The sequence below is a fragment of the Leuresthes tenuis genome, unplaced genomic scaffold (assembly GCF_036924035.1).
Source record: "Leuresthes tenuis unplaced genomic scaffold, fLeuTen1.0.hap1 SCAF_21, whole genome shotgun sequence".
Taxonomy (NCBI): Eukaryota; Metazoa; Chordata; class Actinopteri; order Atheriniformes; family Atherinopsidae; genus Leuresthes; species Leuresthes tenuis.
The window spans coordinates 29,584,164-29,686,158 of record NW_027325375.1 but is presented as its reverse complement, the minus strand read 5'-3'; the positions used below and the strand labels follow the sequence as shown (position 1 = coordinate 29,686,158).

At 41.5% G+C, this 101,995-nt stretch overlaps 11 protein-coding genes across 16 annotated transcripts; 5 read left to right on the top strand and 6 right to left on the bottom strand.

Annotated features, from left to right (window-relative positions):
• The first annotated feature begins 5,149 nt into the window (after nt 1–5,149).
• lipia (lipase, member Ia) lies at nt 5,150–9,759 on the top strand. Its single transcript, XM_072375177.1, has 11 exons — nt 5,150–5,266; nt 5,770–5,854; nt 6,493–6,863; nt 6,945–7,053; nt 7,459–7,560; nt 7,660–7,749; nt 7,829–7,996; nt 8,146–8,229; nt 8,755–8,863; nt 8,965–9,138; nt 9,248–9,759. The coding sequence occupies exons 2-11, from the start codon at nt 5,797–5,799 to the stop codon at nt 9,330–9,332; spliced, it is 1,350 nt and encodes a 449-aa protein (XP_072231278.1). The 5' UTR covers nt 5,150–5,266; nt 5,770–5,796; the 3' UTR covers nt 9,333–9,759.
• Nucleotides 9,760–13,592: 3,833 nt separating this feature from the next.
• Nucleotides 13,593–22,464, bottom strand: LOC140279196 (uncharacterized). The gene is made up of 9 exons (XM_072374277.1): nt 22,380–22,464; nt 20,060–20,121; nt 19,210–19,887; nt 18,233–18,868; nt 15,789–15,904; nt 15,603–15,711; nt 15,426–15,501; nt 14,232–14,303; nt 13,593–14,137 (listed from the first exon to the last, which is right to left on the bottom strand). The coding sequence occupies exons 2-9, from the start codon at nt 20,098–20,100 to the stop codon at nt 13,997–13,999; spliced, it is 1,869 nt and encodes a 622-aa protein (XP_072230378.1). The 5' UTR covers nt 20,101–20,121; nt 22,380–22,464; the 3' UTR covers nt 13,593–13,996.
• A 2,085-nt stretch (nt 22,465–24,549) lies between these two features.
• map7d2a (MAP7 domain containing 2a) lies at nt 24,550–37,906 on the bottom strand. 5 transcript variants are annotated; one of them, XM_072375248.1, is made up of 17 exons: nt 37,530–37,906; nt 35,812–35,904; nt 35,268–35,363; nt 35,105–35,182; nt 34,407–34,570; nt 34,075–34,171; nt 33,365–33,454; nt 30,807–30,913; nt 30,589–30,704; nt 30,115–30,506; nt 29,886–30,036; nt 29,613–29,793; nt 29,390–29,494; nt 29,219–29,269; nt 28,985–29,021; nt 26,861–27,521; nt 24,550–26,697 (listed from the first exon to the last, which is right to left on the bottom strand). In XM_072375248.1, the coding sequence occupies exons 1-17, from the start codon at nt 37,573–37,575 to the stop codon at nt 26,439–26,441; spliced, it is 2,724 nt and encodes a 907-aa protein (XP_072231349.1). In that variant the 5' UTR covers nt 37,576–37,906; the 3' UTR covers nt 24,550–26,438. The 5 variants fall into 5 exon arrangements, with proteins under 5 accessions (XP_072231349.1, XP_072231350.1, XP_072231348.1 ...); XM_072375249.1 differs by having other exon boundaries at nt 28,985–29,024; nt 35,277–35,363; XM_072375247.1 differs by having other exon boundaries at nt 28,985–29,024; nt 37,530–37,905.
• A 1,292-nt stretch (nt 37,907–39,198) lies between these two features.
• On the top strand, nt 39,199–47,274 carry pdha1a (pyruvate dehydrogenase E1 subunit alpha 1a). Its single transcript, XM_072374323.1, has 11 exons — nt 39,199–39,324; nt 40,118–40,186; nt 40,279–40,452; nt 40,669–40,795; nt 42,151–42,242; nt 43,288–43,380; nt 44,294–44,449; nt 45,513–45,584; nt 45,678–45,745; nt 46,199–46,307; nt 47,031–47,274. Exons 1-11 carry the CDS (start codon nt 39,277–39,279, stop codon nt 47,193–47,195), a joined length of 1,173 nt encoding a protein of 390 aa, XP_072230424.1. The 5' UTR covers nt 39,199–39,276; the 3' UTR covers nt 47,196–47,274.
• Nucleotides 47,275–49,375: 2,101 nt separating this feature from the next.
• Nucleotides 49,376–52,597, top strand: prdx4 (peroxiredoxin 4). Its single transcript, XM_072374322.1, has 7 exons — nt 49,376–49,679; nt 51,035–51,152; nt 51,255–51,371; nt 51,513–51,635; nt 51,953–52,083; nt 52,227–52,261; nt 52,503–52,597. The coding sequence occupies exons 1-7, from the start codon at nt 49,475–49,477 to the stop codon at nt 52,551–52,553; spliced, it is 780 nt and encodes a 259-aa protein (XP_072230423.1). The 5' UTR covers nt 49,376–49,474; the 3' UTR covers nt 52,554–52,597.
• Nucleotides 52,598–53,780: 1,183 nt separating this feature from the next.
• On the top strand, nt 53,781–55,316 carry LOC140279495 (diamine acetyltransferase 1-like). The gene is made up of 6 exons (XM_072374639.1): nt 53,781–54,028; nt 54,146–54,197; nt 54,288–54,368; nt 54,443–54,544; nt 54,658–54,698; nt 54,806–55,316. The coding sequence occupies exons 1-6, from the start codon at nt 53,963–53,965 to the stop codon at nt 54,971–54,973; spliced, it is 510 nt and encodes a 169-aa protein (XP_072230740.1). The 5' UTR covers nt 53,781–53,962; the 3' UTR covers nt 54,974–55,316.
• Nucleotides 55,317–55,841: 525 nt separating this feature from the next.
• LOC140279223 (zinc finger Y-chromosomal protein 1) lies at nt 55,842–67,966 on the top strand. Of its 2 annotated transcripts, XM_072374320.1 has the most exons (8): nt 55,842–56,355; nt 60,382–60,478; nt 60,710–61,024; nt 63,494–63,643; nt 63,744–63,872; nt 63,961–64,095; nt 64,240–64,383; nt 65,326–67,966. In XM_072374320.1, exons 2-8 carry the CDS (start codon nt 60,412–60,414, stop codon nt 66,621–66,623), a joined length of 2,238 nt encoding a protein of 745 aa, XP_072230421.1. In that variant the 5' UTR covers nt 55,842–56,355; nt 60,382–60,411; the 3' UTR covers nt 66,624–67,966. The 2 variants fall into 2 exon arrangements, with proteins under 2 accessions (XP_072230421.1, XP_072230422.1); XM_072374321.1 differs by lacking the exon at nt 63,961–64,095 and having other exon boundaries at nt 55,848–56,355.
• LOC140279226 (lipocalin) lies at nt 67,631–69,377 on the bottom strand. The gene is made up of 6 exons (XM_072374324.1): nt 69,246–69,377; nt 68,798–68,937; nt 68,636–68,715; nt 68,447–68,560; nt 68,261–68,362; nt 67,631–68,172 (listed from the first exon to the last, which is right to left on the bottom strand). The coding sequence occupies exons 1-6, from the start codon at nt 69,336–69,338 to the stop codon at nt 68,153–68,155; spliced, it is 549 nt and encodes a 182-aa protein (XP_072230425.1). The 5' UTR covers nt 69,339–69,377; the 3' UTR covers nt 67,631–68,152.
• Nucleotides 69,378–73,463: 4,086 nt separating this feature from the next.
• LOC140279687 (palmitoyltransferase ZDHHC23-A-like) lies at nt 73,464–78,370 on the bottom strand. Its single transcript, XM_072374847.1, has 4 exons — nt 78,187–78,370; nt 76,409–77,044; nt 74,563–74,730; nt 73,464–74,172 (listed from the first exon to the last, which is right to left on the bottom strand). The coding sequence occupies exons 1-4, from the start codon at nt 78,303–78,305 to the stop codon at nt 73,899–73,901; spliced, it is 1,197 nt and encodes a 398-aa protein (XP_072230948.1). The 5' UTR covers nt 78,306–78,370; the 3' UTR covers nt 73,464–73,898.
• A 3,815-nt stretch (nt 78,371–82,185) lies between these two features.
• Nucleotides 82,186–87,770, bottom strand: LOC140279640 (V-type proton ATPase catalytic subunit A-like). The gene is made up of 15 exons (XM_072374794.1): nt 87,651–87,770; nt 86,953–87,050; nt 86,498–86,626; nt 86,180–86,394; nt 85,973–86,110; nt 85,745–85,896; nt 85,434–85,596; nt 84,711–84,819; nt 84,455–84,577; nt 84,232–84,346; nt 83,950–84,013; nt 83,663–83,866; nt 83,382–83,476; nt 82,980–83,151; nt 82,186–82,874 (listed from the first exon to the last, which is right to left on the bottom strand). Exons 2-15 carry the CDS (start codon nt 87,032–87,034, stop codon nt 82,782–82,784), a joined length of 1,854 nt encoding a protein of 617 aa, XP_072230895.1. The 5' UTR covers nt 87,035–87,050; nt 87,651–87,770; the 3' UTR covers nt 82,186–82,781.
• A 2,472-nt stretch (nt 87,771–90,242) lies between these two features.
• wasf3a (WASP family member 3a) lies at nt 90,243–93,931 on the bottom strand. Its single transcript, XM_072375017.1, has 8 exons — nt 93,799–93,931; nt 92,344–92,478; nt 92,090–92,243; nt 91,888–92,005; nt 91,612–91,796; nt 90,944–91,162; nt 90,541–90,845; nt 90,243–90,400 (listed from the first exon to the last, which is right to left on the bottom strand). The coding sequence occupies exons 1-8, from the start codon at nt 93,929–93,931 to the stop codon at nt 90,243–90,245; spliced, it is 1,407 nt and encodes a 468-aa protein (XP_072231118.1).
• Nucleotides 93,932–101,995: the final 8,064 nt, after the last annotated feature.

The window sequence follows — 101,995 nt, the reverse complement described above, 5'->3', positions numbered from 1 at the left end:
ATTACTGTAACTTTGTAAGCTGAGATAAGCTTCGTAAGAAAAATGACAAAGATATGTGGAGCTGTTACACTGGCAGCCAAACAGTCACAATTTTACAAATCTTTTTTTATTTCTCACTGCAAGAAGAAGCAAGGAAAATCATCTGGGTAGGCATGATTTCAGTTGAGTATATTCAGCCTACAACTGTTGACTGGTGTCATAATATTCAGTAGATAAGACACTGCATGGGCTGAAAATGGTCTAAATTTAAACAGATATATTCATAGATAAATGAGGATATTATGAGCGGAAGCAACGTTGAAATCACGACGAATGTTCACTAGGTAAAAAAGGCTTAATTTAATGCACTAATACTCACTCACAGCGCTGCAAGAAAATACAAGAGAGTTCCTGAATTTAGTAACTAGAAGAGCCTCATCTGGCAGCTACAGCTCAGCTTCCATCAGATCCTTCCCTGTATCAGTTTAGAGGACTTCACCACACATAAAGAAGTACTTTTTTTCAACAAATAAATAAATAGATAGATGTTGAAATGAAAATAAAAAGGAGAAACTTCCAGTTAAATCCAGTTAAAGCATTGATTAAGCAGAGTCTTTAATAGGCACAATGTTTTATCTTGGTTTACATATATTCTTCCCTTTAAACTCACAATGAAATATCCCCCCAACAGGCTACAAAACAGGCTACATTTAGTTGTTTCTCTGGCTTTAAAGAGGCATTACATAACAAAAATGATTGGAACCAACTATCAGCCAAATAATTATCTTGAATATCAGTACTGGTCCAGAAAAAGATGATTTTCACTTTAAGAAAAGCTGCCTGTGCCTCCTCAACACATGTCACCCCACTGTGCAGCACAGCTGTATGACTGAACAGCTCATGCTAATGACTGAATAGCACAGCTGTATGACTGAACAGCTCATGCTACTGACTGAATAGTTCATGCTAATGACTGAACAGCTCATGCTACTGACTGAACAGCTCATGCTACTGACTGAACAGCTCATGCTAATGACTGAACAGCTCATGCTACTGACTGAATAGTTCATGCTAATGACTGAACAGCTCATGCTACTGACTGAACAGCTCATGCTACTGACTGAATAGTTCATGCTAATGACTGAACAGCTCATGCTACTGACTGAACAGCTCATGCTACTGACTGAACAGCTCATGCTACTGACTGAATAGTTCATGCTACTGACTGAACAGCTCATGCTGCTGACACAACAGCTCATGCTACTGACTGGACAGCACAGCTGTATGACTGAACAGCTCATGCTACTAACTGAATAGTTCATGCTACTGACTGAACAGCTCATGCTACTGACTGAACAGCTCATGCTACTGACTGAACAGTTCATGCTACTGACTGAACAGCTCATGCTACTGACTGAACAGCTCATGCTACTGACTGAATAGCTCATGCTAATGACTGGACGGTGCATGGTGTCCATTTGGCTGTGATTGCTTGACTGCATATGGAAAGGCTTACTGAACAAGTGGTGCGTTCCAGACTCTTGGGTGCGTAACCCAAGAATCCAGACTTGCTGGATTCTTGGGTTAATTATATCCAGCGACTCTGCGCCTAATTTTGAGAGAATTTTTCAGACAGGTGGCATCCATCCCTGTGTTTTTCATATCATGGATACTTAAAGCTGTACATATTTCTGCAGGTTTGCCATTACCTTTAGGGTCTGAAAGGACAGTTTTTTCTTCACAGGATACAATGAGACACATTGAAAGCTTTTAATGGAGCTTTATTCAAGAACTGAGGTTGAATATACATCACATAGAACATTAAAAAAAAAATTTCCACTCGTTCTGGCAACTTGTTGAGGTCCTGCTCAAAATAAGGTCTGTTCTGGTTACTACATATTGACCCAGTGCCTGTCATACATGTTCACAGGATGACACAGACTCTGTGTGGAGAGGCACTCATATGCACATACACAAAAGAATTGATATAATCTAATGATAACAAGATCCTTTTTCAACTCTTTCTGTGTGGCAGATACCCTTGGTGTGATCTTTGTTGGACAGTCAGTCCTGATGAGTGTGAAAACAGTCTTGAATTTCTTCTCTTAATGTTTTTGGAGCCTCTCCCAGCAGTGTACAAATTTCATCAAAGGTCCTACAAACGTCATTGTGGTCGAGGCATGTTTTTTTCAGACGTGTATCACAAGTGTAGTCTTGGTACAGTTCAACCACAGCTACAGAACTGACATTTCTTAAGAAAATTGAGTCATTTGAGCAAATGACCATCATTGTGGTTCCAACAGCTGATATAATGCACAGTAGATGCATCGGTGGGGAAATTCATAACTGGAGTATCACTGCTATTGTGCAAGGGCAAAAGACAGCATTTCTAAAGCTACAACTGTCCTGTCTCAGTAAATAATCACAGACATGTTGCTCTGTGAGCTGTAATTAGAAAATACTTTGTCAGCCTTTGAATACTTACTCCAGCGATAAACTATAAGGCTGATCATGGCTACAGATTAAAGCAGTACATGCCACAGTATGTATTGTATTGTATCTGCACCGAGGCCCAACGGTTGCACTTTTCAGAGATCTGCTTGTTGTGAACAGTCAACATATTGTCAACAAGGTCCTTTTTCAACTCTTTCTGCATATCACATCAGTGTGTTTGTGCTCTTTGTGGTCCAGTCAGTCCTGGGGAGTGTAAGAATAGTCTTGAATTTCCTTATTCACACTTTGAATGTTTCTGGAGCCTCTCCCAGCAGTTTACAAGTTTCGTCAGAGGTCCTACAAAAGTCATTGTGGTTGTGGCTGTTTTTTCCCGAAGTGCAGTTACACAGTTTAGACTCTGTGGCCAAACTTTGTGTGCCTTTAACTGTGGGGGCCGGCGTCTTTACAGCACACACAAATCCCCCAGCTGGTACAGCTGACTGCAAGTAGCTTTTGGAGAATGTGTTGCACAGGGGCTTAAACAGGTTACATTTCCACATTGTTTTCAGTAAAGACAATGAAAGTAATACTGTTTGTGGATTATGAGTTTAGTCAGATTGTGTTTCGTGACTAATCAATGCAGAAATCCCAGAATCCACATATTTTCTTCTTCCAACTATACAATCTATGATTTAGGCGTCATGGTCTGGGGATGTGTCTGTGTGAGTCTTAGTTCTGATTTACTCTGTTTAGTTTTTAAGTAATTGGATTTAGTCTGTTTCAGGGTTTGGTTTGGTCATTTTCCATGGATGTCTTCAGTTTCCTTCGCCTTGTTAATGGATCACCACGTTACCATCTGTACTCGTTACTCACCTGCATCTACTTTGCTAATCTCCCCCACTAGTATGCTCCTTGATTATCGCTCTTTGCCAGATCCTAATCATAAAGCCTCATGTAAGTTGGTCAGGTGTTGTTTTGACTTAAGTTCCTTGGATGTCTTGCCGTAGCAGCATTTTAGTTTATAATGAAGGTTTTTACTTCCAACATATGCCTGCCACCTGCTATTTATCCCTGTGTTTGGGCACTCCTTTTCACATCATGGACTATGGCAACTTGCTACTAGATGCTACATAAAAGGTGTTTCAGCAGCTTTCTGCTGCTATTGTTTTGGTTTGTGTTCAATCGATCAATCAAGATCATTTATGATGAACAAACAAAAGATGACAAAAACTTAACCTATCTCTTAACTGTGATTATTTCAGCTGCTCCTATAATTTCTGTGAGCATGCTCACATTCTGAGCAAACACCAGACCTGCTCCTTATCCACGTATTGGAAATGTTTGGTGAAACAACTGAAGAACAAGCTATTTTTAATGTAACTTGAGATTTGTCAAGTTAAACAAATCTGACATATGAGGACTGAATTGATATAAAGATTTAGTAAAGTCAAGTTAAACCGCTTAGCTTTAAGCATGACCAGGTCTGAGCATAGTTAGACCAATCTGGTCATCATTCTGAGTGAATTTCCTTTTTTACACAATATCTTACAGATGCTTTGCTTTAAAATCTTAACGTGACTTTAAGGTCAATCTTTTGGAAAATCAAAGGAACATTTATTTTGAACTGTAGGCCTCCCAGTGAGCACTCGGCATGTTTTTCAAGCCTCTAGTGGTAGCCCGTTAACTTTTAGCTCAAAAACTTTTGTCATTTATACTAAACTGATATAAAACCCAAACATTTGTAAAAATGTTAGATGTGCAACTAAGTCTGTAAATCATGTTAAAATACCAGAAATCACCAAAATTCCACCAGTGGATTAAAAGTGGTCTTCACAAAGATGAAATTTGAATGCATTTAAAGTTTAATACAGCCTGCTATGATTAAGGAACAATAAAGGCTGTTAGCGGTGCTCCCAGGATATCATTAAATTATCTTAACCTTTGCTCAGTGAATTCTGATAAGTGCCAATCTGTAAAGATAGCAGGTATAACTCCTAAAATACAACTAACTAATAGAAAAAAAATCAACCTAGATGTCAATGATCCATTTAAGATGTCTTTTAGAAGTCTTTCCAATCAAAATATAGTCTGTGGGCTACTTATTATTTAACAGAGACAGTGTGATCCATGACTGGGACATTTAGGGGAATTACAAAAAGGATTCATGAAAGAGAACAAGAGGAACTGATTATTTAGGTTGATTAATGCTCCTCTTTCAGATGAAAATAAAGCTGTTGTACGAATGATTCACCCTGAAACATTCACAACAACTGAAATTACGCAGAAGTTTCCAGAACCACAGGTTTGACTGTAAACTCCCACTCAAGTCCTCTTCCGAAGCTCTGGCATAGCTTACATTTCCCTTACAGGATGCATTCAAAATCAGAACAGCCCAGTACAATGTGGGAAGATGATAAGATCTAATTCTTTCAAACAGTAGTTGGTTAAGGGGCTCTGGCAAACCTTTTCTTTCTGCAGAAGTGACAGATTTATGAGAAAAGCCTTTTACTTCTATTCTTTTTCAACTTCACAACTATCAAATTCACTTTCATTATTAACTGAATGACAATGAGGTTGTTTTTTAGACATTACAATCACATTAAAAACAAGAAACTGTCACATAACCGGTTTGAGAAGCCGACAGCCGAGACTGACTTATAGGAATGTATCACCTGTGAACGCAGTGACCTGGGATAAGGGGTGTGGTTATCCATGTCAGAGCATGCTGGGCGGGTGTACTGCTCTACCGTTCCTCCTCTCACTTCCTGAACTGAAGGCTCCCCAAATATGTGAAACAGAGTAACTTTCTGGACCTTTGACACACCAGTCCAGGGAATATTATTCTACATCAAAGGTAAGACTGATAATAATCATATCCAGTTACTCCTCAGGAATTATTCTCAAAAAAGACATTGAACACTCTGCAACCATAAGACGTCTTATGGTTGTAGTAGAGGAAAACAATCTTTGACAGACCACGAAGTTCAAATTCCAAGGACTACAGTGTTCGGTTTCGCTTATGATCAGTGCCACTTATTGATATTGATTAAAGTGGGTGGAGACAGTAAATAGTAATGCCATTCAGATTGTAAATGATTTAATCTGCAGTGTAAAAGGGAACGAGTATTTCTACTTATGCGTAAACATGGTTTCATTACATCAGAAGGTAAGTAGATAAGTAACTTTTCTGGTCTTTACTTTGACCATTTGAAGTCTGCACCCTTCTAAGACAACAAAACTAAGACATGGAATATCTATTATGATTGTATGACATGCTGTTTAGTTTTTAATCTTTATTTTATAAACCAACTTGTATTTAACTAAATTATTTACATTGTCTGATAACTCTGTTCACAGCTGCCTGGCACGTTGCTGGTATAAAGTATGTTCCTGTGGCAATATCTGACAGCCGTACTACTGATAATAGCTCAGATATGCAAAGGTAGGTCACAGAAAACGATACTGTTAAACGTATCGCTTTACATCATATCTTTGTGCATGTTTGGTATTTACACACAAACACGGTGATGAGAGACAGTACGTGTATCCCAAGTGTAGTCTTAGTATGGTTCAACCACAATTATGGAACTGAAATTTCTTAAGAATAAACACTGTGGTTCTACAAAACTCTAACAGATACGCATCTGTGGGGAACTACAAAACTGGAGTATCACTGCGATTGTGCAAGGGAAGCAGCAGCTGATGGCGTTACAACTGTTTCAGTGAACAATGAGCTGTTATAGGAAAATACTTGGTCCATGTTCAGCGGTAAATCATTAGACTGTTCAAGGCTACAGATTAAAGCAATGCATGGCCTGGTTTTAGATGAAAACCAACCACAAATGCGTCCTTGTGGCATAGGTGCATTTCTGGTTTGTTGTAGCTGTTTTTGTCCTATGATTGCACATTTAATTGTCAACGTCTTAACATTTAACTTAACCCACTAAATCCACCCATCCTGAGTCATATACTGATGCAACTTTTCATTAATAGTGTTTGTTAACCTTAACAGGATACCGTTACAACGTCTAATCTAACCCAATAAAACTTTAAAAGTTGTTTTTTCTTTTTCTTACGCAGCTCAGGGATGTGATGAGTTTACAGATCTAGAGCTTGGTCACGCAATCATTGGCACCGCCCTCAAAGTTAGGCTGTTACTGTACACCAGAATTAATGCAACCTGTGGGGCTCTCTTATCTCATAACAACCTGACGGACCATCCCCAGTTTAACTCATCCCGACCTACGACGTTCATCATTCACGGGTATCGGCCCACCGGTTCTCCTCCTGTGTGGATTCACAAGTTCACAGAGCTGCTGCTGGCCAGAGTGGACATCAATGTCGTAGTAGTTGACTGGAACCACGGCGCTGCCAATGTGAATTATTTAAAGGCAGTGGAGAACACTCACAAAGCAGCTGACAACCTCACAGCTTTCATTAAAATGATGCAGGTAAGAGCTGCTTCTGGCACCGTGACAACCTCTGCTGTGCCAAGATGTCATCCACACATCCCTAACACCTGATCTTTTCAGGATCATGGCGTCTCTCTGGACTCCATCCATTTGATCGGGGTCAGTCTTGGAGCTCATATATCAGGCTTTGTGGGTGCTAACTTGAATGGGACAATAGGGAGAATTACAGGTAAGTCACGCAAGTTGGGACACAATCTCACATCACATGCAAAAACATGCCAACATCTCAATCTCCTGAAGTCAGAGACGGCCAAAACTTCAAACTACATGATCTCTGAGCACCTCTTAAATGTTTCCCGCAGGCCATTATTTAACACACCTGAGTGAGCTTTATATTCTTGATGGTTAACATGAACAAGAACATAGTTTAAAGTTCGTAAAACCAGCTGATTTGTGCCAGAGTCCCCATGAAAAAAGCAGAACATGTACATAGTCTGTATTATATTGCTGCTGTACAAACATGCTCTTGTACAGTATAAATGTAGTGTCAGTGCTTTCAGGTTGGCTGCTATCTCCATCAGCTAATGCTCTTATAAACCAGTCCTGCTGATATTAACTGCTGTGATGTTTGCAGCTCTGGATCCTGCAGGGCCTCTATTCACCGATCAGCCTCCAGAGAAGCGACTGGACCCCACAGATGCCCAGTTTGTCGACGCGCTACACACCGACATCGATTGTCAGTTAATTTATGATTTTATGATCTTTGATTAAGCTCGATATATAAAGGTGTACACAGTTTGTGTGTGCATAGTTACGTGTGTGTGTGTGTTTTCAGGGCTGGGCTTCAGGAAACCTCTGGGTCACATAGATTTCTATGCTAATGGAGGAACAGATCAGCCCGGCTGCCCAAGGACTATCCTTTCTGGTAAGGTCAATAAGATGTGGACAGGTGAAGAATTTAAATCTTTTTCACATTTACGACCCTCTTTTTCACCTCGGAACAGGAGGATCTTACTTTAAATGTGACCACCAGAGATCAGTGATGCTTTTTCTTGACACTGTGGCGGGAACATGTACCAGCATGACCTTCCCCTGCTCATCCTATGAACACTTTCTGGATGGCAGTTGCTTAAACTGTGAACGATTTGGTGATGCTGGATGTCCTCACTTCGGTTGGTGATGAAGAACACTACATGCTGTTTCTTTTATCTTATTTTTAGTTACTATATTATCTTACGAACAGGGAAAAGAGTCACATACAGTGCTGTTAGGTTGAATGATTTCAAATGAAATGTTCTGCAGCTGTTTCACTTAAATCTAGGTTATGATGCAATACGGTGGAAAGATGTCCTGCAGGGGCAAACAAAAGCTTACTTCACAACAAATGCACAGTCTCCATTCTGCAGTAAGTACAAACACAACAGAGAAAAGTTCAGCATCTTAAAGTTATCCATTTGTGCCAGATTCAGTAATTGAACAATCTAATCTAATGATTCTGGCTCCATCTACTGGTGCCTTTATACTTGTTTTCACACAGTTGTGTTGTTCCACACACTCACAAACACACGGTGATGAATGCAAACTGACTTCTATGAATATATTTCTGCATCCTCTGTGTGAAGAATTCATTCTGTGATAGAAGAGCTCATGGAATTATTGCAATTATTTTCCTTAGTCCCAGAGGTGCATCTCAGCAGCAACATAACAATAATCACAATAATAAAACACACATAATAAGACACATTTTCACTGTACCACCTGGTGCATAATGCACTTAAAAAGCTAATAAAATAAGGTCACCTGACTGATGCATTCTTCGTTTTCACTCATCAGAGAATTAATATCACATCAGTGAAAACTCTCACAACAAAAGATTAACGTGACAGCAAACATGTTTTTTTAATAAAGAATGTTTTGACCTCTCATTCAGAGACAAACTACAAAATAGAAGTGATGATCTGGAACAAGGAGTCACGGTGGGGATACATGACCGTTAAACTCTATGACGACAATAAAGAAGCGGTGGCAACCATTGACCAGTAAGTCCCCCGTTCATTCATCAAGAGCTCAAAGTTTCAGTATTCCACAGTGACTTATTCTCCCCCCTCTTATATTTACAATGTGCTGTTTTTCATCCCAGCCGAGCAATACAGTTCAAGAAGTACACAAAGACCAATCTGTTTGCTCAGTTTGATAAAGATATTCAGTCAGTGAAAAAGATTTCTCTTACATTCTCCACTGGGAATGTGTTCAAGCCCAAACGTAAGCTCAGAATACTCCGAGTCCGTCTCACACATCTGGAAAGGCAACAGAGGTAAACACCTTACTGATTTATTTTGATAGCCTTCCTTTGAGAAATCCCACTTTGATACCTAATGTTGAGGCTCAATCTCAAGCTCTAAAGCAGCGCTTGTCTCCTGCAGCCCTCTGTGTCGATATGATGTTCTTCTTGAGGAGAACAAAGAGGTCACCTTCAGGCCCATACCGTGTGAAGACTCCAACTTCTGAGACTGAATGGAGCCCCATATTATAAACTTCACCAGGATCGATTCAGCTGATTCAACAGTTCCTCTGGGATTGCACAGCATGGACTACAAAACTGCAAATCAAACAGCAGCACCCTGTTGGCTGCATGTTAACTGCTTTATTATCTGATTTTTACAAATGTTACAAGCTATATGAGTGAGTTTATTGATGTAAATATGCTGTGTACATATATATATAGATGTTATATAAATATGTATATATGTTTTAAAATAGACCCCCAGCAGGGCTTTATCTGACTTTTACATGTAAAGGACTTTAGACTTTCAGGATCAATTTTAGTTTGTGCATTAAAAAAACTTTTCTTCTTGATTTTCTTGAGATCAGACAAACATGTTCCAGACAAAAGTTTTAAATTCCTGCCTCCTTTGAGCCAGCCTTTGTTTTCATTTGTTGTCATACTTTTTTTAACAATTGTTGCCACCAGTAACTTTATATTCATTCATATGTATGGATTCATCCTTAATTGTTAATAAAAGCTTGAGGAAACAACATCTTTGTCACACGATGCTCATTCACATAAGCCACCAATAAATGGACTTATTTCAAGGAAGAAAAGTCTCTAACTAAAAGAAGGAAAAGAAAAATATCAGGTTACATGTATTACAGAGGCAATCGCTGCTCATATCCAGAGAGAAAAGAAGGCGTTGCAGCCTCTCTCTGTGAGTCTGCTCCCACTAAGCCTCATCTTTACACTTTCAGCAACGTCTCGGTAAAAACAGAGAGCGTCTGGTTAGCTCACTCAGCAGTCCAACAAAGTCCAGAAGTTTATCACTCCACAGTTTCTTTAATAATCTGAACATTTTCCATCAGGAAGGAGCGAGAATATGTTCTTTAACTTACACAAGAACATTCATCTGGTGAGTTTATAAAGTGGCCTTCATAGCTTCAATCTCTCGCCTTTTATATCATCCAGTCTGCTCATTTTGACATGTGCTTCTTCATCCGTTGGATTTCCATCTAAGACAAAACAGAACAGCAGATCTTACTTTATCACTTTAAAGATATGCCTTCCTGTTTATTAAAAAAATAAGTAAATACTCCGACTATCCTTTGTTTCTTTACCTGTAAAGTTAAGCGAATTCTTTTCTCTTCATCAAGTTCATTCATCAGCAGTTTAATTTCTTTGCTGGAACACAAAATGTTGAATTAGAACAGGGAAAAAAGTGGTTTCCATTCAAAGGCTGAGCAATTAAAAGTAATGAATCCAACCAGCTGTTGGGGAAAAGAACTGAGATGAGTGTTGTGTTAATAATGATGAGCTAATAATCCTCTGAAGTGTGATTACAGACGGAAAGCCATACTTGTGCTGACTCTTCATCTGTTCTAGCTGGTCCCTCAGGTCTCTCAGGTCCGTCTGAAGTTGTTCCAGGTTTGGTTTGGTGGTTTTCTCTCGGGTTCTGCAGGGACGGGGGTCCGAGTTGAGGCCTGGGGGCACCACCGGATGTAATGCAGCAGAGAGAGCCTTGGGCAGCAGAGAGGAAAACGACTGCACAGGTACGTTCTGAGGAAAAATAATGATAAAAACATGATGTAAAAATGTACTTATGGTGATAAAATAGTCTTTCAGTACAACATTCAGTTCATCTTTACGACTCACTTGCAGGGCGGAACTATTCTGACTCGTTCCTGGAGAATTTTCTTGGTGTGATGAAGAATTGATGGCTTCACTCTGGTTTTCGGTCCTTTCCTCTTCCATCATTATTGTTACCTGTAAGTCAAGTCTAGTTTGAGATGTCTGACAGGGAAAAAGTCTGAAACCTTGTTCAGGTTTTTAGCTCCCGAGTCCCTGAAGGTTTTCAACACGGTCAGTAACAAATCATCAATGGTGGACCTCTCTGTAAAATTTCAGAAAATAAAGCTGATATCTGTTTACAGGACAAGTACCTTTTAAACTTGTCTCAAGTAAGAAGCCAAAGAAGGTATCTTCTGCTGCAGTACGTGTCTGCGTTTGCATGAGGCTCAGAAAAGTTAAATTTATCCCAAGGACAGAGGGGGCACTGACAGACTGCACTCTTTTAAAAGACGGTGCCAAGTTATGACAGTGGTACTTCAATGCAACGCAATGTAATGGCTTAATTTCATACTTCCCAGAGTCTGAAGCTCTGACCGTAACCTCTCATCTGCAGCTTGAGCCACCCGCTCACCCAGGTTCTCCACCACAGACACAATTGAATCAAACTCTTCTGTGTCTTTGAGAGAAAAGAAGAACTGATGTTAAAAACACACCTTGTAGAGCCCCGAATTAATTCCCAAGCCCAAGATCACATGTCAATGTGTCATTTTCACACTCATAAATACACTTGTGATTCCAAAGCCTGGATTAACATTCAGCCTTGAACAAGCAACATTCAAGCATGGTAGTATATCAAAAACTGTACAAACAATAGCTGCAAGGCTTACCAGGACTGAGGGTTGAGCTATAGTTGCCCATCGTGACAGAGATGAATACAAGACAGACAAACCTGCAGAACCTTAAAATCTACATCTACAAATGACAGACGGGAGCAAGTCAGCAGAGCAGAAAACAACAGAAACTTGACAGGCTCAGAGCAGTCTCTCAACATGCTTTTTCTTTCAGAGAAACAGAAACTCTTACCCCTGCCCTACATAGTGAAATGACTCAAGTTTACACAAAACAGTTCTTCATCATAGGAGGAGAAACTAGACGTCACCGTTACAGCAGAAGCAGCTCATGCCACAGCAGTGAACAAATGTGCCTCACACCCTGATCCCACCGCAGAAAGGACCACAGCAGCGGATTACACAGCCATTAGTAAACATACTGAACCAATTACAAGACTACTGTCCGTGAAAGAATCCGGTGCCTACGCTCACCTTGTTTTTCTAGAGTCACCCATGAAATACAGCAACATCTGTGGTAACTCGACACCATCTTTTGTAATCTACCAGCATGTTGTGATGAGGAATGGTACTGTCAGGGCTAAGTTTAGAGCTGGACAGAGACGAGTGCTGCTCTGCTTGCAAATAACACTGAGGCATAGCGAAAGGCGTCACAGATAAAGAAAGCGTTTATTGTAAGGTTTGGGAAGCCCAGATTTAATATCCGCCAAAGCTGAACTGAGAGGGAAACATCTCTAAACTCATACCTTAAGAAATGGGGAGAGCACAGACTCAAATCTAATGTCTGTCCTTTTATCCCTCATATACCGTAGAGGTCCCTGGAGGTGGTTGGCTGAATCCACCCTGCTTCACACTTCAGATTGTGCTTCATTGCTTTCATAGAAGCAAAGTTAAGCCTGTCAGAAAGAGGCGAATGTTAGCAACCTTGAAAGAGGGAGATTAACACAGCTGTTCTTCTCCAGCCAATCAAAAACCAGTTTAAAGACATTTTAATGTTATACATCATGGTTTTTTTTATGCTTCATACATGATAGTCCTTTGATTTTAAAGTCTATTAACATATAGAAAGGACTCACTAATAGATAGTTAAACCATAACTAGGAATGTATATTTTACCACTGAAAGGAAAGAAACACAAACTTAAAGAAAAAATAGATGAAACATTTTAACATGTATTTCTGAAATATTTATATTATAAATGAATAATTATACTTTTTCCACCATTTATATTTATATTCATAATAGGACACCAAAGGCAAACACTATTAATACACACACACACATACATATATATATATATATATACTGTACATCCTAAAAAAGAATAAAGAAATTATTGCTAAAAATAATTCCCTATAATATATAGAGCAGCCGTGGATCAGTGGGTCGTCCTATAATCTGAGGGTTGGCGGTTCGATTCCCACTCTCACTGCTCAAAGATTGGTGAACTGACAGCTGGAGGGGCGGCAGTCTGCCTCCCTGCCACGGCCAAGGTGCCCTTGAGCAAGGCATCGTACCCCCATACTCCCAGGGTGCTGTGATTGGCTGCCCACTGCTCCAGTGTACGGCATCTGTCTCCATGAGTGTGTGTTCATCGGGTGCCAACCTGGACGGGTTAAATGCGGTATTTTCATGCATCTACATGACAATAAAGTCTCAATATTAACTAGTTTAACATAAAAACTGTCACTCAGGCAAAGACAAGGTGCTGAAACCATAAATTGTGGCCTAATTATTGCCGGATCAGATGTTCTAAACTAGTCAAAACCAAATTGTACATGTATGAAAAACAGCATCCAGGTGTACATCCACATGTATGATAATAATGATGTCATAAGAAATATACAAAATCTCACTGCAGTGTGTTAAATCTGAATTTATTCAAAGTGTCAAACTCAACAGGTGATTACAAGTTTTAAAGGTTACAAGTAAACGCTCGAGTCTTCTTTGTAAACAAAATATGCTAGTGTTATTCGATAAGATCTTTTCAAGAAGCAACTCCCAAATCATAAAAAGGGCCAAAACAAAAACGCTATGATACAAATATTCTAAAACAAAGTACAGCAGAGTACCAAAGACCAAATGTAAGCGACAACACTTCCACGATACACAAGCAGTTTGGGACTGCAGCCAGACTCTGGACCGTCAGTCCATCCAACGGAGAACATCTGGATGATAATGTTCAGCATCTTCCAGAGACACGTTCTCAGGACCTCTGCAGACATCACAAGAAAACCCATCTGAGCACACCATTTGTGAGGTTTTCACCAGCGCTGCTGGTTGGGCCCTCGGCTGTACGGCACGCGCTGACGCATCACTCTCATGTTGCGGTATTTGGACATGATACTGTAGCTTTTTCTGAACACTGGCTTCTGATGCGGAAAAGGACGTGGAACTAAAGTCTCCTTAGAAACACAAAGGATTCGAGTGTTAGTTACTTAGAGACCAGAATTAACGTTCTTACCAACAAGCAAGCGATCTCTAAAGACTAACGCATACCATGAGTGGCCTTCGAACGTTTCCGGAGAGTTCCGGTCCCATCCGCCTCGGACCACCAGGAAACTTCGGCCTCTGTGAAACAAAATGGTGAAAGCTGAGTAGATACTTAAATTAACACGACACTGCAGATTTACATATATCGAAGTGTAAAATCCAAAGATTCGTCAATCGTTAAAGGGGAACTCAGGTATTTTTAAACTTAGACCTTATTTCTGGCATGAAATACGTTCATCTACTCACAGAGAACAGTTTGGTGAAAGTCGGCGTCCTTCTGAAGATATTTAGATAACTGGAGATCCATATAACGGAGTGAACGGGGCTTAGAGGATGCAGCCTCTAAATAAGGCATCATCTGTCTTTATTTCACCAATACTTTAAGAAGAATGAATGAATGAACGTGTGCTATAGCTCTGTTAGCTCATAGCTGCTGTGTTGTTGTTATTGGCTATCGGGGGGGCTTATAGAGGGCTTTCTACACACTCGTCTACTGGGATGACGTCATCGACGCCCGCCCCTGCAGCACAGCTCATTCACTCCGGTAAGAACGTCCATCTTACTCAAAGTTGTCGTCCACGTCGTCAAAATCTGATAAATATCCTGCCATGTTGCACAAAACTATCAGCAGCAAACTCTGTGTGAAGTTAGCCGACTGTCACAGAGCACGGAGTGAATAAACTGTGCTGCAGGGAGGCGTGTGGATGACGTCATCCCAGTAGAGTGCCTGTGTAGAAATCCCTCCGTTAGCTCTCCTATAGCTGCAAGTAGCCACATAACAGCAGCTATGAGCTAACAGAGCTATAGCACACGTTCATTCATTCATTCTTCTTAAAGTATTGGTGAAATAAAGACAGATAATGCCTTATTTAGAGGCTGCATCGTCTAAGCCCCGTTCACTCCGTTATATGGATCTCCAGTTATCTAAATATCTTCCGAAGGACGCCGACTTTCACCAAACTGTTCTCGGTGAGTAGATGAACGTATTTCATGCCAGAAATAAGGTCGAGGTTTAAAAATACCGGAGTTCCCCTTTAAGTAGATTTCTCACTAACACACATTTTGTATTGCAGTTCATTCCATAAATAAGGAGGCAGAAATGACTTCACATCATCAGTTATGCAATTAAAATGTTAAAGTATGCAGTTTTCTGCTGTCCTTGTCCATAGATGATCGTAATGAAAGGAATGATTAACGTACATGCATGGGTCCGGGCCCTGGACCCGGTCTCCTGAAGGGCTTTTCTGGTCTGCTGTCCTGCATCATATTAGACGTTCTGCAGATTCAACAAAGATCACAAACTGGATTAAGTTTAAAGTCTTTAAATCTGAACCCTCAAAAGGGACAAGAACGAGTTGTTTTTAACATCTAAAGTACCTGAACACCCTGCTGTCCAAATATCCTGCTTTTCTGCCTTCAGGTGATCTGGAATCACTGCTTTTTGACTGGCGCCGGTGAGGTGAGGAGTCTTCATCTGAACTGTGGTCTAAAGAAGAAAAAAAGAACATGTTTAGGCTTCATGTTAAATAAATCTTTACCCCTCAACAGGAGAGGCAGACTTACCGCTCTTTGACTTTGGGCTCGGACCCTTTGGAGGCGACGAGTCTTTGGAGGAGGAGCTTGGTCCGGGTGGCCAGTGTGACAAAACAACAAGGTCACGTTTCTCTATGGGAGAAGATCTGTGGAGAGCGTCAAAGTCCGTGTTCAGGTCATTGCTCCATCGATCCAAGCAACAACACAGCGTTTGCATTATTGGTATTTAAAGAAATACACTTAAATAACCTTAACCTGTCAGCTCTTAAAGGTACTGCAATGTAAACCAGTAATGACTAGCACCAGTAATCAATAGTTTTACAGGCAAACAAGCTATAAAGCCACGCATCACTTGGGTACTTACAAAAACCATGGAATCTCCATGCTTCTTTACTCCTATTTTGTACCCTGAATCAATGTGAGCTCTCTCCATTTACTGAGCGACTGTTAGTGGCCAAATCTTGGGAGGACTTTAAGACACTGGCCTAGATCACAGCAAGTCTTCCGTCTTCCCTCTGAGAAGCACAGGAGGGTTGCAGCTTGTGTTCAGCTGACTTAACTTCAGTTGGTTTAAGCCATTCCTCGTTTCTCTCAAGTAATCGTTTCAGGGCTTTCGCACAAGACTTTGACTCTTAAGATTCAAGTGGGGCAGATTTCTGTAGTTCTGGAGGAAACGTTAGAACACATCCAAACCAGTGATTGGTCACCTCAGCAGCCTCTCCTAAACAGCTGGTTTTCACACGTGCTTCCAGTCCAGTTTTCTAGCAAACTTAGCAAAGGCTTTGCAGCGTCTCCAAAGGACACATCCATCCCATTTGATATCGTACTCTTCTTTAAATTTAGGGCACTGGGGAGGATTTAAAGAAAGAGCAGGACCAGCGGGCTTGCTGTGCGGTCACATTAGCAGGGTGCTCCATTTTCCTCTTTGGCAGCAACTTTAAACTAGAGGAGGATGAGGAGACAATTACCGGTCGACATCCTCTCTGCTTCACCCCCACGAGGCAGTAACTGTGCAGGTTAGGCTTTGAGACTTAGTGCCATAGAGTTTGGTTTGAAAGGGTTCGTTAATGGCTCAATGTGGCTCACTTCTGAATAGATTTGGGTCGCATCGGATAGGGAACAGGAAGTTAGGAGGACGCACTGACTCTCACAGTTAAAACTATAACATTGTGTTGTGGTAAAACTGTCCCCGTGCAGAACATACGTTGTAATATGTGTTTTTGTTTCGTTCATATTCATCTGGAGTCCATGTTCACGGGTCCATCTTTTCTCACCATTTGGGAATAATCCTTCAGAGAATTTGAGGGGGTTTCTGTGGTCTCACCCAGTAGATCCTTTTCCAGCTATTTAAAGCATTTCACAGCAGTAAGTGCTGTTGTGATTAGAACAGATCCAGAGTTGCAGGTGTGACTTCGGTAAAACATTTCCCATAGAGTCTACCAGCTCTGACGTGGAAAACATCTGGTGCACGTCTGAAAGCACGGGAGCAATGGCAGATCTTCCTGAAGTTCTTCACACTGCAGAGGGAGAAGTCGACGCTGTGCGTTTGTTCCTCTTCAGTGACTCTGAATTAGGATTCAGTCTCTTTTCACATATTTATATGTATGAAAACTGCATGTAGATAATTCCTGACTGTGGTTAATTCATTTATCTAAATCAAGCCAAATATTTAAAAACACATGCTGGTTTTTTTTTGTCTTCAGTTCCAAGTAAAATGACCAATTATTTCATTTCATACCTCCAAGAGTACAAACTGGATTCACTTGGTTTATCTGAATGCATGCATCTGTACTCTGTCCACCGAGTCTTCAAGAGGAAAACTTTGTCCAATTCATGGCTTTTGTTATCTTTTTGTTATCACCGTCATCCTTCACTTTGACTTTAAGATAATTGCAGATCTGCTCGTGTTCTTGGGAATTCTTTGCCTCATCGTGCCGCCTGTTGGTTTGATTCGTGTCCTTTTACGTGGTCACCGGTGACAACGGACATGCAGGGTCGATGCATTTCTCTTCCAAAGGCTCAAGTACAGCTGACCTGTTTTCAGTAATTTAAAAGCTGCAGCGCGGTCCTCTTCATGTCCTCCATGGTCTTCTTCTCAAACGGATGCATTTTTCACTGCAGATGTTGTACCTTTGTGTGTTTTTTTTATTGCGTCTGAACACAGGAATCCTTCAAAGTACAGCTCATCAGGGTTATTCAACATTTACAACAGGCCGGCTTTAACACTGCGTTTTGTAACTGGAGTATAAACTTTCTCTTCTTTCCACTGGTCGGTATTTTGACAAATATGTAGCACGCAGACAGGGAGGGATCTGACAACGTTTGCGGCTTTGCATCAACTGAATCACTGTTGCACATTTAGCTCATCATGACATCTCCATTTTCCACAGCTGGCACCACTTTCACACATTCTTTCTTGACCTCCTAATCACCATCAAGCCCCTGCGAACAGTGCTACAAGGATAATACCATACCTGTGTGTGTTCAAGGACCGACGAGACTCCACCTGTTCTTTTCCAGAGTCTCTTGAAGAGCTGCTGGCATTGCCTTCATCTGATGGTGGGGACTGTTGTGGTTTTGGTCTTCTTGGTTCCATCTTGTTCAGAGGAAGTGCATTTTGCTGGAAACGTTTCTTCCTGAGGGCAAGAATGGAGCTGGTGCTTAGCCGTGTGGGTTGGTCGCCCAGATGAGGCCTGGGTTTCATAATTGGAGGTATTCTGAGCCGCATGAGAGACTGCGCTCTGATTTGTTGGCTCTTAACTAGGTAACTCTTATCCCTAAGAGACAAAGGTTTACCACCAAACGGCCTGGGAATACTTAGTAGCTGAGGTCTCTCCCTCCTGGGGTACTTTGCACTGCTATGCTCAGGTGGAGGGTCTGAAGGGTGCATGCTGATGTTTGATATCCTCCTCTTGCGGGGTCCTGCCACTTGTCTCTCCTCGGGGCTCCTGTGGTAGGAGGATGACTCCGATGGAGGACCTCCTTTCCATGAAGGGGATCTGTAAGGGGGCATGTGAGGCACATCTTGTGCCCGCTCTCTACTGTGGGATCTGCTGCCCTGCCTCTCTGCAGGACCACGCTGCCTCCTGGAGTCTTGTTGAGATGACCACCTGCATATCCATCAAACAATAGAAAAATCATTACAATGACAGATCCATTGCCATTTCAAGGGGGAGGCGGAACTTTTAACTTTTATCTTAAATGCAGCCCCTTCACAAGCCATGACAGAATCAAACAGGTACGAGGGGTAAACTTTCAAAGAGCAATTACAGATGTAACACTCCTCTTAATGGCACATTTACATCAGACCCACTTTAATCCCCTTTAACACATATGAGCTGGGGCAGAGTAGAGGTGATCATTACAACCTCTGTGACTGGGAGGACTGGCCAGCTTCTGGCCTCCTCTGTAATAATTTTACCCAGCTGGGATCATTGCTTCACTCCTGTACCTCTCTGTACACGAGCCACTCCCATGCATCTCTCTGGGGCTTCTCTGTGACCCAGAGGACCGGTGCTCTCCATTGTGTGGGTGAAAGAACGATCCAGGCTCATTCCAGCGCTTCATGCCATGACCTGAGTGTTCAAAGGGCCTTTCCCTTGGACGGGGGTCTCGATTTCGCTGCTCCTGATGAGAAAAACCTGGCTGCCTTTTGTGGCCCCTGAAAGATCCCCGGAAGGCTGGTGCAGAGCCCGGCCTCCTGTCAGCTGGGTGGTTACGAAACTGTCTTGGGGAAGGTGACCTATAACCTGAGGGATTGCCATGGAAAGGTGGGCCCCTTTGACTCGGGTGTCCTTGTGGGGGACCGTTGGAGGACGAACGATGATGAACATGAGGGGGGCGGTGGGGCCTAGATGGAGACTGCCGCCGCTGGCTGTGGTGTGGTTCCATTTTGGGAGGGTATGCTTGGAAGGAATCCTGACTCTGAGACCTCCAGTGATTGAAACGTGGCTCCCTTTGCTCTCCCATTTGAGAAACTCTTCTGCCAACTGGTGGCCGATCTCTCCCTCTACCTCTGGATTCTCTCCAGTGAAAAGGAGGCCTAACTGGGAAGCCCTGGACATCTCTTCGACTTTTGGAGCTAGGGTTGTAGTTCCCTTCACTGGGTCCACGACCATCTCCGTACGGTCTAACAGGAGACAGGAAAAACAGCAGATGGTGGATTACAAGACGTACTGCGAGGTAAAATTATTAAGTCAAATCAGCAGTCAATATTCAGTTTCAATCACTCACATTTTAGAACTCAAAACTAAATATTCAACAATCAAATATAATCAAAAAGAGCACAGCTGAAAGATTACCTGGGCTTTAAACGTGGTGGTCCAAAATGTGTCCGAACCATCTTTGGAAGTGAGCCAATGACCTATGGGGAGAGAAATAAAATATTCATTATAATGCTAGATTTTTTCTGCACTAACCTCATGTCACAGTCGATTCATCTCACTGTTACGGCCCTTTCAGACATACAATACTTTCCATTTAACTGGAGGTGACTGGACATGTTTATATCGCGTTTGAATGAACATCTCGATGCTTTTTTGGGAAGACGACGTCAGACCATGTCTGAACTGCTGTAGTCACATTAAAGGATAAGTATGCACTGCAGTGGGTAAAGCTGGCTTCAATCAGCTGCTCAGAGAACCCTGACATAGCACATCATTAAATAATCAGCACTGTTCAAACTTTCATCTGTCATGGTTTTACCTTTGTAGTTTAAATATAGCACAGAGTCATTTTTTCCCTGCAGCATCTGACCAAATAAGCAGGAAATAACCATTTAAAAGCATTTCTAATTCAGCCGAAGCTGATCAAGTATCTGCACTGGACACACCAACTAAATGATATCAGAAAAGCAAGACTCTGAGAACCGATTTATAACATTTCATTTGATTCAAGTCTTGCACAACTGGCAAATATCGTGCACTCAATGTAACTCTTTCCATTACCAACAGGCATTTCTGAATGAACAACGACAGAAAAGTGAGTACTGTGTGACAGACTGAATGCCATCACGATGGTACTTTGGAGTGTGTGGGAAAAAGCAGCGTTAGATCAAATGGAGACACCTTTTCAATGCAAGGTGCAGATAAAAGTATCAGTGAACTCTGTGATGCTGTGTAGGAATAAGTTCTGAGCCCTTTCAGGGATCTAAGAACCGAAATCTGGATGACGGCATAAAATATGGAAAGTCTCAGGTGGTCAAAGTGTGGATACACTCTTTACAATCAGCACACAGACAAAGCTCAAAGGCAAAAGTTGTGATGCAAATTCCAGGCTGGCCTGAGACACTTATCTAACCAAAGGTAACTGCATTTCCACACCTTGCCCAGGTGGCAAGATGCAACATGTCAGAGGATGCAGGAGCAGTGGACAAAATGAAACGGGTTTTGTTTTCTGAGGTACGTAAAATGTTCAAACCTACCCTCAAATTGTTCAATTTGACCAGGATTTACGACTGTCATTCTGTAAAAAGGGTAGTATCTGCAAAGAGGTGCTCATACTAAAGTCTCATGTTACTGTGATATGTAAACCACGCAAGGTCAAAGTTCACTCAGTCCCGCTAAAAGTATTAGTAATCAGCATTATCAGGAAATTACACTGTACTCCAAGAGGCTTATCTTTAATATTTGAATGAAACTTGCATTGGTAACAACTTCATAATGGCGGCATCTTATCAGGGTCTTAAATTTCATTGACTTTAAACTTAAAGATTATTGTTGAGGCAAAGAGTTCACAAACTTGAAGCAAAGTCACATTCACTATTGCACAATTCTTCTTTTTAAAAGTAATTTACGAAACGCAAAAACAGAGCATTTACTTAATTAATAGCAGTTCTCAGTTACAATCTTGCATTTAAAAAATAATAGAATAATAGGTGTCCAAAGTAACATATTCATCGTTGTAAATATACTTAATACACTGTAGTCTAATATAGTCCCTAATTCCGTACAATTCGTAAGCCGCATGATATTTACTTATGAACAGGCTCAAAACAAATTATAACGATTGGCTATTAAGAGTGCACATCTCTAAATAAAACTTGAAAATTTGGCTTTATTTGTAAAATCAAGAATTCTTGGAAACGGGATTAACGTCCCAGTAAGTTCAGGGACCCTATGTAAGTTTAAGAGGTAGCTCATTTAATTTATTCCACTGATGTTTGCGTGTCATGCGTGTGCACGTTGGACGTGTTTACTATGGTGGTCACCGCTTCGGTTTCAGTCCTGCTCTCTGTAGGCTAGAAAAGGAGCACATCGCCCTTCCATTTTTAGCTTTACCTCCAGTCAGCGGTTGCTGGATATAACACTGAGTTATCATTTCTTTAAAAAAGGGGCAATCCTAACACTTTAGTGGCGAGTGAATCGCCTTGATCTTTCGATTTGACCTGTAATTTGTCGACATAAACACGGTAACGCAGGCCAAACTAACGTAATACTAGTAACCTTATCTTGTTGCTAGTTTAGCTAAGTGGAGCTAGCTAACTCGACGCAGCGCTTACAAAATGGCACACTAACGTAAATCATCTGAACAGTTATGCAACACCTTAGACGAAATAAACTACAAAAGCTTGATTTAGCTTTCTAAATATCAGTGAGGTCGATTACACGACAATCTACTTACCAAAGACCAAGCTTCTATTAAGGTTAAAGCTATGTGCGACACACACAGGCTTAAGACACAACTCTTGCACTCCTTCCTCCGAACACCGCCCCCTCACCCTTGAGAAGTAAGCGGAAGCGCCCCCTACCTCCTGGGAGGGTAAACTACAACTACACGGGGACGTTTAGGTGGTCAAATAATCTTGATTCTTCGTTAAATTGTCGCCTGGCTCCAGTGCAGCAGTCAAAAGCATAACTAAAAAAAAAAAACATTCAAAAGAAAAGAAAAGTAAGGACAAAAAAACACAACAATGCGATGGAAAACACAGCATCAACTGGGAAGTTAATAACAAAACAACGTTGCAGTTTCCAGAAAAAAATACTTACCATCATTCTGTTCATTTTTTGCTTCTTGAGATGCTCCAATGAGCTTTTTTCTGTGAAAACAGTGACAATTTTTTAAAAACATTCAGTCTACACTGTTATGGATGTTGTGCTGTCGGAATGATTTCTGTGGTAATTCAGACTTTTATAAAAGTTTGTTATGATGCGTAACTATGCCAACAGGGCAGTTGTTTACATACTAGAGGCACTGATTGAGCTTTCCGGTGCCAAAAAAATGCTTTAAAAATGCTTGAAATAGGACCCCAAATCTTGGCATGTTGCAGTAGAAACACCCCCGATGTTTGGTCGGGACAAATGGAGAACAAGGAAGAGAAAGTTCAAACCACTTCATCCCCTCATCATCACTGGTGAAGTGGGATTACTGCCAGATAAAATGAACAGTCGAGGACACAACAAGACTAATGGAAATACAATATAATGTGTTTCACGATGGCATGGTTGCATATTTCGGACTCAAATGCCTCTCTTGTTAGCTGTCAGACTATATGGGCAGACAGAGACTGCAGACAGGGAGGTAACAGTAATGGAGCTGGTAGCTCAATAACTCATGGGGTAATCTTGAATATGTTATCGTAAATGAGCATCTCTGCACCCTGGATGTTGAAATGCTGGCTGTGAGTTTCTGTCCTTGTTGTCTACAACATCCTGGCAGGTCAGAGGAGCAGCTGCAGGACTGAGAGGTTCAGGAGGTCCTTTGTCCCCACAACCATAAGGCTTTTTAATAGTGACTGCTGACATGTTCTTCTCAAATGTATTTATTTCATCACTGATTATTATTATTAGTACTATTATTATTGTTGTTGTTGTCAAGTATGCAATCATTGTAAATGTTTATAATTTTTTGAGCTACTCGACTAATTTTTTAAATATTTAATATTTTTCTATTTCTACTGGGAAAGCTCACCTGTGTTACCTGCTGATACTGCTTGTGATGTCATCTGCTCAGTTGTTGCTAAGCTACAAAAACACCTACTTGTTTTTTTTAATTAGTTATGTTTCCTCAATAATTTGATGGATAATACATTCTCCTTCTGGGGATGAATAGAGTTAAACAGTTCAGTTAAAGTTTTCTGTTTAGGGGAAATAACCTCTTTAAGGGTTATTAAAATATTTCTGATTTAAATGTTCACATATTTTCACAGATTATGCTCCACATAACACATACCAACCTTAACCTTAATAGTTACCAAATTTACCAAAATTGAAGAAAAACAGACTTCCCCCTATGAGTACACTTAACAATTATTCATATTAGAGGTCCTCTATGACATGTTTTAGATGCTGAGGAGGACATATTTGTTTACTTACACAGATGGATTTATCCAATCCATTCATGGCGCTCTCTGAAGATTTCCATCACTGTTAAAATTCAGCTTTCTAAATGTTTGTCAACTGATTTTTATTTCAATTTATTTTGTTATCTATCACCAACAATATGATCTCTTCAACAATAAATTATACTGCAGCAACATATTTCCTCTCAGGGATTAATAAAGTATAATTGAGTTGAACTTAATTACATGTTACATGTGGTTCTCTGTCATTTTATTACTGAGTATACTTTATATAGTTCATCATGATACAGCACTACTCAGAAATAGGACTAATCAGTTACCACATCAGACATTTCAGGGCTTACAGAGCTGACCTATAGTATGTCATCAGTTTTACTGGCAAACAACAGATCAAATGTGATTTTATTCCATCGTGTATTATAGTTTGTTAATCAGTTTTCCAGGTTAAAAAAAAACACACACATATATTGACACACTAACAAAACCCCAAAGTTCACAGTTTAATTCTTTATTGTTTAAGATAACATTGTTATGATCATGCTAACCATGCACTAAGTCTACAGTATTTGCATAACCGAAAGAGTTAAGCTGGCTGATTGTGATAGTGTTTTTCTGTATGGAAGGAGCTGACCACCATACGTTTAGAAGTGGTTGTATATATCATTTCTTTTCATTCTTTTTTTATATATATACCTAAAATCACTTCTCCTTCCAAAGAAAAAGAGAAAAACACATTAAATAAACGCAGAACTGCTGTTTGAAGTGCAAAATAAAATGTAAATCCTAACTTACAAATACTTGTTATGTTTCTATTCTGCTACTTTGCTCAATACCACTAAAAAGTCAGACTTGTTAGCTCATGTGCTGTCTAAGGAACACGTCTAAATGTCACTTTAATAGTTGCAGCATGTTGTGTACAAGCTGTTGGAATAACTGTCTGCATTATGGTGGAGAGAGACAACAAAGCATTTCAAACCAAAAATTCAAGTATCATAGGTCACAAGCACAACTATCCTAAAGGCTAAATAAAGAAGAAAAACTGGGATAAGCTTAGAAATGAAGGTGACTGAAAACTCCCTCACAAAGCATGTCATAATAGCATTTTGACAAATACAGAAAATCGATAATTGCTGTCGTTTGTCAGTTTGTGACTTGCTGACAGAGCTCTTTGTTGAAGAAGACCACATGAGAACAGAGTGATGAGAGAACTGCAAACATCGTTATCGCTACAGAGCACATTTACATGGTGATTGTTAGGCAAACATTCCTGCTGCAGTGGACTACATTCTTATACAACAGATACTTACTATGTCTACCAGATCTACTGAAACTGTGTCTGAAAGCAAGGCACTACTACAGAAAACTTTTAAACTGAAATGAAGTTGCTCAGAAACCCATTTTTTTCCTCTGTGGGCTCTTCAAGAAAGGGTGCGTAGCTCAGTTATTTCAGCAGAATTCAAAACAGAGATTCACTCTGGTCCTCAACAAACATCAGTTAATGCACCGTATCATTCTTTGATTGTTTTTAAAGTGCGATAAGATTTAAGTCGACAGCTGTGGGCGGATTTTTCACACTCGCATGCACTCAGGAAGTCCCATCGAAATAGAATGCAGGGAATCATTTTAAAATGTGAGCAATGCTCCATGATCAGACTAGACTGGGTTAGAAAGAGTAAAGCATTGGAGTGGTTCTGATACTCTGACCTGATGAATTCATCACCGTCCTTCTAACTCGATAACTCACACATGCATGAATAACATTACCCGGCTAGAAATATACAGTAGGAGTATCACAAATTAGGCCATAATTTAGACGAAAGCACCTTTCCTTTCATAGTTACACACTGAACTAACACACTCAAACTTGACTTTAGGATTTTAGAGGGAATATAGAAAGGCAGGGGTGCAAATATGGTCACTGATGCTCAGAGCAGGCTTTAACATTCCTATAATGGAGCTGACCCAGAGAGGAATCTGTGACGTTCCTAACAAGCTGATACAAGTTAGTAGAAGTGTTTTCTAATTTTCTATGAAGCTCAAATCCCTGATATTTGTCTCTTTTTTTGTGTGTAATTTTTTTCATATTCTTAATCTACCCACACCCACTTTTCATGGCTGTTTTTCACACATGTGCTCCTGAAAACAACAATAAACTCTTTCACACATAATTTTACTTGCTATGTCATTAGAATCTAAGATATGTTTTGTTCATATTGTAAGACACAGTTTGCATTTTTAGGAAAAACTCTATGGCTCTATTCCCATAACTGTAATGACACAAGAGCACATACTCAGAATAAGATATCCCGTGCGTCTCTGTGTGTGACAGAAAGATCGAAGAGATAGAGCAAGCAGAGCAAGGAGGGAAAGAAACTAATGGACTACTGGATGCTAAGTTTATTTGAGGATGGAGCTGACATCCCAATGAGCTTTGAGTCTGACATGGGACTAACAACTCCCTCAATCATGTTCTTGTTACAGTCGGCCATGCTGTTTTCAGAGGACAGTTTGGGATACGTGACACTTCCTGTCAGGTCCATCAGATCCTCCAGAGCTTGGTTGTTGCTCATGCTGCCTTGTTGGATTTCAGTGATGGGCGAGAACTCTGGGATGGAGATTAGTTCTTCCTTTGAAGCCGGACTGAAATATAGTTATCAAAATAGAAATTACACTCACACTTAAATGCTTTTTACTCAGTGACCCAGAGTCCTCTGTGGTGAAATCACATGCTACAAATACTTTTTTTGCTAAATAAGATCACTCAGACAGCACTTTGATAATGATATCTTATCTGATGACTCACCTGACCTCCATTGACTGCACCTCATCACATGACCCCGTACGCTTCACATCTAGTGGTTCCAGCTTGATGACAGGGGGTGACAGGTGTCCCACTGGCAGCGGTGTCACAGCAGGTCTAATAACCTGCTTCTGGGGCCCCCCTTCAGCTCTTCCCTCAGCTGAAGTTGACATATTTGGATTTTGCTGTTTGCTTCCTTCAGTAGTTTGATGGCTGCTCATCAAGGCACTTCCTTCACCCTTCACTGCTCCGTTCATCATACCACCACCTCTTTGGTTTGGTACGTTATCCGCTGTCGACTTTGTGCATTCTTTATTGATTTGAGCTGTGTCTTTCACATTTGCTCTTTGCTGCTTGGTTACGTTCAGTTCCACCTCTTTCCCCTGTTGCTTAAAAGCACAGGCCTTTGCTTCTTTGCTAAACTGGCTGCCATGTTCTTGCTCACTGGTTTGATGTTTGTCGAGGACACTCTGCCTTTGTTTCACAGGCTGCATGTTGTTTTGAGAGTGCTTACTCCTCTGACTGTTCATTTGTGTTGCTGCTTCTTCTTTCTTCGAGATGAAACATTCCTTTGTTTCAACCTGTATTGTGACCTGCTTTTTAACCTGAGACTCAACCTTCTGACTTGCCTGTTCGATCACCTCAATATTAGTCTTTACATCTCCTGTGGAGAACAGAAAACATCACAGGAGGCTTCACTTTATTTGGACTGTCCAGTTACCATCAGATATACTTTATTTCACTTTAGGAGGAGGACTCTCTACAATAAACTTGTCTAAAGTTTTGACCTTAAGGCAGTAGTGATTGCAGATGTTAAATATTGTAAAACTCAAAACTAGACAGCTCATATACAGAGTTGGCTCCCACCGTGCAGAGCAGAGAGAGCTGAATGAATGCTTCAAGGGCATTTTCAAGAGCAGCCTAATTTTACAGTCTGCTCCCATGGTAATGCTCTGCAGTATAAAATGTCCCATCAGCATCAAGAGGAGAATCATTTACTGCTGCTTCTACTTATTTCACAATGTGATGTACACAGTAAAATTAATTCTTTAATAAGGTAGGGTGTGGCCTTTAATATCTTTTATCATATCAAGGTAAATATATTTATCAAGCAGCATGATTACTGCAGATAAAATTGTAAAATGCCTTTCAGATGGTTTAAAATCCTGCAGTTTTAGGATGAAAGCGGCACACAAATTATTCTAACCACATATCCTCAAAAGCCAGCATATTCCAGAACTGCAGCTACCTGCAGACTCCAAAAGTACAAGCTGTTAATTGTACAGAGGCATGGACAGAGATTTTTTAAAGGTTTTATGAGTGGATAAAGCTTGAGTGATCTTTGATCAAGCCGCTGGATAAATCTGCCTCAGGATTGCTAATGGACTCAGGAAGGTGGAGCAGGGGTAGTCAGGGGTAATCAACTCCCAAATCTGCTGCCTTCTATAAGCTGCTAAAGCTTCAGAGGTGCACAGTATGAGCCAGAAAAGGCCTCACAGTTGACTAAAAGAGTAATGACCTGGCACCTTTCCTCACTGGAATTAATCCTTATTTCAATCAAGAGACTTAGAACGAGGGAAGGGAAAATACTTCTTTAAGCAGCATTTGGGAGGTACTGTTTGAAGAAAAAGTTGATCACAAACAGATCAACTCCATGAATGGAAAGATAATGGTAGTTAATAAGAATGAAGGTATTCTTATCTGTTCTGTTTACTCTAAAATTAGAAAATAATGTTTCTACTCACCAATAGTTGCCCAGCAACTATGCACAATAAAAATAAATCCAGCTAAATGCATTTAGCTTAGTGTGCATGCAGAGTATAAACTGCATCAAAATATTCAATGCATGGCCCAAAGCACAAATAATACAACAATGTCATTTTTGGCTTGATTGTAGGGTTCTTGTTGCACATTCTTCTGAATATTTGAGACAAGCCAACTCTAGAAATCTAGATTACTGTTGCACATGCTCATAATTTACATAATTTAGGGATGAATAAATGAAATAATAAACCACACATGCCCCGTTTGCATTTTTACAGCAGCAAGGCATACAGCAAGAAGCAAAATAAGCATGGACAGCAGGCAAACTCAAAGTGTCTGCAGGGTGACAGAACACACACTAACCTGGTGGTGAGACAGACTTCGTCTCCACCTGTTCGTCCTTCTGATTTAACGCAGAACAGAAACAATCAGGACACATAACCAAAGTATCACCAATGCTAGAATTTAATAAGTTAACAACATAAAGTCAAGGTTTTTATAAATGAAATATGAAAAAAGAAATCTCGATCACGTAATCAGCAGGTGTTAAAGGCAGCAGGTCTACTGTATGAGAACAGAAGGTGTCTCCTACAGTACCTTCATGTCAGCTTCACCCTTCCTTGTTCTCTTCATGATCTCCTCGATTCTCTGCAAGAGTAAAGCAACATATATTCACTTTATGAGCTGTCTGAATTTACAATTTTGGTACTCTAACCAGGACACAGAAGTTCACTGGTGTCCTTTCTGGGTAAATGTGTGGAAGTGAACCTTTTTTCTGAGCAGCCTCTCTTCCTCTTCTTGTTGTTTCTGCAGTTCTCTGTCTTGCCGCTGACGCTCTGCATCTTCTTGAGCCTGGACTCTGGTTTTTTCTTTCTGTTCAAAACAAGTGAGATCGCACTTGTATGCAGGTAATATAACAGTTTATTTGTATTCCAAAAGGTTAAAATCATATCAGCAAGACAAGAAGTCTCACACAATCTAAATCCATTACCTCAGTTTCCATCTGGACCTGCATCTCTCTCTCCTGCTGTTCTCTCTTTCTTTTGTCTTCCTCTTGTTTCAGCCTGTGAACATCCTGCACATTGTTTCCTTTATCCTCCTCTTGCTGAGCCTTGGCCTGCTGCTGTTGCTGCTCCTCAGCGAGCTGCTTACTTTGCTTCTCTTCCCTCAGTCTGATCAGAATTCAACAATATTACACACATTATTTTTTAAACCCATTTGCATTTAAACCTGGCTGTAAGCTTGATGTATCCATCGACCTCACCTTTCTTCTTCTTCCTCTTTTTCCCGTTTTTTCTCCTCCAGTTCTTTCTGGGCTCGAGCCTGACGCCTGCGCTCTGCCATTAGCCTGGAAGCCTCCTCTGCATCTGTTGTGCCAGCAGCCGCCTTCCCCGCCGACATGATCGGTGCTGATTCTGGCACACACAGAAAGACGTGAGAATCATCTAAATGCACCAAAACAGAATGTAGAGTAAGATAAAAAAAAGCCAAACCTTTACTCTTGTCTCCACCCTGTGTGTTGCTCTGCGTCTTCCTCTCTGAAGCATCCACTTTGGGGGAACCTTTGCTCCTTCTGTCAGGGGACTGACCTTTTCCAGACGTGTCTCTGCTGAGGCTCTTGTCAAATTGATCCGCTTTACAGGACCTGGACTTTGTGATTTCAACATTGAGCATGTTCTTTTCAGCTTGTGAAGATGGATTTGAGCTGTTGATGTCAGGATTGTTTTTCACAGCGGGCTCAGTTTTGGATTGTCCACACTTTTTCTCCATCTTCTTGTCTTCTGCTTTCCTGTCATCACTTGACAGGCTTGGACGGTGTCTTGTTGGAGACTGATGATACTGGAGGGAGTTGCTGGGAGACTGGGCACGCATCTTAGACACCAGCCTGCACACAGATGGGGAATGTCTGGCCTAGGAACTGAAAGACTGACTTGCCCACTTTTCATTTTAACAACAAATATTCTTACTTGGAGGTTGTAGGGGAAGCCAAGTGCTTAGTGGAGCTTGCAGGGGATTCAGATCTTCTCACAGGGGATCCACAGCCAGGGGATGCAGTTCTTCTGTGTCTGCGCAGCCTCTCTTTCTGTAGTCAGTGTTAGAAACTTTGAAGAGATGGCTTGTGACCAATACTGTTTAATTCAACAGATGTTTTGAACATTTATCAAAGCATAGAACAAGGTCTGACCTTAGGAGTATTGGGAGTGGACTGAGAGCCTCCCTGAAGTCCAGCTCTGCTGTGATCTGCAGGGCTGAGTGAGCTGCAGAAAGGTGACCTGTGAGGGCTGCAGGGTGCTGCACAATGGCAAACATGCTCAAATCAAATAATGGCAAATTAAAACTGACAGAGGAATCGAAATACAGTTTCATAGGGAGGGTTGGAGTTTGCTTGGACGTGTGTGCTGCACTCAGCTGAAGCTTACAGACAGAGCATACATAAAAGAATGCGAGGCTCCGCATTCAAAACAATGTTAAACTTTAGGTGTAAATACATTCAGGATATACCCAGCAAGCACAAAACTTTAAGCATTACACATGGTCCTCCAAAGGTGAGACTGACAAGAACCATGAACACAAGAACAGAGCATTTGGGAAACTATAAACTTTAACATCCACTTAGAGTTGAATTGCTCTCTTTGTTCCCAATTGTTTGTATTTAGCTTTTTCTGAATACATCAATGAGAAAATGTTCCTAGAATGTATGCAGGTTGAAGGTTTCAAGTGTTGGACCAGTCCAATTAAAATATAAAACAGCTACATTATTTAGAGCTAAAGGCATTTCTTCATCCTTTCTTAAGACTTTTTTACAAAATTGACACAATATTTTGTGAAAATACAGGTTTCCTGCCGCATGTGAGTCCAAAGATAACAGGTCAAAATGCTCCAGGAATGTTGTTTTTTTTCTTCATTTGGACCGCTGTATGGTTCACGAGGACATATTTCTGACTGCGTGTTATGGTCCCGCTGACATTAATGTCCTCTGCCAAAATAAACAGCATTAGAAAACACTTCCAGCCTTTGTCTCCATAATATCGGGCAGGCAGTTGTCATGTGTCTTTGACTTGCCTTTAAAGTCTAATATATTTAATGAATAATGAATACTATTATTGGATATTTGGGTTAATTTATAAGATTATATACAGAGACTTAATTTGTTTCTGTGAGATTTTTGATTTTGTAAACAAACTTTCTTAACCTTTTTATTTTTATACCTATATAGTTTTCCTTTTTATTCTTCAGTGACAATAAAATTATATGAAAAATCCTCATGTTTAGTAAAACTAACTGTAATGTTGTCATGTGGTTTTAAAAGATTAATTATGGTGTAAAGGTTAAGGGAACCTTAATACAAACCAAAACAACGTGCCTTTAATATCCTGAGAACCGAATATGTCCCTGGTTAAGGGTGTAAAGAATAAGCTTCTGGTTTGAATTTAAACCTGTAAACTTACAACTCAAATGCAAAAAATGTTCATCTAACAGATCCACAGAATGTGTTAATTGTTCTGTTCAGTCAGAAAATAATAATGATAAATGAGTGTGTTTACAATTCCTTACAAAATGATAAAAGCAGACACATGCCAGCATGATGTCAATAAGCTCCAGTTCAGAACTTTACCCCCAGAATTTTCCTCCCTACCACATCTAACACAACGACAGCAAAGGCAAACACATACAGACCTTAAGCGAACTCACTTTGCACTGAACAACACTAGAAATAGCCTTTCTGATGTCCGTTTGAACTCCTCATACATCTATCACTCATCATTAAAGCAGCCTCTGAGGAATGCGGTTATATCAGGAAGCTAACTGTATTAGTGGCTATTTTAGTGCACACATTTCTATTCTAGGTCATGTGCAATTTATTTCCAACCCTGTCTGCTGAAGGGAGCCGGAGTCAGCACCACTTAGCTGCTGTCATGTTGAAGCCTAAATCCCAAGCTTTTATAACTAACAAAAAAAACCAAACGCTCATAACTCCTCTACAGACTGTGAAAATAATACCTTGAGTGTATCTGATCAATGAGATTTCCAAGTCATCATGATCCAGTGCTCTTTGGCCTGTTTGTAATTACTGAGAGGTTACTAAGCTAGGGATTCTAATCCAGAGGTTGACCTCTGAGGAAAGAGAGCTTCTGTCATTGAGAGCATATGTTCACGAAAGCAAAGACCAGAGATGTAAGAGACGGATTAATGCAGGGAAACCTGTTTCTTCCAGCAATATTAAACTAGCTGATGTATTTTCTTATTGAGCTATTTTTTCCTGTAAGATGGTGCACTTGTTTGTTACCTCTACAACAGAGAAGCAAATTGAATTTTTGTCTGGTTTGCATATATATATACAAGGTTAGCTTACATTAAAACTGGTATTTTGCAGTAAATTTTTCTATATATGTCAGTATAGGATCCTGTTGTAACACCCGCCCATTCATTTGAATCCCTAGGGCTTTTTTCACAGTATTATGCGTTCAAATTGTCCTAACTAAATGATAAAAGCCTTTGCAGAAACAGAGCAAAACATAATGAAGCCTGTCATACATGCAGTTTACTTTGCACAGATATATGCATGAAGAGAAAACAAATAAAAGCTTGTATAAAAGAGCGAAAAACAGGCGCACATCACAAGAAGAACACATCTTGTTTTCTAGTCGGTGTTTCAGCCCAAACACAGACATGGTAACACAGACATGGTAACTGTTGGATGAATGGGAAGGCATTTGGGAGGGCAAGGGGGCTTAACTTTACCAGATTCGCTGACAGCAGGAAGGGGGGAGGCAATGCCATGGGAAAAGGCGGAGGCAGCAGAGAAAGGGAGTGGGGCATTCTCACAGTCACCTATAGGCAGCGGGCGGAGCAGAGCAGAGCAGAGCAGAGCATTATGAACAGTTTCTCTGAGCAATTTCTCATCCAGCTGTGGAGACTGGGTGGGACTTAGCATACCAGCAGGGATGTTGTGATGTAAAGTAATTAACAGCCTTTTTTTATTTGTCTGATTTAAGGCAAATACGTGTAGTTTTTCTTTTTTTATCCTTTCTCAAACTGTGGTGACAGGGGAAAGGTGGAAAATACCCAGGTTATTCTGATATGGACATTATTTGAATCGTCCACAGATCTTAGCTCTTTATACAGTAAACACCCGAGCAGACATGTAATTCCATCCAGTCTTTCTAGGAAAATAGGGAAAGGCATAAATTTCTGCTCATGCACAGTTCAGCAGCCAGGCCGCCAGCAATGGTCCGGCCAAGAGAGAGAGAGCTCTTCTTAACGCAGACACACACGCTTTCTTTGTATAATGTTATCTCAAAGAAATGCAGCTAAATGTAATGCCTGCGAAGAAAATTGCAATTTCTCTTCAGTATTCTGCTATTTCAAACCAGTCGACTGCATCTTCTGTGCCTTCCATGCTTCTTTTTTCCCCGGTAATCTGTATCGACATTAACAAGCTCTGTCCTTACCTGCTCCTGGCAGGCAGCCCCTGCCCCAGCGTTTTGCTCTCTGCTCCAGCTGAAGGCTTCGCTCCAGAGAACGTTTCATCAGGGCCTCAAGCCGCTCCTGAATGCGACACAGAAGAGGTGCCTTTAATTCGAAGGCAGCCACTTCCAATCTGACTGTGTTGCTCTGATAGAGCAGTGGGCTGTGGGGGTTATGAGGACTAAGAAATCTAATATTAAGAATTAGAAAGTCAAAACAGTAGGTTTTCAAAGGTTTATAGAACACAAAGCGTGACACGATCGCTGATCCCTGCAATGTTCAACACAGAAGAGCAGAAACATTTTAATGAGCTGACCCTCTCCTCCTCGAGCTGCTGCCTCCTCTTCTCCTCCACTGCGGCTCTACGGAGCTCTTCTTTCTGCCTGTGCTCCTCCAGCCGCTTCCAGCGCTCCTCCACCGTTCGTTCATACTGTAGCTGAGCCCTGCGCTCCTTCTCCCTGATCAGCTGCTCCCTGGCAGCTGGAAGAAACAGAGGTTCCACGCAAAAATAAAACTGCTGGAGACAGTTTCATTGCCTGTGGTCAATCAGAACTCCACAAGGTAGTTAAAATGATCAGAAATTTAAACATTCAAGTTGGGCAAATTGTTATCTTTACTTGTAATTACACATTAGAAATTCTGCCATTGCTTGAACTTGTTTGTTACAGTGACTTTGATTTCCTCTGTCAACACACACTCAATACTAAGTCATGAAGATAGAAATCCTTGTCATCATGGGGCAACTGCTGGAGCTGCAGGATTATCTCTAAGGATGAGACCTACTTTTGTGGACTATTCTATGTTACAGTCACTGCCCCCGCAGTGGCACAGCCCATCATATCAAAAGCCCAGTGAACTCAAATCTTCTACAGGCAAGCAAAGCCCTTCCACAGCCAATTAAGCTGCAGATAGAAACAGTTCATATCAAAAGAAAGAAAACTTTTCAGGAAAACTTCAGAGAAGAAGGAACCTGAAGGCTTTACATTTGTCAAACAAAACCAGTACATTGCCTACCCAGGCTTCTCTCCCTCTCCTCACGCCTTTCTTTGGCTAAACGCATCCTGTCATCTGTCTTCATGTAACCCTCCAGAACTGAAAGATAAGTGAAGATGCCAGAGAGTGAAAAAAGGCAGTGCAGCTGTAGCCAAACTCGAGAAGAAAAGGGAGAAGCACTCACTTTGTTTACCTCCATGGCTGTTACTGGCGTTAGCTGCTAGGTGTGAAGGGGACGGATGTCCGTTCATGTGTGGCTTTTTCTCTACGCTAGACGGAGCTGAAATCACAACAATAAAGGGGCAAAGAAAGCACACTCAGCTTTGTCCGAGGAGGTATGACATCAGTGCCCAGAGCTGAGCTGCAGTGGTGCTTTCTTACCAGCAGAGGGTAACATATACCCAGCTTTGTGTAAAATGCATTGTGTTGCAAAATGTCCCAAGCCAAGGGTAAACTGCAACAGCATGCGGTAGAGGGGAGGAAACTGTCCTTGATATGTCTTTTCACACATGCCGACTGTCACTTTTGGTTACTGTTGCTGAGTTGTAACCAGCTCAGCTGTACACTGATAACAGTGAAACCATCAGCTTGTATGAGTAGACCCTCACATGCAAACTGGACTTTCTAGAAACTAACCAGTAATCAAGTCATATGCAGCAAGTGACTTTCATCCAGATGAAACCACACGGAAGTAGGATTTATATAAGAGAAGCCAGAGGATTACTCACTAGTTTTTCCTGTCCGAGAGGGAGAGCTGTGACCATTTGTCGGAGATTTCTTGTCAGGAAGTAGAGTGATGGATGGTGGTGCCATCTTTTCACCTAATGCACAAAACCAGAAGAGCGTGCTGATCCAAATGAAGAGCCTGTTATTCTCACATCAATACTCCAAATCAGTTTAAATTGCTGGTATACAGCAGAAGACCTAAAGTCTCAAGCTGTATGTGTGGAAGATGAGTGCTAGAAAACATTCACAGCTAACAGATGAGAGAAACTCGGTTGGCTGTATTGTAACAAGGCTGTGAAACTCAGACAAACAGACAGAATATAGAGTAATTATTAAAAATGACAAACCTTTTGCAGACATCGTTAAATGAATGTCTTTTTGAAGTGTTACAGCAGAAATAAATCATATGAATAAACAAAAACATATAAATATAACATAAAACAAGTCTAGACACAGAGATATAAATCTTGTCTTTGACCATCCATCTCAAAAGCAGAGTAGGCTACAATTTAATTCCACAAATTCACTGAATCGATATGTGCATCGCAGGCTAAACTGTCAGCACACAGTCAGACGCTTCACTCGATCCAGTGAATTATTCTGTTTTCAGTTGGAGGTTTTATTGTGCACTGAAACCTGGCAGACAGCTGACCTACTCTTTTAGTAGTTTGGCTCCAAACAGGAGACCGAAACTTTAATGCTTAACAGACTAGATTAAACATATCCATTATGCCTAATTGTCACATTCATCCCATTCCATGAAATCCCACTTTTTTAGTTGTTTTTTTTCAGTTGACACAATGTTGGTCTTCCTCTTATTAGTTTAGTGTTTTTAAAGTAGCTTTTAAGGCTTTGAGGCTCTTAAACATGGTTTGAATGTACAGAATTAACCAAACATTCATTCTTTATATAAAACCAAACGCAAAGCTGAGGACACTAAATTATGTGTAGAGATTGCAGGCACAGCACAGCCATAAAAGCAACAAATATTCAGATTTTATCTTGTTGACATTTACAGATTAATAGAATAATGTCCAACATGGCTGTATCAAGGCTGACTGCATCTTTTCTTTACATTCTCAGCGAAGCAGTGACAGAATCCAGTTGATCGTCTAATTATATAAAACTTGATTATGAGCCCGCAGAGATTTCCCCTTTTACAGGGCGTGGAGGGTGAAAACTAACTAACAAAGTTAAAGCTTATTCTTCATCCTGCTTGACAGAGACCCAATCTTCAACCCACCAAGTCATCACACAACAGTTTGACGCTTATAAAATGTAGAATAATAAACCGCGGGGATGCCCTGCGTTACAGGCATATGTTTTCTCTTCTTTTCTTCGTCCTTTTGAGCCGTTTCAACGGACTGAATCAAGTCATCGTCAACATAACCTGAGTAAGTCCTCTTAAAGAGTATGAAAGCTGAAATGATGATAACCTCCTCACGAGAGACACAATGAAAAGGCAGACAGAAACAAACAAAGAGATGCCACTTTTTTTCCTTTTGCCCACTTTCACTCGTGATGTTAAAAACACAAGGCCTAGTTAATGTCATTTAAACGATAAAGGGCCCGTTTTCATCTGTGTGGATAAACAAAACGGTGAAGCAGCCAGCAGCGTGCACATAAAGCGGTGAAATCAGTTGCGTCATCATGAGTCTGCTTAAATCCCGACTACAAACGCTGGTTTTAACCAGCCCAACAAACGTTACACCAAGCTTACCTGCAACTGCGCTGGATGATGTGATTGTTTTCGCCATCGTGGCCATCCTGTATCACAATCAGTGTGCAAACACACGGATGACCGCTCGGTCACCCAGATCGGTCCGCAGTGATGCCAATGCAGCACAGGTATCCGTTTTCCTCCTCAGCAGAGCAGCGGCAGCCACGGCGGACAAAACAACCGGATATCATTCAGCTACAGAGTCTGGGGGTCATGATAATGGCTGTGCTGACGATGTGGATGGAGGAGATCGATGTTGCTACGACTGATGCACAGATGACGGAGCGCGAGTTAACATCCGACAACCGAACCGTGCGTCGCAGCGTGAGCGCGCCTCGGTAACGGGCTTTTCACACACAGATGGAGATTTCCTCACAGCACGCGGATCAAAAAAGGTCCAAACCAAAATGTGGCTGTTTTCAGTGTTTGGGTGAATACAGTGACACAGTGTGATGCGCCGAATCATCACATGGCATAAGTTATCCAAAAATATCCCCTTCAAAGATCAACATTTACAACCACAATTCCAAAAATGTTGGGACGTGGTGTAAAAGGTAAATAGAGACGGAATGCATTGATTTACACGTCTCACAATAGAAAATATATAAAATGTTGAAAGTGAGACGTTTTCATATTTGACGAAAAATGTTGTGACAGCAAACAAAGTTCGACCGGGGCAACAAAAAGCTGGAAAGTACTAGATGACCAGCAGGAGGGAACATGCTGCAACTAATGCGGTTAATTTACAACAGTTCAGTAACATGATTAAGAATAGAAAGAACACCTTAGAGAGGTAGAGTCTCTCAGAGGTAAAGATGGGTGGATGGTTCAAACGTTTGCTACTGAGTATTCCATCATAGGTACATAATGTAGTCAAAAATATTCTGAAGATCTGGAGACAGGCACACAGGTCAAAAATCAATATTATATCCCGAGATTTTTGGACTGCCAGATGACCTAGCCACATCTTTGCCACCATTAAACACATACACATGCATTTGTTTTCATATTCAAGTGGGGATTCTGCATTGACTAATTCCCTTGCCCTTTCACCTAACACTATCCATCACAGCTAAATGCCAAAGCTTCTCCTTTGCCCTAAACATAACCATTAACCTTATTGTAATCCAGACCCTAAAATCAATTCTCAAACCTCTAAAATCACTTAATACTGCAATTATATGTGGGGACTGACATGGTACCCATGCGTACAAAAAACCCTCCTAAGTTGGCGTAGTATCAGGTTGTGTGACAGATGCTCACAAGGTGAGAACAAAAACAGCTTTGTTATTGCAGCTGGGAGGAAGGTAACCAACATAGAGACAAAAAAACATTAATATAATCATATGGTTTATTGTAGCCTAATTCATAGTCATAAAGTGCAGTACTTTATTAGCCGACTGTGTTTATATTATATTATATTATATTATATTATATTATATTATATTATATTATATTATATTATATTATATTATATTATATTATATTATATTATATTATATTATATTATATTATATTATATTATTGTTGTTGTATGACAGTATTTAATTGAAAAAAGTTATTATTGTTGTGATTATTATTGTAAAGGGGCCTACTTACACAAATACCGTAGAAGAAGGGGTGGGAGCAGCGCATTTGCTGCCGTTATTGAATACAGAGAAGAAGAAGGGGAGGAGCAAGCGGAGCCGGAAGGACAGAGCTTTGCAGAAGGACGCATCTGTGCCGTGTAGGAACTGCGGTGGGAAACATGTTGACCAATATCTCCAATGTGCTGAGAGCTTGCGCTCAGAGAAATGTAAGTACATATACATTTTACACCATATACTTCCTTAGCTACGTACCGTATTACAGGCCGTCTAAAAACATCCCGGTTTTACTCCAAACAAGACTGTCATCGCTATTCTGACCTTGTAAGGCCGGATGATAGCAAGTTTGGCTAACTGAGCTAATGTTTCCACATAAAACAATTTTTTTTCAGTTTGAGTCAGTGTTTTAGGTAAATAAAGACTAATTTGTTTAAGTTTCCGTAGTTTAAAACTCGTTAGAGGCTGTTTAACTGTGGCTGAGGTGTTATAAAAACTGACAGCTCACCTGACTTGTTTCAAAACAGTGTTCGTCCATCCTGTCAAGGAGTGAAAAAAAAAAGAAAAGAACACGGCAGAGTCGTATAACAGAAAAAAACATTTATACCACAGAAGATGGTTATGCTCAGTTAATATGTTAAATAGACTGAGAATGTGTCCATAAACTTCTGAAACTCGATAAGTCTTCCATAAAACAGCGATTGGACTGAAAACTGTCATCAGGTTTGGGGTCCGTCACTCTGAATTATTTATTGTATTAATTTTAAGAGGATTCCCGGTTTTATTCAGCCACATTTTATAGTACAATATAGCTTGTGTTGTCATATATGTTTCATTTCTTAATTTGAATACATACAATGTTGTAGTAAAACAAAGTAACTTCTTGGTATTGAGGCTAAAGACAGAAACATGTATTTTGAGTGTTAATAAAATCAGTAATGTTTACATTTTTCAAATCTTTTCCCCTTCATTAAAGCTTTTATTTAATTGTCTCCTTCTCTCCAGGGACAGGCTGCCATTGTGTCGGCTCGCACTTACGCTGACTTCACAACCAGTGCCACCTTTGAGATAAAGGTGAAATTCAAACATTTACCTGTGTTACGTATAGATCTGTTGAGTATATGTTTGGGAGTTACTGAGGGTGCTTTTTTTTTTTTCCCCTCAAGAAATGCGATGTCCACAGGCTGGATGAGAGCCCTGCCACTCAGGTGGTTATGACTCGTGACGAAGGTCTGCAGTACTACCTCACCATGCAGACCATGAGGCGTATGGAGCTGAAGGCAGATCAGCTGTATAAGCAGAAGATCATCAGAGGGTTCTGCCACTTATATGATGGCCAGGTTGACTTAACTCATTCTAATTGTCTCTAATCTACATAATGTAAACCTATGGAGAGTTTTATTCTTGTGTTAGACTACTTGTTTATTATTTGATCTGTTTGCTACGGTAAAATGTTGACATTCCAAGAAGAAAATAAATATTTATAGCCAAGTGTCTGAAACCTGTATTATTTAATGCTATTTATTTAAAGTATATATCTTTTTTCCTTCTCATAGGAAGCTTGTGCTGTTGGTATCGAAGCATCCATAAATCAGAGTGACCACCTGATCACTGCCTACCGTGCCCATGGCTACACTCTGACCAGGGGAGGGACTGTGAAGGAGATCATGGCTGAGCTCACTGGTGAGTCTGCTGTTTGTGCAAATAGACGTGCTTTCTGCAAGTGTTTCTCTACTGCACCACATTGAAGGTAAAGTAGCTTATCTGAGCCTCTGGTGTACCTCTGTTTACTTTTAAAAATGCACGATAGTTTGAAAATAGGAGCTTTGATTACAAAGCAGCTTATAGCGGTAACTTAACACATATCTGGCACAACAGAAAACATTAAAATAAGGGTGATGTCTGACAGAGCAAACTGGAACCGAGGCGCAGCATTAATCCCCAAAGACAGACATGCAGGTTGAGTCTAGAAAACTAGTCAGAGCTGAAAGAAGACATTTGATGCTCTTTTTTTTTAAAGTCAAAATGAAAAGTTTGTGACAAGCTTTGGTCAAAGTAACACAGAGACACTACATCAGCTCCTTTTTCCTTTTACAGTTTTATTTTAGGGTTTACAGCGACTCACTTAACACCAGTTCGTCTCGCTCTTCCTCGTCTTCTTTTTCTAAGATCTGTCGCACTCAATAATCTTTAGAGCTTGTTATCATGGTATGAAAGTATAAACTTCACTTGCAAGTTTATTCTAAATGTTTCCATTTACCCTGTCTGTAGGTGAACCACGGACATCTGTTAGGAACTGAGTATTTTTTAGTTTTTTTCCTGATATTTCACTGATGAAAAGGCCATTACTGGTGCTGGGATTTAACCTCTGACTGGTTAAATAAAACAGTACGAAATCAGACTTCCTTGTCAACATAACCTGACATAAACTTCCTTTATTTATATATATATATATATATATATATATAAAGAAACATTAAAGAACTGGTAGAACATTATTAGCTCATTTATTTCTTATGGTAAGGGAACTGTTTAACTAATGATGAGATTTGATGTAAATAGCAAAGCAGAAAGCAAGAACAAATGGGTTTAAGCTGCCAGGGTGCAGCTAATGAAGCAATGGCTGTCTTTTACCCACAAGGTCCGATCCCCGGTGTGTCCACAGTTAGTTCATCAGTGATTGTTGAGGTTAATGTTCATACATACATATACATTAAAGGGTTTGTAGAGGGTTAAAAAGCCAAATTATCTAAGTGTGGAACATTCAAAATGACACAAGCCTCCACTTCCATTGTCTCACTGAATGACACATTTTCACACGTGTTTTTTAGTTGTGACTGAGTTCAGATAAGGAAAAACGCAGACTGTGTCACACGTTGTCCTGGTTTGACATGATGCAGCCAACGCAGAGGAAGAACCTTCCATTTTTATTTAAAAGAGATTCCTGTGATTGAATGTGCTTGATTTTGAGATGCCTGCAGTTCCTTGTTTATCTTTCATATCAGTTTCTTACCACATGTTTTATTTGTGTTGTGCAGGCAGAAGAGGAGGCATTGCAAAGGGCAAAGGAGGCTCCATGCACATGTACTGTAAAAACTTCTATGGAGGAAATGGAATTGTTGGAGCTCAGGTACGTCACAAAGTGTGCTAACGAGGTGTTTGGAGCCTAATTGGGAACTGTTCTGAATGCTTTTTCTTGCTCCCTGTAATCTCTGAATTTATGATTATTTTATCTTACTGTTAAGCCATTTCAGAGCGCAGTAATTGGCATGAAAATATCAGATTTACAAAGTATTAATGATTAATCAGTTGGTGTACCCTAAATTCACCAACGGGTTATACTGACAGCATGTTGCCAGGTTGGTGTTATTCTAAGTTTTACAAGCACTGCATGCAGCTACTCGTGAGGCAAGTCTTAAATCGACTCCTTGGCACCAGAAATAATAGATAAATTGGCATGCTCCAGTGTATTTGGCCTCAGATGAGCTAGCTGTGCATACGACTGTCTCGCTAACTGCTCTGCCTTCATCAGAGAAGTGCATCTGAACTGATGTGTGTACTTAGATTCCAGCGGAATGATGCAAAGAAGCAGAGTTGGATTAATTTTGTGAAGAATTAAGTTCAGGCACCTCAGATGTTGGCGGGGCTACAACCAGCTCAATAATTCTTATCTAATGTTGGTGCAGTGAAGGGATTTATCTTTGCACTGCGGGGTTTGCCGGGCTGTATGTGCACGTGGAGGTTTGTGGACGCTCGGGGTGTTAATTTCATGGAAATTAACAGGGTTGGAGGATAACTGACCTGCCTTGTTTGTCTCCTGATAGTTTTATAAATTCTCACTGGAAACATCTGGAATTAACAGATGATCATAGTGCGACTGATTCACTCAAACTCCTTCCAGCTTGTTCTCTTACTGACATCTCAGCCGAGCTGTTTATAACAAGCCATTCGCTCGGTTTATTTGAGCTGATGTGAGATCTGGGAGAACTGCTCATTATCTAATGCTTTTTAAACTTAATTGTCTTCCATATTTGTTGGAGTAGCTAATTAAACATTTTTCTGTGATGTGACACACTTCACATCAGACTCTCTCGGACTTTAAGGAATGTTTGCATCCTCTGGGCTAATGAACCTGCCGAAAAGGTTTGATGTGGTGATTGTGTTATTGTCCACAGGTTCCACTGGGTGCTGGAGTGGCACTGGCCTGCAAATATCAGGGCAACAACCAGCTGTGCGTCTGTCTTTATGGAGACGGCGCTGCTAACCAGGTAAGAGAAGCACAAGACAGAGAAATCACTGCAGAATGTGCTCAAGAGCAGCTTCTTTTTCTTTAAGAGTCTTTCTGAAATGCTGAGTGCATTAAACCTTAAACATGTTTTAAGCTTTTATGATCTTTTATGAACATTAAAAACAATGCAAAATGCATCTTGTTGATTTGTGGTGTGCTGCCAGGGTTATATCCTTGGCTTAGCAGCTTTATTAGTACATGTTCTTCAGTGAATATTAGTCAAACCAGCCAAATTTAGCCATATTCTTGTATCCAAGCTTCCATTGAGCACATTCAAAGTTGATACAGCTACATGAGGTTTGTTGTAAAGAAAAAAAGTGATGAAAGATGCTTTCTGTGTCCTTCTGTACTTTTATAGTCATCTTTTGTCCCATTAACGGCACCCTTTGTTTATTTTACTCATCTTTTGCCCCATTAATGGCACCCTTTGTTTATTTTACTCATCTTTTGCCCCGTTAACGGCACCCTTTGTGTATTTTACTCATCTTTTGCCCCATTAACGGCACCTTTTGTGTATTTTACTCATCTTTTGCCCCATTAACGGCACCCTTTGTGTATTTTACTCATCTTTTGCCCCATTAATGGCATCTTTTGTGTATTTTACTCATCTTTTGCCCCATTAACGGCACCCTTTGTGTATGTTACTCATCTTTTGCCCCATTAATGGCACCCTTTGTGTATTTTACTCATCTTTTGCCCCATTAATGGCACCCTTTGTGTATTTTACTCATCTTTTGCCCCATTAATGGCACCCTTTGTGTATTTTACTCATCTTTTGCCCCATTAATGGCACCCTTTGTGTATTTTACTCATCTTTTGCTCCATTAATGGCATCTTTTGTGTATTTTACTCATCTTTTGCCCCATTAACGGCACCCTTTGTGTATGTTACAGGGTCAGATTTTTGAAACCTACAACATGGCAGCTCTTTGGAAGTTGCCCGTCATCTTCATCTGTGAGAACAACAGATACGGTATGGGAACGTCAGTGGAGAGAGCTGCAGCCAGCACAGACTACTTCAAGAGGGGAGAGTTTATTCCTGGTCTCAGGGTACAGTTCGGACTTCTGTCTTTTTCACCTTTTTCCCTTCGATAAAACCCACTGTAGGCAGGAGTCATAGGGATTAACTAAATAAGATATTTGTGATTATCATCACACTTAAAGTGAAATGTTTATAGGAACTCTGGCTACAGACATCAAAGGTTCAGTTAGTTTCTTACAATTCTAAATATTTTATTTCTATGATTTGTTATTCTGTAAAATGTCAGAACAATAGTAGCTTTTTTTCTGCATCACAGCTTTAATCATTTGATCAAATTACCACTGTTTAAAGTTAAATACTTCTCTCTTTAAAAGGCTTAGAGGCCTCTTGAACTTGATGTGAACACTTAAGATAGATAAACAGATTAGTTACTGCGGGGAGTCAGCTGTAAAAGATCAGACTTCCACAACTTCAGTTTGTTTTTAGGAGAAATTTCCAAAAGGTGGAAGATCCACATCCATCTGTAAGAGAAGGGAGGTGTGCTGACTCCCAGAAAAGATCATATTTTAGGTAGAAAGTCATTAAACTGGTAAAGATTTCAGAGTTAGCCAGTTTAAAAAGATTGTTCCCTAAACAGAAATCCACTGGTTCACAACCAGAACCCAATAAAAAGGTCTTTTCATCATGATTAGTGTTATGGGGGCTTATAATTCATAACAACATCCCACTTAGTCAGTGCAGGGGTGGCAGTGTCCTGTTTTAGGGTTCAGCTTGGACACAAATGAGTCTTTGACCAGGAGAATGATCCTAAACGCACACCAAAATGCACCGAAACCAAAAAATGGGCTAAGTTGAGTTACTGGAAAGAATGAAATGTTATGAAATGTGAGAAATTAAGTCTGAACACATTTAATCAAAGTGTACTTAAACGTCTGTATACAGCTGGAGAGGAGTTGATGGATTACATAATATGCACCTCATACCATCCAAAGCTCTGTAGAAAGTCCAGTTATCTTTATGTTCTTCAGCTTTAAACTCATGAGTGAGTCATTCCTTCACTTCGCGCAGCACTGGCTGCTCGCTGCCTGTCACAAAGTGCTGCTGTCCATATGAATCTTTGTGTTTTCCCAGGTGGATGGCATGGATATTCTGTGTGTTCGGGAAGCAACCAGATTTGCAGCTGATCACTGCCGCTCTGGGAAGGTGAGTTCAAACACAGAATCATACAAAGCAGGAACCACGGTTATCGTTTCTTTCCTCTAAACTGTTTTTTTTTTTCCTCCAACTGTCCGTCAGGGTCCTATTCTCATGGAGCTCCAGACCTACCGCTATCACGGACACAGTATGAGCGATCCTGGTGTCAGGTAAACGATTACAGTTCCTGTTCAGTCAGATTGTTGTCACAGAAGTGTTAATAAAACATAACATATGAATGTCATCCTCTCTGTGCTGCTGCCCCCTGCTTCTGCCACTGTTCCGCTGTAGTCTTTAGGTCCTTTCCTTCCCTCCCTGACCTCAGCCTCTGGATGAACTGAGCACACCATTAATATTGGTATTGGCTGTCGTAGATTAACACTTGTTTAATGATGGAAGAAATGTGGACGCAAAGCAGATTCAATCTAATTATTTCAGATCACGCTAACAGCACTGTGATTATTGCACAATAAGCCCAAATCATTTTATTAATGTCTCAAAGCTAAAAGGGACACAGAGCGAGTAATCATGATTTACAGAGGCTTACAAATGGAAACAGAGCAAAAACATGATTATTTTAGTGCATCCCTACAACATTCCTGCACCAATCTCTGCCCTTCCAGCTACCGCACACGTGAGGAGATCCAGGAGGTCCGCAGTAAGAGTGACCCCATCTCCTTGCTGAAGGACCGCCTTCTCAGCAACAACATGGCCAGCGTGGAGGAGCTTAAGGTAGCAAATACTTCCAGCCTGTACAGCCCACTTAAAACAATGATTTTAGTGTACTTTACTGAGCCATTTGAACTCTGCAGGATCAGATGGATCTTTGATTTGAATAATTAAAGAAAAACATGTTACAGAAAGGTGGCTGCAACATCTAGAATAATGCATCTAGAATAATGCATTATTCTAGATGCATTATTCTAGATGCATTATTGTAGAAAATAAAAACAAGCAAGTGAACTGCATCCTTTGGGTAAGAGGAAAGTGATGCAAACGCATGTGTGAAAGATGGCTGTTTACAGCTGGTGCGCCTCCTGGAAATACATTTGTTTTATATGTTCAGTGAAATAGGGACTGGATAGTGTAGTGGTATGATTGCCACCTTCCATGTGGGAGACCTGAGTTCAAATCCCTTGCATGAAAGGTATTACCTCCAGCAGGGGTCCTTAGGCAAGGCCCCTCACCCTATCTGCCTATCTGTAAGTCGCTTTGGATAAAAGCATCTGCTAAATACATAAACAGAAACATAAATGCCAGCTGTTGTCTTTCCCTTTTTAGATAGTGAAGCCTGTATTGTATTTAATTTCTATTGTAGGTCCTCTTTAACGTCAGAAATATAGTTTTATTGAGGCACGGTAGGACGTTCCCCTGTTTTCTGGGTTCTCTGGGTTCTCTGTTCATGCTGGACATGAGCTGAGTGTAATTTTCATCTCACCTGTGCTGCGTCTGTAGGAGATCGACGTGGCGGTCAGGAAGGAAATTGAAGATGCTGCTCAGTTTGCCACCACAGATCCTGAACCACCCCTGGAAGAATTGTGCAGTCACATCTATTGCAACGACCAGCCGCTGGAGGTGCGCGGTACAAACCCGTGGGTCAAGCTGAAGTCTCTTAGCTGAAGATTTTCCAAAGCTTCCTTTGATGGCTCCATCAGCCCAGTGACATGTTACCCCTCCCTGTCCCTCACATATGCACCCAGAGCTTTAACCATCAGCAAATAATTTACTCTCCAACTGCCAGGGCCATATTTGCAGAAATGTTCGAGTTAAAATTACATTGACCAAAACACTAAATGGTTTCGACCTCTATCTGGATTTACTCTGCAGCAGAGACACAGCTGACCGTAAAGATCCTGTGAAGCTCAACATTCTTCATAAACTTCTGTATTTAAAGTTTATTTCACTTTTCTAACATGGAGCACTTGACATTCTTCATCATAAAGAGTTTTTTTTTGTAAATGTGGCCCCTTTGGAGAACGTGTAGTAGATCCTTTATTTGCTTTTTTGATGTTGAGCTCTGTCCAGGTGCAATAAAACAAAATGTCAGCTAAAAAAAACAGACTGACTTGTAAACATGACTTTGTAATAAGTGAACATGATAAATAATTCCATTCGAGTTAATCAGTCCTTGTGTTTTTTTTTTGTTTTTTTTCAGTTTTACCTCCGTTACAAATAGGTAGACAGAAAAATACTGTTTGATGAGGAGAGAGCAAAGAAGGAAGCCTTCAAAAAATCTAAATATCTAAATGCCAAACCAAACATGTGCCTGACAGATCTTGTGTTATTTAGTAGGTGAATATATCATCTTTGTCACACTCCAGGGTGTTTCCATTTCTGTTTTTATTTTATATTGTTTTCAGTAACATTTAAAAGCTTCTTAAGTCTTTGATGTACATCTCCAAGGATATTTATAGCCCTGAAACTCACACTCAAAAGTTCAGTTGCCTAAAATATAAGAGCAGGGAGTGTAAACATTAATTGTACTTTAAGTACATTCATATGGAAAGTTTCACTATGAAACTGAGAGATATGTTGGGTTTAGTATTACTAGTTGAGCAGCATTGTGTCACCTGTATGCTACACTGAGAAGGTTTATTTAAAGCCCTTAAGTGGCTCATATGTGGCCACTTAACTTTGATAGAGTACAGCTCATTTAAGTGTTGGAAATAAGAATTATTGGCATGCGTTGCTTCCAGAAAGCAACACTTTTAGAGGATAACAAGGCAGCAAATCCCCCTCTTTGTAAATTGTGTTTTATCTAATGAATAACTACAAATTATTCTTATTATACATGTCTTACTGCAGCTTGAAGTGGCTGCAGTGTATATACTGGTATTGGTAAAGTGGTTTATGGAAGGATCTGCTCAAAGGGAAAAAAGTGATGTATTTGCAAGCACCTGAAATAAAAAAAACTCAAGACTTTAATGTGTTTGTGTAATTTGTCTGAGTTTAAATGTGGAGAACTTTCCCAGTGAAATGCAACCTGCATGCCTTTAAACTTCACACATTATTGTATTCAAGGCAGCACCGTTTGGATGCTATTATGAGATAAATCATAGTGGCTTGTTAAAAATAATTCATTAATGCAAGAACAAAACTGATCAGATGCCTTTAAGTTGTGACTCATTTTGCAAAAGGGGCCTGCTCTGATACATAAACTAAACCATAGTAGGTTTTCATTATTTATTTAGTTTTTTTTACAAAATAAAATCACAAACACTATAAATTTGTGGAAATCTGACAGATTCTGATAATTCGGTGGATCATTTTGCAAGTGCTGGCTCAAACAATGAAAGAATGTTTTAGAAACACATACATAAAACACAAATATTTGTTAACTGTATGTGTTTTGAAGTATTGCATATATCAAAACTGTATGACAACATTTTAACTTGGTAGGCTTAATTAGAACCAATTAGCACCGTCTTGGTCTCTGATGGGCTAATATTGAACGGGCAGCTTGCTAAATCCATGTCGTTAATCCTGCCACTACAATTTGTTTTCTGTTATAGAGAATATTCTCATTCCTTATTTGTATGGGTGACAAGAAACTTTAAAACGATTAAACAAATATCTGACTTTTGGAGTTTTGTTTAACCTCTCCGCAGCCAAAATAGGGCACCCAGGAAATAGTCTGAGCCACTCAGTAACAGAAACAAATACGTCATTCACAGTCCAAAAAAGAAGAAGAAAGAAGTGATGACTTGAACCAAAACGGTGAAAAACTCTGGAGAGGCGTCGCCAGCTAATTAACTCCAGGAGATGGCAGTGCTGCGGGGAAAAGGAAGCCTGCTGCTGGACATCCGAATGAAGAAGAAGAAGAAAAGGAAGCAGGCTTGATTCCTGCCAAAAGTCTGCATTTCCAGTCAGTTGCTACGTGCTCTCAGTGAGAAGGCATAATGGAGTCTAGTTTCCACAGCACTGCAAAGAAGGAGCTTTTCTGTGCTCTTTGCGCCACTCTGCTCCTCTTCAGCACATCCGCAGAGGAAGGCGCTCAGGTGAAGAACTCCCAGTGTCACAACTACGCGGGAGGACACGTCTATCCCGGAGAGGCTTTCCGCGTTCCCGTGTCTGACCATTCTCTGCACCTCAGCAAAGCCAAGAGTGAGTCCCCGTCGTGCTTAACAGCACAAACTGCAAATTAACATTTGCATATTGTGCATATCAGTGCTGCGTGGTTTTTAGCTCGGCTGTCATCTGTCATCTTCCCGGTGCGCGCTGCCGCAGCTGTCAGGACAACAGATGCGCGCTGATAACGCCTAAAGATTAGCATTGTGCCACGTGCTTTAATTTACATGTAGTTTAAAAAGGTTATTTCCACTTAGATGTCGGGCCTAACTTTGAATTGGATGTTTTTTGTAGGACACGTCACTGTTTGAAATGCATTGGAAAGTGCGTCTATCTCCGCCCCTCAGACACATGACTGAATGGCACCGCACCAACACTATTAATACAAACCGCACACACTTCTTTTTCTAAACTAAATGAGATACTTCAAAACTAATATATGCAACAGTTAAACTTACATGGTCATGAAGCTGTAGAGGATGCAGCCTTTGTGGCCGTCATTATCACGAACAGTGTGGCCTTTAATCTTACACTACAGTTGTTTGTCTGCCATATGGCAGGATGAGATTTCAGACTTTAACCCATGTCTGCTTTTGCTGTGCTTTCGCTCCTGCTGACACTGGCTCTTGTAATTACAGACTGAATGCTCCCAGTGCTACTGACACTGCACACATTAATTGTGGGACGTGTCACTTATGAAGACATGAAGAAAAACAAATTCATTACACTACAAAGAGTATATTGAGATGTTAGAAGTGATTGTTTCTTGTGTGATTAATTGTACGATTGTCCATAGTTAACTCCTGATTAATTGCAAAATAATCACACTTTTAATGTAGTTCCAAATGCACCTTAAAGGGATAGTTTTTCATGCTCCTCAACATAGGAGCAGACAAATCTGCTTGCTTTTATATGCAAAAGCTAATTACATTTATTTTTGCAACGATCACTCACTAATACTGTCCAGAACATTCTTAAGCGTTCTCAAAAAACAGGGTAAACTCAAGTCCCGATAAGCAACAACAGACTCTTTCACACGTGTCACATTCACACAGACCTGCAGTTATCTGGGAGTTTGTTCCACAGTGATGGTGCATAACAACTGAAAGCAGCTTCGAACTCTGGAGACAGAGAGCAACCCCGTCCCTGTTGACCTAAGATATCTCAAAAGGTTCAAAAGTAGCAGAAGATCTGGGATGTACTTTGGTCCCAAAGCATTTGAAGTTTTATAAGCCAACATTTGCAGAGTTAAAATGCACATTTTCTTTTAGGGATCAAGGTCTCGCCATTCAAATGGACCATAAAGCCCGAGTTAAGGGCTAGCAGAGTTGTGTATTGTATGCTTCCAAAGAGAAAAAACGTTTAATCTGTGCATGTATTTTTCACTTTAGTTTCAAAGCCTGCGCCACACTGGGAGGGAACAGCTGTCATCAATGGGGAATTCAAAGAGATGAAGCTATCAGACTACAAAGGCAAATATCTTGTCTTTTTCTTCTATCCCTTGGACTTGTGAGTACCATCTGAGGCTCACGTTTCGTAGCCACTTTGTATGTGTTGATCTGACAGCGGAGTGTATTCTTAGGTAAACCTGTTTGTTGCCTCTCTTCGCAGCACATTTGTCTGCCCTACTGAGATCATTGCATTCAGCGACCGTGTGCACGAGTTTCAGGCCATCAATACAGAGGTGGTCGCCTGCTCAGTGGACTCTCAGTTCACACACTTAGCATGGTACGAGTGCTGTCTCCAATACATCCAGAGCTTTCTGTTCTTTGTTCTCCACAGCTTTACTTGAATCTCTTATACTTTACTTCTGGGTGGCTAAATGAGTTCCAAACGAGTCGTTTTACTCACATTTTCTGTTTTTAACAGGATCAATACTCCCAGGAAGCAAGGTGGACTTGGACAAATGAAAATCCCTCTGCTGTCTGACCTCACCCACCAGATTTCAAAAGACTATGGAGTCTACCTGGAGGACCAGGGACACACTCTGAGGTGAGCTTTCACCTTTTACATTTATGACTATTCTTAAGGTCTTATCAGGATCTCAGATTCAAGAGAAATGTCTCGTTATGTAACACTCTTATGGGACTTTTCTGTAGGAGTAAACAAAGCAATTTAAAGTGCAGGTAAGAAAAATAAACTGCAGTTCAGGGTGTGTAGTCACACAAATCTCATTTTATACCTCTACGGTGTTGACAAATGTAATTAATGACTCTATAAGTTATAACCAACTTGTTATTTTAACAACCAGGTCAATCTTAACAGGAAAAAACAGTAATTTATGCCCTAAACGCACATGTCTCTGTTAGGGGTCTCTTCATTATCGATAACAAAGGCATCCTGAGGCAGATCACCATGAATGATCTCCCAGTGGGCAGATCTGTAGACGAGACTCTGCGGCTGGTCCAGGCCTTCCAGTACACAGACAAACATGGAGAAGGTTTTCTTTTTTTTTATTATTATCACGTCATTTTGCATTGTTTACAGCTATAAAGGCATAGAAGAAGAGTACAGGAATGGATAGTTGGTTCAGTACAGTCTCTGAGCTGCTCTTGAATTTAATCTCCTTCTTTTTTCACACAGTGTGTCCAGCAGGATGGAAACCAGGCAGCGACACAGTAAGTGGTCATTAACTAGTATCGTCTGTCACAAATAGCAGATCTCGGATCCACTTACTTTTTTAATTTGCCTATCAGTCCATCTACCTCTGACTGACAGAGATAGATGAGGAAAAATGAGTAACTGCTGTGAGCTGGACTTACCTGGAGTGTTCAAAAGAGATTTAAAGTTTAAAATAGGTGACTGGGAATGTTCACCATCTTGTGTATTTCCACTAATTTCCTCCATTCTTCCCCACAGATCATTCCTGACCCTTCAGGCAAGCTGAAATATTTTGATAAACTGAACTGAACTGTCTGTGAATTCCAGCCACCTCAAATAAAACGTTTTTCCTAGACTGTGTCTTGCCTGGTCTTTTAAATCTGTTTGACAGCATCACTAAATGGCAGATCTGCTGTAGCGTAAACACTTGGTTCTTAAACGCAGACCTTGCATCAGCCTGAAAACAAACCGCTGTCCTTAATGTGAACTCACCCGATGACAGAGTGATGCTCTTTAGCAGCAACCGATTCCAAAGATCAGGAAAGATATATGATGTGTAATTACCTTGGACATGTGACGCTGTTCTCTTCCTCGTGTCTCCTTTGAATTTACTAGAACATAAATGATGAGCACAGAAGATTTTATGCATATTATGAGTAAAACAACTGCAGGCTTTGCACATCCTGTATCATAAAAGCCAAAGATTGAAATGAGATAATGCTGGAAGTGGTCTGACTTCAGGCTAATTGTGGTAAAATGATGCATCACATCACCATGGTTATGGTGCAAATGTGCAGTTTAAAATCTAAAGTGATGTCATTGCATCAGACAAGATATCTGTGCAAGTTTTGCAAATGTGGTTGAACGATGCGTGAGCCTGGAGAAAATGAAGTACTTTGCAGAAAGAAACGTGGCACTTTGACTAAGTGCACAGAGTTTCTGAACAGCTTGCAAACTGAATGGCAGAAGCGCCTTTCTGTGAGACATTTTCTTTCTAAACAAAGTTTGTTTTCAATTCCATCAACCTCATGCAGCACAGCTTTGCTTTACAGAGTCTTGCAAATGGCAGTCAAATGCATGCAAAGGCAGGCATGTCATATCTAAGGGAGGTCTGTGGTTGGATTCTGGCTGCAGAAAATGTAGCTTTTGAACATATAAAACTCAAATCCATAAACCAAGATATGACACCAGGTAATTAATCTATCAGCTGCTCATTCACGGCTATTGATAACCTTTGATATTTCAGTTTGTTCCCATATTAAATCAATAAATCAACAAATGACGGCCTCTTTGGATTTGTGCAGAGCTGAGAAACAATCAACATGTTGTTGTATGTTTGCACAAAAAGTCAATGATTCACACTCATATTCGAATGTGGGTTACTCTGCTCAGCTTCATCCTATATGAACCTTTGTCCTCCTTCTACTTTAGGGTTAGGGTTAGGTACCTGATCAACACAAAGATAAGCATCCAAGGAACAAAACAGGATTTCTATATATGGATTTGAGAGCAGGCGTGTCTCTTCTGGGGAACCATAAAAACAAAGTTTCCGAAGCCACTGTAACACTTTGGGACGGGTCGATGCAGCTCTGTTTATGCTGGTTTTCTTAATTCTTTGTCGGGGGGTCAACTCCTAAAGAGCGGATGAAGAAACAATTTTTGCTTTTGTTTACTTTCAGAGGACTAGTTAGCAAAGGGAAAAAGGGGAAAAAGAGGAAATGGCCAAGTTTATATTACGGCCAGCTGAACCAAAAGATGTGTCCGATATCCTGCGACTCATAAAGGTAAAGTTAAACCCTGATACTTTAACAACTGAACATCCCTCCTTCAGTTAACAAATCTTTTACCACCGCTATGCTTCCTGTTGAAACTCATTGAGTTTCTTACTTTTTGCTTTTCAGGAACTTGCTAAATTTGAGGAGATGGAGGACAAGGTGATACTCACTGAGAAAGGTGCTGTAGTTGAGCTCCTTTACCTCCTTTAAAAAATGATGTTTTAGATCTTCATGGAGTCTTTTAAAGTTAGTGTTCACTTTTATTTAGATCTACTTGAGGACGGCTTCGGTGATCATCCATTCTACCACTGTTTGGTTGCTGAAGTCCCCAAGGAGCAGAGCCCAGAAGGTAAAAACCTGCCTCCCACAACCTGCCTACTTGTTCATTTAATCAAACTTCTAAGTCTCTGTGTTGTCTTCAAGGTTACACTGTGATTGGCTTTGCGATGTACTACTTCACTTACGACCCTTGGATTGGAAAGCTTCTCTACCTCGAAGACTTCTTCGTTATGCAAGAGTTTAGAGGTAAAGCTGAATGCAAGTTAAATTGTGGTGTTAAAAGTTAATGATTAGCAAAGGTTTTGCAACACTGACATGAAAAGACCTTATTTCCTGTTTAATGTTTAATCTTTCACCAGGTCTTGGAATTGGTTCGCAGATCCTGAAGATGCTGAGCGAGGTACAGTTGCATGTGTGCAATTAAAGCTTTTCTGGTGACACTTTAATTCAGGTGTATTCTTCATATATGCTTGTGTTTTATGTTCTTGTTCTTTCTCTTTATCCTAGACGGCGGTGAAGACTCGCTGTAGCGGTATACATTTCATCGTAGCAGAAAGCAACAAGGAGTCTATTGAGTTCTATAAGAGAAGAGGTGCAGCTGATCTCTCCTCGGAGGAGGGTTGGCGTCTTTTTGAGATCGAAAAAGAGGGGCTGCTGAAGATCACCGCCAAATAGTTTCCTGATCATTGACTTGCACTGAATTTTGATCATTGCAGTAATTCTGTTCTGTTTGATCAGGGATGCAGCATAGTCTTAATCAGTTGGTTTATATCAATAGACTGCATCTGCTTTGAGAATTCAGAATAATGACTGTAATTATGGCAGATATGGTTTCTTTCTGAGATGCTTTAAAGGACTGTGATGAGAAAAAATATTGAATGTCAACTAAGCACCATATTCTATGATTTATCATTGTTTTTTTGCTTTTTGTAATGTAAAAAGTATTGGTTGGGTATTGATTTCCTAGCTGAACGACTGTTTGCAGAAGATACATTTTTTTTTTGCATTTGTGGTTTCATACTAAAAGGGTATATATACATGAACCCTTGATTGAAGTTTTACCAGGTTACATGTTATAGTATAGTTTAATGTAGTATGGCATAGTTAATCATTATGCTTAAGATACTTTTGAAGTAATTAGGGTAAGTTTTCAAACCCCTTAATGGACTCAACATGGACCAAAATGTGATATAGATAAAAATGTATAAAACCTTTAATTGAAAATGTTAATAAAATATTATTGGCAAAATGATTTCAAGATCTCAATTACAGTGTATTATTCATCAGAATGTACCCTGTGTTGTTATATCTATGCAATTCATTATCATTGACTCTGGAGTTATAAATACACAGTGTTTGCTATATCTAAAATGTCCGAATCTTAGTGTGAATACTACTACTTCACTGCCTTTATATCCACTTCATATTTAGTTTTTTTTTTAAAGAAGGCATGAAGAGAACCTAAACTACAAAAATAGTTGTGGGGATATCACTGCCTACCCGGAGAATGAACCTGCTACAGTGCGGGGGTGCACTACGATTAAAAGCTGTCACTGTTTGTTAAAATGAATGTTTTCTCTCTGGAGCTCGTGCCTTTGTTCGCCAGTCGGCTGTTTTGGGGGAACTAGAGTTGCTATCAACTAGTTACACCTGCTTTCCGAGTTCGAGCGTAATAAAATTAACTCTACAATACACGTTTTGACATAACCCGATTGAGCAGGAGTCTTCAGATTATGGCCTGTTTGGTGCCTTTCGGGTGATTTCTACCTCAACTCTTCCGCATTTTCCTGCCGCTCTAGGGCTGTGACGTGTCGTGCTGACGGCGGCCTCGGAGCTGGAGAAGCAGGGGGCTGTAGCATGACAAGATCTGGCTCCAGACGTCCTGCTTCGTTTACAGCGGTGCTCCAAAAACAACCCCCTAACCCCTCCTTCTCTACTCCTCTCCGGCCCGCCCAAATAACACAAAATTCCCGACTGAATCCTGCCCGAGTCTGGGGGAACCAGGCGGCCTGGGAAGCCGTGGAGCGGACAGAGGCCATCCCTGCAGCCTAAATCTGGTACGAGGGTTATTTGCGCTCTTGGAGCACTCGTTGTTACAACTGTGTTTGCATGTGTTTGTGCCCGTGGCTGTTTTATTGTGCATGCATATGGTATTTTAATTTAATTCTTTATTGTCAAAGAAAGGCCGCATAGGGTTGGGCCTTTTCTTCTCAGGCCCCGGCCTCTATGAGGCCGTGATCGGTACATTAGGCCCGTCTTGCTAGCTAGCCAACCTGCCGAGAGTAACGCGTGTGTGTAATCTTATTTTGTCGTCGGTTATCATTGTTTTTTATAGATTATAACTACTAATGTGAAGTATGGACTTTAATTGAATCGTAATCACTATTTCCACATCGTCAAAGAGCGTTTTCAATTAACGCTAAAATTAGCAGTCGTCCAGACACGAAGCTAACAAAATGGCGGACGCTGGTGTGATGAAAATTGGTCCGTATAAAAGGTGTGTGTTTAGCCCTCCTCCTGCTAGCTTCCCCAACATAGCTACATCTGTACACACCTGATATAACCTCGCTTTTTCTTTGTGGTTTTGTCATACTGCTCATCTACCAGTACAACCAGCTTTTCCTAAATAAGATTTTTTTTTTTTTCTGACAGTTTTGACTTTGCATGTTAAATCAGTACCAACGTTACTCCAGTGGTCAGGCGGAGACATTACCGTTAATCATCTCATCGGGTTTGTGTTATGTAGACGCGCATGCAGAACTAGCAAACCTCGTTAAATCGGTCGAGTATGTTTAAGGAATAGTTGCCGTCTTTGAACACACAAGTGCACTGTTGTGCACCACTTCTCCACACACCGTTATTTCTTTTTTTTTTCACCTGAAGGTGGGGGATGGTACATTCAGTGGAAATTAAATGGCACCTCGGCTGCATCGTTTTGTGTTTACATCTCTGCACTCCCTGCTTTTGTGACAGGGAGGTTTTCATTAATTTATTTCTGGCGCACATGATCTCACCCCCACTTTATCCCCGTGGTGAAAGCACTACTAGTTGGGCTGTGAGGGATATATTGAGGTAATATGGGTTTAATTTTAGTAACTGATACAGTGATGCAGACATGGCTGTGATACCACTGGTCACTTCCCAAGCTGTCCTTTGCAGCACACAGAAGCTGTCAGTCATAAAAAAACTAGCTTCCAATTGTGATGTGACTACTTTCCATTTTGCATTGAACTTGTGTTTTACAATTTCCACTGACTTTGAGATGGAGATGACATGTTATTGAGTGTAAATAAACTCTACTGTAGTTAAACCTTTGAATAGAAGCTGTCAAAACAGGATTCAACAGACCACACTATCAAGCCAGGGTGTTATTTAAAATGTTAAACCAGCGCTTATTGAGCAAGCACTGTGAAGTGTGACGCCTTTAATGCAAGATGTAGGTGCTTTAGAGATGGAGCTGCTGGAATAGACAGCAAAAAAAGAAATTCGATGTGATACCCAGCCATCTTTCTGATAGGTGTCCAACACAAAATATACAGTAACTTGCAGTAAGGAGATCATATATTTTGAATTGTGATTGATTGTTAAAATGCAATACATAGTAATTGCCATTTCTTCCCAGTTTTTATAGCAGTTCAAACTGCTGTGGAATTCACATTTAATAAAACCACATTTTTAAAGAGGATTAATTTAGTTTTGTTTCGTTAAAGCATCTGTGATCAGGTGGGCATCATGAATTATGAAAAACCTGCCTGTACTTGTAGTTTGAACTGCAACATTAACCCCTACAGGGTTAATACAGGCTGATATGTAGTTGTGAAATGCCTTACCTGTGGTCTAACATGATGCTGTTAGATGGACATCTCGCACAAGTTTCTGATAACAAACTCATTCCCACATTACATCTTGAAAGAAAAATGCTTCAACCATGGACTAACGGTCCTGATCACATCTGGACTATGTGGCCTCACAGTTGTTGAATTGTTTAACTTTTGCTTGAATGCATGTAGAGTTTTGCTCCTGTCCACTCTTTTTCCTCTTTGCACATCTTAATAACGCTTTCCATTGCGGATATTTCTTTAAAACTTAGTTTTCAGTAGGGTTTTTTGGGCGTCTCAGCCTACTTCCCACATTTCCACCATTTTCTTTATATAATGAGCATATAATGGAAACCATAACAAAGGTAACACCTATATATCAGTTTAGCCGATGATTTCGTCGTCTTTTTCTGCAACATGTCGAGCAACAACTTTACTTTGTCTGTCCGCACAAACTTATGTCTTTTGGTTTTTCCACTGCACAAATCGCTGTATTGGTTCTTAAGTTTTTGCTAAAGAAGAATCACTTGCAACTCTGTGTTCTTCTCTTGTATTTTATTTATTTATTTATTAATAACTGGCCTCTTCTTCCCAGGTACGATTGTTTCAGCGTTTGTGAGAATTTCTGCTTTTCAAACGGATGGAAAGAAATATCTGGAGTAATTTAGTCTCTATTAAAACACACAAAAACCAAAATAGCAATTAACTAAGGACAGTTACCAACAATTACACTTATTGTGTGTTATGTAATTATTCTTGTATCTTTAATTCTATTTAAGACTTTTTTGTTTGTTTCTTCTCAGTGTGTGACGACTTATTTCTTTGAAAGTATTCGTTTCAGTTCATAATTAATATTCTTCTGTTATTGTAATTGATAAAAACAGATTGTAGAGATGTGGCAGCTTCACTTTCAGGTTACATTTGCAAACATATTTTCCAGCTGTGAAGAATAACGGAAGCATAATTGTTGTAAATTGATACAGACGTCAGCATCTTCTTAGTCACTAACAGTTGTAACCAACGTCCTGTTGTGTTCAGTGAGCAGCAAAGTTACTCATTCATTGCTTATGGTGACATAAAATCTGTGGTAATGTAGCAGTCCTCACATCCTGTCTGCTTTCTTTAATAATGAGCTTTTGTTGAATGTGGGCATCGCTGTTGTCCCGTATCTCTCGCTGTGTTGCGCTCCAAATTGTTTGTAATTTGATTTCCCTTTTCAGAGTTTGCTCAATGGTCCTCTGGTAGACAGCAACTACAACCTAGAGTCAGATAAAACTACATTCATGACTATATTCACGTTCTTTTAGCTAAAAAAAAAAGCCGTGTGAATAAATCGTCCTCTTTTATAAACGTCTGTCATTGTAAAACCTGATTTTCACTCCTTTTTTTTAGCCGCAGAGGCTCCCTAATTTGTATAATTAGATGTTGTTTGCAACACAAATGGAGAGGCGTGATGGTGAAACAATGCTCAAGGAGAAGCAAAGTTTTACCAGACACGAAACTGAAGTGAAGCCAAAGGAAAAAGGAAATCCCTTTTTTTTTATTTTTATTTTTTAGAAATTTCACTTCTGTTATCATGAGCAGAACAAAAGCAACTAAAAAAGAAAGAAAAGTGAAAATCTGTTAGTTCAGAGGGTTGGAAAGGAACAAAATACACACAAAAGCTCAAACATCACATCAGGACTACTGCTGAGGACTGACGGCTCCGGTTTTACCTGCTGGAGATGAATGAATTATGGTATGACTGACATGAATTAGACAGATCTTTCACTGCCACTACCAATGAAGCACATCTGTGGTTATTAAGAGTGCTCATAATTACTCTAAATAAGAGCATAATGTTAAAGCTGACGGTGGAACAGAATCAGGAACAAATGATTTCAAAGTATTTGAGTTCAACTTCATAGAAGCCAAAGTGCCTCCATGTTCCAGTCGGTTTCTTGTCCAGCCATGCTGTGTATGCTATGGCTGTCTGGGCTCTTCTTCTCTGCTTTTACCTTCTCAGTTAACATTTGGGAAACTGACATCTGCGACTCAATTCAGAACCGTGCACATTTGCACCAAACATTTGACCGTTTTTCCCACCTCTACAGGTGATGACTGCTATATGTGGGTCTTATGCTGACAGATATTGTCAGGATGTAGAGAGGGACACATTTGGGGGTATAACAGCATAATAGATCATTGCTGATCGGCTCTTCGGGGTCATGCATTATTCTTGTCTTCCATCATCTTTGTTCTAAACTCTTTATAATTTGGTTTCAGCTCTCCAGTAACAAATGCAGTGCAAGGACAATGGATGAGGATGTCACCAGGCTTGCAATACATTCTGAAGAGCCCAAAATAATACTACACGGATCGGGTAATAAGACACGCTTATGATGATTGGTTCTCTTATACACAAAGTATGATTATATGTGAAAGGTTTTGCTAAAAAAGCAGGATGCTTAATGATATTTAAGTGAAATTAAGTAAGACCTGTTGGCTATTTGTGGCAACTTTATTCCACAGTTGCAAAGTACATTTTGTATTATTCCCAAACATCATTGCTCTTGAGGGTTACCTGGTTGACTCGTAATTCTACTTCTGCCAGATGACGGTGGTGCCGGCGGGCAGGAGTTTGTCGTGGAGCTTCAAGAGACTGTGTTGGTGTCGGAAGGAGAGGGCGAAAGCATGGCAGTTCACCGGTTCGCCCCAGACGAGCTCGTCATCCAGGATGCTGTTGAAGATGTGGTTTCTGAGTATGTGCACTGCGATGAAGACGAAGACGTTGCTGTAGAAACCTGCGTGATGGCTCTGGAAGGCGAGGAAGAAGGTGTTGCCATGGGAGACATCCCGGAAGATGGGATGGACTCAGAGCAGCAAGAGGACGACCAAGATGGCTGTGGAGATTATTTAATGATATCCTGTAAGTTTACCGCCAGATCGAGAGCTGGTTTGAGACATAAATAGATATTTAACTTCAATGAATGAAATGAAAAGAAGACATGAGGCCAGTTAACTGGAAGGAGACATTTACATGTTTCACAACCCTGAAGAAGGACCAACGGGAAAAGAAAAGTGTGCCTGTGGCAGCATACTTGTAGTAATGTAATTCAGATGTCAGCTTGCTGTTCTGGCCACTCATTCATTGCTCTTGTTTTGAGCATCATCCCTAACATTAAGTTATATGTTGGCCTTTTTAAAACTGAGGTTTCGGTCTGTTGCAGAGGGGATCATCGTCCACATAGCTACCAGATAAATGTCACCTGAAAGCCCTGCTTCCAACGCTTCAGCCAGATGTGCACCTCTGGCAGTAAAAGTTGGGATGGAGTTTGCTTTGCTCTTTCTGAGTTGGAGGAATCATTGACACCACTTTGCCCAACGGTCCTCTGGTTAGCAGCAAAAAAACCCATTTTTTTTATTCTTCCCCAGCTGTTTTTCAGCTTGCCATCTTGTTCATACTGTAGACTGTCTGGGGGCATCTTTTAAGCTTCATTGTGCTTTCTGACCTCATCACATTTGTGAATCAATTCAGGATCTTTTAAGATTTGATTGATTTTTTTTTTTTTTTTTCTTTCTCTCCACCCTGAACTAAAACCAAGTGTTTAAATTGACAAATTATTCTTCATGTGGTTCTTCTTTCAGATGTTTCTTAAATTTAATCATCATTTCATCCAGATGAGGCACTTTATGCTTAAATGTTGATAAAGGTGAAGTTACTATTGGTGGTTCTGAAATGAAAAAAAAAAACTCTTTAATATAAAACATGGGGGGTGAACTTTTGGTTCTTTAGTTTTTTTTTACAGAAACTAACTCCTTTTTTTCACTAGTAAAAGGCAACACTCCTTATATCACATTCTTAAAAACATTGTCAAATCAGCTGTTTTCCCAACAGATTGATTTACAGTCCAGTATCAAATGTCAGCTCTGTTCTTTGAAGAGATGCACTTGATTGTTGGTAGTTTGAACAAGAGAAGCATCAGTCACAGGTAGATATTTTTCTGCTGGGCTGGCGGTGAAAGGCCTCTCGTTAAACCCCCGTTTTTCTGTGTTGTGTGCACATTGAGACGGTAACATCAGGACTGTTATTGGTGTGGAAGCACCTCACCAGAACTGACAAAGACTGTTATCCTTTGCTGTTTGCGCTAATATTTTGGATAATTTGTAAGATCAGGGATGTCCAAAGTCAGTCCTGCAGGTTTTAGCTGCTGCCCTGCTTCAGCACACCTGATTCAGGTGAAATGGATCTCTTCTAAAGATTAAGTTCTGCACAAGCCTGCTAATGATGCATTGATTTGAATCTGGTGGGTTGAAGCAGGGAAACGTCTACGTCTAACCTGCACCAAACACAGAGAACCTGATTCTGCAGCAGGGACAGATCGGGCATCACACCACAATCATTTCCTGTCTCTGAGGAAAAAGAACTGCAGCTGCTATTCAAAGTAACATTTTTCATTGTATGTTCAGCCAGATGTGAAACGGGGACCGTCTGCTGAGCACAACACTGAAGAACACATCTGGGCCTTATTATTATTATTATTATTATTATTATTATTATTATTAGTGAAATTACACTTGGATAGCATCTGAAATCTGTTGGTTAAAACTTCTTCAATGAGAGGTTCCATTTCTGTCCAGGTTGCATCCTTTGGTTGCTGCAGGTGCTTCTGCATCCTTTAAGCTATTTTACACAATAAGACGCTGCTGTTCAGTTTTAAAAAGTCCAATTTATCAAGTACAAGCAAGTGCAACATCTTTGCCTGAAAGAAAGCTCGTTGCCACGTGACACAAAGTTGGACATTTGCTCTTCATACATGATCTGAATTAAGCGGTTGTGTAGATCAGCGTGAAAGAGAAAGTTTGAAAAGATGGACAATAGAGAATATGAAGGTCTAAGCTGTGTTACCGGGGGCTCACACCAACCCGCCGCTTCTACTTCTTCTGCCGCCGGAAGCGGCCAAAGGGGCGGGGCTTATATGTATAGCAACTAGCAGGTATATATATAATAATCCATCCATACATCGGTTCCCTCTTTCACCATGGATCGTACTCTGGGCAGCCTTCTTTGTGTTTGCACTCTGCTTTTTTTCCGCCTTCGGAATCCAGATCGGCCCTAATTGGCTGTCGTCGTGTCACTGCTCATTTGCATAAAGTTGAGCCTTTCACAACTCTTGAAGCTCAGAACGCCGGCCGCTCATCGACGCCAGCTGACATTGAAAATGAATGGCAGCTGGCCGCTCACGATGCTTTTGGTGTGAGCCCCCGGTTAGGAAGAAAAGAAAAGCTTCTGGGGGAGAAATAAAGGGAGAACTAACTGCCATCAGTATCATTGAAGCATTTTAATGTGTGACAGAATTTACGGTCTTTATTAAATGTTCCGTGTGTCCCTCTTTAGTGGACGAAGCTGGTAAAATGGTGTCTGAGGATGGAACGGAGGTAACAGTCGAAGGAGCTGTGGAGGACCAGGAAGTGGAGAAGGATGAAGATGGTCAGGAGGTGATAAAAGTGTACATCATCAAGGCCGATTCTGGAGAGGATGACATGGGTGAGAGGCACTTATTTACCTCATTCAGTACAGAATTGAACCTTTTAGACCCTGCAGGTCACAGAATTGAAGGTGTTCGGTCTCCGTTTTGTCTCTTCAGGAGAATCCGTTGACATCAGTGACGGAGACACGGAGAGCATGGTGCTAACGGAGTCTTCAGGGCAAACGCTCCGAGAGAAGATGGTTTACAAGTCTGTTGGCGATTCTCACCGCAATCAGGGAAACCACGGTGAGTCTCTGGCGTCCAAAGAGCGGGGATAGCTGTCATGAAACTGATCATTAGCCTTTGGATTTGTACATGTTGGGCTCATCTACAGGTGGGTCCAAGGTGACTGATGAGGTTTATATGGAGGTGGTGGTAGGAGGTGAAGAGCCAGTAACTCACGACCGCTCGTATGACAGCGTGTCTCTAAGCAAGGACTTCATGCCTGTGGCCTGGGCAGCTGCTTATGGTCAGCACCCTTGTCTATTAAATTGCTCATAAAACAACACAGGAGGCGTGTGCATCAGCCACGTCTCAGTGTCTTGGTTTGAGCAGTACACCTGCTGGTTGTGTGTTGTCCTGCTATGAAACGCGTTCTTCTGCTCCCACGCAGGTGCAGAAGATAGCGAGAGCTGTGAAAACCGAAACGGTGCGGCCAGCGCGCTGCTGCACATCGACGAGTCGGATGGGGTCGACGAAATCAACAGACAGCGCAACAAGAGCAAGAGACGATCGGAGCCTCGACAAGTCCAGACAGGCAAGCTCAGCGCGAATGAAATAAAACTTTATTGACACGGCTGAGCCAAACACATCCAGTCGCAGCTCTCCTGCCTCTGATTTAGGCCTCTTCAGCCGTTTCCTAATGGAACAATAATTCTGTTAGATTACTGTACATTCAGCTCTGTAATATTTCAACTTAATGCGTGTTTTGACTGGACTGTGGTGCTCACAACACTTCGCTTTTCTTTTTTAAAGCGGTAACCACTTGGTGTAAATGTCCCTGAAAATAATACAACGCATGCTCAGTGTGAGATGTTATTTTGCAGTGAGAACATTGTTTTAGTCCAGGATCCGTGGACCACCCTGTTAGCAGTAATGTGCAATCTAACATCACATTATAAGTGGAAGCTTCAGTCTTTTCTGGCTTCATAGTTCGTTTATGTTCATGCATCTGGGGGACGCTTTTATCCAAAGCAACTTACACTCATATCCCAGGTAGACAGTTAGCGTGAGGGGGGGGGGGGTCTTGCCTAAGGACCCCTACTGGAGGTGGTACCTTTCATGCATTGGGGTCTCATCAGTAAGGAAGCTCATCAGTACGGTTCTTCTGACCAATCAGAAACCAGTACAAATCTTAAGCACAGTTAATTGGTCAATAGCAATGGTCTCTTACCAGGAGTAGTAGATCCTGTAGAAGTTTTCCCCATACTCTGAATGGTTTAATAGTAGAAGACATTTGCTCTTCTTCCAGGATTGTGTACCTCCATATTTCACAGTCCTGTGCTACTGTACTCTCAGTAAACCTCCCTGTAATAATGTTTTATGTTCCTATTTAATCTGACACAGTGGACTGTATGTGATCTACTTTCTAAGCTTTTAGGTAACTGTTATTTCAAAGCATGTTAACCAAACCAGGAGCTGAGATGTTGGAGATGTCATGTGCTCATTTTCGTCTCCTTCTTGTCCTGCTTCTCTCCAGCCATCATCATCGGTCCATATGGTCAGCCGCTGACAGTTTACCCCTGCATGCTTTGTGGCAAAAAGTTCAAGTCGCGAGGCTTCCTGAAACGACACACAAAGAATCATCACCAGGATGTTCTGACCAGGAAAAAGTATCAATGTACAGACTGTGACTTCACCACCAACAAGAAAGCCAGCCTCCACAACCACATGGAGGTTCACGCTCTGAGCAGCAAAGCCCCTTTCGAGTGTGAAATGTGCGGCAAAGAGTTCCACCAGCAGGGGGCGCTGTTCTCCCACAGACTGCAGCACCACCACCGGGAGCCCAAAAGTCAGCCACCTCCTACGCCCACGAAAATGCACAAATGCAAGTTCTGTGACTATGAAACTGCCGAGCAAGGACTGCTCAACCGACACTTGTTGGCCGTTCACAGCAAAAGTTTCCCCCACATTTGTGTTGAGTGTGGAAAAGGATTTCGACATCCTTCGGAGTTGAAGAAACACATGCGCACACACACTGGCGAGAAGCCTTATTCCTGCCCGTACTGCGACTACAAGTCCGCCGATTCCTCCAATCTCAAAACACACATCAAGACGAAGCATAGCAAAGAGATGCCGTACAAATGTGAGCGCTGTTTCCAGACCTTTGCCGAGGAGGAGGAGTTAATCCAGCACGGACTAACTCACGAGGAGAACAAGACCCACCATTGTGCCCACTGTGATCACAAAAGTTCCAACTCCAGTGACCTGAAACGCCATATCATATCTGTTCATACCAAGGACTATCCACACAAATGTGCCGTGTGTGGAAAAGGCTTTCACCGGCCGTCTGAACTGAAGAAGCACTCGGTGTCTCACCGTACCAAGAAACTCCACCAGTGCCGGCACTGCAACTTCAAAATTGCAGACCCTTTTGTTCTCAGTCGCCACATCTTGTCTGTCCACACAAAAGAGCAGCAGGCCTCACCCGAAAAGAGTGAGGCTAAAAGGACAGAAACACACACTCCTGTCGCGGCGGCCAAAAAGTCTGCACCGAGTGGGTCAAGTGCTGCCGGCCCACCTGCCAGAGTCAGCGCAGCCAGCTTAGCCAGCAGTGTGACTGTAGTTATTGACAAAGGACAAAAAGAGAGGAGAATTTACCAGTGCCAGTACTGCGACTACAGCACTGGGGACGCTTCAGGTTTCAAGAGACACGTGATTTCCATTCACACGAAAGACTATCCACACCGCTGCGAGATCTGTTCGAAAGGCTTCCGACGACCCTCGGAGAAGAACCAGCATATCATGCGTCACCACAAGGACGTGGTGCAGGCCTAGAGACTGTAGGTGGGCCAAATACTGTGCCACATCAAAGACAATGAAGCATCCATCACACCCTAATCACTGCACCCTCAGCACAGCACCAGTCAGGCTGAGACTGTGTGTGAGCTGCACTTAAGTCCACTCTGTTGTTTTGCTCTTTTTGATCCTCGGCCTAATGTTTGTTCACAAATGTAAACACATGTACATAAAGTTAACGCTCTGTCAGAGTTAGCAACCAAGCCCCCTTCATAGACTTGCACTCTTTACTGCATGTCCCTTGCTGGTGACAGTGTGCATGGCAGATTGTGCAAGTGTCTTTTTGTAGATACATATTTTTGATTTTTGCAGGTAGCAATCAGTTTTCAATCACAATAGTCCTGATTATTTGTCTGAAAACTGAAGTGTAACTTTTAAAATGTTTGTCCAAATGTACTTAATGCAGAGGTATGTATTAGCAACCCGTTTCCAGTAGCACTTGTAAATTGTTTGAGTGTGTGTGTGCGTGTGTGCGTGCGAGAGAGAGCGTGTGAGAGGGACAAAGAAAACGCCTTTGTTGTGCTTCCTGGTGCTCTGACCCCCGTCACCCTGTAACATAACGCGTTTTGTTGTGTTGACAAAACAAGGCTGGGTGTGCAGACAAAATGAAGCAATCATTCTGAGCTTCTTTGTCTGTGGCGATGAATTTAAACAGAATACACTGAAAAACGGCAGTGAATAAAAGCTCCCACGTGCACACGGATCACGCTGCAAGTTGTTTGGAGCAAAGCAGTCGAGACGAAGCCCGAATGACTGCGTTTTTAATCCATTAATGCCAACTGGAACCCCATTAATTTTCTGTTTCAACTCACAGCTAAAGTATAAACCACAGGCATCAGTTTACCAATATTAGGCTGGGTTAAACAGACCGTTCTCATCAGTGTCCCGATATAAATGTTTGGTTTAAATGAGGAATCATACAGTACATGTGTTGCTGCAAGTATGAAACTATGGACTGAACCTCGTGGTCACCATCACAGATGTACTTTTACCAGTAGAAAGGGAAAATGTACATCTTTTTAGATGCAACTCAGAAAACAGGTGCTGGTGGTGTACATGTATTATGGCTTTTTACTTTTCATTTCCTCCTTTTTTTTGACATGTGATCATTTCTGTTTTTATATTTATTTCATTTCATTTACAACTTGTTGTATAGTTAAGTGTAACTAGACTTCTATGGGACGTAAATTATTGTTTTGTATACAGATCTGTACAAAAGCGTGTAGATGTAAACACTTGATAAAAAGGAAATCCTGGACTGTGTTGTTATGGATGTATGTCAGCGTATTTGTTAAAAAATGATAATAAAGCAAAGTATTTTAGATGTTTGTCAGTTTTATTTGCCAGCGGTCTGCAAAGACGGTTCTTGGGGAGATGGAAGCAAAAAGGAGTTTATTTAAACCAGACTAGTAAGTGAACTGAAGGCGGTCCCAGTTCGTAGCAGAGGCCTTGATAGATGAGTTCTCACGGCAACGGTTGTTCTCTGTCTGCATCACTGAAGTGTTAAATTAAGCAGGTGGGCACTCGCCTGAGGAGAGCAAGACAAAGTCAGGTGATCAGTGCTTATATCACTCTTAGCCCAGGCTTATGTGAACTCTCTCAAAACATTAAAGTACCGTTTCTGGGAAGGAAAACGATGTTTTCCGGCAGGATCCCAGCATCCAGCGACACCTGCTTGAACTTCTCCATCACACCAGCACCGAGGTCCTCTGCGCGTCCTGTGCAGCCACATTAATGCACCACAGTGAGTAACTGCTCTCAGCCCCAGAGTGACTGGAAATACCAGCTAATGAGGACTTTACCGTAGAGTTTGGTGACGACGGAGGCTTCCTGTCCCTTTGTCTTGATGGTGTAAATCAGGGCGTAGTCGTCGTACTTCACATCGATCACACGCATGTCGTTCACGTTCCCCCAGCCTGACAAAGGGAGGAGGACTTAATGTAGAAGTGGAGAAACAAAGGATGGGTCTCTATCTGGTTTTGTTCACTTACGCTGACTAGTGTAGGTGAACTTCCCCGGCATGTCGGTCTTTTTGGCGAGATTGTTCATTCTCCAGCAAGATCCATCCGAGCTACACAAAAAAACAGACATTTCAAGGACAGTCTCTCTCTCTCTCTCTCTCTGTTTTTCTTCCAGTCTGTCCTCACACTCACTTGAGACTGGCGTAGGACATGTCCAGGTCCCCGTCTGCAGTTGGTTTGAACATGCCGGTGCCAGTCTTCATCGAGCCTTTGCGGTTGACAAACCACTGGGCATTAGAGGCAAATCCAGTCAGGTACCACTTCCCTGCCATCTGTGGCGAAAACACAACGGAGATGAGGCAAAAACACTGAATCAGTTTACTCCCGTGCTGTAGAACGCCAGTAAAATGAATCGTTTGTTAACTAATACAGTTATATTATGATGAAACGTACAACTATAAGAGGTAAAAGATCAACACCAGATGCATTTATTGAATTATAAGCTCGTTCTCATAGGACAAAGTGAACTCATTTACACCATCAGATTATGTCTCCTCCTCTGCCAGATGGTCAAGCTGCAGGTGATCTAAGAAACTAGACAAAATAACAGCAGGAACAATGAGTAAAGTGTGTCTCTTACCAGCTGTAGGTTGAAGTCTGCCTGAGGAAGGACTTCAGAGGAAACCGTCAAGGAGCAGAGCACAGCTCCCAGCAGGGTGAGCAGCAAAGTCATAGCTACAGAAGAGTCAGCCGGAGTCGGTGATGGGAACGATCTGGCTTTCTGTTGTCGGACCCTCTGACTGACGGACCTTTTATACAGTAGAGAGTGGGTGTAAACCTTTTCCCTCCCAGCCAATATACAGCCTCACACCCCCACAGAGCTGGGCTGGGTTCAAACACGTGAAGCTGCAGGCGAACACATGGAGTTTCACAGCCTCTTTGGCCCGGCCAGGGCACAGTTCAGTCAACCGTGTGAGAGATGAATGGAAGAGGATAAACAACAGACATTATAATCCATCTTTTACATGTTTTACAGTTTAAAAGCGCAGATTTGGACTTTAATTCCAATGATTACCTTGTTATTTTCAATATAAGCTTCATTTAAAAACAGGTGTTGGGGGGGGGGGGTTGTACATCACCCCAAAGTGATAAACAAGGCAGTGGCTGCTCTCCAGTGCTTTCTGTGGCAGAGACCGCAGAATCAAATTCATCCGTCAGCAGTTGTGACAGTAAACACAGAGACAACACAAATGTACACGCAGATTGGGTTCCTAATGATGCTTCATGGTGTGCTGAAGTGAACCGCTCTTTAATTCTGGAAAAGCCCTCTCCATATGGCTCAAATTTACTTTATAATCACCAACACAAGATGAAAAACCATCTTTTCAGCAGCTTACAGCGTCCTGCACATCAGTTTTTGTCATTTTGCTCTCAATAACTGGCTATTTTTGTAAGTGATTGATCACAATGTCAAGTCAAGTCATAATTTATCATGTACAAAACAATTCAAAGTGCTTTACATAAAATAAAAGCATTGCAGCAGGGAAAAAGCATTAAAAATATGTAAAATAATATAGATAGAAAGAAATAAAATAATTAAAATGAATAAAAACAGGCAACAGTTGAGATAAGTTAAAAGATAACGTGCAGATTTCATAGATTTCAGTGTCACAGGAGGAGTTAAACAGCGCTGCCAACTGGAAGAATGTCAGCGAGGAGTATTTTCACTTCATCTTCAGATGATTAAAAGCACCAGAAAACAGTTCCAAGCTGTTGTTTCTACGGTCCAGGATGAACTCTGATACTAAGCAAACTTTCAGGTGAAGTCTTTGCAGGTGAAGAACATCATGTTGTGAAGTGGACTTCAGGTTTTTTGACATAGCAGAAGCTGCTCTGACTGTTTCTCCACATCTTGGATTCAGGTGGTCAGATGGCCTTCTAAACTGGGAGCGAAGCCCCTTTGAAGCCCCTTTGAATGCATTTTACACTATTTCTTCCACACCTGAATGATGATGTGAAATCCACTCAGCATATCCAGAGGGGAGAAATGTGAAACTTGCACTTTGCTTTACGATCAGTAATTCAAAGCCTAAGTCATCGATTACAAAAACACGGTGCTGTGGGAAATTTTAGGGCTTTGGTGTAGCAACAAACTTGCTTACGAGGGCAGGTAAAAACAAGTAACAGCTCACAGTAGAAATAAGGCTGAGTCAGCTTCCAAGCCATAATTGCTGCAGGTGCAGCTGGGAGAGTGGGCAGTTATGTGAATTTCAAGAAGAGCATTGATATTTTTAGGAATCCAGTCACATCTGCTTTAAAATATCACACAAGTATTAGGTTGTTAAATATTGAGAAAAAACTCATCCAGCTGTTTTCATCTTTTAAGATGGCCTCGAGCAGTTGTTCTCCAGGCTTTCTGGGGGCCTTTCACATCTTTTCTTTGGACTTTGGCTGCTTTTTCACTCACTGCCGGTCCAGTGGACGCACCCGACCATTTTCAGAGGAAAAGTTTGATTATTTTGTTTGTTTGTGAGTCATTCAAGCATTTAAAGAAACACCTGATTCAAGCGATGAATCAGTGTTGTCTAGACGTTCCAGAAAACTTGGCAAGAACCAATATTTTGGCACTTTGTTACTAGCAGCCTGTTGCAAAGACGCACGGGTGCACATGTTGCATTTATCTTTAGTTGCAAAGATAAATGCAATTTGGTCGACATAAAAGGTGATTCCCAAAGAGCTGGTAATAAATAAGGAAATGAGTGGCTTTAGACTAACTGCACGGTTAATTCCTGCCATATGTTAACCCTTCATTTATTCTTTAGCATGGTGTCACATCGAATGTATCTGAAATGACTGAAAAACCTTCAGGCCTTTTCTCATGATGTGCTTTACTTTGTCATGGTTGTATGACTGAACAGTTGAAAAAAAAGACCAAAGAATTGAATCCCCATCACCTTTTATTGACCTATGTGCAATGGAATCCTGTCTTTTATCAAACAATAGCCACATCCCAGAGTCCAAACAGGTCCTTTTTCATCTTATCAGACCACAGAGCTTCCAAATGGCTCAGACATACGAGGCCCCAGTTGGTGATCAATCTGCAGAAAAACATGCCACCAGGAAGTGTCTGAAACATCTGAAGCATCTGGAGCATCAGACCCGCCAACAGAACAGTGACCGTCAGATTTTGGAGCAGCCCAGAGTCCAGACTTTAATCCTATCCAGAATCTGTGGTGGGAACTGATGACACGAGTCACACCAGGGAGAAAAGTCGCCCAAAATCCCAACCGAGACTTGGGAAAAAAAAGTTTGATTATGAAAAGGATAAATTTGGAATGGCTGTGTTTTTAAATGAGACGTACTGCATGATAAGTTTAATCACTTTTGGTTAACATCTGATAAATGAGCCTTTGAATGTTGCATTATAAGTCAAAGTATTCCCCCACTGTTGTGTAAAAAAGATGAGACACATGTTTTCCTGCACACAGATTAAGAAATGACACCAGGAACGGTGATGATTATGTATCACGAGGCGCAACAGTTAGGAAACAGAGCACTTTATCAGGTGATCGGGCGCAGGCAGATACACGCCACCGCACACAGTCCTCCGGCAAGAATACCATGCCAGTTTAAACAGGTACGCTCTCTCCACTGAGAACAGCATTATCTAAAGTAATGTCGTGTTATAAAATGTTTCGAACAAGCACAATTATGTAAAAGGTTGTCAGCAGAAAGCTGCCTCACGACAACAACAGTTTTCACAGCCAACCGTCTCTGCAGGTTGGACAGAAAAGTGAATCACAGCTGTGTTGACAAAATGGGAAAACTTGTCGCCACAAGTTAAGACTTTAACTTAACAGTGAAGCTGAATATTTGGACAGGTAATGGACAAATGCATGCAGAAGAAAGCAAAAAGCGTCGCCTCTTTTTAAACTAATGAGTTAAACAGAAATAAACATGGATCAGGTTGGTGGTTAATTGTGCTGAATCTGCTTCAAGGTGTCATTTGGATAAAGCTGGCAGATATATTTAGATCTGGGACTTGCTTTAAGCGACTGTGTGTGTTTTTCAGAGGGATGTTTTTGCAGCGGCTTTAGGACTCAGCAGGAGTGAGTAGAAAAACACACAGAGAGGCCTGAGGGTGGCACCAGAGGAGAGGAATTCAGGCTGTTTGACTCCGGAGCCACTGGAATCATGATTATATCAACTGATAATGACAGAAATGTGAGGTGTAAATGGAGTCTGATTATTACAGGACACACACATATGTATACTCATTATGTCTCTATTTGTGCTGTGATTTATAAGTAAGGATGGGCTTTTAGGTAAATAGTATCTGTGAAGGTTTGCAGAAACTGTGTTACAGGAAGGAGCAGCGCTGGTAATAATTTCAGATGGTTGCATGATTGGAATTATCATCTTTATTCACTTGTTTAAAAACAGGTTGGTGAAACTGACCATTTTTACCATTTAATAGAGCTGATTGGGAGAGCAAAAACACGTTCAGTGACATCTTGTGTGTCCGTGTTCTGCTGTGAGCAGGTTATTTCTACTGGAAAGTCTAAAAGGCAACCAGACCATTTATCTATGTCCCTGTGTTTATTTCCAATACATTTCTGTTATTCAATAACAGAATTATTACAGTTATTCAAATGACAAAAGTTAATTTACCAAAATGTCTTATTGATAACAGCCCTTCCATTGGTACAAAGAGAAACATACAAACAGAAAATGTATGGATGTGTAAAATGCAGAGAAAAATGATAAGAAGAAAGCATTTAAAAGAAAGATTGAATCAGTCATGATACTATCTGACCGCACATACACCACTGACTCAAACATGTTCTTTATCTCAGTATTGTTGCATCTAATGTCAACTGAATAGTGCAAAAATAGGAATTTATAAAGTGCCTCTAACATGCTAAAACTCAAATTTGCACACACAAAAACTGGAGGCATGAGCTTCTGTAGCTGAGGAAATACAGGTTGAGTCTGAGATGGCGGGATGTGAGTTAAAGTTCTTGTTTTTTCTGGCTCCATCTTTGTAAAACTGTGAATGGGTCCACATTTTAATCCCTTTCTTCAACCAAAAGGCTGTCGAACCATCATAGATTTAGAAAGGAGAGATTACATGCACTTCTATGCATTTGCTTTATGGAAATGTGCACTTTCAGCACCTCATTCCCCTGCTACATTTTGGAGGTAAATTTATTTTGTGTTATTAGGCTGGAGGCCATGAACAGGAGGAACTTCTTCATGCAGTCTTTTTCATACTGGAAAGTATAAAGTGAAACTAAACCAAGTCAGTGAGGCTGGAGCGAAGCGATGCAGAGGCATCTGTCATGGTGAGGAACTCAAGCCAGTTCTGGTAGAAGCCACGTGAATATTCTCCCGTGTCGATGACCAGTCCCCACAGGCGGCTCTGGCCCTTTTTGTTTCTCAGGGCAAGCTGGGCCTCCCGCTCCGTCACATTGAAGCTGATGTTCAGAACTTGTGCCACCAGCAGGTAAAGCAGTCCAGCTGTGACAATGCTGCTGTACCAAGAGCAGGTGAAGCAAAGCGCTGTGCTGAAAGCATACAGAGAGTTAATATAACACCAGATCAACGCAGGACACGCCCTTACAAGAGCAGGATTTTATTCTATAATACTGGCTGGAGACTCAGCTAAATAAATCATGCATAATAAACTGAACAGTATTTTGGCTACTGACAGCTGTTCCAAAGGCACTGGCTTAAGTTTACTATCACATTGCCATAAAATATTAGCAGCTTTTGGTGTTCTAGCAGCTGCTTTATAGTTTCAATATGGAAAAATAACAGATGACATGTAAAACCTCACAGCTGAATTTTAGTTGTGTGAAATACATTTAAGTTTTTTACTAATATTAAGGGGAAAAAAGCTATTTTTCTTTCTTTTTATGTTCACCTGAGGACAGATTATAGAGAGGGCAAAGTACCTAGACTGACTGTAGACACCGGGGCAGTAGAAGAGCGCTGTCATTAGATACTGTCGAGGACAAAGGCTGCGAAGCACCAAACTGATCCCGTACACTGATGTTAAAACGAACACGCAGAGGGTCAGCAGAAAACTGCGGTGATTGGCTTGTCCGACACAGCTGTTTATCCTGCAGCACCTCAACATGTAACACAGACACAGTCAGATCAGAGTGAGGTAGCAACACTCAAACTGTGGCTCCACACACATCATCAACGGTACGTCATACATCCTCTTCACTGTGTGAAAAAATACTGAAATCACTTTTTAGCACAGACTTGGAGCATCTTAACAAGTTTGCAGGCAAATTAGAATGAACCTTGCACTGTTTCAAGCTGGCAGCAGATGCAAACAAAGGAGTAAAATATCTAAACCCACAGCTTTAGCTCGTGGTGTACGGTTAATGAACTGCAACCTTTCAGGTTTTCCAAATGAGTTACATTGCTGTCTAATCTTAAAACACCCCACATGACAAATAAAAAAATCAGCTGTTTGGTCAATGTTTATCTATTAAAACTAAGAGAAAAATAAAAACGTTAAAAAGAGAAATATCCAAAATCCAGTAAATTATTCTCTTCTCAAGAAGCAACTCAGTTGGACTCCATCCATGTCCAACAGAATTTATTTGACACAATGAAAAGAAAACGGACACATATTTATATTTTATGCAAGGAAATTTCTGGAGTATTTAAAGTGAACAAAAACACAGTTTTTTATTCACTTTGTGTGCTCTCAGTGGCCACTATGAACGAGATCCAGATTCAGATAGATCCTTTATTGTCAATGTATACTGATATTCAACATAATTATGTTTAGAACAAACCATCTAACTTGCAGCTTAAAAAAGGCAGAATAAATAAATAGGAAATAAATGAGGCAATGCTAGTATCAAAAGATAAAATGAGATGATGTGGTGCAGAAGTCAACTGGAAAAAGTCATTTTTAGTTAGATTTCCTTGGTGGAGACGGGATAACCTTACAGAAGGACGACCATCAGTGTGACATCATCAGATAGGAGCCACTCCTCATTACGAGGCACTGACAGCCCGCTGGGAGTTTGCCAAAAGCCACCTGAGAGATAAGTAAAGTCCTTTATTTGGATTAAACAGAATTGGAAGTATGTGGTCATAGTTCCTCATGATGTGTGTGGAGGGAACAAAGGCCACCGAGTGTCACTTCATTAGCACCACGCCTGCACTCAAACACGGTGGTGGCAGCACCATTCTGTTAGGATGCCATCAAATGGGCCTGAGATATGCATTCAAATATAGTGCAACCCTGACCTCTTAACATCAGCACAAAGCACAGAAGGAAAACACAGAGTACCAGTGCTTCTAACCCAGCTTGGTTGAGCTTTATTGCTGCTGCTTCACAAGAAGGCGAGAAATTTCCGCATAAATCAATGGATGCAAAGCTCGAGGCTATGCTTTTACCAAGTTCCAAGTAAAGCATATTCATTGCGTTCTTTTTTATCTAAAATTAAATAAAAAAAACACTCCAAAAAACTATTTTTGCCGTTTAACGATGGAATAATGTGCGATGAGAACAAAATAAAGATGAATCTGAAGCAGAAGAAGATGTAGAAGACTCAAAATGATGCGCTGTGTGGTAAAAAAATACCCCATTAAACAGAAAAACTGCTTTCAGATGAGCAACTACTAACCTGCACCTGTGTAGTTGGATGATAATTTTTTTTAAAATAATTTTGCTGAAGATGTGATTGTTGATATGTAATTATCCAATCTATTAGAGTTCAGCAGTAGTGCATCAAAGAAAACCAGATACATGTATTTTCAAGTCAAACCCACCAGATGCAGTGGTGATCCAGACGCTGCACACACGATCCGCAGGTTCTGCAATGACCAGCTCGTGGGGGTCGCATTATTTTGCACACAGGACACATGCTCCATTTTGCTGTAAGAGCCTCTTTTCCTGTCAGGAGCTCTGCTGAGGTCTCCGAGGAGGCGGCTGCAGATTGGGTGGATGCATCGCTGCGCGAGGAGTCCTCTTTGGGCTCCTCGCTGTGGCTGTTTGCTTCGTGTTGGGGAGCTGTCACAAATCCTGGGCCTCGCTTGGTGTGAATTAGACAAACAATTACCAGAATCATTCCGGTTGTCACGGCACCCAACTGCAGCTGGGTGACGTCCCCACGAGGTAAAATCTCTGTGATGAAGAGGTAATACATGAAGGCCAGGGAGTATAGTGCAAGGGTGAGGAAGAAGAGGGTGCGTTTCTTCTTTCGGTGCGTGGCGTAGTAGTACCACAGCACCAGGCTGGGCAAAGCTGTCAGGATGATGATGCCCAGGAGGTAGTGCAGCGCTGCGACCCTCAGCAGGAGGGGCAGCAGCAGCAGGGCTGGGATCATGGAGATCTCCAGGTTGTCAATCACAGCACCAAACACAGGAGACTGAAATCCACCCGTAGGTGGTTTCTCCCTCAGCCACCTACGGAGAACAGTGGTCGTCAAGCCATAATTACACAAGTCTGTGAACCATAACTGCAACTAATGCAGCGGCTCTTTTCAAAGGTCAAAAGTAATTTAGCTTCTGTTGTGGTTTTGCAGGCACAGATTAAATAATCAATAATGTTTTATCTAATATCAGCATTAGCATTTTCATCTGCTCACTGTAACACTGTAAATACCATCGTTACTGTTATGACGTCATACATTAACTCAAAGATACTTTGACTATGAGAACAGCAGGACTGACTCTTTTAGGGGGCCTGAGGCAAATGGAATGAGGCATTCTGTAAGCATTATATATTCACTTACTTAGCGGTAACAGACAATTTGGTTGTGGCAACTTCATTATGCATATTTTTATTAAGGGACATGCAACATAAAACCAGATGAATTTAAGGGTCAGGGCTGCTGTAATTTAGAAATCCCTGAAATCTGTTTTTACTCAGTTTTAAACCGAGTTATGTGCATTACTGAGTATGTTCTCAGGTGTTATATTGAGGGAACAGTTTGACATTTATCTGTCCTTCTGTCTGTCCGTTTTACTTCACATTACATCACTGGACAAAAGCGGCTGCTAAACAACTTCCATGTGAGGAACACATCACGGGACATTGTGGGCTTCGCTATGTTGCTCAAGGACACTTTCACATGTAAACTGGGAATGTTTGACTTGCCCATTTAAAGACAACCACAGCAGCCTGTTTTATAAGAAGCCAGGGCAGGAGGTTTTCTACCTTTGCCAACAAGGTTCAAGTTTCTCTGATTAACACAAATATTGTTTGTTGAGATGAAAAACTAAGGAACAACTGCACCAGAACTGTGTGGGTCTCAGAATGATTTCCAGGCTTTACTGTCAGCCGGATAACTAGCTGCTGGCTGCAGCTTCATATTTCAACAGCAGACATGAAAGTGGTGTCAGCCGAGAGAGCAAATAAGATCACTTAGAAAACTGTTGTTCTGTGGTTCCTGTCATTCCAGTTTCTAATTGGGAGCTTTTCTTGGTCACCATGTGTAACAAAGCACCTTTTGCCTTTCATACATAAGTGCCACTTCTATGTGAGTAACATATTGTCTTGTTCTACCTTACAGCACTGCGGACCCTTTTCTTCACACCCCTCATACCTGTTGAAGGCATCATCCAGGTCTTCACAGTCACAGCAACATCCGTACTGGTAGATATCACATTCACAGCAACACATAGGATCATCTGGCTCTGGAGGCTTTAACTTCTCCCATTTCATAATGGCCTGCTAAAGATGACTTTGAAGTTTATGGGCTGTCACCTCAATAAAAAAGGCCATCACTTGAAAAAAACAAACAGCTGCAGGATAATTGTTCAAAGCTGGCTAATCTAACACATAACTAACACTCTGCTGACTCGCATGGCTTTGCGTGCTCAGTGCATGCAGCGCACACAAACACACACAGATGGCGATCTGACCCTAACTCACCGAGCTCTCACTAGATCGTTACCCACATCTAAGAGGCAGAGACAGCGGTAACCAAATTTAGACCCTGGTTTTAGCTTGTAAACGAGTCTTTACTACAGCTAAAACAAAGGGAAAAAACACACAAATCTTTACTGTGGTGTTAGCAAGATGAGTAAGATAAAGATGATTTAAGACATTTCACTGCCACTTTTACAGGATTCATACCGCACTTGTAACTCACTCAAAAATGAATCATAGCCATAATCAGGAGATTCTCATTGTTGTTACGCCCCAAGAGCTTCTAATTGAATTTTTTAAAACAAGGCCACTGTGTCTGTAGGGACTAACAATCTGGGCCAGCAAACCCAAGACCTCAGCAGTCTGAGATGTGCTTGAGTTATGGTCAGAGTGACTTATTATTATCATTATTATTAATCTGATTTGTTACAGTCTTAAAGGCTGACTCACATCTACAGGAATTAACCGCAAATATATTAAAAACAAGAGGTAGAAATGCCCTCTAAGGTGAGCATTTATGGGTTAGGGATATTATTTTTAAAACCACGTAATAATGACGACCTCTCTGTGATAATAATGATATAAAGGGTGTTAAAAGGTAACGAGGCACACTCACAAAGCAAAGATAAAATGTGTTCTCCATTGACTTACCTTATTGTCTTCAAGGAAAAGCTACAAAACTGGCTAAATCTGAGATTTTCTGGCTTCAGGTGAAAGTTGAGCGATCTTCAGCAAACGATGAAGTGAAAAATGACTGAAAAGATGACGGCTCGTCACCAAGCTCCTCCTGTGAGTGACTGAAGGGAAAAAAAGGAAGAGAGCAGCCCAGTTTCACATCAGTCATTAGTGCTGAAAAAAGGGATATTGGCAGGTTTCTGCTGTGGTGGTGCTGCTGCGACAGCAGGTCAGTGCAGCGAGATGGTTTTCATTTCTTGGATTCCCATGATGGAAGTGTCCCAACAGAAGGCAACTTTAATTCCTCCTGACAAGTGGTTTGATATTGTGTTGCATCAGTCGGATCACTTTTCCTTTCTCACATAACATTACATAGTTTACAAGTCGTCCTCGGGCATAGCTAGCCTGCCTCTGCTTCACAGCCTCTGTAAGTTGCCCTTTTGGATTTTGATACCGGCATGCTTGGTAAATATAGGAGCTACCTCGACTGGTTGAGGAAGCCAGAGAGCCAAGAGCCTTTCATAGCTCTCTGCACAGCTGAGGGGCTATAATGAGGCGTTCAAAAGCCCCAGCAGCAACCCTGATGATGCACGCTGAGCTGGATGAGGGTGTGCATGAGAAACATGACAGGCACTCATAGATGAGAGCGAGCAATGATCGGCGGGGCTGCTCCACCCTCAGGGATCACATTTCCTCACACAAGCAACCTGACCTTGCTGCTTGCAAACAGAAAACTCTGGAAAGTGTTTGTGTGCTGATGTTGACACAAGCTTTTCATTTCTATACATCACACTCTTTGTGCCACATTCGTGCAACACCCGATAATCACAGTGACAATGTGGCAGGTGACCCCTGCAGGGAGGTTTTCTTCACCTCTTCCCCACCCTTCAGAGGCTACTGCCCACATATCTTCTTCACATAAACACCTCAGCTGTAACGGCTTAAATGCAGCTTCTGTCTCAACTGTTTCAGTGAACAGAGGAAAAGGAGGGAGTATGAGGCAGTAGTGTTTAATGTGGCCCACACTATTACAAGGCAGCTTTTTAAAGATTCATACATAAGAAATGAGTAAAACAATAATGCACACCGGCGCCTGAAAGTTGGAACATCCTGTATCCTACCAAAAGTCCCTCTTGGAGAGCAACCTGAAGTCTTCTTCTGGCCAAGAAAAACAAAGTAAGTAGAAACAAAGTAACTAACAAAACTTGGTTTATTTAACAAAACAGAGTAAGGAATGCAAGTTACTCATAGACAACATGCCATGGATCCGACACTCTGCTCTGCACACAAGTTAAACCCAGGAATAGTTTTAGTAATGCCTCCTTTAGCCAAAAAGGCAAAGGCAAACGCAGGTGCGTTATAAAATATACGGAACATTCGGAGACCTTAACATCTGTACAAGCGTGTGTCTAGACAAACTGAATCAATGCAGAGAAAAGATGCTGCTGCGGGCTGAGCCTCCATTAGTCTTAATGGAGCCCGGAACCTGAGATAGCAGCTCTAAACCAATTTGCAGGCTGTAATGCTGGAGCGGCACACCGACCCAACGGCACATGCCGAAGATTACACAGCAGCAGGCTGTTGTGCACACAGCAAACAAAGCACTTTTAAAAGTGAATGTCATGATGAGCGCTTTACTTATGAATGAACTGAGCCATAAACTGAAAAAATAAGAAACTAAAAACCTAATTTTCCTTGAGGGACACATGTTCTCAGGTGTCTGAGAGAACTGCTCCGAGCTTTCTCAAAGCCCTACGTCTCTTCATGTGATCCTGGACTCTCACAGAGCTCTGATCTGTGTCGTTTGCTCTTCTCTTTCATAAAGACGGTCCCTTATGACTCCTGCTGTGTGCTTCTGATCGCTGTAACACCGCAGAGTTAATGCGTAAACATACAATTATACCTGTAATGTATCAAATGTATGAATAATCAGAGTGAATCTGATGTTTAGAATACTGCATCTAATATAACTGAGCATTTAGCCTTGGTGTTTGGGGCTACAATAGGTGACAGAGTCTAAACATCAGGCAGGTTCAGCTGAATGTTGAAATGAGTTAGAATCCCATAGAGTTCCCCTGATAGCCACACTGCAACATTCAAGCTGCACGTGTGCACCACCTAGTGTGGAGTCCTTCACTGATTCAATGAGCTCATGAAGATGCAGGAAAGACCTATTTAAATACATTAATATCTGCAGTCTACATTCAGAGAGAGAAATAATATAAGTGCAGCGATTTTGCACCATTTTAATGGTGAGTTTTAACTTAAAACTCAGTATCTGAGCTCCTTTATCCTCCAACACAGCCTGAATCCTCTTAGACAAGCTTTCTGTCATTTCTTTAAGGAGTCTTCAGGAATAGTTCTCCAGGCTTCTTGAAGGACATCCCAAAGCTCTTCTTTGGATGTGGGCTGCCTTTTGTTCCGTTCTCTGTCAGATGATCCCACACTGCTTCAATAATGTTGAGGTCCGGGCTCTGGGGAGGATTCATCCCTCCATAAGACCTGTTGCCACTGATTTTCAGTCCACTTCTTGTGTCATTTGGCACAGCTCAGCCTTTTCTCCCTGTTTCCCTTCCTTAAGAACGGCTTCTTGACAGCCACCCTTCCATGGAGACCATTTCTGATGAGGCTTGGGCCAACAGTAGATGGATCAGCTGAAGGTCCAGATGCATCTCTCAGGTCCTGTCAGGTCACAGCTGGATTTTTTCCTCTTTCTTAAGGACATCACTTTCAGATCCTGTTCATCTGCTGTAGATAGTTTTTTAGGCCTGACACTTCTTCTTTTGTCCTCCACTTGTCCAGTTTCCTCAAATGTTTTAAGGACACACTGCACACCATGCTGAGATATGCCAAGTTTTCAGCTAACAGCTCTTTGGGAATCAGTTTGTTGCTGCAGAAATAACGTTTAATATCTGTCAAACTATATTATCTTTAATATTTCTTGTGAAATTCCAGCCTCTTGCCTGAGTTGGTTTATAGAAAATGGACAGAAGGACAATTATCTTCAGTCGTTTCTTTTTAACATTTAATGTACCATGAATATAATAGTGAGACATTTTTACAACACAAACTAAGAGATTCATTCATTCACATTTTTTATACATTATATCAAGTAAATAGTCCACAACATCACGGTCACACTTAAAGAGGTAAGAGGTGGAAGAATGCCTTTAACCCCCAATGAATACACAGTACTCTGTCCCTTTATCCATTTGCATGTTCCCCTTTTTGATGAAAAATCAGCATTGAGCAGTATCACCCCTGGGGGACCAGAAGCATCCATTTCCACTCTTTGTTGCAGCTAGAAGTTGAGTGCAGGAGCAGCACATGATTGGGGCCCACTGAGTTTACGCTGGGATGTTTGCAGAGCAAAACATATTGGTTGCTGCGATTCCAGCAGCGTGATTTTAATGGGAGAAGTTGTCAGAAATTAACTCAATAAAATACCAATTTGTGAGGGGTGTGGAATGTTCAAAGGGATGTAAACACATACAGGAGTTCACATGACGGAGGCACACATTCAGAACATGGGCCAATTAATCTGCACGATGTCGCACTGCACTGGGTTTGGATCAGAGACGTGAGCCAGGACGCTCACTCCTCCAGGGTCCGGAAGGAGTTCTGCATGTCCTCCAGCAGCTGGGCGAAGTCTGCTTTAATCTTAGCTTCGCCATCTTTAACAGGGTCCTGAGGAATGCATCGAACATGACCGTTAATCTCATTGAGGAGCGATAAGACAGAAGCAGCAAAAAACAGACGTTCCCCCCCAACAACACATGAGGAATGGCGTACCTTGAACTTCATGGAGCTGATCTTGTACAGGATCTCGCCCATGTGTTCCCGGATCATGGCCCAGGTGATCTTATTGTCGCTCTGAGCCGTGGACTCCACGGCGTGTCGAGCCATGTCGTAGAACGCTATCATGTTTGAGAGGATGCCAACAGTTTTGTAGAAGGGGCAGAACCTGTGCGCAGGGACAAAAGAACGTGTGAAACTCCGTGTTTGTGTAACTGTCACATGAGGGAAAACATTCACAGACATGCCACAGCGCATCCAAACACTTTGTTTTCACAGAAATCATCTAAAAACACATCAACTCCAGAGATGTGCGGCTCCTCTGAACCTTTAATTGATCCAACAGGTGAGAAGCAGAGTGGCAGAAGCAGAGGAAACATGTCTACAGCGAGCGGTCACCTGTCATAGGGGGTGTAACCGTTCTGCTGCAGGAAGTCATCTTTAATGAGCTTAGCAATTTCCAGAGTGATTTTATCCGTCTCAGCGAGGGAAGCCTGTGAAAAAGAAAAAAGATGCTGGCATTATAATGTTCATAAAGTATTTAAACACTGAGATTATATTTACAATCTCATGTTTGCCGGTTCCAGTCTGAGCCACAGATCCATTTATTGTGGCACTGGACAGGTCTTTAAATAGTTCTGTAGTTAAGTTAAACCATTTTAGATTTACTCCCAACTCACCTTGCCTACAAGTTGCACAATTTCAGCCAAGTCCTCCTCCTCCTGGAGAATCTCCTTGGCTTTGGTACGCAGAGGGACAAACTCAGGGAAATGCTTGTCGTAATGTTCATCCAGAGCTCGTGTGTACTTGCTGTAGCTGATTAGCCAGTTCACAGAAGGGAAGTGCTTTCTTTGAGCCAGCTTCTTGTCCAATCCCCAGAACACCTACCAAGAGGGAAAAAAAAAGGGTTCACACACACACACTCAGATTGCTGCAGACAGAGGAAGTATCACGGCCTCCTGCTTACCTGAACAATTCCCAATGTGGCTGATGTGACAGGATCTGAGAAGTCACCACCAGGGGGCGACACACTGGTAGGAATTTATCACATCAAAGCAGAAGTTAGCTTGATAATCCATGAATTACATGTCTAGGTTTGACGGTTGGCTGACAACCTTTCATAAGCTTCACAGGCAAAGTCAAGCCTTAGATGTTGATGACAAACAAGTCATTTCCTCACAGAACCTCCTCTACCAAGAGGAGTTTTGCAAGTGAAGCAGTCCTGAGAACTTATTCAGAGTCAACTCACGCTCCGACGATGCTGACGCTGCCTTCTCTCTCCGGGTTCCCCAGGCACTTCACGCGTCCAGCGCGCTCATAGAAGGAGGCCAGTCTGGCGCCCAGGTAAGCAGGATATCCGCTGTCTGCAGGCGACGACATTCATGTCTGATCAGGATATCTACTCCACTGTGTTACTGCGTCTTTATGCAGTACATTCGTATAAATGAGCCGCATGAAGCCAGCGAACTCACCAGCAGGCATTTCAGCCAGTCTTCCAGAGATTTCTCTCAGAGCTTCGGCCCATCGAGATGTGGAGTCGGCCATCATGCTCACGTTGTAGCCCATATCTCTGAAGTACTCAGACAGCGTGATCCCTGCAGGGACATAGTAATAATAACAGGGTCTTTAAAGCTGCCCCACTACTTTTAACTTAATGTGTAAGACAAATCAATCTGGCGGCAGTTCAAATGTCCGGTTTGACTGCTCTCTGAGGTGAAAGGCTGGTACCTGTGTAAATGGAAGCCTCTCTGGCAGCCACGGGCATGTTGGAAGTATTAGCAACCAGGGCTGTTCTCTTCATGATGCTCTCAGTTTTACCATCGACTTCCATAGTAAGCTGTTGGGTAAGAGCAGAATGAGCCTGTACTGAGAGGGTTTCAGAAGCTAACGGCAACTGTTCAACATCGATTAGCTTAGTTTGACCATTCTGAAGTAGAACCTCACATCATCAAAACATTGTGACGAGTATAAACATCATGCTTACAGGACAAAAATCACACGTTTCAAACATCCTTACGACATGTCAAACGACTACGTCTGCGGGGAGCTCCACGCTGGACTTTGGCCAGCAAAGTATTGGGTTTTAGCTCCAGAGGATGCAACAGTAGCTGCTGTTAACAAGGCAGCCAGAAAAGCCCATCGAAAATCATTAAGAGCTTCTCAGACTTTGATTCTTTTGGCTCCAACCTGCTGCGACTTCTCACAGACTTTACAGATATCTGCAGAGTCCTCCAGCCAGTTTGAAACTGGGAGCCAGCGGTGGCTGCCTCCAGGACGACGGAGCAATGCTACGCAGTGTTTTCCATCTTTTGTGCCTCTTAAATATTATTTTGAATGAAACAATCTGCGTTACACATTCAATTAAGCTCCTGACACGTTAAAGCAGCTTGGAATAATAAGCTTAAAGGGTTTCAGCAGAGATGTAGTCACAGATAAGACACAGCCACCAACCTCGGGGAAATCACGCAACACTTCAGACATTTCATTCCCACGCTCTCCACAGCCGACGTAGATGATGACGTCACTGTTGGAGTACTTAGACAGCGACTGCGAAATCACAGTCTTTCCACACCCAAAGGCTCCTGGTATAGCAGTGGTGCCACCCTGCACACATCTGTACAGCAGAGAGGTCCCACAGTTTAAAACACAGGTCAAAGCAGTGACCCCCCCACAGAGAAGCAGAAACCAGACTAAGACTTAATCTCTCATAATGCCACATCCTGCATTTACAACTTTAGACCAGCTGTGAGTGCAAAACTCACGGGAAAAGTGCGTCGAGAACTCTCTGACCAGTCAGCAGAGGATGATTGGCCGGTAGTTTCTCTGTTACCGGGCGGACTTGTCGCACTGGCCACACCTGCATCATGCTGAACTTCTCCTTCACGCCTTCAAATTCAAGCTCCAGAACAACATCCTGAAAGCAGAAAGATTGGAAGTCCATCAAAAGGCTTTACCGTAAAGGTAAGTTTAGCTTTAAGAGCAGCACTCACAGAAATGTTGTAGTTCCCGGGTGGAGCCAGGTAGGTGACGGTGCCTCTGTTGCGGGGTGGAAGCATCAGCTTGTGCTTGATTAAGGAGTTTTCAAACACCAGGCCATAAATATCTCCACCTGTTATGTGACTGCCAGCCTGGAAAGAGAAAGCTGGTGAGCACAGTTGATGAGTGGACATTAAAACGTAGAAAAAAACTCTTCCTACCCGAAGGCTCTGCCCAGGAGAAAACTCCCATTTGAGGTCTCTGTTCAGGGCGCCGATGTTCACTCCTCTGGGGATGTAGATACTTTGAGTGATGTCATTAATGTCTTTCAGTGGACGCTGGATGCCGTCAAAAATGGAGCCCATGATGCCGGGTCCCAGCTCTACAGAGAGAGGTTTTCCCGTCCGAAGGACAGGGTCGCCCACGGATACGCCAGCTGTAGCATAAAGTTCAGGGAAACCAAGCAAACCACACCAGCTGCTACAGGCAAAGCGGCCTGAAAACACACGTTTACTGGTTCAAGCACAAAGAAAGGATACACGTCTCCTCATAGACCTGGATAGTTGCCATGTCCCCCTCCAAACGGATGATTTCTCCCACCAGCTCACTGTGGCCGACACGAACCAGCTCATACATGGCAGCTCCGGCCATAGCAGTAGCTGTCACCACTGTTAAATAAACAGATTTAGCTAAATAAAGAGCTAAAGACAAAAATGTGTGCCATTAAAACAATCTAAGGAGGAACTTAGGAGTTCAAAAGCCATGCAAACATGACATGATGATAAGATGACAATAAGGAGTAGTTTTATCTGTCATACAGCCTTTAATATGCTGTATAATATGTGTGTAATGCTGCTAATAAACAAGATACTGGATGATGTCATCGGGTGTAAAAGGACCAGCACGTGGCTTTTCCACTCAAACACTGTATTTATAACAGAATAACACGCTAAATACAACTATACAATGTAAAGAGAGGGCTGACAAACCAGACCTGGTCCTGAAACTCCATGAACGTATCCAAACCGACTTTCTCGCTCCTCATCCTGGATTTTAGGAAGTTTTGAGGTGTCCATCTTTTTAATTTCTGTCCTGCAAAACCAAAGGAGATCAAGTGCAGACACAGTTGCTTTGGGGTCATTACAAGTGAACACACTGAGCAAACAAACTGAGTGGAGCTCATTAACATTATTGATAGGCAGGCTAGAGTTACAGTGAGCAGTATCTGTGGACTTTTCTTCATTTTCCTGATGACTCTCTATGATTTAGTGGCAGCTTTGACACGCCAAACATTATGTGCTGGTGAAACCAGACTCTTCTGGTTTCCCTGCGAAAATGAATGGCCAAGTCTTAGAGTTTTAGATGACAAGCTAATCCGGCTACAGCTACTTGCACACATTGCTCCTTCCTGCAACAACTCGAGCTCAAAGTAAACGAGTGTGGCTCCGTGCTGAGGAAAAGATGCACAGATGGCGGCATTATGTTTGTCACCACAGAAGTAACGCTGGGAGCAAAGCTGATTTGTGCGTGTGCGCGTTAAGTCAGGTGACAAGCTAGCAAAGACTAGCAATCTCCATTTACTACCTACAAGCAAAGCCAAACACAACGATTTGTCTCGACACGTTTTGTCAGCGAGTGGAGACGAGATTGTTCCAAACTTCTGACCAAAAAGCGCTAATATCAACGTGTTACCTGATACTGAAATGCAGTTGTCCCGGTTTGTGTCTACCGTAGCAGGCAGAGGAGGAGCTTCACTGTCCTAATCACCTGCCGAGCACCGGACAGTCACGGGAAGAAAACACCTCCATTGTGGCTCTGGAGGCTTCCTCCGCTGTGACGCGCCTGGGTTCTTCCAGGATCCAAGATGGCGTCTGACGCGCATCAGTTTCCTGGTCGATGCAGTTTCTTTGGTCTGTCCGCCTCCACGAGGCGCATTACTGACCTCTGCTGGTGGTAAATCAGGGGTGCACGTTGATGAACTCGTTATTTAACGTTAAACCAAGGTGCTTTAATTAGACTTTATCTATATTTGCCAGGAATGGTTGGTATAATTGGGCTAACAGGGCTCAGCCCTCCCTACATTGTTCAATAAAAATGAGAATATAATATATAAATAATTCAATAAAAACTTTTTGATCAGAGGCGGAGCAAAATCTGAACTGAAACCCATGAAATCGGTGAAAACGGGCTAATTATCTACAGCCCAAGCGAAGTAACTCGGTTCCACTTGACTTTTCTTCAACATTTGAGTGACAGGTTGCAAGTCCCGCCCCCTCCATTCATGGCTCATTTGGGGCTAAATCTGTACAGCCCAAAGCCAGCAGATTTGGGCCAATCACAATCACAGACGACTCTACTGCGTGTTGCAGGCATCTGCGTTAACGAAGTGGATTATTTCATTTCGAATCCGTTTTCTTCAATGTCCTTAGGTGAAAAAAGTAAGGGCACATCATCTAAAGGATATCCAAATTACACAGAAAGAATAGCGCCAGAATCGTAGCTTTTGTGTAACTTGGTTTGAGAGAAAGGACTGGCTAACGGCTAACGTTAGAAAGGCTAACGGCTAACGGCCTCTTGAAGCTTCTCTTCAAATAAGGTAGACCACCATTTGTGTCACACATTTTGTGGAGTATTTCTTTTAAGGCTCTCTTAACGTCTTTCTGGAGTGTTTTTCTGGAGTTACTATTTTAGTTTTGTGCTGATGTTTGGATCATTGTGTTCCAAAGCTAATTGCAATAGGCTATAAGTCTGGGTTGACCTTTTTTAAAACCTTTTATGGTGTGAAAGTATTTGTATTTCCAGAGAGATGGTAGATGGTATATTTTCCATCAGTGCATTCTTCTAAATAGTTTTTTGGTGGTTTGTTGAAAAGGCCCGTGCTTGTGATAGTTTAAACTTATATTCTAACAGGACACCTTTTCTGTTTAAATACAACTACTTGGCTTTTATAATACATTAGCCCCCCCATTCAATGTCACCACAAGATATTTGCACTTGCTGTTAACGAATTTCTCTACAAACCCAGATTGTGTCCATGAAGTAGACACGATACATGAAATATAGAGCAATATATAAGTCAAAATAAAGTGGTTTTTAAGTGGGATTATAGGACACACAACTCTCAATGTGACACTAATAATATATAATAAAAAGTACGCCTCAGTTAGAAAATAACTAACTCAAATATTCACCTGCTGTCATGTGCATGGAGAGAAAAGTTTCTGCACTGAAGTTACAATTTGGTCCACATTACAAAATGAGTTTTTTCTGAATTCTGTATCCAGGAAAACTCAAGTTAAAGAGGGAAGATAAACGAGATGTCAAGGACAGGAAGATTTGAAAAAGTTTAATCTGTCAGCGTTTTCAAAGACATATCACAACACACAATATGACAGATGAACAAACTCTATTTAGAACTGTTAAGATGTAATATCCCTACTTCACATACAGCGAGACAGTAAAATGACCACAACTTGAGGTAGCAATTAAAAAATGTCTAATTAACATAATGCAGGGTTTTAAATACACGTCATTCTCCAACATGCTGCCTTATGATAGAATATAATACTTTATTCATCCCAAACTGGGAAATTAATTTACAGTAGCAGCATTTACACCCGAGTGAAATAGACATAAAAGCGCTAATGCTGCCCTTAAAAAGCTTTTAACTCGACAAACACTGACTTGTCATAGTAGGAAATGCACAGGAGTTGGCAGTAACATTAACGACGGCTCAGGTCTGCTCCAGTGTTTCATTCAGCCGTGACTGTGACGGGGAGCCAGTGTTCGCAACATAAAGACCCTGAAACTGAAGAAGCTGCATGGAGTTCAGCCAATCAGGGCATCAATTATTCATGCCAGTGTTTTTCCAACAGCAACTTGTCAGAATATCCTGTGAAAAAGGCTCAATGCTTGGATTAGAGTTGGCTGAGGTCTTTTCAAGGTGTCAGTTTATCTGAAGAGGATACTTTATCAGATCGATTAAATCCCAGTGAAAGTTAAAAATATATCAAATAATGGCTCTTTTAAACCATGGTAACCAAACACTTATTTAGCCTAGAAGATGTTCTCATCGGGTTAAGAAAAAAATGTGCAAACTGTGCAGTTGAAGCATTAACACATTAAATATTAATGTGGCAGAGCAGAATAACTAATATTAGGCGCAGTGATCAGTATAAAGACTACGCTAGATGGAGCCAAACAGCACGCTTCACACATCTGTTTTATGTGTTTTGAAGATTTCCTAAAGCACACCTTTCAGCCAGGTGTGAATCTGATGTTTGGTTACTCTGACCACTCATTCTCCTCAAGCTCAGAGTCATCCTCAGAGTCGGTGTATTCGACTGCAATGCGTCGGGAAAGGATGGTGGCCACGTCATTCCCCACAGGCTCCCGTTTGTTCTGCTGTTCCTGCTGCTCTTGAACTTTTTTCAGCTGGATGCCTAATGAAGATGAAAACATTTTAAATGAGGTTGTACTACTGGCTCAGTTAGAGCAACGAACACTTTCAAAGGAGCACATCTGCCGATTGGATGAAAGAGCCAAACAAATCCTGTCCAGCCGTGCAGATGCCCCGACTCACCCATGCGAATAGCAGACAGCAGGTCACTTCTCGCGTCTCCCACAGGTTTAGTTTCTGTTCTGCTGCTGTTACTGTGTCCCGGCAAGTGTGAGGGTCCAGCTGGGGGAGGGAGGGGAGGAGGTGGGGGACCTGGGGGAGGAGGGACCATGCAGGGCCCCGGAGGAGGTACAGGTGGGAGTGGGTAGCCTGGGCCTACATGTAAAACTCCATTATGTGGTGCTGGTGGTAATGCACCCAGAGGAAAACCAAAGGCTGTCTGGGCTGATGGGATGGGAGGGCCTGGGGGAGGAGGTGGAGGAATCGAGCTGTGGCGGTAAAAAGAATGAGAATTATGTAGCAAACGCTAGAAAATGAGAACATATTTCAATCTCTCTCTGATTATGGAAGCAACAAATGCGCATACTTGTAATCTGTGGGTGGAAGAACTGAACCGTTTATCTGGTCTGCAGCACCAGGCTCCGCTGTGGCGTACGTTACTCGCTTGTAGTTGACATCGATGCTGTGGTATTCATGCTCCACAGGTGGTAAAGGAGCATTCCCAGGGACATAATCATAGGACTTAGCATAATGACATGCAGCCTGGGCAGGTACTGGAGGAACCGGGTAGTCCAACAGGTCAGGCCTGGATAAACAATGAAAATAAACCAGGAACTTTACTCAACAAGGATAAAAATGTGGGCAAAACGTGTACAAGGCCTTGGAATATATTATTGAAAGATGAATCGCTGTCCATTTGTTAAATTCTGACCAATTATCCGGGCCCTGCCAATGAAGAACCTCCCCCCAGCATCACCACCATCCTTCACTCTGGATGATCTTCTCAAAGTTTGGCCAAGCAGCCTTTTTCTTTTTATCTTCCTTCTCCAATTTGGACTAAATTCACACTATGTTCATTATGCAAAGTAAAATAATTAAATTACAGGATGAAATGCAACAACTTGAGGAACTGCAAAGCAGAAGCAAACTAAAGTAAACTCACCTGAGTACATTTCACCCTCAGCAACATAATCGCTGCTGATTCTAAACTTTCTGCATCTGTACTTTTTGTGAAAAGAACAATGAAGCACTAACCTGCCATCCGGAGAGAGGGATCCCTCTGACGACGCCCCCCGCCGGAGAGTCTGCGGGTGGTGGTGATCTGGGCGGAGCTCTTTATCGAAGGCCATTATTTTCCACTCTTGCTTGCGGTTTCGAGCCTTTCTCACCTTCTTAACTTCGCGCTGAAGCGTGCTGCTGTCCACACATCGCTTCTGTTCCTGTGGAGGATGGAAGGAAAGGCAGCGGATGATCAAGCACTCCACGAGTAAATGCATTAGCCTGAAAGAAATAAGCGAATTGTGCCCTCACTCTTTGCCTTCGCCTTTCTTTCCTCTTCTCTTCAGTATCCTGAAGCATCTTCTCTTTCCACAAGTAAAAAAAGTACGAGGGGTCCGAGTAGAATTTCATTGCATCAATTGAATCCTCTCTGCATTCGTGAGAACATTTAGGAACATGATTATTAAGTGAACATTAAAATGACTGGATGCTTGACTTAAAAACCTCGCAGCACCTGTAAGAAGTGAGGGTGCTGAGAGGCGGAGGCCCGTCAGAGGTGTTGTACATGTCAGCCACAGAGTTGGGAATGCTGCCTTTGGACAGCACCTGCTGGTCCTGAACAACAGAGCTTCTGAACGCCTTCCTCATGTTTATGTCCTGCAGAGAGGCTGTGAAACAGGAATACAGGGGATTCATTTAAAGCACCTGAGAGCAAACGAAAGAGTAGACCATTAAACCACCAGACAGGTGGTCTTCCAGTGAACTGACCCTCCTCCACGTTGGAGTCCAGCTGGGTGACTTTGACTGCCAAGCGGTCGATGCGGTCCTGGAGAGAGTTTGCACGCACATAAAAGGTGTTGGCCTCATTAAAAAGCTCCCCAAAAACATTTTCTGCATGTTTACCTGCAACCAGAAGCAAACGAAGTGAGAAAAACAAATACATTTAAAGCATGCCAAATCTCAAGAGCAAGAAAAGAAGGGGAGAGTGTAGCTTTAAACAGCAAAAGGTGAAGTTTGTACCTCCAGTTCTGATGTGAGCTATTTGGTGCATTTCCAGATTATTGCTCTGGGTTTTGCTCTTGCATTAAGTGCTCGCTCCACACAACGTTACGACGGCTCAGATCCACTTAATGTAAAAGCTATCATTAGGCTGCCCGTGCCCACCTACTCTTCATCTCATCTGCCTGTGGTACAAAGCTCTAAGCCCCTGTTACTTCAGCAAATCCAGAGATGCTCACATGCACTGCTCACATACACAGGCACTCATCAGAAAATCCATGGGCCAGATGTCCAGGAAAAGATTTCTCTACATTTTTCTCTCTCTGTTTGTTGCATTTCAGAGCTGCACCGTCACAACAAAAACTCAAAGGTGTGCCATCACCAAATAAACCATCAGAACACTTTGTCCAACCATGAAGTGACACTGTAGTCATCACCTTTAGAGGATTAAGAAATCATAAGCATTCCCAGAACCAAGAGGACACACCTTTAAGTCCAAAATCACTACAGATTCACTACATAGAGGACTATGAAACAGAGATGAAAGTCAGAATATATATGACTCAAACCTTTTTGTGGTCAGTTATTTGGGGGGAAAATGTTGAGATACACTCGATAAATTCCAAAGATGAACACCGGTACTGACCTGTTGTGTTAAACTGTGCAACAGCAGTGACTTTAGTGAATGAATGCCGTGGTTAAATAATGAAATGTCCGAAGATGCAGTGAGTTCTGTGGTGTGTTTGTCCGGTTTGACCAGAGATATTAATTGCAGAACCCACAGTGACAGGGTTGAGGTTTTGAATGTGCTGGTCAGCTGGAGCCTTTCTTTGTGGAGTTCTGCCTAAGTTTGTGTGGGTTTCCATCAGGAGCTCTTGTTCCATCCCAAAGTCCAAAGGTACGAATGTTAGTTTAGTTTGTTATTTCAAATCAGCCACTGGTGCAAGTGTGCATGATTGTATATTTTTTGGATGAGATCCAGCTCATCCAAAGCAGGTGTAGAATAATGGGTGCTATACTGCTTCTTAGACTTAGGCCAGAAACCGTCATGTTCCTGTGACCTACAATGAAAGCTGAACTTGTTTTATTGTAAGTTTGTGTGATTTTCTATTAACTGTATATTGTCCAAACGATTTAAAGTATTTTCCAAACATGTTCCCCCCCGACACTGATCTCAGGTTAAAGAGGCATCTGAACATTTCACTTGAGCAACTGTGATCTTACTCAGACTGCTGAGCTGACGAATGATGGCGGCCAGCGTGTTGTTGGTTACACATTCCAGCTCACTGCCGATCCCATCGGGCACGGCACTGTGGCACAAGTGCCGAGGCTCAATGTTTCTCTTGACCAGAGGCATGACCCCTTCTCACATCTCGTCAGCTGCACTTCTGTGGGCCAGAGGACACAGCTGGCAGCTCACCAGCTGCTGCAACCTGCAGAGAGAGATAATCAGCGGTTTAATCTCCATTAATGAAACTATATATAGCCGTGGCAATCCAACGAAATGCAGAAAGTGCACTTACCTGTGCATTAAGCCTAGATTTAAGGTGTTTAAAAGGACTATTGTATTCATTTTGTGAAGCATTGTGACACACGGTACACATATTGATGATATTTTCAAAGCTAGCAGATAAAAACGAACACTTATGTTATAAAATAATTCATTTATAAAATAACAAATCCATGATTGGCAAAGCCTTTATCTATTTTTGGTTTGGTTATTTTCAACAGAAAGCTGAAACATTGACCAGACAAAACCAGACCGTTAAGGGTTTTGTCCTCCTGTTATTCTGTGTTGTATATTGGACACTTGTGCTAAATTTATCACCTCCTGTCAAAGCGGATTTAACATGCTCTGCAGTATCTGTTTTATTCAGCAAGCATTCTGTCATTTTTAAGCAAATCTGCAATATAATTTGCACATCTTTTTAAAAAAGCTTCAAAAACAGGATTGCATGTGATTACAGAGACCGGTGAGCGTAACATAATAATTGGACTAAACTTACCGATGATCATATTTCTTATTTATTTATTTATTTTGCACGACAGCAATCAATTCAAAATCAATCAATTCCTTAATTAAAGCAGCAAGTATAGAGCAGCGTAACACACAGTGAGGACTAGAGTTTGGAGCTCTCACACCAATATTAAATAAGCATTTTAGCATTTTTAGACAAACGCAGGGGTCTATTCCTCAATTATTAGAAAAGTGATGTATATTGGCAGTCTTTGGCTGACTCCAGCCATGTCTCACAGGCTTTTGTCCTTACAATTCAAGTCAATCCACTCTTCTGCCTTTCAAAGCTTTTCTAAGGGGTGATAAATAGACGATGGCCATAGACGCTCATATTATAGCAGAGTCATCTTACTTCTGCTTTTAGTGTTTCCAGCATCAGCAGAAATATTGTACCTGACTTAGTTTTCTTTTTTTCCAGCATTAAATGCATTAACAGTTTCAGATATGGTGTTTTCCCTTCTGTTTGATTTAGTTTGTCCTTCATTTAAGTAACTTGATTTCAGGACAGCTATGACTGGTTCTATGGTCTTACGGATGTGCCTGACAACAATGAAGCTGAGAAGATGTTTATTTTTTGCAGATGTGGTTTTTGCAAAGCCAGATTTGAGATTGAAATTCAGAATAAATGAATCAACTCAAAACAGCCTCTGCAGAGAGAAGCTGACAACACTTTCTTATTGATTGGAAATACATGAATTAATTTTATTAGTGTGATGAGATTATGTCATTTATAAAGTTTGTTTTTGAACCCCCCCCCCACCGCTAAAACAACAGGGCTCTGAATAATCCAGCAGCGCAGTTATTAAGCGACTCAGTTTGTTTTTCTTGACAAAGTTTGAACATGTCACAGGTAGCCTTGTTACTTTTTCCACTAACTGCACTCAGAGCTACGGTTCTATAACATTATTGCCTACCGGCAGTCCCAGGTGCACGGTTACACTGTCGTGTCCACTCTGGCAGGGAGTTTCCTTTGGATCAGTTCGACGTCTGTCTTCTCCTCACGTCAGCATGCAGGGAAGGAGCAGCCAGAGTCCATTCCAAGCTGTTTCCTCCAAATTAAAGCGACTGTCTGATTGCCTGCCACAGTCCACGGTTGAATAGTGACCGTCATCTATGTAGAGCGCAATTCACTCCGAAAACAAATCCCTGGTCCAAATCACATTCTGAGCCATGAGGGGATTTAGCCAGCAGATTTACTCCTGCGTCCAATCACCGTTGTTAAGGCTGACCTTAACATCCACTGTTTTATTTCAGGGTGCTTTAGGTGATTTTATAAGGGACAGAAATCATTAGCTGCCTTTATGATTTTAATGTTCGAGGGCAACTTTTTCTTATCGTCCAAACTTAAAGTTACGTTGGACCTAAAAATGCTTTAATTTGTCTGATGTGTTTATTGAGCTTTAGTCTTTGGGATCTGTTGAAATAACCAGAAATGTTCATTAGCTCACAAAATTAAAAGATACTTAAAGAAAACAGACCCACAAAATGTCACTTTTGGCTTGTCAAATCACTGTTTTCAGCAATAAAATCTAATATCTTAAAGATAATATTTGCAAAATCTTCTTAGCTCTGAAAATGCACCTTGTGCAGCTTTTGAGCTGCTTCCATGCCAACCAGAATAATTTTTAGTTGATCAGAAATGTGCGAGTTTGTTTGGTGTGTTTGACCTTTTCTCAGTTTTCCCGCTCTTGTTTCAGATAACCTGCCTTGCATAAGAGAGCAGCATTTCAGTTTAACTGGTCTGTTATCATCTCAGTGAGGACGACCTGGATTAATAATGAAATGCGACACTCACAATTTGATCTGAAAGCCCTCCACCAGCACACGTTTTAATGCCGTTCTCTCCTCACAGATGGCACAGCCTGGACAGGGGGAGGTATCAGTGTAACCCAGATATGCCAGATTAAATCTTTTTAAGCAGCATTAAAAAGCAGTAACTCACAGTTATTACATGGGCATTGGTTGTTTAACGGATACAATGTTTAATCCACCTATAACTGTGCAATCTGCATTGGTCATGAGCTGAAAAGTAGCAAATTTAGCATGAATGCCAAATGTTGCAGACTTTGAGATGAAAACAGGAAGTCAAGGTAAAGTTAACTTATAAAATACATCTAAGAACATCAAAAACAACAAAGCAGTAACGTATAAAAACACACTGAACATATCGTACATTTAGTACGGTGCTGAAGTAGTTAAAGCAGTTTCAATACATCTCCCACAAGAGTCCAAACTAGTAAAAATCTAATTGGAGAAGAAAACAATCTAAAGAAAAAACCCAAATTAAAACAGTATTAAACTGAAAAGTTTCGAAGCATTACATTCTGATCTGAGCTGCCGGTTTACTTTCAATGATCTCACAATATAATGATTTAAGTTTGTCTACAGGATCACTTTAAGCTGGAATTTACAGACGATCTGATGGTACTTTGGTCGAAAGAGGAAAGAAAAGGTTTCAAACCGGATTTTCAATACGTGCCCAGGATGGAACTTTAGTGGTGAAAGAGAAGAACAGCCGTCACCATGACAACAGGTTGAAGAATAACGTTTGCCTCGGTTGTGATAAAAGTTCAAGGATAAAGAGTAAGTTCAGCGTGCTTATTATTATTTTATTTATATGTCAGATTTAGATATCAGAATGTATAAAAGAGGAGTGTGTTTAAAGCTAAAGCTAACACTATTATAAGCCTATGATGCGTTGACTTCCAATGTCTTTATTACCAGTTGCTACTCAAGAAGGTTGTTTTTTGTAAAAATTCAACCATTTTCAAGCTGTGAGACCAACCAGTAACAAGCTTTGAGATTTAATCCCCGCAAACAGGGTCTGTTTTCACGTGTCAAAGTGCATCCATTATTCTGATTTAGGGTTGCAGGCTGGAGCCTATCCCAGCTGTCATTGGGCGAGAGGCGGGGCACACGCTGGACAGGTCGCCATTCACAAACAACCATCCACACACACACACTCCCTCTGAGGGCCAATTTAGAGCCACCAATCAGCCTGACACGCATGTTTTTGGACGGTGGGAGGAAGCCAGAGTACCTGGAGTTCCCATGGAGATCCCCATGTAAACTCCACACAGCTGGGAATTGAACCTGGAACCCTTTTGCATTGTGGCGACTGTGCTAACCACCACACCACCGTGCAGCCCCGTGTCAAAGTGCAATGCTTCTTAAAAAAAGAAGCAGAGGATATTTTCCTAATAGCTCAAAAAGGGAACGAGGCGTTGTTTAGATAAGAGCATTTTTTCATTTTTCATTTGCTGGCAGCAGTGGAGAAATGTAGGCAGAAATAGATGCGTGTGTTCGGATCCTAAGTTTGTTACAGACCCATGAACGCTGGACAGTTAGGGACAAATGAAAAAATAAACACTTGTTTTCATTGTTATGTATATAGATTTGAAAAGGAGAAAGCCTGAACCGAGAACAAGACAGCGTTAGTGATGGAAGAGAAGGAAGAAAAGAAAAAGAAGATGAAAAATATATCTCTCAAACGTACACAAGCTGGTCCAAAGGAGAAGATGTCTGCAGCTGAACTGGGTGAGTGGAAACAGGGCAGAAAGCTGAGTAAAACGTTACAATTATACAAACCATCTTTTCCCTTCTTAGACACTTCTATGAAGGCCAAACGGGAAATGCTCACCATTGAACAGAGGAAAGCAGTTCACGAGGTAAATTAAAGAGGCAAAAACATTTCTTAGAATCAAAGACCGGGTCTGATTTACATGTAGATGTGCTGAACAGACAGGGTGGATACAGTAGTCCTGCAGTGCAGATCAGTGGGAGCCTTGAACTGGTCGTGGGATTTAGAGCAAAAAAATCATCTTGAATCAAATCAAAACACCCATCAAAAAATAATTATACATCAGTAAAAGGAGTTCAATGTCAAATCCAAAGTTATTCATTTCACAGAGACCCTCCCAGATGTGACACTTACACCACACATCTGTATAATTCTTAGGTGTCTATGGTGCAGCCCAGTCTCTACAAAATAATCCTGATCACAGTTAAAAGCTTATTTCTTCTGCCAAATATTCAACTTTCCTTTGTGGCCGCTAGAATAATCAGTAACATCCTTACAGACCTGTTTCTTAGGTGTCTTTTGAGTCTAAATTTCTACTGAAACACCAAAAACTTGAATGAAACCCCAACTTCGCTTTGAAAGATGCACTTAGTTTGTCCAACTGTCAAGAATTCAGTTAGTTGCAGACTGAATAGGATACAAGGGTAAAAGGTTTATTAAATAGTTGTGGTAGGATCCAGACACTGGAAGATCCGAGTCGGGGGGTGAGGCGAGCAGACAGGTCTTTGGTAAATGGATATCTAGGATAAGGTGAGGCAGGTAGACACTAGAGGAAAAGGGAGTAGTCAGAGACACTTGGAGACTCATATAGAGATTTACCATTAAAGATAGTGAGACGATCTGACAAAGACTGGTTGCTCCTGCAGCTCCGATAAGGACGTCTTAACGAGTACAGATGAGGAACAGGTGTGGTGGCAGGAGGGAGCCAGGCTCCGCCCAAGGCTCTCAGGAAAACCTGCACGGCCCGCCTAAGACTCAGATCCAAAACACAACAACAACCAAGCATGACTGTGACACCAGCTACTTTAGTTTTTGCTAAAATCCTGAGAAACAGGAGAAGTTTCTAAATTTGAATCAGTATCTAGCAGAGAAATAAATTAAAAGCCTATTTCTGATGACTCATAATCATAAAAACTGGGAGAGACTTAAACTATAAGTGAGGAGTTGTTTGTCTTGCTTTATTTTATTTGTTGGTATTACTTAATCAAGCATTTCCTTTATTTCTATGGCAGTTTTCTGCATCTCTGGCTTTAAACCCCAATATATGTCTATCTATATATATATATATAATGCTGCTTTTACTTATATCCTTAGATATGTATAAAAAATGAAAGGTCCAAGATAATGGCGATTGAAAAAATGGTAACTGCAAAGGAACAACAAGTGGAACTGCTTCAGATAAACAGTGATGGGAAAAAATACATGCTGGAAAAGTTTCTCTCCAGGGTTGAAAGGAAACCTGTGGATGCCGAAGCCCAGTAAGCATCGGTGAATTCCTGCTTGATAGGCCCAAACACAGACTTAGTGATTCTTTTCTGAGACTTGTAATAATTCTTGTCTTGAATGACAGTTTTGAAAAAGCATCCAAGGACATACAGGAGAAGAGGGCTGTCATTGCAAAGTTAGTTGAAGAAACGCGGACATTAAAAAGGTATTTTGAGTAATGATGAATAAGTGGGAAACTTTGCTCATTTAAAGATGCATTCATTATCTTTCTTTAGCCTGTTATATGAATCTAAACCTGCTCACTTTTCTTCATAGTGAGCTCAACGAGATTGAGGATGTCTTGAATAGAAATAAGTGGTATAGGACCACGCTGTTAAAGCTGTCACCTTTGGAGTGGCGGCAGGCTCAAGAAGCAAAGACTTTGAAAGCCAGAAATGCCCAGAAGGAGCAGACTTCTGAGCCTAAGGGATCTGCAGTTGGCACAGGTAAGAGTTTAGCCTGTTAAAAACCAGCTAAGACTTGATAACATTTGACTTTTGAGCAGAAATGGAAATGTTAAAGCATTGAATTGGCATTCAACCTCATGTCAAATGCTGCTCTGGCTCTGATGTGAGTCAATAGCAACAGAAAAACCCAGGTCTGTACACTGAAGTCTCTAAAACTGACTGCAACAACTCAACTTTACCTGTTTGCAAAACAGCTGGCAGCTCATCCTCAGTGCTGCTGAAGGTTTGATGCCTTCCTCTCACCCTCATGGCTTATGGGCAGCCATCAGAGCACTGAGCCTAAACACTGGCAGTGGGAAAGAATTTAATTAGCTTGCTTTAGCGGGTTTAAAGAGATCTGTTTAAACGGGATGCTTTTGGTTTAAAAACTGGTTACTGTTCAGGAGATCTGGTCAGAGCAACATCATTTTGTTCAAAATAAACGCAATGACTAATGAAAAAGTCATAAACTTACTTTTTATGTGTGAAAACTGCCCCTGATTTAAAAAAAAAAAAATCAACAAATTCTGAGACTGAGAGGGGGGAGGCTTACATATTTTGAAGTTTGAGAGTGAATTCTGTTGTTAGTGACAGTGTCGATGCTCACACAGGTGTGGAGACAGATTTGGTGTCCAGTGCAGAACGAGCAATGACTTTCACCTTCGAGTCCATGCAGTCCTCAACCCCCGGCGACACAGAGTGAGAAACACGATGAACAATCCTCAGAATATTACATATATTATACATGCATTCCATTTACTTCTCCTTGAACATGTAGTGATTGGTAGTTTAGTTTAGTTTTGGTAGTTTGCTGGCTTCTCCAGTCCTCCAGCTTCTGAGTCTTCACCTCAGCCTTCACCAGAGTCTGTGCCTGAATCTGAATCGGAGCTTCAGACTTTAGCTCTCCAGCCTCCTGAGCTTCAGCCTGCAGCCGGGCCTGAATCTGAATCGGAGCTTCAGACTTTAGCTCTCCAGCCTCCTGAGCTTCAGCCTGCAGCCGGGCCTGAATCTGAATCGGAGCTTCAGACTTTAGCTCTCCAGCCTCCTGAGCTTCAGCCTGCAGCCGGGCCTGAATCTGAATCGGAGCTTCAGACTTTAGCTCTCCAGCCTCCTGAGCTTCAGCCTGCAGCCGGGCCTGAATCTGAATCGGAGCTTCAGACTTTAGCTCTCCAGCTTCCTGAGCTTCAGCCTGCAGCCGGGCCTGAATCTGAATCAGAGCTTCAGACTTTAGCTCTCCAGCCTCCTGAGCTTCAGCCTGCAGCCGGGCCTGAATCTGAATCGGAGCTTCAGACTTTAGCTCTCCAGCTTCCTGAGCTTCAGCCTGCAGCCGGGCCATGCTTCTGAGGGGGTCCCACAGCAGGCTGCTCCCTCTGCCTGTTCCTGCTCCTGTCTCTGAGGAGGCCTGGGTGGGTCCTCCCTCCATCAGTCCTGGTTCCTGCCTCCTTCGGGCTTCCTCTCTGCATGACATTGCGACTTCTGCCTGAGAGGCTCCTGCTCATCCAGTCAGCCACCAAAGAAGTCTCTGCTCATCTTTCTGGTTCTGTTTGCCAGTCTGCCGGCCTCCTGCCTGGAGGATAACTAATCAAAAGGCTATAGATATGTCAAATATTCTGCCACTAAATGTTAATTTCTCCTGAACCTGATCTCTTTGCCATTTCAGGGTCACAAATAGTAATCCAGATAGTGACCGTGATGGGGATAAGGTCAGATTTCTTCAGTCTAAAACCACAGATCATCACATCAGCGTGTCTTTTGCCATTTAAGTGTTTTCTCACAGTGTGGCGTCACGCACCCTCTTTTTGCAGAAGAAGCTGGGACTATACTTCTCTGATCCCCTGCAGGTTGTGGTTTTGTTATCGGAGCTGAGAGATCAGATCCTGTCTCTGATTCAAA

Excerpts from the sequence above, each read along its gene's own strand:
- wasf3a (XM_072375017.1), bottom strand. The coding sequence starts at position 93,931 with ATGCCTCTGGTCAAGAGAAACATTGAGCCTCGGCACTTGTGCCACAGT. Across the intron at positions 92,006-92,089 it reads AGCACCCTCACTTCTTACAG|AGAGGATTCAATTGATGCAA; the intron begins GTGCTGCGAGGT and ends TCACGAATGCAG. Across the intron at positions 91,797-91,887 it reads AAGAAAGGCGAAGGCAAAGA|GAACAGAAGCGATGTGTGGA; the intron begins GTGAGGGCACAA and ends CATCCTCCACAG.
- LOC140279640 (XM_072374794.1), bottom strand. The coding sequence starts at position 87,034 with ATGGACACCTCAAAACTTCCTAAAATCCAGGATGAGGAGCGAGAAAGT. Across the intron at positions 86,111-86,179 it reads CTCCTGGGCAGAGCCTTCGG|GCTGGCAGTCACATAACAGG; the intron begins GTAGGAAGAGTT and ends TTCTCTTTCCAG. Across the intron at positions 84,014-84,231 it reads AGCGTCAGCATCGTCGGAGC|TGTGTCGCCCCCTGGTGGTG; the intron begins GTGAGTTGACTC and ends AATTCCTACCAG.
- map7d2a (XM_072375247.1), bottom strand. The coding sequence starts at position 37,575 with ATGGCCACGATGGCGAAAACAATCACATCATCCAGCGCAGTTGCAG. Across the intron at positions 30,914-33,364 it reads TCCTGCTGTCAGCGAATCTG|CACCCTGCAGCCCTCACAGG; the intron begins GTAAAGTTAAGC and ends GCCATTGTGCAG. Across the intron at positions 29,025-29,218 it reads AGGGTGAAGCTGACATGAAG|AAGGACGAACAGGTGGAGAC; the intron begins GTACTGTAGGAG and ends GCGTTAAATCAG.
- LOC140279687 (XM_072374847.1), bottom strand. The coding sequence starts at position 78,305 with ATGAAATGGGAGAAGTTAAAGCCTCCAGAGCCAGATGATCCTATGTGT. Across the intron at positions 74,731-76,408 it reads CTGGATCACCACTGCATCTG|GATAAACAGCTGTGTCGGAC; the intron begins GTGGGTTTGACT and ends GAGGTGCTGCAG. Across the intron at positions 74,173-74,562 it reads GGTGTCTACAGTCAGTCTAG|CACAGCGCTTTGCTTCACCT; the intron begins GTACTTTGCCCT and ends GTATGCTTTCAG.
- LOC140279226 (XM_072374324.1), bottom strand. The coding sequence starts at position 69,338 with ATGACTTTGCTGCTCACCCTGCTGGGAGCTGTGCTCTGCTCCTTGACG. Across the intron at positions 68,938-69,245 it reads CAGACTTCAACCTACAGCTG|ATGGCAGGGAAGTGGTACCT; the intron begins GTAAGAGACACA and ends TTTTCGCCACAG. Across the intron at positions 68,363-68,446 it reads CGTCGTCACCAAACTCTACG|GACGCGCAGAGGACCTCGGT; the intron begins GTAAAGTCCTCA and ends GTGGCTGCACAG.
- lipia (XM_072375177.1), top strand. The coding sequence starts at position 5,797 with ATGTTCCTGTGGCAATATCTGACAGCCGTACTACTGATAATAGCTCAG. Across the intron at positions 6,864-6,944 it reads CTTTCATTAAAATGATGCAG|GATCATGGCGTCTCTCTGGA; the intron begins GTAAGAGCTGCT and ends TGATCTTTTCAG. Across the intron at positions 8,230-8,754 it reads TGCACAGTCTCCATTCTGCA|AGACAAACTACAAAATAGAA; the intron begins GTAAGTACAAAC and ends CCTCTCATTCAG.
- LOC140279495 (XM_072374639.1), top strand. The coding sequence starts at position 53,963 with ATGGCCAAGTTTATATTACGGCCAGCTGAACCAAAAGATGTGTCCGAT. Across the intron at positions 54,029-54,145 it reads ATATCCTGCGACTCATAAAG|GAACTTGCTAAATTTGAGGA; the intron begins GTAAAGTTAAAC and ends TTTGCTTTTCAG. Across the intron at positions 54,369-54,442 it reads CAAGGAGCAGAGCCCAGAAG|GTTACACTGTGATTGGCTTT; the intron begins GTAAAAACCTGC and ends GTTGTCTTCAAG.
- pdha1a (XM_072374323.1), top strand. The coding sequence starts at position 39,277 with ATGTTGACCAATATCTCCAATGTGCTGAGAGCTTGCGCTCAGAGAAAT. Across the intron at positions 39,325-40,117 it reads GAGCTTGCGCTCAGAGAAAT|GGACAGGCTGCCATTGTGTC; the intron begins GTAAGTACATAT and ends CCTTCTCTCCAG. Across the intron at positions 40,796-42,150 it reads GATCATGGCTGAGCTCACTG|GCAGAAGAGGAGGCATTGCA; the intron begins GTGAGTCTGCTG and ends TGTGTTGTGCAG.
- prdx4 (XM_072374322.1), top strand. The coding sequence starts at position 49,475 with ATGGAGTCTAGTTTCCACAGCACTGCAAAGAAGGAGCTTTTCTGTGCT. Across the intron at positions 51,153-51,254 it reads TTCTTCTATCCCTTGGACTT|CACATTTGTCTGCCCTACTG; the intron begins GTGAGTACCATC and ends CTCTCTTCGCAG. Across the intron at positions 52,262-52,502 it reads GGAAACCAGGCAGCGACACA|ATCATTCCTGACCCTTCAGG; the intron begins GTAAGTGGTCAT and ends TCTTCCCCACAG.
- LOC140279223 (XM_072374320.1), top strand. The coding sequence starts at position 60,412 with ATGGATGAGGATGTCACCAGGCTTGCAATACATTCTGAAGAGCCCAAA. Across the intron at positions 61,025-63,493 it reads AGATTATTTAATGATATCCT|TGGACGAAGCTGGTAAAATG; the intron begins GTAAGTTTACCG and ends GTCCCTCTTTAG. Across the intron at positions 64,096-64,239 it reads GGCCTGGGCAGCTGCTTATG|GTGCAGAAGATAGCGAGAGC; the intron begins GTCAGCACCCTT and ends GCTCCCACGCAG.
- LOC140279196 (XM_072374277.1), bottom strand. The coding sequence starts at position 20,100 with ATGGTTCGGACACATTTTGGACCACCACGTTTAAAGCCCAG. Across the intron at positions 19,888-20,059 it reads CCACCACGTTTAAAGCCCAG|ACCGTACGGAGATGGTCGTG; the intron begins GTAATCTTTCAG and ends GTCTCCTGTTAG. Across the intron at positions 14,304-15,425 it reads CAGGGCCCGGACCCATGCAT|AGGCCGAAGTTTCCTGGTGG; the intron begins GTACGTTAATCA and ends TTTGTTTCACAG.